General features: G+C 36.1%; 3 protein-coding genes across 12 annotated transcripts; 1 reads left to right on the forward strand and 2 right to left on the reverse strand.

Moving 5' to 3' along the window:
* Positions 1 to 8,108: 8,108 nt before the first annotated feature.
* LOC109056079 (voltage-dependent L-type calcium channel subunit beta-4-like) lies at positions 8,109 to 26,331 on the reverse strand. Of its 3 annotated transcripts, XM_042757973.1 has the most exons (14): positions 26,118 to 26,331; positions 24,809 to 24,892; positions 17,920 to 18,051; positions 17,318 to 17,440; positions 17,044 to 17,171; positions 14,844 to 14,893; positions 14,561 to 14,580; positions 14,294 to 14,374; positions 13,004 to 13,062; positions 12,733 to 12,842; positions 11,773 to 11,924; positions 11,573 to 11,668; positions 11,285 to 11,473; positions 8,109 to 10,208 (listed from the first exon to the last, which is right to left on the reverse strand). In XM_042757973.1, the coding sequence occupies exons 1-14, from the start codon at positions 26,178 to 26,180 to the stop codon at positions 9,924 to 9,926; spliced, it is 1,572 nt and encodes a 523-aa protein (XP_042613907.1). In that variant the 5' UTR covers positions 26,181 to 26,331; the 3' UTR covers positions 8,109 to 9,923. The 3 variants fall into 3 exon arrangements, with proteins under 3 accessions (XP_042613907.1, XP_042613908.1, XP_042613909.1); XM_042757974.1 differs by lacking the exon at positions 14,844 to 14,893 and having other exon boundaries at positions 14,561 to 14,579; XM_042757975.1 differs by lacking the exons at positions 24,809 to 24,892; positions 26,118 to 26,331 and adding an exon at positions 22,952 to 23,514.
* Positions 26,332 to 28,459: 2,128 nt separating this feature from the next.
* LOC109057119 (inositol polyphosphate-4-phosphatase type I A-like) lies at positions 28,460 to 74,729 on the reverse strand. Of its 7 annotated transcripts, none has more exons than XM_042757979.1 (24): positions 74,592 to 74,729; positions 57,686 to 57,873; positions 57,546 to 57,590; positions 56,987 to 57,105; positions 56,133 to 56,249; positions 55,952 to 56,031; positions 55,693 to 55,804; positions 55,501 to 55,591; positions 51,595 to 51,742; positions 51,357 to 51,487; positions 50,498 to 50,602; positions 49,429 to 49,537; positions 48,852 to 48,869; positions 47,070 to 47,256; positions 46,731 to 46,946; positions 42,788 to 43,094; positions 41,787 to 41,822; positions 40,454 to 40,626; positions 39,538 to 39,661; positions 39,085 to 39,352; positions 38,823 to 38,920; positions 38,591 to 38,703; positions 36,419 to 36,573; positions 28,460 to 29,837 (listed from the first exon to the last, which is right to left on the reverse strand). In XM_042757979.1, exons 2-24 carry the CDS (start codon positions 57,768 to 57,770, stop codon positions 29,705 to 29,707), a joined length of 2,970 nt encoding a protein of 989 aa, XP_042613913.1. In that variant the 5' UTR covers positions 57,771 to 57,873; positions 74,592 to 74,729; the 3' UTR covers positions 28,460 to 29,704. The 7 variants fall into 7 exon arrangements, with proteins under 7 accessions (XP_042613913.1, XP_042613917.1, XP_042613914.1 ...); XM_042757980.1 differs by lacking the exon at positions 28,460 to 29,837 and adding an exon at positions 33,593 to 34,039 and having other exon boundaries at positions 42,953 to 43,094; XM_042757976.1 differs by lacking the exon at positions 28,460 to 29,837 and adding an exon at positions 33,593 to 34,039.
* Positions 74,683 to 85,549, forward strand: LOC109104482 (transmembrane protein 182-like). Of its 2 annotated transcripts, XM_042757984.1 has the most exons (6): positions 74,683 to 74,787; positions 79,131 to 79,267; positions 80,382 to 80,520; positions 82,727 to 82,825; positions 84,312 to 84,449; positions 84,543 to 85,549. In XM_042757984.1, the coding sequence occupies exons 2-6, from the start codon at positions 79,211 to 79,213 to the stop codon at positions 84,809 to 84,811; spliced, it is 702 nt and encodes a 233-aa protein (XP_042613918.1). In that variant the 5' UTR covers positions 74,683 to 74,787; positions 79,131 to 79,210; the 3' UTR covers positions 84,812 to 85,549. The 2 variants fall into 2 exon arrangements, with proteins under 2 accessions (XP_042613918.1, XP_018973327.1); XM_019117782.2 differs by lacking the exon at positions 74,683 to 74,787 and having other exon boundaries at positions 77,743 to 79,267.
* The last annotated feature ends 58,630 nt before the right edge of the window (positions 85,550 to 144,179 follow it).

Below are 144,179 nucleotides of genomic sequence, written 5' to 3' on the forward strand. Positions count from 1 at the left end.
ACAGAGTGATTAAAAATGTAGTGACTTTGTAAAAAGATTATCTCTATTCCAATTAGTCCAGTCATCCATTCTCCTTTTGCCTTTTCCTTTCATTTGGGACTTAACATTTCTGTTGCGTTCATTAAAACAGCAACAGCGTTAAGAGGAGCTGTTAAAACAACCGGAATCAAGCAAATTTATTTTCCCTTCTCTGTGTTCTTCTGCATATTTTAATGCATCTTCTCAGGCTCATTTACCACGGCTACAGCTAACACCTACCCACACACCCACTTCTGCAACCTGAACCTCTGAGGATCCTGTAGCCATGGAGATACCTTGGTCATGAGAGAGAGAAAGAGCACCAGAGAAAGAGAACAGAGCTGACTCATGGAACTACTAGATTTTCAAGAAGCAGAGTGACCCACAAAGCAAAAAATTGCTTTGTGAAGACAAAAGAAATGCAATCGTTCATAGCAATCGTTCAAGAAAGACACCTTTGAAATATAATATAAAAGACTCTTTGTAGTTTTTTGTTGTTTTAATAGCTGATGTGTGTCACTTTATTTCACGAATACAACTGAAATAACACAACTGGAGACATGTCCTAGTTGTGTCACCACCTAAAATAACTGTGACTGTAAAGTGTAAATCTGTTGACTGGCATTTCCAGGAGGTGGTTATTGTTAAAAACAAAAAATAGCCAAATAAACAGGTTTTTCAATGGCCAGAACAACCTCTCAAATGTCTATCACTCAATTTCTGTCTGTCTCACTTGGATGGGTGTTTCAGAGGCGGTCTTTTCACACCATCTCCATTGTCATTCCTCTATTTGAATCCATTTACACCCTCACCAACAGTCTTGTGTTGAGAGCTGCAGGTTTTCACGCATGCTGATGAAGCCGGGGAGGGCACCGTGTTGGCTGGGCGGGAGACTGTTGGCTGCCTGGGGGAGGAGTATGAGGTAGGTGTAGGAAATGTAAGTAAACACATTAAGCCCACAGGGCTCCAGCAGTGTTTAGAGGGAGATCAGGAGCTCCGGAGGGTCAACAGCTACCCTAAAAGAGTTAGAGCCTCTGACGGAAACATCAACCCCTTCCCCCAAAACCTTTGTCCCAAATGCAGCTCAGAGCTGATTGAGTGTTTGGGGACTCAGCTTTGGCTAATAGACTAAACCAAAGTAGGCCAGCTGCCGTGCCGATGTGTCTGAATGGCTGCTATGCCTGCTTGCTTTAAGCAAGCTTCAGGGTAACTGGATTGTAATAGAGATGGGAGTTCAGTGCATGCAGTCAGATTAAAACACATGGAAACACCAATTTTGTTAAAAAAAAAACAGTGTAAAGGGTATTTGTTTATTTATTTATTTATTTTTTAAGTAGCAATTTTTGCAACTCTGCTAATACTGGAACATCAATAGTTAAAACCTTAATTTGTGTAATTTGTCACTATTCTCTAAAAAATAAAAAAAATCAGCAAACATTAGTACATCCTAAGTAAAAGGTTGTAATAAATTCTAAAATTCCCCTATTGGGTAACAACAATCATTCAGTATAGGGTCTAGATGGGACCACAAGTTTGTGACATCTGTCAGGAGTTACTGAGCAGTAATGAGACGAGACAGTAATAACGAACCTCTCTTCTTATTTAAAACCGGTTTCCTCCTTTAGCTTTTTTAATCCCGCTTTTAGCATGACCTCAACAGTACAACATCCGGTTCAAAACAGCAGTCCGTAACACAATATTACTCATGAACACAACAAAATTTGTTTGAAATTTTCGATAAACCTTGAATTTTAATTTTGAATTTGAACCTAATTGAATTTTATTTTTAATTATATTTGATAAATTGAGTCATACATTGAATATGCCAACCATTTTTAAACTGATTCATCTGAAACTGAAAATAGAAACTGATGTAACAAGAACAAGTTAAAACCTTACAGGCTTTATTTTTAATAATATTTGATAAATTGAGTCATGCATTGACTATACCAACCATTTTTAAACTGATTCATCTGAAATTGAAAATAGAAACTGTTGTAACAAGAACAATTTAAAATGTTACAGGCTTAGACAAATATACAGTAAAAAACATTTTTTTTGTTTTTCATGTATATCACAGTTTGATAATGTTGTAATAGGGTTAAGCACAGCTTAATATTTTAGTGATTAAAATAATGTATAATTTCTTAATGAACAGAATATCAACAAACTATTTAAAATATTTTATAATTTTAAATTGTAGAATAAAACAGGGAAGGACAAGGGAAGTTGGGATAGGTAAAAAAAAAGACAATTTTTAATAGTTAAAGACATTTTCTGAACTTGTTTTTTCTTTTTCTAAGATATCTGCCCTTTTAACCTTGTTGAGAGCTACCGGTGGGACAATTATTAAGCCAAAGAGTATAATGTGTGATGTTGGAGTATATATCAGCACTTATTGTATGTAAGAAAGTCTGAGACAGATAATAGACAATAGTGTTACCTAATAGATAGTGTTTACTGTGGCCACTAAAACTGCACGGCAATCAGATGTGTTTCTTTTTTTAATTAGCATACAGTGCACACTGAATGCCTTGCCCAGTCTAGTACAATCTCCTTTCCTCAGTGAAACCTGTGTTGCACAACCTTGTGTTTCTGAAGGTCTGGCAACCATGCCTAACTTACATTTTTATAATAACAAGACACGACTGTATGCCTGAGAATACTTTCACAGACTATTACAAACTACAGAATGTCCAATTCGTTAGGCCCATCTCATCAAGGTGCTTAGTAAGAAATAAATAAAATGATCGCAACTGTCCATTTTGATGAAAGCCATATAACGCCTCTGTTAGGACTCTTCGCTTGGCACAGGGCACTTTTTACAAGTTCCTTGCCACACTCCACCAGTGTGCCCCTGATGACAGATGGCATTTCACAATAACCTGCCAGTGCTCCAGTGACGCAGAGTTGTTTTGATGTTGCTATTTGATCTTTTTTACAATGTGGTGGAAGAAACAGAGCAAGCCGCTGAAAATGTCAGCTCCGCATTATTCTCCGCACTACGAGAGAAATAAAAAAAATAGGCATGTGGATCAGGAAGGAGAAGAGGAGGAGGAACAAAAATGGATGAAGAAAAGAGTTAAAAAAGAATACTCTCTACAGTTCAGTGACCTTTTCAATAGAGGCGAGAAGTTGTGGTGAGGTGATGTTCGGGTCACCTCTGATAAAAGATGGCAGTGATTGGCTTGTAAAGGTCTCAAACATGTTCTATTCACAAAGAACACATTACCTCTTTATTTAGTATGTCATGAGTGTTTCATGTCATAACAAACTATAACTGTAAAGTCAATTATTTTGTTACCTTTAAGAGATGATAGTGCAGTTTAATGCTGAAAGATATAACAACTTAAACATTAAAAATAAGGAAATAAGACAATAAAGGAGTACAATAAAAAAGTAGACATCCTGTCCTAAAAAACAGACTGCCATCAGCATGCTGTCAAATTTTCACTGACCTTTAAACCATGCCATCAGAAAAAAACACACACACACAGACACACACACACACACACACACACACACACACACACACAGACACACGCACACGCACACGCACACACACACACACACACACACAGACACACACACAGACACAGACACACACACAGACACACACACGCACACGCACACACACACACACACACACACAGACACAGACACAGACACAGACACACGCACACGCACACGCACACGCACACACACACACACACACACACACACACACACACACACACACACACACACACACACACACACACACACACACACACACACACACTACGGTTATCCGGAATCATGGAGTCAACCTTTTCAACTTCATCATTGAACATTCAATCACTGAGATGGTTTGCATGGAAGGTCAGTAATCCTACCACCTACTGCCTATTAGAGATAAAGAAAATTATTGGCTGACACTTTACTCAGATACAAGAATGATTACAGCTACTGACCTAAAATAGAGGTGCGTGGTCATTCCCAACTGTGTCTATTTTATGTGCTCTGTTATTTTGACTGTAACATGGCTGAAATCTTCTCACACACTGGGTCTTTAATAGTGGAAGAATGCCAGTTCATTGTCAACCTGCTTCACTGCACATATTGACACAAGCGTGAAACATGTTAACACAGCAAATTTTATAATGCTGGGTGAACTTTAAACATCATAATAATCACTTATTGTGGATTGCACAGTTTCAAAATCAGGTTTCAGCCAGGTTTTTTTTTTTTTTTTTTTTTTTTTTGCTTTGAAGGAATATTGCGGGTTTAATAACTGACAACATGTGTGGCATAATTACACTTTTTCTTGACTCATTACACTTTACAATAAGGTTCCATTTGTTAACTATGCATTAACTAACATTAACTAACAATGAGCAATAAAGTTGTTACTGTATTTATTAATCTTTGTTAACATTATTTAATAAAACTACAACTGTTCATTGTTAGTACAAGTTAGCTCAAGTCCATTAACTAACATTAATAGATACAAATTTTCATTTTAATAATGTATTAGTAAATAATGTTGGATTCAATCATTAACAAAGTATTTTCCATTGTTAGTGTACTGTATGTTAACTAATGTAGTTAACTAATATTAAAAAATGGAAATGTAATTGTTACCATTATTTTCTAAAACACTTAGAAGATAAACAAAATTTCATTATTGAACTCATTTTAGTGCCTTATCACGATTCACTACAGTAATACTATTAATGAGATGTGGAGTTGGATTTTGCGAGAAAATTTCATGTCAATCGCAATTGCATGTTTATGTCATGTTTGTAAACACAGAAGAAGGTCTGGTTGTTTCTACATAAATGGTGTCAAATAACTACACAATTGACATGCAATTTTATGTTTCAACCACAAATGGCAATAGAGAGACAATTCAGGCCAAAATTCCATAACAACAATGCAGCTTAAATTCTTCTGTAAAAACCTATAATTTGAAACCATAAAATCAACATTATGCCATAAGTGCTATCGACTGAGCCTAACTTGTGTTAAGCCCTGTTTGAATGAAAATATTGCATTGAACTTTACAGTAATTGTTTTAGAATAGGATCTTTAATTTAGGATTTTAGATGTCATGTTTCATCAAGTGCTCAAGATCAGTTTTGCAGACAAAGGCTAAATGACAAGCATTCTTCTGAAGTCCACTCTCAGTAAAAAAGGCAGAAAAAGAAAGAGTCAGAGAGAGGCTGGACATGTGGTAACAGGCTTGGTTTTTTCACGCTCATGTCGAGGTGACTGGACTCATCATGAAACCCAAATGTGTGACCATCTGTGCTTATGTTGCTGTACTGCCATCTCTCCATTACTGCCTGTACACTCACAAAACACTCTCCATTCAGAATAGCACATATATTGTGTAATTTCATTAAAATATACCTCTGTTTCACATCAGACTCCCCCATTTTAGACTATATTGCTAAAAAAAAATGAATGCATGAAAAATGATCTCTCACTTTTGACTTAATTTTAGAGAACTCTGTGCTAAAAATAACAGATTTGGATGAATCCACAAAGAGCATGTTGCAGGCCAACATTGTTTTTTTTTTTTTTTGATGATGGATGAGCATTCCCTCGAGCCAATGTCAGTTAGAGGAGGCAACGCAGCTTATGTAATGTTTATGTTGCTTTTGCCAACAAAGAAGAGTTAGAGGGTCTATGAAAGCACTCCTCCATGTTCTGCATGTCATTTTCTGGTTCTAGAATGCTCAAAAACACTGATTATAATACTGACTCAAAAATACAGCATAACAGTTTTATTATACACCTTTAGATAATAACTGCTTTGACCTGATCACAGTAGCATAATTAGTTTTATGTAGTTAGCCTCAGAATCTAGACTACTGTTCAAAAGTCTGAAGTCAGTAAGATTTAGTTTGGCAAGGATGCATTCAATTGATCAAGTGACATTTATAATATTACAAAAGATTTCTATTTCAAATAAATGCTGTTCTTTTTAACTTTCTGTTCAACAGCGAATCCTGAAAAAAATGGATCAGGGTTTCCATAAAACAGTACAACAGTTTTCTACATTGATAATAATAAGAAGAAATGTTTCTTGATCACCAAATCATCATATAAGGATGATTTCTGAAGGATCATGTGATATTGAAGTTTGTAGTAATGGCTGCTGAAAATCTGGCTTTAGCATCACAGGAATAAATCACATTTCAATATATATTAAAATAGATTGACTGACAAGAGAAACGCTGATTGTGCAGGTAATTTTTTTTTTTTTTTTTTTTTTTTGTGATGCAGTTTTATCCATGTGGCCATTTCTATTATGAGCACTAACCATCTCATTCAATGAAGAGGGAACATTAAATGTTGCCTGGCAACCACAAAGAGCACTTTCCTTAAAAAGTAGGTGTTGATGTAATCAGCAAAGCCAAAAGCACTTATTTTAAAGCGTTGTGCATTAAACAGCAGATTCGCTTCACAGTAATCCTACTATTGTTATTTTCTCACATAACAAGCCCTATTAAAGAATATCTGGAGCCAGAGAACAGTAAAGGGGGATATTTCTGTCAGACTGATAAACAAGCTGGATGAACCAAGGCCATAATATTTAATTAATGTTCTACTTTTAAACATGTTAAACACATGATGTCTACGTCCTTAACACAACAAAGGGAACATTCAGTCCAACTGCGTCTTTAAAGCATTCTACACTACAAAGTGCCTTTAATCTAAAGTGCCTTTAGAAGAAGTGGAGGGAGAGAGGTTGCTAATGGTGAGGGTCATCAGCGAGAATCAAGACAATACCGCTCCCTACTGTTCATAACAAGAAATGTTTTTAGTGTGAACTTTCTTTAGGTCGCATGATCTGCTTTGTCAGAAAGCCACTGCGATGTAGGCAACACTTGGACACATCTGACTATTATTTTTATTTTCTAATATTAGAATTCTTATAAAGTCATCAAAGTATTAATTAAAGTTTTGTAAGTATATTTAGTTGTACCTTAAGAGTCGCCTTCTGTTGTGTAGATACAGCTCTGCACACATTGGACATTCTCTCAATAATGTTTTTACTGAAGCTTAAAGGGATCGTTCAGCCAAAAATGAAAATGTTGCCATCACTTGCTCATTCAGAGTCTAAACTTTTTACTAGTGTATTCCCTGCAAATAAGATTTGATATTTCCGTGCCGACAGTCACTTTAAATATTTTTAAAGATTTAATTGCCTAGCTTTTAATTTTTAAGATCATCAGTAAAAACTTATTGTGCTTTATATGCCATCTAGAGGCAACAAAGCCGAAATTCAGGAACTTATTTATTTAGTATAATATTCCACTTGCGCAAGAATACAACATTTATTTAATGAAGTTAATAATAACACAAGTTGCTTTCTTTGGTTGTTGTGGCCTTACAATATCTTGGTCACTTTACTAATGCGTGTCTCTTGTGTCCTTTAACAGTGTAATTTTAGCTTTTTAATAGCTGATGACAGCTTTGTTCTATTACAGTCTGTTCTGCTCTATTTTTTTTCCGTTACATTGTTGCCACACTAAGAAAAACATTCATTAATTTTCTGTATTTTCAAATGTGGCTTCCTGAAAAGAGATGAGCTCTGTGAGGTCAAAGAAATATCTATTCCTGTTAGCCCTGTTACCATTATTTTGTACAGTAAGCATTTGTTGATAGAAATTTGGCTATTTGTAACAAACAGGTGTGAGTTTGAGCCTTGTAAACCTTTACATAGCATAATTCATATTAATGGTAGCTTGAGATGGTACAATGCAGTCTTTTTGACGCTTAAAATCACACAGAAATGTACTTTTAAAACAACTTTTCAAAATGCACCTGTTTAGTCATTCATTTTACTGTCTCCTTAACCTGGTATGGCCTTTGAAATGCTAATAAACTGATGGCTACAAAAATTCTAAAATAAATAAATAAATATGACACAGTTTCAAAATGACCATTTATTTTTTCTTCTTTTCTTTTTTGTAAAAGAACTTAAATACTGCTTGATTTGCCTTTTACACAATTATATTCCATAAAACATTGTCTTTCAAATTTGTTATAAATTAAAATGATATGCATGCACAAAAAAAAAAAAAAAAAAAAAAAAAAAACTTTCACAAAAAAAAAAAAAAAAAAAAAAAAAAATTGGAAGGAAAGGAAAAACACATTTTTATTCTTTTATCTGGACCTCAAATGAAGCTGCTGTGAAACAGGAGAGGGCAGGATGATGGAAAGGTATGAACAACGTTCCGGTTTTACAGAGAAGTTCCATCTGATTGTCTCAGGCAGCAAATTCAGAGATTCATTTTTTTTTTTTTTTTAGACAAATGGGAATCGACTGCCAAATTCCTCAAGTTCATTCATCCTCATAATTAACAGAGAAGCATGCTCATAGACAAATGCAATACAGAATGTACTCGTTGTGGTCCTTAGTTTTTCCGAGATTATTTTTTCTTTAAAATGTATTCTTTTGAAAATGCACAAACTAGCATTAATCAATAAGGCGAGAATATGCAGGCGAGGAAATCCATGGTTTGCCAAGACCTTGGGTCTGTAAGTTTCAGTTCCAGGTCTGAACTGCTTCCACATGTTGAGGATCTACTTGTCCTCTGCCAGTCCCTTTCACACTGAAAATGTATGAGTAGAAGAATGACAGGGTCGGGTTTAGTCTGTAGCATTTGAGATGTGGCGAGCCACCCCGGAGCGGTTAGAGGAGGTCACTGCATATCTGCTGAAGTGGACCGGATGGCGGCAGCTCCAGTTGGCAGGGTGGAGCACAGGGTGCCAGTCACTCCTAAAGAACTAAATTGACCCGTTCATCCTAGAGTTACATGTAGTGCTAAGGAAAATGGTCTTTTTTATAGACACCAAGCACCCTTGAGATCTATTTAAATTACAGTGTACCAAAGTGCCATAATTTCAGCTTTTAAATGATGAAAACTAATCATAAGATGTCAATTCTTGCTAACTTTACTGAGGACTAGCTCACAGCAACACTTTTATTCATCATTCCTATGTTATGGATCCATTTAAGCTGTCTTCCTAACTAGAAAATAATGCCTGGTAAGAAATGACTCCATGGGCTAGAATGTAGTACACCATGCTAACCTGTAGAGATGACTGGCTGGCTGTGGCCGAATCTAAGATTCCTGCTATTTATGGCAGAATTTATGTGGAAATTCCACAGCCTAGGATTTCGAGGCTTTGGAAAACTCCAAGATCATGGTTTTAAAGTTTCCATTTCTGTAAGAAAAGACGGCTGGCAGTAGGTTTGTGTTACATTACTGAAATGTTCCAGTTTGTCAGCCACTTTCCTGGGGGCCTGCTTATGGGCAATGATCAGAGCATCATCCTATGTCCGCTCAAGTTATGCACTAATGAAAGGGGAAGCATGCGGTCAGGTAACATGCTGGCAATAATGACATAACAAAGACTAACTGAGCTCCTTGTTCAGTTTTCAGGGATCCTGTATACACCCTTTACAACTCTCTGATTCTCGGCTATTGCTAGCTTCACAGAATATTTGCTTTTAAGGACCAACCAATCATTCCGTTTTGACGTTAAATGGTTGCTTGGTAGAAGAAGTAAAACCTGCCCTTGTGCAACAGAATCGACAAAACAAAAAAAATCAACAAGCATATTAACATGTGAAAGCATAACAACTGTAACATTTCTGCTCCATTTCATGTTGAAAGGTTCCCTTTTCCCAGGCAGACACGTTGAGCCTTGTATAAGCAGACGTAAATGCAGGCTTTGGTCAGATGGTGAAGGTTCAGAAGGGTTTAAACAGTTTCTGCTTTGTAGCTCAAGAGACCCTAACAAAATGAAAATGTAATGGAAGATGTATACAATTCTGGACAGAAGCCATCTTGGCTCAGTGGCTCTGTGGCTCAGGCTTGGAGGACGAATCGGGGCAGGGTGGCTCAGAGCCGGTGTCGTGAGTCCTGGCTGTAGCTGCCTGGGGAACTGCGGTTGCGGTGGGGCTTGTAGGTGTCCTGGTAGGGGTCCTGGTAGCCCTGCTGCTCTTCCATGTAGTGGTGGTCTCGTCCGCTTCCTCCGTGCTGTGAGCCAGAGGAGCCTCGGTTCCGTCCCTTGTGCGCTCGTTCGTTGTGGTAGTTCTCGTCTGAGGTCATCAGGTTGCGGCGTTCGTTGGGGGTGGAGTGGTCCCCAGTGTGGTTGGCATGCCGTGTTTTTTGCCCCTGTTGATTCTGATGTACAAGTACCAAATAAAGTAAGAGCCTGCACTAGTATTATGTTTTTATCTATTTAATATAATCACTACCGTTTAAACGTTAAAAAAAAATAAAAATTATATATATATATATATATAATGTTTACAAAATACTCTATTTCAAATAAATGCTGTTCTTTTGAACTTTCTATTCATTAAATAACCCTGAAAAAATGTTGCTGAGAAATCAGCTTTGCCATCACAGGAATAAACTTAAAATAAATTAAAATTGAAAACATTCATTTGACAATATTACTGTCTGAACCATATTTTTGATCAAACAAATGAAGCCCAGGTAAGCAGAAGAGACTTCTTTCAAAAACATTAAACACTACTGTTTGAAAGTTTGGGATCAGCAAGATTTTTTATGTTTTTGTGTCTTATGCTCATCAAGGCTGCATGTATTTGATCAAAATACAGTAAAAACTAATATTGTGATATGTTATTACAATTTAAAATAATGGTTTTAAAATATAATTTATTCCTGCGGTGGCAAAGCTGAAATTTCATCAGTCTTCAATGTTATGTTATCCATCAGAAATCATGTTAATATGCTGATTTATTATTAATGTTGAAAACAGGTGTGCTGCTTAATATTCCTTGATGAACAAACAGTAAAAAACAAACAAACAAAAAAACAGCATTAACTGAATTTTTTGTAACAATACACACTACCTTTCATTTTTCTTTCTTATTTTTTTGATAGAAAAAGATAGTAAAACTTGTATTGTTACTAAAGATTTCTATTTTGAATAAATACAATTTATTTTATGCAACATTTTATTTTATACAACATAATTTTTCTATTATTATATCAGATTTTATGACATTATATTAATTGAAAGTCTAAATAGAATATTTGTATAAAACTTTTAAAACCCACCACAGGACTATTTAAAATGGATCAATGATTAACCAATTAAAACATATTGGTGATTTAGCTTTGTAAATTCAAAAAAAAATTTACCAAATATCTTTGTATTGATTATAAAGTCTATAAACACCTTAAAAATGCCTATTATCTCTAGTGTGTGTGTGTGTGTGTTTGCGTACCTGCAAGCCGGATATGGCAGACGTAGTGTAAGGGGCCAGGGCAGCAGGGCCGAGGTTTCTGCCCAGCAGAGGGTTGAGTGGGGTACTGCTGGAGGTGTGGGTTGCCTTCCAGTACGCCTCAAGATACTCAGCCAGGTGCTCACATGCATCTTCCAACTGATTCTCATCCAAGATGATGTCAAACATCTCCTGTTAAAGAGGAACACATACACACAAACATAAGACTATGTTAAAATTGTGTAAAACTGGAGTAATTTCTTTATTTTTCTTCCATAAGAGAAGACACACCGGAGGACACTGTGCTAGTTTATCTGCGGCTACGAGCTGTACATTGAGGTGTTTACTCTGTGACTTTCCTCTAGATTTGACGAGCCGCTGAAGGACCTACAAGACAGAAGAGTTGATTACACAATCAGATTTTGAAGTTTGATTCGTCTTTCTCTAATGCAACACTAAAACCATGACACGAGTGTCTCTGAATGTCACACCTTTGGCGAGGACACTTTGACATGGACGATAATGGGGGCTAGTGAAGTCTTCAGTAGCTGAGCAGGATGGTTGATGGTGTCTGCGTCCAACACAACCAGCTGGAGCGAGCGAGCGAGTTCAAATATGCGCTCAATCTCGCTCTGTACCTCAGCTGTACATGTATATCACACAAAGAGTTATCAGTCTACAGTTCGCACACTAATAGAACAAAAAGAGAAGTGACTCATTTTGATATTGCATTTGATGGCAGTATGTTAAAGGAATATTCTAGGTTAAAGTACACATGAAATCAAAATTGACTATATTTATTTTGTTAGCAGACACTGCTATTTTTGTGTTGAACAATTCAGTCGAAACACCAAAAAAAAAAACAGTTTTCTTTTAAATCTTCCAGTACATTTAGACTTAAGCCCCGTTCACACCAAGAACGATAACTATAAAATAACGACATCAGCGTCCACACCAGCTAACGATATCTTCTGTTTATTTTAAGCGAATGCTAGTCTGCCGCTTTAAATTCTCAAGCTCGTCACAGCAGGATGGATTCTGATTGGCTGTCAATTTTTTTATCGTTCATCAGCTGGAAAAAAAAATTTTTTGAAAGGGATTTCAACAATATTGTTTCTCTTTGTCTTTATCATTATAGTTGTGGTGTGGACTCTGATATTCTTTAATATTGAGAACGATTTTTAGAACTATATCTTTATCGTTATCTTTATAGTTATCGTCCTTGCTGTGAACGGGCCTTTACAGTACACTTAGAACCATAGACTTGAACAGTAAATGCATTAATGTACATATAGCTTTCCTTGTATTCATAAACTAAGGAGAACAAAATTATTTTCTATGGTAACTGATTACATGTCTCAGATACTAGTGACCAAAACTTGAATTTAACCTGGAATATTTCTTTTTAATAACCTTCCTTGAGGTATGTTTCGGGCCTTTCTGTGTCTTACCAAGGCTGGATCTGGTATTTGAGCGCTCAATAATGGCTCTCTTGCTGGGATTGTTAAGCACTGATCTCTTTGCCAGTGAGATATCTGCAGTCACACGCGTGATAGTTATCCTAGGACAATAAATACATTATCTGTAGTTAGCTGCAGTGAAAACCTCTCATTATAACATATGAGCCACCTTAGCTTGTTTCTTACAAATTATTCTGTATTTTAAATTTCTAAGTGATGTGCAGGAACATAATGAAATCTATAAAACAATTTTTTTACTTACCTGCCATCAAACCGGTGTTTCAAGAAGTCAAAAAGAGCTTTCTGCATCATATCAGTGACCTGTACAAAAGATAGAAAGAGTAATTCAGTGTGATTTAGAATGACTAGAATGTAGTTAAAAGTGTATTTATATTACTTTACATGATAAATTCATATTTACATAACTTCATATTTAAATACTATTTGATCTGTTCTAAAACAATATCTATCTATCTATCTATCTATCTATCTATCTATCTATCTATCTATCTATCTATCTATCTATCTATCTATCACGGTTCTTCAGTTGGTTGAGATTTCTGGGTAACGGGTAATGTATTTTTCACGAGGAATTCTTCTGTCAAACACAGTTATTTAAAAAATAAATTGAAATAATGTCTTTAAAGGTTTATGAGCTATCATTTAAAATTAATTTCCCTAATGAAAAAAATGAAAGGGATTTACTTTAAGAACCCGATTATTGCACTCTAATAATTGCTAGTCAATTCTCCTGTGCAAAGTGCTGCATATGTTGAGCATTCCAAATTGGTCACTTATAAGATTCCACTTACTGCAGCTGTAGGGAGCGAGGCAGTTTTTGGAACAGAGCTAAAGATTCAATTTAATTTTAAGGAACAAAACTCCTGCCTCATCAACTCAAAAACTTACTTAGTCTCAAAAAAACAAGCCTCCCTATAATTTATACACCAAGCAGCTGCGTAAATAAATGAAATCCTTAAAAAAAAAAAAATCAAATCTGCATCCAGTTACGCCCGATAAATTGCAAAGGAGCTTGTTTTCTTTATTTACTTTCTCTACTTCACTGTCTCGCCTTGTCTTCGTCTATTGCATGCCTTCATTCTTCTCAACGATTCCCTCCCTCCATCACTGTTCATGTTATTCTCTCCCTTTTCTGTCTCTTTCTAATTTCAAACCGTGCTCTACTTTCTAGCACTGACGTCTCTTGGACCCCGGAAGGTTGTTGCCTTGGTAACTGAACGGCGGAGAGGAGGAGTATGTTTTTGTTTTCTCTGTGTGAAGAGATGGAGAGACTGGAATAGATATTATATTTTGCTGGTATCAATAACCCAAAATGCGCACACACAGACACGCAGCCAGTCATAAACAAAGAACGGCAGCTCTACGGCCTTGAAGGAGGAATTTTCTGTTCCATGTTATTTTATGATGAATTCGCTGATTCACCTGAAAAAAACACTACAGATCGATCTTTGACAAAAGCATTTTTCTATCAAAAACAGAAACCCAAGTTTGATGACGATATACCTCCACCACATCATTTAGTACAACCCACCTCATATCCTTTCAGTGATGGCCCAACGAGCACCACAGGCCTCATGGAAGGCACAACATCATAGGGAGTCACATGTTCAGTCTGCAGATGAGATCATAGGTAAATAACACAGCACAGCATGGTCAAAGTATGTCACAATGAGAGTCGTTTTGAGGAATGAGTGCAGAGAGGAATTTGAGTTTAGGACAGTGGTGGCAGAAATACATCTCTTCAATGACTGGACAGGAAGGTTAGGTGACGATTCTTCCATCGTGTGGACACACTTACCACTTTCTGTTTCTGCTTGCCTAAAAATAGAGAGGAAAAAGAAGGGAAGTCAGAATAAAGTATTAGCAAGTTCTACAAATGTGAGAAAGCCATTCAAGTCATTCATGGTCCACTGTCCCATGCTCACAAGAAGCTGCATGTTTGATCTTTAGCCTTACGCAGGACAGTGTTGAAGTAAAATCATCCACTGATGAATTGCCTACGATTCCGTTTTTTTCGGGGAGATTCCTGTAACCCCACCCCCATCTCATAAAGCCCCACCCCCAACAGCTCATTGGCTCACCTGATGACATCACATCCCCCAAACTAGAGGAGGAGCTTCCACTGGACTTACTAAAGAAATGAGCAGACAAACAGAGACAGAGATAGAACATTTTTAGTCACTGTGTCTGAACACACAAGTGGACTACTCTAAAGCTCTATATATTCCTGTACTTTTGGATCATTTCAAGTTTTAAGTAAATTGTCTCATAATTTGATACTGGGTCTTTCATTTGGTAGTCTCAGCCTCAGACCCATAGACCATCTGATGAATATTACTAAAATGGAAAGAGCTCTCCAAAATTGTAAGCTTAAATCTAATTGGTTTCCTAGTAATTTCCAGGGTGCAAACATTTGTATAAGCCTACCTGAAAAAAAAAAAAGCTTGTTTATATACTGTAGTACCAGGCTGGCACAATGAACAATGTTTGCGAGGTTAATAGCACTGAATCTTTAAAGGTGCCATAGAATGCAAAGATCACTTTTATAAGGTGGCTGCAGTGTGTGAAAACAACCAGCCTATAATGGTAAAAATCCACCCACTCATTGTTTTATAATACCTATAAATCATAAACAGTCTCTCCACTAGCAGCTCCAGATTTCCCACTACTTTGACATCATATTCGGGGAAAGTCCGGCCCATTTGTGACACTTTCTGCCCTATTAGCATATACACAGCCCTGAGTGAGAAGCAGTGGTTTGCCATTACTGTTTTCTTGCTGTAGCTGCTGGAGATACAATGTCAGTGCCAAAGATCCATTAAAGGTGTCGTGTGTTGGGATGCACCAACTAACATAGGAGTCTCCATAGACCGCTGAGGACATGGTGGTTAAATTTAATTTTCGAAGGAAATGTCCCAGAAAAATATATATAGCTGAAACACTATATCCTATGTGCACAAATGTATATTCTGTCCAAGAAAAACAATCTATATTTATTTCTAATTCTTACCATAAAATGTATTCCTTCAGTGCCAGTTCTACAACTGCTTGCAAAAACTGTGGCACCAATATTTAAACTCTCTCGATTGAATCATTTAATATTTTTCCAGTCTTTAAATGTCACACAAAACAAAACAAAACAAAAAACAAAACACAACACACAAAACAAAACAAAATACAACACAACACACAAAACAAAGCAAAGCAAAGCAAAGCAAAACAAAAAACAAACAAAAAAAAGCAAAGCAAAGCAAAATAAATGAAAAACAAATCAAAGCAAAGGAAAACAAAAACAAACAAAACAAAACAAACAAACAAAAAACACATGGATGCTGACAGACAGATTCAGTGGATGTTCCTGGCCAGAATAAACTGCACTGTAGACTGGACTTTATGCAGATACTCAAAAGTCTGGCTCTGGTTCTGCATTTCTATAGCTAAGACATGATGATTATGAGCAACAGTGAAAGTACAGTAATCTGTGATAAATGCACAATCGGGTTCAAATTCAAGTCATGATGTTTTTGGCCAAGATAACAGTCCTGATTACATAAAGTAACAGGCAACTGGAGAAAAAAACAACAAAGGGTGAAAATTCAGATCTGGTGTGAAACTGAAATGCAAACCCACCATTCAAGCAATGTCATGCTCCCAGATTAACTGAGTGACTGAAAGTCAATATTCTTTATAATGCCATATCTGTAAAGTCAATTTTCTTTATAATGCCATATCTGTTCTTGAAACCCACCACCCTTATTTCATTTTGGAATGGAATATTTTAAGAATAATTCCAAATCTTTTTTCATAATGTCTCTTGTATCCTATAATAAGACTTAATATTTTGTTGCTGTATCAACAAGCTATGGTATCTGCTGTACCTATAGAATAGCAATTCCTATAGAGCATAGTACCTATAGAGCATTTTGTTTTCTACACATTGAAATGGCATTAAAAACTTTTTATTAATGGATCAAAGATTGCATAACATACAAATGAGCCTAGAAAAATGTAGTGGTACACATTTTTGGACATTTGTAAATGTAGATATAATATGCAATTTGAATGTGTTTGCTAATGTCTATTTTTACACACTAAATGTACAGCCTGTTCTTGTCCACCTCATTGACTCAGTGGAGTGGATATACAACAAATAGGGTGGACATATTAATTTTCCAAGTTTTTATTGCCAGGTTGATAAACAGATAGAATATTAAGGACTAAGAGGTTGTGGAAAATCAAATGCTCCATTCACCTAGGTAAGTGTGTTCTCTGTCTGCTTACCCTTGTACACGGCTTTTCTTCTGTTCCAGCTGTGCTCTGATATTCTCCAGCTTCAGAGGACTGGGGATAAAACCAATCTCACAGCCTTCTTTCACCAGCCTCCCAATCCACCAGTCATTATTAAACTTCTGCATATGGAGCACAGAAAAGGACAAAAGAAATAAAAGCTGGGAAAAAGACTTTATCCCCTCCTGGCATTTTTCTATATTCAAAGTCATCAGTGAATCTGAATCAGCAGTGACCTGTTCACTAATGGGCCAGCAAGCCACAGTACCTCTTTGATGTGCAGGAAGTCTTTTGCATCAAATGAGATGGCAGTTCCTGGCACAGGCACATCTTCATCCAGCGCACCACAGTAACTGACATTTGTTTTCACGGCAAAGGCCACCGCTTTGGCCTGTAAATTGATGTTTTTAGAATAAAATAAATAAATAAATTTTATATATATATGTATGTATGTATGCCCATTCTGTTACTGTGACTTTTAACTTAGGATTGATGTTGGCTATATTAATGTTTTCCTTTATTTTGTAATGTTAGACATTTGTGCATGTAGATACAATATGCAATTTAAATGTGTTTGCTAAAATATGCACTTTAAATGTGTTTGCTAATGTCTATTTTTACACACTAAATGTACAGCCTGTTCTTGTCCACCTCATTGACTCAGTGGAGTGGATATACAACAAATAGGGTGGACATAAGAATTTTTAATTTAATTGTACTTATATTATAAATTCTACTTATTTTATAAGTGTAATCATAATCAACATTGTCCACACTGTTATAGATGTGTCCACCCTATTATCCTGGAATTCCTATGGTATTCCATATGCTGATTAATACATAGTAAGTGGGATTTGTGTCTGTCCTCACCTTTGCCCTCTCCAGCTGCAGTGCAGCCTGTTGTTCTCGCTCCTGCCGGCCCTGACTAACCCCCTCCGGCCTCTCCTCCTCCAACGACACATCTGAATCAGACGGCCTGCTAGTGTAGGAATCAGCTGAACCCTGCGAACAGACAGCACATACTACATTACTTGCATGTTTGAGGTCTGGTCATGGCTATAAAGAAGGCAATTCATAAAAATTGCTGATTTTGCTGATTAACCAATTACTGAAACTTCTGAATGTTTTCTGAATTTTCAGCACATAAATATATGACCTCTGGCATGTCAGTATTTATTCAGTATTTAGATACTTGGCACGCCCTGACGAATGGCAGACTGTGATATCCCACTATGTAAAACAAATCATAACTGATTAAATTTACATATATGACCCTGGACCACAAAACCAGTCTTAAGTCGCTGGGGTATATTATTAGCAATAGCCAAAAAAACATTGTATCGGTCAAAATGATAGATTTTTCTTTTATGCCAAAAATCATCAGGATATTAAGTAAAGATCATGTTTCATGAAGATATTTAGTAAATTTCCTACTGTAAACATATCAAAACCTAATTTTTGATTAGTAATATGCATTCCTAAGAACTTAATTTAGACAACTTTAACGGTGATTTTCTCAGTATTTAGATTTTTTTGCACCCTCAGATTCCAGATATTCAAATAGTTGTATCTCGGCCAAATATTGTCCTATCCTAACAAACCATATATCAAAGGAAAGCTTATTTATTCAGCTTTCAGATGATGTATACATCTCAATTTCGAGAAATTGACCCTTATGACTGTTTTTGTGGTCTTGGGTCACATATAGAATTCTTAAAGATGGAGTATCAAAAACTGTTTAATCTTACAGGTCAGAATTAGGGAAAAAAAAATCTCATGCTAAATTGAATAATGATTGTTTTGTGGTTAAGAAACCTTGCACAACCTCGAAGTGGTTCAAAATGGTACAAAAGTGGAAAATAAGACCCACATTTCAAATATGAGAATGCCAGAAAAGAGATTTACCTGAAACAATTTTGACATTTGACAACATTTGTGCATAAAAAAAGATCAGACCATCCACACTGTAAAATATGATCAAAATTTCAATAGTAAAAGACTGCAAATATGCTACACTAAAAACCTGTTAATCTGTTAACGATAAGTTTCCTTACTCTGCATGGTGAAAAACTGTAATAGATCTAATGGGACACTTTTGTTCAGTAAAATACTGCTAAATATACAGTTTTTGGAAGCGAAAAGAACAAGTCGTACTTTACAGTGAAAAAAAAATGAAATTTGTGAAATTACAGTGTTTAGTTTTGTCTTATCAGTTATGTACATTCAGGTTTACATCTTATGCTGTTAAATTACGTTTATTGCATTATCTTCTGTATATTACTATTTAGCTCCGCATTTATCTTTTTATAAAGGTAAAATCAGATTTTAGTACTTTAGTGTAGTAACATTAAGTGAATGTACATTGAATACATTTTTTACTGTAAATTTAAGGTCAATCTGTAAAATGTGACCATATTTTTTCACTGTAAAGGTCTCTTCAACCACAGCTGCGATTTGTAAATTTCACTTATTCTTTATGTATTTATAAATTTTTTTACAATGCACTTGGACCATCTTCCTTGGTCATTATTCACATTGGTCTGGTCTGCTGGATTTTCATTACGTCTGTGATTCTCATTTTCCTATTCAGACCGCTGCAAACCCAGGTCAGCAAAAACCCACCTGTACCTCTGTTACTAGAGCTGTCAGCCACAGAGATACATACTCCTTAAGCAAGCAGAAAAATACACCTGTGAGCTGAAGGTGACTTCAGGTAAGCTCCTTTTGTTCACAGTCTACATTACATAGTCTTTAATGACAACAGATACATTTACTAGATAATAAACTAGGTAACAAATGACATTTATTTAATATGTGATTTTTAATTTAACTTTGTTATTGGTATTGTCACACAAATGTGTAGTATGTAACATGGATACGATAATGTAAAATGTTACCCAGCATATTATACATCAGTCATCAAATATTTTCATATACAGAAATAATTGATTTAAAACATTCACAGTGTAACCAACATATCAAAACGATTTGGACTGTGAGGCATCTCACCATGATTTGGATTCTCACCTTGAGGCATCTGTCACTGTCTAAGACAAATATAAAAATAATGAATTCTAAATTGAGTAACAGGCTATGAAACTTACATATCTTAAAAAATCTGCAGCTGGATAGAAACCAATGATCTTCAAAACAAAAACTATAAATATGTGTAATTATGAGCTTCCAGCACCTTTTTCTGCCATACATTCATTTCAACAATGTGTTTCCTTGTCGGATTCTATCATCCATCAGTTGTCAGCAAAGTTCATTAACTACTCCAAACAGTAATAAGTCTACATTTAGATTACAAATACTTCTCAAAAGAAACTCTGAAAAACTCAACAGACTCTAGGATATGCATTCTTATTCAACAACACACTTCCTTTGAGAATACATACCTTCACTGCTTGTTTCTCAGGACCATGAAAAACTTCACAATACACAATCTGAACATTTTCACCTGAAATAAAGTCCTCAGATGGCTCCATAACGTTCAAGAGAGAAGCACCTGATCCCTATCAGCTCAATAAAAACATATACCGTAAGGTATTCACACTTTCCCCTTTTAAGATAATAAAGAAGATCCAACAAGCATGTACATAGTCCTCTAATTAATGAGATAATGCTCAAAGTGAAGTGAAGCTAGGAAGCTGTATTCTGGTAATCCAATTTGGAAACAACATTAGCTCAAGTCAGTGAAAAGAATGATCAGGTCAATATCGCATTAGAGAGAGAGGCAGAGAGAGAGCAAAAAAGCCTCACAGTCGGCTAAAAAATTTCAGCACGCTGCCTATGGCAAAACACTTTTTCCCTGAAGGCAGCCGCTCCGCACAAGCTTACTTCAGCAGGGACCCAATTGAGGCCGGTGAGTCCAATCACAAAATGCCTGATTCGGGAAACAAAAAATGCACAAGTTTGCTTATCTTTCACAGCAGAAGTGATGATTGTGAGCAAAAGAAAAAAAAGAAAAAAAGAAAAAAAAAAATAACCCCAAAATTCAAATGAATGGCTTTCATCCTCGATTTTGACGAGAACACAGTCTTTTTGCTGAAGAGTGACTTTGGAGGGCCTTTAAAGGTTCATATATAATGTCATAAAGAGAGACAGTTGTGCAAAATGAAGTTAAACAGATATTTTCTCATGAACTAAATTTAGCTTTTATTTAGCTTTAAAGCTTCATATCCACAATTTCACTGGATTTGCAACGCAAAGCGCAATGAACTTGGTTCAAATTAATCTGTACTTTATTGGTAAACAAATATAAATACTCCTAGACTTCCATTTGAAGTATGTAGAATATATAAAACCAGTCATACACTGTAAGAAAAAAAAAAAAAAAAAAATTGAAGTAAATTACAAGAAAATACTGCTTCAGTCTTTATACTTCAAAATTTCGCATTCAACTCAATGTATTACTTGCATTTTTTTTTGTAATCAATTCTGAAATTATAAACCATTTATGAGTAAAAAAATTTGTAACCAATTTGTAACCAAATTTTTTTGTCACCAAATTTTTTTGTCACCAAATTTTTGTCTGTGTTTGAACAGACTACGCAGTTACACAACTTATACAGTGTGCATTTTATTATTAACTTTAAACATAAACAGTTTCTTGAACATGATGCTTGCTGATTCATATTTTAAATGATTTTTAAATCATGCCCTAGTTAAAAGCTATATGTTAATACTGAAAATAAAAAAAAAGTGCCAAAAATAAATTGTATCGGTCAAAATTATAGATTTTTCTTTTATGCCAAAAATAATTAGGATATTAAATAAAGATCCATGAAGATATTTTGTAAATTTCCTACCTTAAATATATCAAAACTTAATTTTGGATTAGTAATATGCATTGCTAAGAACTTCATTTGGAAAACTTTAAAGGTGATTTTTTTCAATATTTTTTTGCGCCCTCAAGATTCAAGATTTTCAAATAGTTGTATCTCGGCCAATTATTGTCCTATCCTAACAAACCATACATCAATGGAAAGCTTATTTGTTCAGCTTTCAGATGATGCATAAAATACAATTTCGAAAGATTGACACTTAAGATTGGTTTTGTGGTCCAGGGTCACATATGTTCTTCCTTAAAAAGCACAGGAACCTGATTATGGATTATTATCTGTATCTTAAATAAATGGTCTCTATACATTCAGAACATCGAAATAAACACATTGGATGAGAACTACATTGGGTTCTAAGGGCCTCTAACTTAGACATACACAATCCCTGATAGCTTTTCCAGACTTCTGGCTTGATTTCATTTTAAGGCGTTCAAGTGGGGCACCTAAGCCATGTGACTCATTACATTCTACACATCAGCAAGAAAAGGCTCTGCCCCCTTAACAGCCAGAGAGTAAATGAAGCGTTACAATTTTAACTATATGATAACACCCTAAACAATTTTAATCTTAAACAGATCAGGCAGGTCCTACAATGATTGGAAAGACACATATTGTAATCTAGAAAAAAAGTCAAACTGAAAAATAAATGAGTCGTGCTTTTTGTTATTTTTTTTTAATACAATTTTTTTTTTTTTTTTGCTATTGCATTCTTTAAACGCGCCGTATGGAATAGGAGTGAATGTTTAATGGGAATGTGTGCTATTAACAAGACATACTGAAAGACATACACACACAAGCCTCTGAAGAGCATCTCCCAAAAGTACACCCACGGAGATCGGTGGGCTGCATCTTAGAAAATCATGGTATACTGAGTCTCACAGGCCCTGAATGTGCAGCACAGCTGAGCCAGTGTTCGGCACACACACACACACACACACACACACACACACACACACACACAAGAGCACGCTCACGCGCACACACACACACACATATAGCCAGTGGGAAGAAACTATATATAGCCGTAGCCAATTCTGATCGCGAGAAAAATAACTCACCGCCTCCGAGTCTTCAAATCCATGCAGGTACAAATTGTCATACATGGAGGTTTGCTATTCCAAAGAGGTCCTCTTGAAGAATAGAGAAAAAAAGAGAGAGGAGGAGGAGGAGGTGGAGATGGAGAGAGAGGGGGAGGAGGGAGAGGAAGAGGAAAAGAAGGAGGGAGCCACCACCACGAAAAAGAATTGATGGGGGGATGACGATCCCCTTGCTCCACAGAGGAAGAACAAGGAGGGAAGAAAAGGGTGAGAGTAGCCTCACGAGTAAGAGAGGATGGAAAGAGAGAGAGAGAGAGAGAAAGAGGGAAAGCAGGCCTGTGCAGACGGCTCGGCCTGCAGGATGGAGTGGATCCCTCGTTCAGCCTCCAATTCTCTCACATCCTCAGGCAGGGAGAAGCTTCCCAATGGCTCACTGACGCGGACGTTTCATCATCTCTCAGCAACACACTCACACACACACACGGCACAGCGCTGCTCCCCGCATCAGAGTGAGAGAGAGAGGGTAAGAGAGAAAGAGAGAGAGAGAACCCTTCCTCAATCTCAGGCTGATGACACAGTTGACCAGCTGCGTGCTGATTGGCCGAGCAGCATTCCAGTCAGAGCTGCTGCTGACGTGTGTTCTCCTTGACAGTGAGCGCTGATGAGAGAGAGTGCCTCCCTCTGCCTCTTTCATTCTTTCTTTCCGTCTGTCATTTTATTTGAATGTACAGTTTTTTTTTCTTGAGGTTGTTCCCCTTTATTTGCAGTAATGCAGTTTTCTCTGCTAATTAACTGTTGTTGTTTTTTACGAACATATGTATTTTCAAATCTAACCAAGTTTTAACATAACATGAATAAATTAAAACAAATGATTTGTAAAAATATAAATAATAAGTATGAAGTATAAACATATATACAATAAATCAATTATATATTTATGTAATAAATAATAATTAAAGTTTCATTTAATTTTTATTGATTATGTATAAATATATAATTAATGTATAATATAATAAAAATACATTCTCTCCATTTTTAAATCTTACCGAAGTTTAACATAACACAAATAAATTAAAACAAATATATATATATTTTTTAAATGGTATAAATATATAAACAATAAGTATAAATATGTACAATTAATGAATTATATATATATATATATATATATATATATATATATATATATATATATATATAGTATATATGATATATATATATATATATTTATTTATATATAATGGATTATATATAAATATATAACAAATATATTTTAAGTTTCATTTCCACTTTTATTAACACACTTTCTAACTATTTTTCAATCTAAACCACACATACACACCCACACACACATACAGATATGTGTATGCGTGTGTGTAATAATTAAAGGGTTAACAATAGTTAGTTAAATGTTATGCTAACACTTTACAATAAGGTCCCATTAGTTAATGTATTATCTACCATTAACTAATATGAGCAATAGATTTGTCAAATTATTTATTAATCTGTTAATGTAAGTTAATAAAAATGTGCCTGTTAATTGTTAATTCATGTTTTCACAGTTCCATTAAATAATATGAACAGTTACAACTTGGAGTAGTGATTACAGTGATTAGAGTGGAAGAAAAAGGTTTTAGTTGACAATTCAAGCATCACACCACATCAAGCCTATGTGAACAAACCAATGAATAAGGACAAAGAATGTGTTTGCCTCACTGACCTTTAAATGTGTCTGATTATTAGCCCCAATGTTTAAGTGACTGGTCTAGAGGTAATAATTTAATTAGGCCAAAAAAGGAGTCAATCTATTTTTTAATTGATCCAGATTGGCTCTGAGAAACAGGCTTGGTCATTTTCAGAAATGGGCCATTTCTTTACCTGTCTCAGGATAAAACTGGTGGAGGTGGTGCTGCCATCAGATCTCTTCAGTCGACTACGCCTTGAATATGTTCCTCTGTTGACCTGTAGAGGGAGCAATAACGAAAACATGAATGAATTGCTTCAGATTTGGTTGAGCATTTCTCAACCATTTACTCTGGAGAATATAAGATTAGCATTAGTCTCATATTTTTGATATTTGATATTAATAGATCAGAATCAGAATAAGCAGCATGATCAGGTTTTAATTTATTACCTAAATATCATTTAATGTGCCTGCTGAGATCCAAGGTTATAAAACACTTACAAAACATAAATAATAATATCAGACAGAAATGTAGACTGAATGTTGCATAGAAATCAATTAGAAATAGGTAAAATATGACTAGACTGGACAATGTGTAGAAACATGGAAGTTATCCAAATGTGGGTGATGGGAGGGAGGGTGCCAGCAGATAAAACTGTGCAGTGCATTAGTGACCATTAATGAGGGAAGTTCATTCGGTAATGAGAGTCACTTGCATCAATGTAAATTATTATTAATGGACTGATATAACAGCAGAAGTAGAAAAAGTAGGCCTACAGAGCGGAATAAATAAAAAAATAAATAAAATAAATAAAAATACAGCTGTACATAAACACTGGAAGTTTGAAAGAGCAAGAAAGAGAAGGAGAGTGAGAGAGGATGAGAAAATAGAGAGATGGGGTGGACTGACAAAAAAATGGTGACTAACAGGGACACATTAATTAGCCAGGTCTGATTTGTTTCTATTTCTAGGGGTCTCTAGGGCTCTATAGTAGTGTTGAGGATAGACAGAGAGCTTGTTCTTTTTAAAGTTTGTTTAATAGGGCCACCAAAAAGTGGGTCAGTGTGCTCATTTCACTGAATTAGGGTTGTTATTTATGTAGTCAGATGAGCTTCCTTAACTGTTCGTGTCAAACCAAAATAATTCTCTATATACTCAAATAATAATGCAAGTAACTAGCAAAATTTGTTACTTCTGCTTGAAATATTTCATGTGATTTGATAAAGTTAATCGTAGCTATAGTCTCTGCGTTTTAAATTATACAAACTGCCCTTGACAGCCCCATTCAAACAAAACATTTGCAGAAACCTCTGAAAACAAAGTGCACTTCAGTTTAGCATCCATCAAAACAGTCCAAGCAAACACTAGAGCAAACACCAACTAAAACGATTACATTGATATATTAAATATAATAATAATAGCGTTTGTTTAGTAATATTAAGTTATTCAACAAAATTAAAAAAGTAAAAAATATTTCTTATCTCAAGTCTTAACATTGTCACCTGAAATATAGGCGCTTGGATTCCCTCGCCGATCTTATTCCTGATATAAATGTGTCGAGACATCTCGGCCAGCACATCGGTCCAGATTGGCGGTTGCTGGCCTGCTGGCCCGGCCCAGTGGAAGTTTGGAGGGTTTCGGACGGCTTGATCCAGCTTCGGTGATCTGTGTGTGTGTGTGTCCCCGCGCTCGTGAAGATCCGCTCTGCTCCCGTGCATCAGAAGAGCCTGAAACTCGTGACAGTGTGACAGGTGTCAGGTGCGCGCGCACCACAGCACTGTGCGCTCGTGTGGTGGCAATGAGCTTCATTTAATTTCTTTGGTTGAGATTAAATGAAGATTGATGTAAAAAAATAAACATAATAATAATTATACAAGGAAATCGCGTAAAAAAAAAGCCCAATTCTTCAAATTAATAACACTATCAAATTGAAAAACAAAACCTGAGAGAGCAGAGGTTAAATACCTGTTTTAAGTGAGGTAGGTGTTTTGTAACTTCGGTAATAGAAACATAAAGACAAAAACACGATGAGCTTATGGAACAGTACTATAGCAGCACATAGCACCACCATCCTTTCTCCACACAGTGGCGCTATTGCTTGAGCAAGTTAGGAAATCCTATTATGCATCAGGCACGGCGACCTGTGCTAAGGGGGGGCTAGACCAATATGTGGGGGTGCTAAGATAAATTATATTGATGACGTCAGAGTTACTTCATAAATAAATGGGGCTAAACCGGGGCTATTTAAAATTCTGGCATTCAGATACACATTTTGTCCTATAAGCTTCATTGATGGCTTGTGGAAGGCGTTTAGAGATTTTTAATGGGTGCAATAAGAAAAGCCTTCTTAAAATGAGTGAACTTGAAAATGGTCGAGATTTATATATTTATCGTATGATCTTCAACATGTTTTCTAGAAACACATGGAGAGAAGTGGACAGGAAAAACGCAAAAAAAGAGAGAAAAAAAAAAGTATCAGGTTTAAAGCTTCAATAAATAGTACCAACTAAACAAGCATTATCTGCACTAGTGAAGACACTGAGATGCCATCTTAAATGAGAAGAAAGGATAAAATGCGCAAAAGAACATATATTTGATGGTAAACAGTAGGCCTTTTATGGGCTATGAAGGTCCATGAGAAACACCCTGCAGTACAAGCACCTAGGGAAATGCTGCAGAAAGTATGGCATGAAACTTCAGATGAATCTGTAACATTGCTCTTTTTTTTTCAATGCCAGGATAATGTAACAAAAGATCCCAAAACAATTTGATGAAACAAATCAAAAAACATTTTGTTACTGTAAAGCAATTCATTTTTGGTGAACAACAGTGTATTAGATTTAGATTACAACCAATTACATTTACATGCAATACAAATTTCTAAAATGTTATGCATGTGGAATCGATAGACTTCTGTTCCATACATAATATTCCACACATATTATAATATTCCTTATGTTCCATACATTATAATTGACTTATGTTCCATACATTGCAATGAATAGTGAATAGGGAAATTCTGAAATGCAAGCTTGTCACCTGATGAGGTCATAAGGGCTCTATCCATAGTAAATATTGGCTTATAAAAATAAAGTTTTGAATGATGCTATTTTTTGGAGATATCAAACTGTTATGTCACAGGTACAATGCTGCATGCTTTGTGAAGGCCCTTAACAAAGGTCACTTTAAGGAAGTATTTTGCATTTATGATCAAGTGACCCAAGGTGTCGAGTCCTTACGATTAAAAGTTGTGGCCCTCTAACTGTGAGAACGTGTCAAGTTTTTGTCCTGACATTGAGCCACAATTGAAGTTTTAAAAGTTAAGCAACCATACTGTATCTCTAGAATAATAATAATAAAGAATTTATATTACAGAATATTAAACATTCAAAATTAGTTATAGTAAAATTCCTAAAGAAACAACAAACAAATGTGGTTAAAATATATTTGAATATTTATATTTCGCTTAAAATTTGGCTTAAAAATTTGGCTAATTATTGCTAAGCTGACCGACTTCAGGCAGTGTATGCTGTTTTATATCACGGAAAGGAAATTATTTTACCTTTTCATTATGCAGTAAGTCTCTCTAACATATTATTGCAGGAAAGCTGTGTAAATTGTAACTTTCATTATATACTTTTATTTTTCATCTACATATTGATGATGCCACTTCATCTTCCCTTGAAACACTTATCAGAGGCAGGAGTATTTTGTACAGGTAACAGGAGTGACATTTGATTGAATGTATGTTTATTACTTCTATTTACTTGTATTAGTAGATATTTAACCAACATGCACAGAGACAGATGCTTTATCATGATAAAAAGTACACAAGAGATGTCAATGGTCTTATATTCTCTCTTTAATGGCATCAGATATTGATGACAGCATTTTAATACAGCAGAATTCTGTTCTAGACAGACATAATATATCTAAGAGGGCATCATAAAAGATATAAGGTTATTACCATAAAAAGAAATAAATACAAATCAAGATCAATCCAAAAATCTGTGAGCATATCTCTCCTAAATAACATTGTATAAACATACAATAATTAAAACAACATCACTGTCAAAAATGAGAAATTACAACAGTGATATGCACGGCAAAATAACTTCAAAAAAATTTTTTTTGCACAACTGTAACAGATTCACATTTGCAAAGTCAATTTCACAAGTGCCTAGTACTATTCTGTACTCTCTCAATGTACCTATATTCCATTTATGAATGTACCTCTTGTTAAAGCAAGTACAGCACAAAACAACAGCATCATCTATGAGTCGTTGCTGGAAGCTGAACACAGTGATACACTGATCTCACATCGCCTTTAACATTTTCTACTCACCACAGAAGAAACGTGCCAGAAGTTCATTCTTTTTACTTGAAGAGGGCATTGTATTCATGAAAGACAACCTCAAAGTTAAAGCAACTGAGAGGATGAACACATGCATGATCAATCTGAATGTATGAGGTTTAAAAAAAATTAATAAAACACAATGCTAGCCTAAAAAATGCCTGGTTTATTTCTCAACAGTTCTTCTGCTGGTCTATGGGAGGATAGAAAATTAAACTTGAAAATGGTGGAGCGTCAATGTACAAACACCACATGAGAGGGATAAACAAGGCAAGAAGAGTCATGTGACAATTCAAAGCCATGACACTGAATACTGTTATGCTGCAGTAGGTGTTGCTTAAACTACAGTTTGCTATTGATAGTCAAGAATACAATATGAAATACAGCATAAATGTCTGAACTCTCCACTATGCATTATAAAGGGCCAAGATTTCGAAATATCTAGCCAAAATGACTCACTGTGCATTATATAGAGCATGTATGTATGTTTGTGGTGATATTGAGCTTACAAAAGAACTGATCAGTCTGCAACTACTAATACAAATCAATGCAGTCAACATTTTCACTTCAAACTCACGCTTGAAATGCAAATGTGCAATAACTATCTGTGAAAACTGAAATAACCTATGTGTTAAGCAGATTTACTGTAGCTTAGTTTGAAGAAGAGAAGAATGTGCAGGACTTGTGTAACATCATAATTAATGACCAAACTGTCTTATAGCTAAACAAGAGTCATCAAGTATCCACTTTTCCAAAAGTGCCATCGGGAGGTCTGTAATGTTTAGGAAAAGCCTTCAGCTGCAGACAGTTAAAGGCATACTTGCGACATCCAATGTTCTTCATGGTATTCTCACGGCGGCAGCCCTCACTGGCAGGAGGAAGGGGCGGGTTTGAGTGTGTGAAAACAAGCAGAAAACAAACAGAACATGAAGCCATGTTTAGAAAAATCATGAGCAAAAATTAGCACAGCCACAAAAGATGGCAGCAGACATTTCAGCAGTATTATGAGCATGAGTATTATGGGTGAACACAGAATGAGGGTGGAGAAAGCAATCATCAACATTAAAAAAAGGATGAATAAACAAACAAACCACATCACAATACAGTTAACATAAGTTGAAAATGCTAATGCAACATCCCTCTGGGCATAAGAAAAGTGGGTCACTAAAAGTTCACTAAAGTCACTAAAATGGTAGCACACAGGCAGTTAATGCTCAGATCAAATCTGACAGAAATGAAAATAAATCATTAAGATCAGTTGGGTACATTGATTGTTTATTAGGGTATAGTAAACAGTTATCTATGGTAAATAATTATAGGCCAGCTATTGCATGTCCATCTTGTTGGGAATCCAAAAATTCTGTTTTACATACTTGCTTAAAATGTTTATTTATTTATTTATTTATTTATTTATTACATATAAAGATACACTTTCAAAAATGTGCTTGCCCATAAATATCTTAGTAATATACAAATAACAACAATCAGGTAATTCGATTAAACTTATTTAGAGATTTGACTATTGTTATTGTAAATGTAAAAGATGTCAGTTTGGTACGATTTACAGGTGTAGGCCTTTGTTTACCAAACTGATCAGTTAGAAATGAAACACTGCAATCTGTCCTCCTCATGTCATTCCAAACCCATATGACTGACTTTCTTTCTGTCATGAAACACAAAAGGAGAAAATCTAAAGAAAGTTCATGCTGAAAAGTCTGCATGGAAAAAAAAAAACTGTATGGAAAAGAGTAGCTTGGAGACTCTGCTAAATATCTTTTAAATTCCACTGCAGTAAGAAACACACAAAGGTGCATAAATGATTACAGAATTCTCATTTTTGCATTTATGAATGCTGTAAGCATAAAAACAGAACTCCATATTGTATATTACCTTCCTAAAATAGGATTCTCTGAGCATGAAAGTTCAATAAAAACAAAAGAGCAAACCTAACCAGTCCACAAAACTATGCCCTAATCCAAGATACTTATTTATTTCTCAAAACATTCACCAACATAGTCCATTGATTAAAACCTAGAACTTCTCCCTAAAACTAGGGCTGCATAATTAATCCAAAAACTTTAGTTTATTCACAAATAAATCAAGAAAAGCATCTAGTACAACTTTCCGTTTTAGAACTTTTTTTTTTCTCTCGATTGAACATTGTAACCAATCACAAACATGTACGTTGTGTGAATCAGTCACATTTTTCTTTTCTTTTTGTAATAACCTGTATTTCTGTTTTTAAATAAATTTTATCAAATGAAATTCATAACTGAGATTACAATATCATGGGAAATAATCATAATAATATTTGAATTTTAGTCATAATGCAGCTTTACCTAAAACCAAGGCTCAAAATTTTAAATGATCAAACTTAAACTGAGATCAGTCTTTTAATTCTATTTGTTTAAACCTACCAATGACATTCAGCTAAACTGAAACTACACTCTAAGTTACAAGTCACCAAAACCTTTCTCCAACTTACTCTATAAGATGTAATCTCAGAAAACAGCTAGAAACATTATCCAACATGATTTAAAACATACAGGACAAAGTCTTGGCGACATCTCTGACATTTTAAAGCAAACTTAGCAAAAACAGACTCTCAGAGTTGCAACAACATTATAAATGAATGAATGGAGAGATTTTGTTTCTTTAGTGGGTCAGTTGAAATGCAAACTTTTCTGTAGCCTGGTGAGGGTTATTTTTTTTATACATAATTTTCTTGTGTTGGGCAGCATTTTAGAGCATGTAAGATCAAGCAGTGCTAACTTGTAAACAGCAGATATACTGGCCGTGGCATGTGGTCAGACAAAATTTTACAAAGCACAGAGAGGCCATTTCTAATTTGGCACAAAGGGAAGCACAATTAAACAGAGTCCTGTAAAATGATCTCATTTCCAATCATTATGGTAAACATTTACATATAAAATATATTTCTACATATAAAGAAGGGAAGAAGCCTGATGATTTGCAGCCTGTATGCAATGGTTAGGAAACAAAGTGATTTGTTTTGGTAAAAGAACATACATTCTGTTCATCATTAATGCATAAGTGCCTTTACTTAAAGCAACATGTGGATACTCTTGGTATCTAACCAGATACATCTTAAAAGACTGTTCCAGATTTGACACAACCAAAAATTCAAACGATGCAATCTAGCACATCGTTAAAGAGACAAATCTGCAGTAATGCACTTACAATGAAAGCTGTACATGGTTGTATTTTCAAAATTGTACAATTTACTCCATAGACTTTCACTGTTAGTGCATTAATGTAAATAAGGTTGTTTGTTTTTAAAAATTGAGAGACAAATTGAAATGATCTTGTTGTATGCCTCAGATGTGGTCAACGGATCTTGTGCTGAACCCGGAACATTTCTTTACACAAAATAACCATTAAACCTATTGCCAAGTACCTCCTGTCAGCTGACAGTGAAAACATCTTTATAGACATGAAACAAAATCTTAATGAAAAGTAATTCTCAAGTGCATATTTCGATTTCCCTGACTGAAAAACAATCTTTTTTGGCCAAATTTAATTGTGTCACTAGAAAGGCTGCAAACAGGTTAGTGCAGACCAATCTTGGTAAAAGAGCAACATGTGTTCTTCCAGCTAAACATGGGAAGACATGAACACACTTAACATCCTAAAGTGCAATACATTTTTAAAGCAAGTGCGATGATATTTGAGATTAGCTTTGGCCAGGCCTCAGCTTTGCATTTAGATAGAAACACATGGAAGACGCAACAAAATATCCCAGAAAAATCACTAGAAAATTACATGATACTGTTACAGAATAACAATATCTTATTATAGAGTGCAACAGTCAGGTTCTGGAAGTAAAAACCTTTCATTTTCTCCATAGGGAAATTTAATTTTTAACCATGACTTCTAAACCTTTAAAGACAGAAGTACTGTGAGTTTCAAGATCGAATGGTATATAATTTTTGCAGAAGCCATCTGTTCACATGACAAAAAACCAAACAAACAAAAAACAAGCAGCTGAATTCATCGTAAAAACTATAATGCCCATGATTCTGTACAGAAAATTCCACCAATCAGAAATTGGCGGCAAGCAATTTAGTTTTTAATTTAATAGTCATTTGCAGTGTTTAATGGGATTGTAGTTCTTTTCCTCACTAAAGCTGTTAAGTACACAGTTTTGTACCTTTGTCTCTTGTCCAATTTCAGAATACATATTTTTCAGATGTTATGTTTATGATGTTGTGATTCACCTTTAGGCGGTTTGGCTTGGTACATGGCTTATAACATTTTAACAAACACTTAAAAAAAAAAAAAAAATTCCCTATGGAAAAAATACTTCCGGAACAAACAGCTGAAAAAGTGTGCAGGCAATAATGCACTATTATATACATACTGAATCGACCGCTAGCACACTATGTGCATGTGCCTAAAAATAGTTTGTTATAATAACACAAATAAAACAGTTCAATATTATAAGAATAATTAGTATTGAATAAATAAATCAATGTCTTAAATATATATGAATATCTATTTTCAACATACCCTCTAAAATAATCAGAATATTTGTAATATGTCACAAATTATTGTACAAACTTTTCTCATGCATGATTACTTAAGGAGAGAGAGAGAGAGAGAGAGAGAGAGAGAGAGAGAGAGAGAGAGAGAGAGAGAGAGAGAGAGAGAGAGAGAGAGAGAGAGAGGGGTAAGGCAGAAATTAACACCAAGACCTTTAGATTGGCTGTTAGAGAGAAGAGCTGAATCAACCAGAAAGAATTCAGCATTGTTTGCACACAGCTCCTCACCCAGAGGAGGAAGAAAAGGAAAAACAGAGAAAGGAAGTGCTGAGACAGCCAAAGCGAGGGAGAGAGAGAAAGCAAAATGGAAAAAGGGGGTCTCAGGGCTCAGCTGCAGCGGAGTTTGGCCAGCAGGTAGGCTATGCTGAGGAACACCCAAACGATGAGCAGGTTTGGGCTCAGGGCCAGAAGGGGCAGAGAGTAGAGCAGACTGGGGTCCAGCCTGAAGTCACGTATGGGCAATAAGCCGCTCAGGTTCTTCTGAGTTACCCCCTCCCTGGTCCCAATGCTGCAGAGAGGGGCAGGGATGGAGGGACAGTGACGAGGGAGTGGTGGCAGGGTCCAGAGAGGACAGACAGAATGGGGCGACATGCACAGGATGTGGTGAAGTGACCATTGTGGTTCCAACATTACAGTAAAAATGAAATGTAAAATTAATTGCAGACATGATGAAAAAGTGTTGAGTCGAATCCATCCGTCAGACATGGATGTAAATCCAAGACAGAAAACAGACAATGTGGATTAGGAAAAGAAATACAGACACAGAGAAGGGAAGGAGAGAGAATAAAGAAAGAGAAAATTAAGAGTGATGTTCTGCATCTTTGCCATTTAAAGTAAAGTTAGAGAGATGGCTTCTCCATGTTGGACAGAAGGGGGCGTACGTAGGACTGCTGCTGCTGTCAGCACTGGGCCATGCAAGTCAAGCGTGCTGCGTCCTCTCAGCATGCAACAGGCCAACAGAGCCATCATAACAAACCAACTGCAAACATAAAAACAATCTTGCGTACAGTATCTCTTTGTCTAGTAGGAGATCCATCTGTTTTGTATCCAGGCTTGGAGGAAGGTGATAATCTTTCATTGAGATTATTTATTTGCAGTCACTCAATCTCACACACAAACACACAGGGGACAGCAGCACAGCGCAGTGGCAGATCATGCACAGTGCATTGTGGGCAATACTTTACCTTAACATCTAATTTATTAACCTTGGTTAATGAATTTGATATTATGAACTAACAATGAAGAACAGTTTTTACAGCATTTATTCGGTAACACTTTATTTTAAGGACCAATTCTCGCAATTAATTAGTTTCTTATTAGCAAGCATATTACTAGCATATTGGCTGTTTATTCGTACTTATAAAGCACATATTAATGCCTTATTCTGAATTAACGTATTTTAGATCCATTAATCCACTCCGTACCTAAACTTAACAACTACCTTACTAACTATTTTATATATATATATATATATATATATATATATATATATATATATATATATATATATATATATATATATATATATATATATATATATATATATATATATATAGATACACATATATATATATATATATATACACATATACCATATATATATATATATATATATATATATATATATATATATAGTATTCAGTTTCAAAAAAAACATGTCAGTTTCAAAATATATATATATATATATATATATATATATATATATATATATATATATATATGTATATATATATATATATATATACACATATGTATATATATATATGACACTGGACCACAAAACCAGTCATGAGTAGCACAGGTAAATTTGTAACAACAGCCAAAAATACATTATATGGGTCAAAATTATAGATTTTTATTTTATGCCAAAAATCAGTAAAGTAAAGATTGTGTTCCATTAAGATATTTTGTAAATTTCTAATCATAAATGTATCAAAAATATATTATCATTAGTAATATGCATTGCTAAGGACTTAATTTGGACAATTTTAAAGGCGATTTTCTCAATATTTCGATTTTTTTACACCCTCAGATTTCAGATATTCAAATAGTTGAATCTCGGCCAAATATTGTCCTATCCTAACAAACCATACATCAATTGAAAGATTATTTATTCAGCTTTCATATATATATACACACACAGTACTGTGCAAAAGTCTTAGGCACATTAGTATTTTCACCCCAAAAAAGGGTTTTAAGCCAGTTATTTATATCTTTTGCTGTAGTGTGTCAATAGAAAATATCAGTTTACATTTCCAAATATTCATTTTGCCATTAATTTTAAAAATAATCTAGTGAGATTTTTGAATGCGCGAGCAGTCTGACAACAGCCGGTGCTCCACATGGAGATCTGATCTCACTATCATCGAATCTTTCTGTGATTACATGAAGAAACAGATGAAACTGAGACAAACTAAAAACTGCTTAGACAAGAGGATAGAATTATGGGGCAAAACCGCAATTTCATACTCTTATTTATAAGCACAGAACATCTGGCAAGCAGACAGCCAAAGAAATGAGCAGATTCACAGTTTCAGCACTTTCTCACACTCTACAGGAGCGATTTATTGTGCTTATGCCTCTTGTAGAGCATGGAGAGAAGGGACAAAAGATGGAAGGGTGAAGTGGAAAGGAACAAACACTCCAAACAAGTGAGTAAATATAAAAGTAATGAATATATTAGGCCACATAAGCCACAGAGGAACAAAGACAGAAAAGTGTAACTGCAAACACCAAGAAGCTGCAAGCAATGAGGGATGATGCACTGGAGGGGATCCTTCAGAGAGAAAGAGAAAGGAAGAAAAGAGAAAAAGAAAAAGAGGGAGGCACATCCCCAAGCGTGCGATGCTTATGAATTGAAGTGCAGGGAGTTGTTCAGGTGTCTTACCTGCGCATGCAGTCGAGGGCCTGGGTGAAGACCTGTGGGGCCATGCCATGCTCGTGCTGCAGGATCAGGCACTGCTCCAAAGTCACTGACATAGCAGTGCGGTCTTTGGCACTTTTACAGCTGGTAAAACGCACTCCATTCAGGCGCCGACAAATCTGAGTGTAAAGGGACACAAATATTGTGTTACAGCCAACTACATATTCACACTTATTCCAGTTTGGCATTCAAGTGTCTTTTTAAATGGAACTAGAACTGCTTAAAACATCTTAAATGCAAACTCTGTTGGTACTCTGCTGAAAATATTTTTTTTTGACTTCATATTTGTTATTAAGGATGCACATGTTAACCCAGTGGTTCTCAGTCCTTTTGACCCCTCATGATCCAACACAATTTTTGAAGGTCCCTAATATGGTTAAGTCAGGTATTTGTGCTGTAATTATGATAATAAAGCTTGTTTTCAAACTTTATTCTTAGCAGAAACTGGGAGTGTTGATATATTAAATTAAAGATAAATCATTTTTGTCTTTTATTTTAATTAATTTAGATTTTTTTAAGTAAAAAACTTAAGTCTCCCTTTGTGGGCCCCTTGGAAGTTTTACAAGGCCCCCTCTGGTTGAAAACCACTGAATTAAGCAATGTTTTTACAATTACTGCCTCATTCATGAAGCACGAGCAGAACTAATTTTTGTGTAAATTATTTGGAAAGTCGTTCTGACGTAAATTTTCGGATTCATGAAAATGTTCGTATTTTAAAAAAAGTTAGTACGTATGAAATAAATTTACACCTGCTCCCTACCATGTGTAAATGGTGCATAACTTTGGTAAAACTTTAACTTTGGGTAAAACGCAGAGCTCGTCACTGTCCCTTTTTACACAGCCGTCCAATCACAGTGGAGGAGGGGCGGGACAAACACTACATTGACCAACCATCATACTTGTACAACACAACAATGGAGATGCTTGTTACTGCATTTTTATATGCAATCATATTCTTCAAAATAAGATACTCATAACATATTACTGCAGTGAACATTTCATAGCAAACAACGCTCACTCCAGAAAAAGCACCAGGCATTATGTAAGCTGGCTAAAAACGCTCTGGTGGAAACACGCTAATTTATTAATTTATTGTTAGGCATATAGCTCATTAGTCTCTTATGCATTTATGCAATATAACTTGCCAAACCTGAGAATTGAGTCCAGAGGATTCCACACCATTCCTAGATAGCCTACGTCATTTGCGTAGCTGTAATTCATAGGCGGGGAATATGCTAATTGTGAATGAGCGTGCATGCACGATGTATTTACGAATCATTGGAATTCATTAACACACACATATTTAACTATCAAATCTGACCTTTACGAAGTATTTGCGAATCCAGAGAAGAGTTTTCAGGAAGGTCCGTTTTACGCGTAAATTACTTGTATATTTACGAATGTTTCATGAATGAGGTCCATTATATGCATTTTAAAAGTTAGATTTCAGCTCAACTTAAACAATAATTTGTCTTTTTAAAATGTCTTATAAACCGACTGAAATCATAATTATTCGACTACAATTGACCTCAATGTTGTGCACTTGTGTCAAAAGACATGCAATGCGTATTCTTAAGACACTGTAGCTGGACTTCACAAAATCCACTGTAGCTTAATTATAACTACACATAGAAAATTACTGAATGTGATCAGCCAATATACCTGTACAAGGATTATACCTATGTGCACAAAGCTGTAGCAAAATGCATCAATGCAAATTAGATTTCATAAAATGTCGACTTCTATTGGATTATCCATATCTAAGATTTATTTGACTATTTTTTTCAGGGTTTTATTTAGCTTTTTCTCTTTGTCTAACTGTACAATAATTAAGTGATAAAGAAAATTGCTGTGATTTCACCTCCCAATAAAAACACATTTAATATTTCTATTTTCAGAGGTGCCAGTACAAATGAGATGAGCCAAATGAGATGTTTTTGCACTCAAACATGGATTCTACTGTAGTTCGGACATGAAAACTATGGGTGATGGTTTCTTTTCTACTTTTTTTTTTTTTTTTCAAGAGAATAGTTCTAAATGAAATCAATGCTAAATGGGTTTGAGAAATTCTTTGAATATAATTTAATTTAGTTGTTTCACCCTTTATTGTGTCACATTAATTAGGAGAACTGTTACCTCTGCAGCCTGCCACAAGATGTCTACATTTTTATTTTTTCTAGCATGAACATTTTGACCAAGGAACCGCAACAGCTCTGGGAGACATGTCTGACTACGAGAGCGGGGAAGACCTATGAGAGACAGAAAATTAAAACCAGAGTGACTTGCATAATTCAAATTATCAATAATCAATAATTTATTTTTTATTATGTAGAGAGGGGAAAAAAAACGAGAAAGTGTGATGACTTACAGTCGTCAGGTAAAACCTCTTTGAACTGCTGGTAGTAAGAGCTAAGACGTGCCAGGCTCTCCACGTTGATGAGCTCCTGAAGCGACGTGTCTCCAAACCTACAACACAAACATTTTGAATTCCCTTTAGATTTCTTCAATATGAACACAAATGTATGCCAAACTGAGAAAGAGATCAGATAAAACAAACAATTATGATGTCATGTTATTTGTTGATGTTATGCAAGCACCCTTGAGGGGTGTTTTACATAATCAGGACTCACTTCTCGGCGAGCGTTTGCTGCTCGTTGATGCCCACGTTGAACAGCACCGGCTGTACCCGCAGCAGCATGCCGTTCTGGATCTCCCTTGGCAATGCATCAAACATGCTTCCTGGGAGCGGGATGCGAACATTGAACCCGTCTCGATTTCCGGTGATCACAGGCAGCATGTCGGGGGAAGAGGTAGAGATGGCCTGCGTCACCTTGAATGTCACATTCCGAAGGTCCATTATTCCTATGTTCATGTCCTCTAGCATGGCTAACTCCTCTCCTGAGAAACACACAACAAAGCAAAATCAGTGGACCCAGTGCAGCGTGCTTCAAAACAGAGTGCTTCACTCACATAGAAATAATGAAGAAGAACGGTGCACTAAATGAGTTTATATAACAAGTGCTTTGATTCAGTGGTCACTGTGCATCCAGGTGCATACTATATGTGTGTAAGTGTGTGTTTACCGTAAGTACTTAATAGGCACTCGAACTGAGCAAGCAGACCGATGGTGTAAAGCTGTCTCAGGAAACCGTCGTCACGGAGACAGTTTCTCAATTTGATGATGAAGCCACAAATTAGTGCTGTAAGTTAAGAGAGGCAAAAAGACATGTCAGAGAATTACAGAAAACCGGTGTAGAGGAACAGTTCACCCAAAAAAGTCATTCCAAACCCAGTTACTCCTCATGGTCTTCCAAACCTGTACAACTTTTGTGAATCTTTGAAACACAAATGAAGATAATTTTTAATGAAACTGAGAGACTTCTGTCCCTCCACACACAAGTCCATTCGTCCAAAACTTTGACACTATGAAAAGTTCATAAAGACATTGTAAAAGAAATCCATTTCAATCAAGCAATTTCATCAGTTTTCTCAATTGTACATTTGTAAACTACATAAACTGACACCAGTAAAAATCTGTACATTCATTAAAACAATTACATGTGCTCTTGAAAAACTTAAATATGTGTATAAGAAAGAAACCCTTTGAATTTTTTTGTTAACTGGGAGGACTTTGTTAAGAATTAAGATATTGAAGATGCTTTAGATGTGTGAAGTTAAGGGTTTATTTTGATCATTCTGATCATCATATAAAGCAACCGTTTCTCTTCAGAAGACTTGAGTTTAACTGCTCGATTCATTTCAATTTCTTTTACGGTCTCTTTATGAACTTTTTAAATCAAAGTTTTGAGTGAATTGACTTTCAATTCAGTGACAGACATCTCTCAGGTTTTATTAAAAACATCTTCATTTGTGTTTTAAAGATGAAACAAAGTCTTCTAGGCTTGGAAAGACACGAGGTCGAGTAAATTATTTTTAAGTGTGAACGTATTCCTTTAAGGTCATAGAAGTGTTCACTAATGTTTGCGTTAAAGAACTAACTGTCTGGCAGAAGACCACGTCTCGGCGGAACTGCAGGTTGAGGTCCATTGCGATGGTGGGTGCGCTGTCTTGCATGAGCAAGAAAACCATTGACTTCTTGGCTTTGTCACTCATCATGGCCACACACTCCGTTAGGGTCGTCAAGAGGGGATACAGGGCCTCGCTCCACTCACCTGACACACAGAGAATCTGAGGCTATTATATTTATTAAACATGACACATTCAGGTTTCTTTAAAATCTCATGTTTCACTTTAAAGACCCCATGAAATCAAAATGTAAAGTTTTGTTTCTTTTAGTCTGTGTATTAATCCCATAATAATAATTCTGTAATCATTTACTCACCCTCCTATTGTTCCAAAACCATTAGACTTTCATTTATCTTTGAAAAACAAGGAAACGGCAAGGAAACCTGAAAGATTTTTGTCCCTCCATTGAAATTCCATTCCATCAAAGTTTCAAATTCATTAAAGACATAGTAAAAGTAATCCATATGAATCGAACAGATTAAGCTCAACAAATAAATGGTAAACTGAAGCTTGCGCAATGTGTGAAAACCAGTTTGTGAAGTCAAGTCTAAATAAAAAATGAGATTTTACCTCCCTATAACAATTTGATTAAAACAATCAATACAATCAAAAACCATTTTTTAACAAAAGAATACATTAAAGTGATTGTGTCTCTTTAGAAGACTTGATTAAAAAGCTTTATTCATACGAATTACATTTTGTGATTTTTTTTAATGAACTTGTTAAGGTTTTGGGGGACAAAAATCTCAGGTTTCATTTAAAATATGTTCATTTATGTTTTATAGATGAACTGAATTTTGATTTTTGGGTGAACTAACCCTTTAACATTTTATCATTTCTATACTAGTTTAATTGTAAACATTTACAAAAATTGCTTTTAGAAGATATATGCCTATAAAAATGGCAATCCCTCTCTTTCAAGAATACAGACTCAAAAATCTGATAAAAACTTTTTTTCTAATCAAATTTCTAGAACTGGAATGTCTGTTCCCCCCAAAATTAAAAATACCACTAGACTCAATATGCTTCCCATTAGAGTGATTTACATTTAGTATAAACTAAACGCTATTGGCCATTTAAAAAAAAAAACCTTTGATACGTTTGCCCCGACTTCCTTGTTGGGGGTAACAAGGCAATTCACGGGGACTTTAAATGTAACCAAGGACACAAGAGTTCAGAAAACAGTAGCAATGACAAGTTTACAAGTAACATCATTAACAAGGATGAACAACAACAGATGTGACCTAAAAGTGAACACTTATTCAGCGTAAGCGCATAAGCCTAAGGGAGGGGGAGGGGCTCTTACCTGGGTAACTCTCCTCTCCACTACTGCTGCTGCCATCTAGAGGGATGGAGGTGCAACATGCAACAGTTAACTTAGCGAGTGCAACTAGCATAGCACACGCAGCTCACAGACATTGAACGCAACATAAGAAAGCAGCAACTTTAAACAGCAGATTTAACAACTACTTTTCCACTCAAATTCAAAGTGGAATGTTGCAAAGGATTGTCAAGAAATATGCAAGTAAGTAATATTCACAGTTGCCTGGCAAGCTAATGATTTCATAGTCATTATACAATGTAAAAGACAACTGTAAATCACAGCATGCTGGCACTGCCAAGTGTCTAACTGGCACAGACAGCCTGCACCAGACAGCCTGTTGAACAGCCAGCCAATCAAACGAGAGCACCCAGTCACATGTTCACAGTAGGCAAATATGCTGGGTCAAACAACAGAATGTTCCATCAATACAGAGTGACACAGAGTCAACATACACTTATTAAAATAAACGGTGGAATGCACTTGGATGTCAGTTTTTCCATACATTCATATTGCTTTGTTTTGGCAAAAAGTAAACAAATATACACACATTACTAGAATCTTTAAAATCAGACACATACACAATGATGTACCATAGATACCTACATAAAAAAAAATAAAGATGATGAGGTGGATTAGAAACAATGAGAGAAGAATTTCAAGCCACAACCAGTCAAGTTAATGTAATATAAATGCTTGTTGCTATGGCAGCATGCAAACCTGTCTGAAGATGAACAGGTGACAGGGTTCGTGAAAAACCGAGACTGAAAGTGTAATGATTAGAAATAGAAAGAAGAAATGAGTATGTACATGTTAGTGTGTGTACCACTATGCAAATACAAGGGACAAGAAGCAGAGAATGTGTAGCAGAGTGCAGAAAGGCAAAAAATAAAATAAAATAGAAGACTCTGCCTACTAGACTCCATGCTGTTCTCAAAATTATAAGAGAGAGAGAAAGTGTGACCAAGACAGTGAAAGGCACCTACAGGCATGCATTTCTGCATTAACAGGGCATGCAGGGTTCAGATCTGGTGGTGAAGATGAAGATGATGATGGTGATGGTGAAGGCGACTGCTGTTGTGGTTCAGGGACCGAGGAAGGCTCCTCCATGCAGACAGGGTTGATCCAGAAGGCTTTTGTTTTCCCATTACCTTTCTTACTGGTGCCACTTTGCTGGTCAGTCTGGAACATGTCCTCACTGCTGCTGCTGTGCAGACGGTCCCTCTGCAGCAGTTTATCCACTCGCTGGATGATACACTCTAGACTTTTGTCAACATTCCCCCACACCTTTTCCTGTAACAAAGAAACTGTTTATACAAAGTACAACTTTTGGGCATAAAAACATGCATTTAAACATTTTTAAATAGAATAATGCACTCAGATTTCTGTTCCCCAAACACTTAAAAAAATTCATGACAACACAGTAAAAGTAATCCATCTGAATAAAGCAGTTTCTTCTAGAGAGACACAATCACTTTATATGATGAACAGATTTAGGCTTTTATTTACATTGATAAATGTAAAAAAGTTGTGTATTTGCTGTGTTTTATGTTTAAGACCGTGAAAGCATGCATTTTATAATAATAATAATAATAATGCTTATTGTTTTAGTAAAACTGTCAATTTAGGAATTTTTTGGAGTATTTTCTTTATCTGGGTTTTAATTTTCTTCATCTGGGTTTCAGTAAAATCAGTAATGAGCAAACCTGATCAAGTGAAACCTTAACCCAAACCAAAACCTGATCAAATTGATAAACTGATCAAATGTGACAGTAAAACTTTTACACACACACAATAAATAAATAAATAAATAAATAAATAAATAAATAAATAAAATAAACTAAAATAACACACACACACACACACACACACACACACAAAATTCAGTTTTAGATACTGTTCTTTTGAACATTTTATTTAGGGCTGGGCGATATGGCAAAAAAAAAAAAAAATCCTCACAATAACATTTTTCATATCAGTCAATATCGATAATTATCACCATGTATAAGTTTAAAGGCAGATTTTTGCTCCTAAGTGAAAGTTGTAGAAACCAGACCATTAATTATGGTTTTAAATGACTCTTTATGGTCAGAACATGACAAACACTTCACATTGTTGAATTCACATTTGGAACACTTTCCAGTCATTTTTCCTTAAAAAATAAATATATTAATAGAAAAATGTATTTCTTAGATTCTGCATGTTCTAATGCAGCGTTTCCCAATCCCAGTCCTTCTTGTATGAAAATCAGTAGTCTAAAAACATTTAGTATAAATGCACAAACAGTAACTTAATAACAACAACAAAAAAAAATACTGTAATTATATTCTGTTACTCCTTTAATAAATGTCTACATTAATAATATAATAAAATTCAATATGAATATCTGACATTTCTGTCACAATACCATGGTGCTGTTTAGTGCTCGCGTGACTGAGATTTATCAGCAAGTAAACACGTCTGCTCTAGTGAGCTCGTGCTGCGCTGCAGTTTGAGCGGAAATGAGTAGCGCTATTTCGTTCCGCTTTTGGCGCATAACTATCATATCGAACAGTTATCCAACTCTTGTTACCATATTATCGAGTAAAATGATATCGTGATAATTAGGGCTGTAGTACTCGAAACTGGACTCGAGACATTTTTCTATCGTCTCGGACTCGTTGGTGTTTGCACTCGGACTTGGTCATTGGACTTGCCAAATGTTCTTGTTGGTCTCGACCGAGGCCAGCAATAGGCTTTTTTTCTCCTTCAAAACAAAACCACATTTGCATGTCGCACCTGAAAACGTGTGGAAAACGCTAGGTGCGCCGTGTTCTCTTTTTTTCCAAAGCACTCTGTAGCCTGCGCTCTATGCTTGCGCTCCAGTGGCGTCTGTCGTTGCTAAGCAACCATGACCTGCTCTCCATGAAGACGCAGAAGTTTCAGCAAAGGATAAATGGATTTCCAGCACTAAAAATCCCTTGCAGTAGCTCTGCTAGTAAATTCATTTTAGCAAATAGCTATCCTTGTACAGCTATGATCAGCTGGTTTTCCATCTTGACTTAGTTTTCAATTTTGTTATGGGAAAGAATGAAGCTGATTCGTTGATTCTTGTCACATGACCAGTGGTGCATTTGCTGTGTCTAAAAAGTTTAGATGTTTCTAATTTAATTTTCTACCTGTTAGATTGTGTTTTATTAACGTCTACTATATACCCTTTACAATAATGAAATACTAATTAATGTTGTACAGTGTGACAAATTAGGCTGTATTTATGTGTGCATGCCCAGTAGTGCCAAACGTATACCTTCTAGCTTTAACCGCGTGCATGCATCATATCCTGTGCTTTGCGTGTGTGCGTGCTGCGCCAAGGCATCAGTCATTTTCATTTTTGACCACAGATATGATGTCAGCAAACAGCAGCATTATAAAGTAAATTAAATATAAATAAAGTACATAAAAAAATAATTTTATCCTACAGCTCCAAACTCGGTCCTATAGGGCCAGTGTCCTGCAGAGTTTAGCTCCAACCCTAATAAAACACACTTGAACCAGCTAATCAAGCTCTTACTAGACACACTAGAAACTTCCAGATAGGTGTGTTAAGACCAGTTGTAGCTAAACTCTGCAGGGCACTGGCCCTCCAGAATCTAGTTTGGAGACCCCTGTCCTACAGAGTTGTTACTTTGCACATGCTTTTTGATCATTACAAATAATAATGTAAAATTATTTTCTTAGAATAGGAGATATGCTGTCTCTCGCAATTACATACATTATCAATAGTTAAGTATGTGGTCTTGAAGAGGATCCTTTTTTTTTCTCTCATATGGACTCAGTCTTGACTCAAACTTTTGGACTTGGACTTGACTTGGACTCGAACCTCTTTGGACTCGGTCTCGACTAGTCAACTCAACTCAACTCAACTCAACTTTATTTATAAAGCACTTTCAACACCACAAGTGGAACCAAAGTGCTGTACAGAAAGTATAAAAGATAAAAAAAAAAAAAAAAAAAAAAAACAGACATATAACATACACACTTACAAAGCATTATCAAAAGCTAAAGAAAACAAATACATTTTAAGCGCACTCTGAAAAACACCCAATGAAGGACAAGTTTTTACAGACAGAGGAAGGTCATTCCATAGCCTAGGAGCTGCAACAGAAAACGTGGAACCACAAGAAGCAACTGATCATTTGAGCGCAGAGATCTGCTGGATTGACAGTGGCTGATTAAATCAGTAACATACTCAGGGGCTAGACCATGCAGAGACTTAAAAATGTACAACAGTGCTTTGTATTGAATTCTGTACCGTATGGGTAGTCCTGGTCTTGGACTTGTCTTGGACTCAACTATAGCTCTAGCGATAATTATATTTATTGTTTTATTGCCCAGCCCTTTTATATTCATTAAAGAATACTAAAAAAAAGTAACATGATATGCACCAAATATTAAGCAGAACAACAGTTTTCAACAATGATAAATCAGCATATTGGAATGTTTTCTAAAGGATCATGTGTAGCTGAAGACTGGAGTAATGATGCTGAAAGTTCAGTTTTGCCATCACAGGAATAAATTACATTTGAAAAATATACTAAAATAGAAAATAGTTATTTAAAAATAGTAATTATTATATTTCACAATATGACAACTTTTACTGTATTTTTGAGCAAATAAATGCTTGGTAAGCACAGGAGACTTCTTTCAAAAACTAACTGACTCCAAACTTTTGAATGGTAGTATAGATGTGTAAAGATTAACAATAGATCTGAACACATTTACATCAGATTACAAAAGATTTTGATTCATATATCCAAACTGCCATCAGGGAATAGTGAAAATCTTGTGTAAATATTGTTTTATAGCTTAAAAGGGCTACTACTACTACTATTATTTAAATGTATATGTTACAATGCATTTGCTGTTAACAGGTCTCTAACGCTTTCTTACCCACTCTTCCTCATGCCAATCAACTTGGAGGGATGAACGACTGTTCCTGCCACTCCATTTGGCCAGCAGTGTGTCCTGATCATTCCTCAGCACCACCTGCTCTGAGTCAGCAGACGGTGAGTTTTTAGAGGCAATGTACTCGGGTCTAGCTGCATTCAAGGCCTGCACTGCAGACGCCAGCAGTTTACAGTCACACACCATCACCAGCTGTCGTGTCTGAAAGTGAGAGAGAGAAAAAGTGGTTATAGTGTCTGCCTCAGACCACACTGGGTCCAAATTAGAAAAATTAAATGTGCTACTTTGTATCTTCAAATGGATATAAAGTACTATGACATCCACCTTATCCGCTAGGATGGTGAGGGTTCTCTCCATGCCGTTAGCGGAGCGTTCTTTAGCGGAGCGAGACAGCCGCTCAGCATAGTAGCTGACTTGAGTCTTGAGCGTGTTGATATGGGAGATGATCTCTTTGGCACGGACAATATCTTGAGGGATGTAGACGATGGACTGGGAGCTGGACAGAACACTGCTGCTAGACCAGAGTGAGCTTGGTTAATTAAACACACACCATACAAGCAATAAAACACACACACACCACTACATTAGTGTACAACAACAGACATCTAATGATTGTGCATTTCATTCAGACAGTGATGCTCCAGAGACTATGACAAGCAGCAAACACTTCAGGTCCTCAATCTTGATTTTTCAGAGCAAAGAGAACAAGGTGCTCAGGGATGACAGATCTGTTTCACTAAGTGCTTCTGTACAATACAAAGGTACAGCAACAGTGGAGTGTGTTTATACATCTTGAATGAATAGACAGTCTAATTTCAGGAAAGAGTGAACCTGTAAAGAACCAGGTCATATTTCACCTCTGTTTGAAATGTAATATGCAGGACACTGCATTTTGCATGAAGAAAAGTGTGTCTATTTAACGGTTTCCCCGGTAATGGCAGTACACAAATCAGCGCAGCACCAGACGCGCTATGCTCATGTTTATTTAGAAGTTTAATTGTCACATTAAACCATATCACAATTCTGGTCTTTCCGTCCCCAAATTAAAGACATCATGAAATCATAATTAAGACTTACTTGTACAATTTAAGACTTTTTATGGCCTTTAATGTGATACAACTAAATGTAAGAATTTAAGACTTTTTAAGGACCCGCGGGAACACGGTTTAGGGACCATTAATTTATGTCCTATTTTTTTCCATTATACTGTCATTGCAAAAATACTTAACAAAAAATAATTATAATGACATTTTTTTTTTTTTTATAATTGATTATTATTATTATTATCTGTTAGAGATAACTTAAAATCGTAAAATAGTTTATATATATTTTTAAATAGTAAAATAAAGCGTTACTCGTTAAATAAAGCACTACTGAATTAAATTTATGCTGAGAATGAGATTTTTCCAAATTAAATTAATGAGAACCTTGGGTGAAATTGTTTAATTTTCATGAAAATTGTCATAATGCAAAAAAAGAAGAAGAAGAAGAAGAAGAAGAAGAAGAAAAAAGAAAATTTCAATGACCCTAAAAATAATATATAATAATATATATTCTTTTGTTTTGGGGACTAAATACAACACAGTCATTCATACGTGAGATCCAGTTATTGCAGAACATCAGCCTAGAAAAGTAACATTCAACCTGAGATTCTAAATGACAAGAAAAAATTAGACAGGAGGCACAGATATATATATGTGCGTGCTCAGCAAAAGACAAGTATAGACTTTTTATTCAAACACACACACACACACACACACACACACACACACACACACACACACACTCACTCCTATTACTCTTTTTTTAGTGACCACAGAGAAGGGATGATGGAATCACAGAATAATGAATATCGTTCTGTTCCAAAACATAGTGAGACAGCGTAGATATCATATGTGCTCATCCGACGCAAAGGCTGTTTCAAAACATAGGCAATCTAATTACGTTGCCTCCAAATTTTAAGGCAACATCGAAGCCAATCCCACAATGCATAAGATGAGCTCTGGATATAATGCTGCAGCTCACCAAGTTTTGATCCAGGGATGTCATGCAATAAATGCCACAAAAAACAAACAAACAAAAAAACGTAAGTTCAAACTAACTCACCATTCCTCCTCATAAATGCTGATTAGAAAGCAAAAATGCAATTAAAACGTATGAAAAATAAACTAAGAGTGTCTCTTAAAGGAAAACTGCTACTAATATAACACTAGCAAACCAACACACAACCAAAAGAAGCCACAGAGAAGCTGATAAACACTAATGAGAGCAATGATTTTGAAAGCAGAATATACATTCTACATTATTAACGGGGGGAAAAAATACAGTACAGCTATAAATACAATACTTTGTTCAATATGAAATGATAAAGCTAGCAAAACGCTAGTGCGATTTTAAATGTTACTAAAGGTTTTTTTAAATAGTTTTATCCTTGAATGAACTCACACAATTTTTTTTAAAACATATTACAGCAAAAAGGAAACAAATATACTTCAGTGAAACTACAAGACAGGCGATAAAAAAATAGATCTAAAATGCCACTTATGTCATTACCTCAAACTTAAATCACATGATAGCTCTTCCTTCACATGCAGTACATGCACGTACATGCGAACACACACGTACAGTACACTCAGTTCATATCTTGCATATTTTCAAAACTAGAGAGACAAACATAACTTACACTTTTTTTGCCTCCTCAAATTTCTGTAATAGTTTCCGCAAACCACCATTTTTGAAGCCCTGGCAGTGAGCTGCAGGGGCCCCAATCGTAACCACATCATAGGTGTGATCTAGATGTACAAACACACACACACCCATGTCATAAGATGAACAACTTGGTTCTTAAAAAAGTTGCATTCTGAGATAAGTTGCAATTACATTGGGAAAACAAAGTCAAGAGAAGGCACATTGTGAGTAATGAAGTCACACTGCAAGATAAAAAGACATAATTGGGAGGTATAAAGTCACAGTATGAGATATACATTTGCAAATGTGTGAAATAGTTGCATTGTGAACTATACAGTAAAGTTACATTATGAGAAAAAAAGTCGCAAATACATAAAAAAAAAAAAAGTCACGAGACAATGCATTTTAAGATATTAAGTAACAAGTGTAAGGTACAATTGCACTGCAAGATAAAAAGTCACAACTTATGTGAAAAAATCATGAGAAACCACACTGTGATATATAAAGTCACAATTCGGCGACACAAAGTTGTGAGAAGTCAGACTGCGAGTCACAAGTGTCATAAGTGTGAGAAAGAAAAAATAAAGTCATAGGCTTCCATATGCTACTTCACATTCCAGTGATGGATTTTTTCATTACCCCAAACTCACCTACCTCTATTAATGACTAATGCCGATTATTTTTTTATTTTTTCAGCTTAACTTTAACAGTTCTCTTTCTAAAAAAAAATGTCACTTTCATGTAGCACTATAGCTTGGGACGTGCAAATGCAAGCCTGGGGGGCGGGGGTCAAAACTAAAAGAACATCAGTGATCGTCTGAGTGTGTCTTAGTGTTGAGTGTATGAAGACTTCTGAATGAGAGACTATTGACATGTGCTAAGTGCTTGGAATAACACCTCCTACTGCCTGCTGGGACTGACTCAGTAAAGAGCACGTATACCAAAGTGCCCAACAAGAATATAGAGCAGTGAAAAAAAAAAACTTTCAACTGGAGGGTAATAAAAAAAGGGGAACAGGATGACTAATACAATAAGTACACAGAATGAATGAAAGAGAATCTTACCACAGCCAGACTCATCCTGAACCCTCATTCTCTGCACATGGAGGTTGGTAGGCATAAATTCCAATTTTCTCTCTGCTTTCAGATTACTGGCTTTAAATGATGGACCTGTAAGGCACAGAGAGATAGAGAGAGAAAGAAATCTCTTGATACCCCTTTATCATTGAAACAATGTAGACATGTTTACTATTCCTTCAAGTCACTGGAGAATCTTTCATAGAATTCTGGGTTATCCGGAAGGTTTTTTTTGTCAGTTTAACCCTATATAAATAAATAATATTTGAACTAGAAATGTAAAAAAAAAGAACTCTAAATTATCAGCATGTTTAAAACTCTGCTGAAAAACCTGTTGTACACAATAAACTGCATGGCTCCTACTGTATGATTGATAATTGATACATTTTTAGGAAGTAATAGGGCTATTAGTATCATTCTAAAAAAAAATGTCTACTCTTCAGGTTGTGGTACACGTGTCTTTTTTATCATGTAAACATAAGAATAACTTTTATATTGTTAGTAATATTTCACTTACTAGACTGAAGCAACTTGATTATCCATTTTAGATTAATATATACATTTTAGAAAAATCATGTTAAAATCTGAGTATCAAATATGATACATCAGGTTGTATCAATGTATTGTATTGCATTATGTTTTGGTTAGTGACCTAGAAATAGCCAAGAATCAAAAAAAAAATCTTCCTTTTCTGTAATTTTTCAAAATGTTCAAATGTTTATTTTTAAATTATAATTTGAATCCAACAATATCAGTCTCACATATTTGGACTTAACATCTGAAAGATCTGAAATGAACAGTGCAACACAACAGGAACACCTCTTGCAACCTCCAAATGCAGACTGACCTTTGTAGTCCTGCAGGTCTGTGAGTGTATCCTGATAGGTCTGAAGGATGCTCTGGTACTGCGTCACGATTTGCCGTCTGAGGTTCTCCCAACACGGTGATAACTCCCCCAACTCTTCCAGCTCAGATACCCTACATCAAAAACACGATTATGTAAAGAGTGCTCTTAGTATATTTTCATATCAAAATGGTCATAGTGTGGATGCAACTGTGTGTATGTCTAAGATCACAATGCACACCTGGAGGAATCCTCTTCTAGTAAGAGTTTGAGGAACTGTCGTGGGATGTTAAGTGACAGGACACTCTCAGCCATCTGTTCCAGGATCCGTAAATGATTCCCATCAGTGGTTGGAAAACGGTACATACGCGACATGGTGCCACCAAACACTGAGACAGAAATAAACCATGAAGAGAAATCATCTGTGCCAGGCTGTAACATTAAAACTGTACTTGTGTGCATTTACGATATTATGACCAGGTCCTAGATTTCACTTCTGTCAATACAATTGGAACTAAGTGCCATTGAGCTTGGGAAAAAGCACTGTTTCTGTTAATATATTCCATAGAGACATTAAGCAACATGTATCAAGCAGTGGCCGGTGCTTTTCAAGACTGAGAAAGCACAGATGTTACTCGTCACTTGTTAAGGCAAGATATGAAAATGTTCTGCAAAGTTGCTACAAAAAGCAGCTTCACAAACTACTACAAAAAAAGCTGTAAATTAAATGTAAATGTATTTTTTTTTAAATAATAACCTACCCGTCTTTATCATGAGAAGATAAACAATAATTTCATTGTACCTTGTACATATGACAATAAAGTTCTTATAATCTTCAAAAATGGCAATGCAAAAAAAAAATAAGGTTATGAACATCAATGGTCTATGAGTCAAAACAGACTTCTTTAGCAATATGTTTATCTTTAACTAGTTGCATTTGAGACCTCATTCAATCATCATATAGAGAAGTAGTTTTCAGGCAGGACAAAAAAAAATATAAAGATTGAAAGCCCAATGTCCAATGAACATGGGGTCCTAAATGAAGACAAAATGACGTGATTAGAGCATTTTTTTCAATGAACATTTATCTTTGTTCTATTGAAACCAATGAAACAGTTATATGCCCCACACTTTTCGCCATACACTGCATTTCCATCACAATGAACAAGTCTTAAAGGATTAGTTCACTTCTGAATTAAAATTTCCTCATAATTTTCCCACCCCCATGTCATCCAAGATGTTCATGTTTTTCTTTCTTCAGACGAAAAGAACTTAAGGTTTTTGCGAAGTCCACTATATAGAGAAAAACCCTGGGATGTTTTCCTCAAAAACGTAATTTCTTTTCGACTGAAGAAAGAAAGACATGAGTATCTTGGATGACATGGGGGTGAGTAAATTATGAGGAAATTTTAATTCAGAAGTGAACTAATACTAAAACTAAAAAAACTAAAAAAAAAAGTAAACTAAAAAATATTCAGATCAGGTTTGATTAATACAGTTTTTCGCATCTGTAGAAAGCATTTTAAGAGGTGTTTTGACATTTCAGAGCCACCGTACTACAAGCGAACGCCAACACCAACGCCCATTGCCAAACATTGTCAAGTTCATCCACTTCGTCTTGTAGCACAAAACACCGTAAAGATCCTTGCACACTCAGTTCACAGAAACTGGTGGTCTTCTTTTTAAAGGGGTCATATGATGCTTTTTTAAAGATCATTATTTTGTGTATTTGGAGTAACAGAATATGTTGACATGCTTTAATGTTCAAAAAACACATTATTTTCAAATACTGTACATTATTGTAGGTGCTCTATGCCCTGCCTTTCTCAAATGCATTGTTTTCTACAATGTCCCTCCTTCTGACAAGCGCAGTCTGCTCTGATTGGCCAACTGACCCAGTGCATTGTGATTAGCCAAACACCGCAAGCACTCGTCGGAAATGTAATGCCCGAGCTTCATCTTTCAAAATAAATGTAAAGACAGTTAATAATGTTCTTAGTTTTACCATCAGTTAAAGCCCGAAAGGGGAACAGAGTCGCGTGACAGACACAGTGATGATGCTCGTATGTGTTTGCAGTACACAAGACACGGACGGTTAAGACAGCTGACTCCACTGTGTGACCCTCTCTCTCTTTCACACACAAACACACACACACACAAACACACACACAAACACAAACACAAACACAAACACAAACACACACAAAAAACTCTGCATTTGAACAGTCAATAGCTAATACTAAAACTAATAACAAAACATACTTACAATAGCGGATTCAGAAGCACCAGATCATAGCAAAGTCAGAATTACCTCCTCTCCTAGGTTCACGAAACGGTCGTCCATAAAATGCATTGCTGTTCTGTTGTAAGTAATCTTAAAGCTTTCGGAAGGCCAAATAAAGTGCTTTTGCTTTCGCCTAGATACACAGCATCTCCCTGACATCATCGTTTCAACACTAACTACAGTTACTGAAACCACGCCTTCTTTCTTTGTGTTAACATTTGGGCGGCATTACGCAATTACCACAGTGACGTAGATATGTGGGGGCGTGTTTGAATGAGCCGTTTTAGGGGGGTGTAGGGAGTCTTAACTTTGATAAAGAATATCTCTTTGGATTTGAGACTTTAGTCTTTGCAACTTTACAGATCTTCTTCATGCACCAAGAGCTTGTAATGCCGCATTTCCACCGATATTACCCAGAACAATTGTACCAGGAACTTTTTTCTCCAGGGACTATTTTCCCCCCAGACCTGTTGAATGCTTTTTGCATTTCCACCACAGTCTAAAGTACTGTGAAGATTAGGCAAATAGTCTGGTGGTGTAGGTCTGCGCGCGTTTCTCAACACAAAGTACGCAAATTTCAGACTTGCATCCTCGGTAGTTCAGACTTTGCGAGTTCGACTCGGGAGTGTGATCTCCCGTGAACGGGACGATGCAAGTCCAGTAATTCTGCAAAAAGCAGCGTATTCGATAACATCAGTCAAGCTCGCCTTGGCTACTATTTTCCTCACTGTATATTAGAAATAGAATATCAAATACCACAGCCTCCTTTCATTTTCATTTAAACAGAAATGTACTTAGTTCAGGGAAATGTGTATATATACAGCCTACATTACAATGAAATGAAATATTATATCAATTGCCTCTTTTTATTTTCATTTTAACATATAGATAAATTGAATAAAGATCAAAGATTACCTGTTAGATTTACCCAAAAACAAATTATATTTTATGTTTAACCACTAAAGAGACTTCAGAGCCAGTGGCAAATGTCAGAAGGACTAGCAGAGTTGAGACTGCTCTAGGTGGATACATGAGCACTGAGCTCCTGCTGATCGCGTGGAGCTTATCATCTCCGAAATCGGCGAAACACATTTTTAAATAGGCGCTGTCTTTATAAATAAACCGCAGATTTGAGTTTTAAACAACTACATTCTCATCTGAAATACTTTTAAAACTACATTTCATGACACAATAAGAGTTATATTTTGAAAATTATCCAAATAAATGGTGGTTGAAATCACAATGCTGCTTGAACTCAACCAATCAGCATGCTCAGCACCCAAGTCCCGCCCCCGGAAGTTGGACCTTTGAAAAAGTACTACCTCGCAAATAGGGATTTTCTGAGGGGCATTTTTTTTTTACTCGGAACTTTATTTAGATCCTGGTTCCTGCAGTGGAAACACACCGAGTACCAGCCCAAAGTCCCTAGTTCCTGGGTAAAGTTCCAGCGGTGGAAACGCGGCTTAACACTCCAAAGAGAAAGGAAAAACTGAAATCGCATCATATGACCCTTTTAATATGTGGCTCTAGTATCGCTAGCAAAGCATCAAACTGAGCCACTGACATGCTGAAGTAAACTTTGTATCACCTGCGACAATCCCGCTGCTCCTTAATAAGGAGGGGAAACTCTCCATCCTCTCTATATCTCAGGATTGGATTGTCCCAATATTTTGTCTCTGTTTCTCTTTTTAAGAAGCGAGAAGACAACAAAATCATCCTCACTGCTTGAAGACTCCATTTAGTGCGTGACGAATTTTTAGGATAACAAATACGAAAAAAACGCATACGAATATTTCGGACTTGTGTGCAGAGACCTTTAGGGTGTTAAAAATAAGCCTTCCTTCTAGTGGCTGACATTCTTACCAGATCGTAGAAAGGAGTCTTTCCACAGTGAGGCGTATTTTACTCTGACTCCCACAGATTCTGTCAGACTCTCATCCACGGAGAGGACAGTCTGCAGCAACGGAACACAAAAGAACGAAAACATGTCAGAATGTGTAAAACTAGTGAAAAAACATGCTTTTAGTTGGGTCACTGGGGCATAGTCAGGCTCACCCTGCCATTGATGGTGTCTTGTAGTTGTTTGTTTGGTGTATGCTGATCTCTCTTCTCCTCTAGCTGCCAGGCGATGACTGTGATACTACCCACATGCTTGTTTTCTGCTGACCTGAGGAAAAGGGATGACATATGTTCAAAACTGCATGCATATATGCATATATGACTGTGTCCTTTTCAGCAATGAACCACTTCTAGATGCCCTTCTAGATCATACTGCTCAAACTGTCTTGACTTCAAACAAAGATGGTTGGATCACCTGAGAGGTAAGTTTAGTCTGTGGTTCTTTTCCAGCAGAATATCCTTCACTGGGAACATCGCTGAGCCAAGAAGGTACATCTAGATAGTGAGAAAAATATCATTAAAGGACCAAAAGATAAAGACAAAGTAGCAGAATCAGAGCAGTTCTTCTCATTTGTTGTGCGTGGTATTTATCTCACCGTTCCTTGTGAGCGATCTTTTACATCATACACAGAAAGCTTGACCTGTGTGTGCTGGTTGATGTGGGAGTCTTGGAAGAAAGCCACACTGCTGAGGAACATGGGATTATTTGTACCCTGCAAACAGAGGTTAAACCATTTGTTTCGACTAGTCATCCAAATCAGTCCACATTGTTCCATTTTGAATGATCTGAATTGGCTGAGAAGTTTTTCTGTTTAGCTGATGAGTCAGAAGCGGGACTTTTATTTTGATAGTGCTGAGAATGCCAGCATCTGAGTGCATAGAGCTCCCTTGCTCCATTGGTTATGGTAACACTTGGAATATGGACCAATTCTCACTATTAACAAGTTGCTCATTTGCATGCCTAATATTAACATATTGGCTGTTTATAAGTACTTATAAAGCACATATTCTACATGACCATATTCTGCCTTAATCCTACCAAATACCTAAACTTAACAACTACTTTTACTACTACTTTACTTTACTTTACTAACTAACTATTAATAAGCAGCAAATCAGGAGTTTATTGAGGCAAAAGTCGTAGTTAATGGTTTGCTAATAGCAAGAATTTGACCTTAAAATAAACTGTGATCTTAATTATTACACAGTACTTTTAAACAAAGAAAGTAAATGCATACGCAAAAGGATTAATCGGCATCGGTTGACTACTGGACAATTATTAGCAAACAGTTATTACGAATTTGTTTTTAAACAAATAATATATTCATATAACTGAAGTTTTCATGAACTTATTAAATGGTTCCCTGAGTAATGTATAGCATTAGCAAACAGTGATATAACAGAAATATGCCCCAGTGAATCAATAACGATTAGTATCGTTCACGCTCACCTCAATGATTTCGGTCTGTGCACATTTGGTCCAGAAAGCCTGAGGAGGTGTGGTACAGCTCACAGCGACAAAACTGTTGGGTTTTCGGTCCAGAGACGGTGTGGTTAGCTCGCTGCAGACTACACAATCACACACAAGCACATTCAAATTCAGGGTCATGACACTGTGAAGATTTTCCAGAAGAAGCATTGTATATATGAATGAGCTACAGTGTACTTCAAGTGTTATTTGCAAAGACCTGCTGGTTCACAGAGATATAATCAGAACTCCATAGTTAAACCACTTTATTTACAACTTATGAGAGATAGAGGCAGTCACTTAATCCAAACGCAGCTGCTTTAATGGTTAACTTCACATAAGCATACAGTAGGACACAGAGCTCTCACAGAAATATTTATACTTCTGTTCAGTGTCATTTACAATCTAAAGATCTGATCTGATAGCCAGCTAAACCATGTTATGCCCAGCAGTCTTGGCAGCTAATGGAGAACATTTCTGGTGCCATTTCTGCTGCTTTAGAAAATTTTGAGTATGTCATGGTTGGAAAAACAAAACTGACCAAGACTGAACTCCAGTACTGGCTCATCTGGATCTTGACTGTTCCCTACAAAGAGGACAAAGAGAAAGAACTGATATAATAAAGTAAAATGTAAAACAAGAGGAATATCAAAACTCAAGTTCAATGGTACTACTGTATACCTTCCAATGCTAGTCCAAGCATCTCTGAGGAAAGCTCTAAAGTGTTCGACCTGTACACTGACCACGGCCGTTCCCTCCGTGACATTGTGGCAGGATGTGTGTGTTATGTTGAAGTTTAAGTAACAGGAGTGGTGGAAACCCACACACAGCCAGACACACTCCTGTGTGGCCGTTTCCTCCTCTGTTATCTGAGAAAGAGAAATCAGAACTGGTAGAAACACAGGAACACTAAATTAGTGTTTGACAAGCAGCTGAACTTCACAAGACCACTTGTTCCTACAGGCACCACTGGAGGGTTCTAGAGCATAATCGCAGCTTCCAGAATTGAAATAGAAAGATTTCATTGTGGGGGTTTGCTTCCTTTCAGATATTTAACTTAACAATTTGAAAGATTCTATATTAGCAATATCCTTTGCTCTGCTTCTGGGGTCGTTAAATACAAGAAATAAATTCAACTGTGTGATTCATTGGGAAGGCAGAGTATTGCGGAGACATTCAGAATGGATGAAACCAGTGGACCAGATGGTATTGCTCTGAAGAAGCCTGTCCAATAAACATCCTCCACACTGCTCCTCTCCTATGATTATTTTATATTCCTTTCATCTTTTTTTCTGAATATGCAAAATTTGAATATCTTTAAATCTACTACATTAGAAAGAAATGACTGGAAACGTATAGAAATATTTAATCAAATACTAGATCTCTGAGAACAGCTAGAGGTGTCCATTAGCTATGAGTCTGTAGGACAGTATGCCCATACTATATGTGATAGAGAGAGTCCCTCTACTGTACATCTGTTTATCCGTCTAGATTTTTCAAGCATTTGAAAGACACTTGTGAATCATTTGTGCCTTTAGTAGGCATATAGATAACTTCATAATGTTAATAGACATGGCTGATAAACAGAACTTTGCCTGCCCACATCACTCTATGAGTCAAACATGAACAACAGGAGCTGATGTTAAATCCAACACACACAGATGCATCAAAATTCAACAAACGACCTATTTAGAAAATTCACATAATATGGTCCAAAGGTCTGAGACTACATTTTATATCTGGGATTTATTTTATGTAGACATGGAAATAAACAAAGTTTTAGTATAAAGCAAAGAGGGAACATACCCAATATAAAACTTCAGAAATTAAGAAATTCTGAAATGCATTCACATTTCTCAACATTTCCTTCAAATTGTTATGCTGGAAACACAATTTTGAACACAATGCTTCGGATGTGCGCACTCAAAAAACACTACATCAGAAGTTTAAACTGAAATGGCTTTAAAGCACATGATTTCAGAGCGATATACATGATTATCAAAACCAAACAGATGCTTTTTTTGGCAGAGTATTTGAGGTATAAGCTGTAAAGTCACAGCCCTATTCTGGAAAAGGGGGCGGGGAGCAGCAGCTCATTTGCATTTAAAGATACAGGCATGAAAACGGCGTGCTTCCACTCAAAAAAGGCATTTTCAAAATGATTCAATAAATGATCAGTGGAGTATTTTGAGCTGAAACTTCACAGACACATTCTGGGGACCCCTGAGACTTATATTAAATCTTGTAAAAAGGGACATAATAGGTGCCCTTTAAGAAAACTTTTAGACCCCACAGTATGTACATAGGCTGTAAAAAGAGCAGTGATAACTGTAACTAATCATGTAATAATTAACCGTGAGATGGTTGAAAATGGATTCAAATATGTGATGATTCAAATTGGTTGAGATGCCAAACAAAGGAGTATATATGAATGTATCTCTGAGGGGAACTGACTATCTTTATAAAAATGTACGTTGTATTTTCTTTTCATCTTGCCTCTGAACAATGCATATTAAAGTAGTGATCATAAGCAGCTCTGCTTTGTTTACAGTGGTAACCCAGGAAACACTGAATCATTGCTGTTCATAAGCGCCACCTGCTGTCAGAGAGTGAATCTGCGTCTCATTCAGCTCTTCTGCCATTTTTTTTCAGATATGTTTTATGTAGTATAGTTTCACAAAACTAAAGTCAGACCATTCTGCTTTTTTTGCTTCAAATTTCAAAATTATACAGTCTAATTTAGATTAAAAACTGCTCATGCTGCATGTATGCTGCATCTTTGTTTGGATTATGATTAAAATCCAGTGGTTGCCTCTAATTTTAAATGGAAAGAGCACAGACAAAGCCTTGGTTTGTTCATTTTAAGAGATGTATTTTATTTGTGTAACTTACTTGTTTGATTTGGGGTTTGTTTTAAAATTTCAGTTTAGTTTTGTTATATTTCAATTTCACAAAGAAACGTGTAGCAATAGCCTAATAAAAACAACACCTTTTCATTTACTGTATAATGTCTTCAATCTCATTTTGTTAAAAGAATTGTGAGAAAATCGAATCGTGAAATCAAAATCGTGAATCGAATCGAAATCAAATCATGGGTTGAGTGAATCATTACATCCCTAGTGATAACAGAACAGTATATGAATGTTGAGTTTGTGTCTGAGTTTGGATGCAGTGTGTTGCAGCAGCTTGTTTACTGCATGTTGAGCTGCAAGCACATGTCTGTGCCTTTTACACATAAGAACAGCGAGGAGAGAGATTCCCCTCTGTAGTTAATATTCTCACTATGTGCTCCTGTGGCTCAGTGATAGAGAATTACATTGCATTAGCAGCACAAGCACAAGTTTAGCCTGAATGCACTGTAAGTCGCTTTGCATAAAAGCATCTGATAAATGTAAATGTCCTGTGTCCTTTGAAATGTCACTATACTTTCTGTGAGAAAAAAAAATAAAAGCAGGTAATAAGTTTCAATCTTTGAGAATCATTTTTAATGGTCTTCTGTTACATAAAGAATATTATTTACAAACCCGATTCCAAAAAAGTTGGGACACTGTACAAATTGTGAGTAAAAAGGAATGGAATAATCTCATAAACTTATATTTTATTCACAATAGACTATAGATAACATATCAAATGTTGAAAGTGATACATTTTGAAATGTCATGCCAGATATTGGCTCATTTTGGATTTTATGAGAGCTACACATTCCAAAAAAGTTGGGACAGGTAGCAATAAGAGGCTGGAAAAGTTAAATGTACATATAAGGAACAACTGGAGGACCAATTTGCAACTTATTAGGTCAATTGGCAACATGATTGGGTATAAAAAGAGCCCCTTAGAGTGGCAGGGTCTCTCATAAGTCAAGATGGGCAGAGGATCACCAATTCCGAAAAATAGTGGAGCAATATCAAAAAGGAGTTTCTCAGAGAAAAAGTTATCATCATCTACAGTGCATAATATCATCCAAAGATTCAGAGAATCTGGAACAATCTCTGTGTGTAAGGGTCAAGGCCAGAAAACCATACTGGATGCCCGTGATCTTCAGGTCCTTAGATGGCACTGCATCACATACAGGAATGCTACTGTAATGGAAATCACAACATGGGCTCAGGAATACTTCCAGAAAACATTGTCGGTGAACACAATCCACCGTGCCATTCACCGTTGCTGGCTAAAACTCCATTGGTCAAAAAAGAAGCCATAACTAAACATGATCCAGAAGCGCAGGCGTTTTCTCTGGGCCAAGGCTCATTTAAAATGGATTGTGGCAAAGTGGAAAACTGTTTTGTGGTCAGAAGAATCAGTTCTTTTTGGAAAACTGGGACGCCATGTCATCCGGACTAAAGAGGAAAAGGACAACCCAAGTTGTTATCAGCACTCAGTTCAGAAGCCTGCATCTCTGATGGTATGGGGTTGCATGAGTGCGTGTGGCATGGCCAGCTTACACATCTGGAAAGGCACCATCAATGCTGAAAGGTATATCCAAGTTCTAGAACAACATATGCTCCGATCCAGACGTTGTCTCTTTCAGGGAAGACTTTGCATTTTCCAACATGACAATGCCAGACCACATACTGCATCAATTACAACATCATGGCTGCGTAGAAGGATCCGGGTACTGAAATGGTCAGCCTGCAGTCCAGATCTTTCACTCATAAAGAGGAAAATGCGACAAAGAAGACCTAAGACAGTTGAGCAACTAGAGGCCTGTATTAGCCAAGAATGGGACAACATTCCTATTCCTAAACTTGAGCAACTTGTCTCCTCAGTCCCCAGACGTTTGCAGACTGCCACACAATGGTAAACATGGCCCAACTTTTTTGAGATGTGTTGATGCCATGAAATTTGAAATCAACTTATCTTTCCCTTAAAATGATACATTTTCTCAGTTTAAACATTTGATATGTCATCTATGTTGTATTCTGAATAAAATATTGAAATTTGAAACTTCCACATCATTGCATTCTGTTTTTATTCACAATTTGTACAGTGTCCCAACTTTTTTGGAATCAGGTTTGTAGACAACTAAAAGAATTATGACAGAAAATGTCCTGAATCCTACTCATCTGGTTGTCTCCATGGAGATGATGTTTTATGGTACTGTCACTCACTGTGGGATTGTTCTTTCATTGCTACTAAAAAAAAACAAAAAAAACAAGACCTGCAGTGGGAGATTATTAAAGCAAGTGGGCTGCAAACTTTCACTTGCTATTGACACAACCTCAATGACCCATCTCTGCTGCTTCTGCAAAAGCCATGAGAATAAACAAGTTATGAAAGTAGTGCATGTCAAAACTAAAAATCCTAAATTTAACTTGATTGGAACAAATTCTCATTATTATTATTATTATTGATAACAATAATAAAATGTTACCGTTCTTTTTTTTTTGTTCCATGGCAACACTACAACATCTTTACTTCTTCAGACCCTGCATACTCTAATGGACACTATGGGGACTGCTGCTAACAGGATCAGTTGTCTGAAGCACGTGTAAAACAACTCCAATCCCATTGGCCCATGCCTGTGATGTCACAGGCGAGGGCGCCTGTTGAGCACACCACTAACTTGGTTGTCTAAAGGAGATGTGAAAACAAGCAAGCCCTAGGCATGGCGAGGGGACGCAACATCTCGTTCCCTCTCAGGCAACCATGGTTACATGCGTAACCTGAGATGTTACCCTTCTAGGGAACTTGTACTGCGTACACTATGGGGAACGGAATGCACACTCAGCCATGCTGCGGCACATGCCTGTTCACCTGGTGAGAGAGCACCAGTTGCAGTTTGTTTAGTGGTGCGAAGAACCAAGTCTGTGGTGCAGCACAGTTCCTCGACTGCCTCAGGGGACAAACCTTTGCCCTCATTTATATCTTTAAGCAAGTCAGCTTCGTAAGCTTATAACACAGCCATTGTGTGCTAGGCATGGGCCGGTGTGAGATTTTTTGGTAGTATGATGACCTTAAGCAAGAATATCATGGTTTCACAGTATTGTTGTTACAGCTCTAAAATGTGTTATTTTTAAATGTCTGGGTAAAAAAATTTTTTCCACCGAACAAAATATATTTTTCTTTGATTTTTTTCTGAAATGTTTGCTGAATTGTGGGCTGTCCTGCAGCTTTGGATGTGGACGGTTGATTTGCTGCTAGAGCTACTGCTGCCCTAAAAAGAAGAAAAATAAAAGACTGAAATCTTTATTTAACCTAAATCTGTAATTACAGTTATTTAATTTAAGTTATATAATTCATATAGATATAATTCATATAATTTCATATCATTTAGTTCATTTAGATTCACTCTCTGACAGCAGGAGGCGCTTATGGAACAGCAGTGATACAGCGTTTCCTTGGTTACCGCTGTAAACAAAGCACCACTGCACTGAAACACTGCTATAATGTGAAATATACAGAGGCGAGATGAAAAAAAAAAATACCATCTAAACTTTTCTGAAGACTTTTCTGTCATTTCCCCTCAGAAACACATTCATATAACCCCCCAAATCAATATTTAGGATTTTCTTCCAAAAATTCTTTAATCATGAACATTGAGTGATCTGTCTGCTATAGTATTTTTCACTTTTGCATCTGTCTCTTTTGCAATCATTTTCTAAAATGAAACAAACAAACTATAATCACACAACATTTCTTCCATGTTTTAATTTTAATAGTAGACCCCCCTTTGCTAGCCAAAAAAGAATGTTTGCTTAATTTTCAATAATTAAAGGATAAATTAAATGAATGTTTTATGCCTTCATTTGATAACCACAAACATGTAAATACACAACACAGAATCTCTGAGGGGAAAAAAAAATCATAAGGAATTTCTTATTTGCTATAAGTTTGATTGCATCATATAATAATTGCTGTTAATAGTGTTCATTGTCTGTTTGATTACATCTTTAATTGATTTTTCCGTACATTTCTGCCATATGCACATAAACTGACAGTCACCACTGATAAGCTACTACTAAATATTGTAGAAACTTAATTTTCTGTAAAGTTGCTTTGCAACGATTTATATGTAGACATGGTTCACTGAAAAAAACCCACGTCCATTTGGGAAGGTGCGAGCGCAGTCAAGCGGAGGCTCGCGAAGCGGAGCCAGCCGAAAGTATAAATCCCACTTTAAGCCGGGGCATTAACTCCTCGTCTGCACGGACTCTCTTTGAAATAGGAATCATTGCCACATTTCTTGTTAACATCTTTCATTTATCGCGGTCTCATTTGTATCTGGCCAGTTTGGAGAAAGCCTCACCAAACCTGACCAGCCAGATGTTTGCGATCACAGGAACTTGAAGACACTTATACAAACGCAGATGGGTGACATGAATGGAGATGTCTCCAGATCGGCGATGTACTATTTGGTTTCCCAAGAAGGTCCATTGCTCAACACAAAATCAATTTGCTGAATGCATAAACTGTATTTTCCTGCACTCAAACCTGCCAATCTAAAGGAAACGCTGTGTATGGCGTTTGAAGTAATTTGTAAAGTTTAATTTAATAAACTTTTAATAAATTGATGTGAAAATGCATATGTTTCATGATAAAATTAATTAGACATGCTTTTTTATTGATAAAATTTAACTGTTAAAAAGGAGTGGAGAAAAATTTTAACAGAAAAAAACGGAATCCAGAAAAATTAAAATGGAAAAAACAGAATTTGGAAAAAAATAAAAGGATTTCATATGGCCCTAGAAACTTCTTGTTCCCAATCTCGGTGGATCAGAAAGAGACATTAACACCAATACTGAGTGCCATATATAGGTCCTGGAGACCCCACCAGATTTATGAGTCACATGAACTGGAACAGGAAGACAGGGAGAGCTTTTTCAGATAATCCCTACGGACTACCTGACACACTTTTTCTTTATGTGTCCTGTTGAAAACGACACACAAATTCTAACAGACTCTTCCACGTTAGTATGAATATACTGTAGGAGTCCAATGTCATTTCAAAGCAAGAAATGCTTCAACAAGCACTAGTAGTTGTCTCCTTTTAGTGTGTTGGTTTACTGCAGAGGGCAAAAGAATGTAAGTGAAAACAGTTTTCACTTCTCTCTTGCTGGTTACAGCATTTTTCATGTGTAACAGAGAGGAACTTAATAGAAGACACAGCTGGTTGCCCTAAATCGCCTTAAATGGCTAGAGATATTTCCTTATTTCTTTGGTCCACCTGGGGTGACAGCAGTAGGCTTTAATTAAAGGAACAGTTCACTCAAAAATGAAAATTCTGGCATCATTTACACACTCTCATGCTGCTCTAAATTCATATTCATACCACTTCTCTTTATCTTTGACACACAAATGAAGAAATGTAAAAACAAAAAATCTGTTAGATTAAAAGTCCATTCCACCTAACTACAATGGCTTAAAAGGTTTACCAAGAGATTGTAAAACAGACATGGTCACTTCATATTTTGAACCGCGATTTGACTTAATTTACACTTTAATTCACATATAAACATTGATCAACGCGCATACAAGAAGCATATCAAATACAGTAAAAGGATGCTCAAAAGGTCCAAAGGTCAAAGGTCTGTTCATCATTAAACCAATCATGTTTAACATTGTTTTATGAACTTTTTGAAACCTGAAAATTTTTGTTGCATGGACTTTCAAATGTATTATTCTGAAGATAACAGCGACAATTTTCTTTGTTGGGTGGATATATCCCTTTTCTAAAACTGCCATCCATAATTTCTCCATGTCTCTGAGGTTCTGTAAAAATGTATATGTATAAAAATGTATACTGAATAAGAATGTCACAATTATAATAATATCTTAATACAATAGAATATATGTGTATGTATTTTATATTATATTTTAAATTATTTGCTAGTTATTTTTCTTCACAGATAAGCATGGTCAAAACAAGCTCCACTCTTTTCAAATATCCATGAGAGAGACAGAGAAAGAAACAGAGAAAGAGTGAAGAAAATTTAGTGTGTTTGTTTTAGATGACTCTTTTTTCCACAGCCACTGAGTCAGGAGGACAGCAGAGACTGAAGACCGTAAAAGGGCAAACCTAGTTTCCCAGTTTTCACTTTCTGTCTGACTGCCAAACATCAAACCCATAGTCCTTCTCCTCTTACACTCACAAGATCTCTCTCTCATACACACATACATGCAGTATAATGACATTAAAGAGTTAAGCAGGTGAGTGGCCTGAAACCCCCTCAGATGTTCTTCTGTATCTCTAGTTAAACTTCCCACACAGAGAGAGAGTTAACAAACTGAGCTCCACATGATCCAGAACTGATCATCTCTATAACACATCAGTGTCTTCTTTCCTCTTCCCACACACCTCTCATTTACAGCTGCATCACTTCATCCCACACACACACACACTCAGGTAAAACTTTTTCAGTTTTAAACTGTCATTTTTACCTCCTCTCAAGCGCTGTCAACTCCAAATCATCCTTCAATTTAAAATGTTCAACAAAGGACCAGTTCAGCAAATATATACCACTATAATATGTCAAACCCCAAAACAACCCACTCTTATTCCTACTAATTGAGCACAGTTATAGTCTTCTATATAGGGTTACATACACATTGGTGATTGACTTTTGGATAATTATTTTTGGATAATTTTTATAATTACTATTAGTTATTGGATAATTAATTATTTTAGGATTTAGATTACAATTGCCATAATTTAGCATTAACTTAAAAGGATGTATTATGTCATAAATATAACCTTTTAAGAGTATAATCTCTTTAAAGAGACCTCTTTCCCTTTAAGAACACATGTTGGAATGGAACAACAGCTGTGTGCATTTGTGCATAAAATGAGTTAAGTTCATTTTCTAAGCAAAGGGCCCTCCTCTTGTTAAAAGTTTTACAATAACAAGTTATTTCAAACAGTATACCCTCTTATAATGTCATTTGAAATATGCATTAGCTTTCTGTACACGTTATAATACTGTCTAATGTAACTTTATAAATTTACTGTGATTTTAATTTTTTTTTACAAAGTAACATATTTATAATTTTGTCATTTATTATTATTGGCCGTAATATGAAAATAATTATAGGCTTAATTATTGGTGGCCCATAGCTGAAAGTTAAAAATGACATTTCCCTCAATTTTTAGAGCACAGTTTCAAAATAAACCTGTGTGTTTAAGTATCTGGGGTAGTGGAGGGTGTCTGAGAGTCAGGGAATAAAAAAAACAAAACATTGTGAACACTAAGTTTATGGGGTAATAATAGTCCTCCTAATGCTTTGTGTCAGAGTGACGTCCTGAGAAACATCTAGTATGTAAAATCTCCAGATGGCCTCACTAGCATTAGGAAGACACTGATCTATGAGTTGAGTAGCACACTGCACTGAGAATTTTAAGTGATGGAGAGATAAAACAGAAAGAAAAAGAGAGGGATAGAGAGACCCCTTGTGCGAACATGCATGCGTTTTTGTGCTCAGGAACAAAAACAACTACCCCTCCTTTTAGGTGGTCTGTTCATCCAATTGAAGCTTGAATAATTTCTTTAGAAACCAACCACAGATGTTACCCTTTGAGATGAAAATGAGCAACAGCCATCTTTCCCCCAGCACAAGCTCATGAACACACAAACACAAAGTATTATTCTTGTTTTCACTTTATTTACCTATTTTTAACTATTTATTATTATTGTTATGTATGTATTTAGTATGTAAGCATGCATAATATTTTTTTTAACAGTTTTATGGGTTTTAGTTTCCTTACAGTACCAGCCTTAAGAAAACAAATAAATAACTAGGGTGTATTCCAGAAAGCAAGGTTAACTTACCGTCACATATACCCTGAACTCTCGATTGAATAACCCAAACCCTGCTTACTTGATGTATGCTGTTTCCGAAAGCACATCCAGGAGTAAGTTCAGTCAAATCGGAGTATGTTCACGGTTAACATTCTCAGACATTATCAACAGAGTGACGAATCGACGAGTCACTATGGAAACCGACGCTAAGAAAAAGTGCACCATGCTGCTTTTTTCTTATTCTATTGTTTAATGGTCATTTACATACGTACTGCATATCACAACCTAATTGATGGTTGTGCAAACATTTTTCTTTTCATTTAATCACTGAGAATTAGAATTATATTGTTTGTTTGATGCTAATTATATAATAAGAAATAGCACACATATTTTTATTATAGAAAAAAAATGTATATGTATGTGTGTATATATATATTTATTTATTTATTGGATATTTGATAACTATATTGTAATCATATATAATATTATAAGGTCATGCATGTGCTAATATCTAACCTTGAAACATAACCTACTCAGGAGCAGGTTATGTTCAGGAAGTAAGTTGCTATGGCTACTTACATACCCTGAGAATTACCTCCGTTCCTGGAACCAAAAGCTGAGTTTATTCGCTTACTTAGCCTTTAAACATTCCCAGGTATGTCACATAACCTGCTTTCTGGAATACCCCCCGATGAACTGACACTTGGCTTGTCAGCAGATTCAATAATTTCATGTAAATCATGGCAGAAAGTGCATAGTTTTTGTTTCCTTAGCAGTGTTATTATTGTTAACTAAAATTAAAACTATGAATATTTTTTGTTAATTTAAATATAGCTGAAATAAAGTCAAATATAAATATTAGATGAAAAACTTGGAACGAATTTTGATTTTAATTTATCTCTATTTTGATGAACTGATACAGACTTGTCTGAAACAAATCGTTCTTAATCATTCAGTCAATGCTGATTGATTTCAGATAACATAATTATCACAATAAGCTTTGTGCTTTGTTATTATGGTATGAAACAATGTCAACTTTCAAATTCTGTCAATTCTATCACATAATTTAAACAATAAATCACAGTTTGATGCTCTTTAATGTGATGTGAAAAAGCACTGTATTTTTCTTATATACAGTATAAGTGGCAGAACAGAGATCACATGAGCTCATCATCCCTTCATCATTACTACTTAGAGCACAAAATAAAGATGACTGAACATCAGAAGGAATGATGAATGATGCATCATTTTGCATATAATCACGCAATCAGTGTTTCAAACACAGAAAAGCAGTCAATAAAATGCCATGTAACATTACATTTACCTCAGGAAAGCAGTTCAATGTCCATAGCATGATATTTATCTGGAAAAAATAAATATTCACCATATTACATATTCATTATATTTAAGTATATACTTACTTAACATTTTTATGTCTTATTGTATTTTGAAAAAATCTGTCATGAAAACAATTTTTAGGACAGGAACCGAAGAATATAATTATGTCATTAAATATAAAAACTGCCTTACAAAAATAATACAAAAATAAATAGCAACTGAATTTAACCATTTGGATGTTGATTTTTAACCTTTACAGAAATGTAACAAATAATGTACCTGAAATACTGTATATATTTTTCCTTTTTCTATTTACTGTACCTGATATATGTCCAAACTATTTAAGATCGAATCGAGATCAAAATCAAATCAATTCATGTACTCTGTGTCAATATCCAGCACTAGTTGCCTGGACAATTAACTGAAATAAAATAAATTTAGGTAGTACTAAAACTACTTAAATTATTCAAACTGAAATGAAGAATAAATCTAAGAAAAACACACATATATATATATATATATATATATATATATATATATATATATATATATATATATATATATATATATATATATATATATATATATATATATATAAAATAAAACGAATAAAATTACATAAGCATACAACAAAATTACTAAAACTTACACTAAAATTGTAATGAAACCTGAAAATATACAAATAAAAGCTAATTCAAAATATTAATGAATACTATAATAGTATATAAATAATAATAAATAATACTGTGCCATAGTTATTGTGTTAATGCATTCAGGTTTCTTTTAAAGAAAAGAAAAGAAAGCAATCCACAAGTTTTGGGCTCAGAATCATTTGGATGACAACCTTAGCAGAATGTAGAGGGAATGCAAAGAAGATTTCCCTACTCTTTACCTGCTTGAACATTTTGCTGCTGTGTCTGATGATCTCATTAATACAAGTATAAAAACAAACAACAAATTCTAACTAATAGCAAATTGTCAGATGAAGAAGCTGCTGTCAGAATCTCTCTGTGAAACCCTTTCAGCATCAAAGAGCTTTAGATTTTGTTTAAATCCAGTGGTAAAGTTCAATTATGTCATCTGAAAGAAAACATTAAAGAAATAGCTTGTACAAAAGATTGCAACTAGAATCCTTTAGAACAGATGTTTACCAAGAAATGGGTTAAAAAGAAGTGGGCAGTGAAAATGCATGTGCAAGTAAGTGCAGCTGAACCAGGATGTTTTGCAGTTTGTAAGAGGTCTTAAGGGAAGTGGTTTGTCACTTGCAACAGAAACACCACTATGAGGAAGTAGATAAAAACGAATCAAGGTACTCAACTTGGATGATTCACATTCTCTATTCTGGGCTATGATGCAATGACTATACAGAATGCGAAAATGAGCCTATGACATAATGCTAAAATATATATATATGCATGACTCAAATGGTGTTACCAATTTCTGAATTTAAAACATTTGTTCAGCATGCTTTACTATGACCAGCAAGGAGGATGACCCTGAAGGTCAGCAGGAAATGACTTATATAGCTCTCTGCTGATGCACACGTGTTTGTCAGGTATTGATTTCACAGAAGCGCATCTAAAAGCGCACCTAAATGGGGGAGAGGAATGCAGAGATTGCTGGCTGCCATATCTCTATTCTGGTATCAGATCACTGCGAGGAAAAATTACTGTATTTAGCCCATTCCTATTTTGTGGGGTATTCAGAGTAAATGAACATAATCTGTGCCATTTGTAATGTATTAAAACACCAACACCACCAACAACAAAACGTCTAGAGAATAAAAAGAAAGGGTAACTTGTCCTAAAACTGTCTAAACCTATAGTAAAACACTAGGGAATCACTTAAGGCCATAATTTTCATATTCCAAAAAGGAATATGTAATCAGGAACCACTTGCATTTTTGCAAATTCTCACAGATATAAGCAATGAATGCACATACATTCAGTCCTTACTAATTACAAATACACAAAAAATACATTTAAAAATCCATGTCTAAATTGATTTCCAGTAGCCATGGGTCTTATTTATTATTCATTCAGACATATTTGGAATTTAAGTCATAGTTCTTTTAACATATTTAAAATGAAAGTTTTGATTTTATACATATCGCATATTACATACAGAATTTTTTTTATATTATAAATTTTTCTTTTGTCTTTTTGTTTTGATCATATTTGTGCCAGTGATTTAATTAGCATTCAATTTTTACAACTACTTGTCAATTTAAAAGTTGTTCCACTTTTACTGCATTCTTTTCCATTTCATTGTGCTCCCTTCTTATTTTAAACACACAAACAGATATTGAGTAAATGCACCATAAGAGAGCTGTCTGACCACCCTGTTTATAAAGGGTTTCTTTCAGACAAAATAATCAACTAGTAATTAAGGCAACACACCAACTAGTTGATCTTGAAAATATGTTGTTTTATACATCCCTAATTTCAGGTAGTAAGGCATGCCAGAATGACATTTTTACAAAGCTATAAAAAATACATGAGCTGCTGAAGAACGTGGCCTTCTTTAGATACATATACAGAATACAGACCAACATTTAACACAAATACAAATCATTTTATGTCTCCTAAAACAGAACACTAATGGTCATTACAAAAACAGAGCAGCTGTTTCTGGTAAGAGTTGCACATTTATTATTCATGCCAGATTGCTTCCAAGACTCCATCATTCACATGACTGAAGAAGGAACATATTGCGGAAATGGTCTGCATCAGGACCAAAATGATATAACATCCTTGCCTCACCATAGCATACGGTTGAGGACCTTTTCACACGTCACGTTTACAATCATGTGAGCGCCTTTCCAGGGTAGAAATAGAAGCAGACAGACCTTTTAGTTCCACAATATCTTATATCCAAAGAAATATCAACAATTCAGGCCTGTGTTGCATAACTAGCAGGCAAGTCTTGGGAAGCACCACGGCATGAGTTCAACAACAAATGCTCCACAGATCGGTTCTGATCTGCTCCCAGCCTGCAGGCAGTGTTGAAGAAGCTGAGTCATTTATAGATAAAACACTGAGACAGATCCAATTCCATGTGAACCACAGCATGTATCCCATCATGCATCTCAGCTCGGCATGAGCCCTTTCGTGTTGTCAACATGCAACAAAAGCATAGAATAAAATGTTACACTTTAAAGATAAACAAAAAGAAAACTCTCTTCAAAATAAAAATGATCAATTGAGCTCAAAAAAATTTCAGAATGTAACTGACTTTTATGAATTTTTTCCTGAGTTTACAATTACATAACCTTAATGGCAAAGTGCTTCCCAGTCTGAACCTAATGGTCTCTAGGAGCCATAGGGAAAAAATGGATACTCTGGCAACCTGGCACAGGGTTGCAGCATCTCTTGAGAACACTGCAAATCTTTAAGATAATAACATGTCTCTGTGATTGAAATTCTCAGGCTGTAAATCTTTTGAAGGTGCCTTTTCAGGTAGTCAAGGGGAATAAAAAAATAACAGCTCACACTGCCAGGGGAAAGTGTTATATCTGACTCACAGACGTGACTGATCGTAACAGTCTGTGATGAGCCTGAAACACGTGACCTGGGTTGAGGCGATGCTGATAAAGAGGATAAGAAGATCATTTTTATCAGCCATCTAAGTGTGTGTTTACAAAAGTAGTTTCGTTCTCTTGGTCCGTGTTTGCTTAGCATTCACACTGTCACCGAATCTACAGATACAAAACAAAAAGCAGGTCAAAAAGGATACGGTCACAACCTGATTGTATGCGTGTATAAATAGTGGTATTTTTACCCACAGATAACTCATAAAGCGCTTATAAGGAATAGCTTCGTTGCACACATGGAAATCTGCTGTAAGGAGACGGCTGTTCTGATGCCTGTACTGAACTGTAATGGCCAACATAGCTCCCAAGACGAAAAGAACCATGTAAGCTTGAGCATTCTGGCCTTTTTATGGTCGCATCCTGTGACATCACATCCTGTTTTTGGTTCATTTAGATGTCTTAGGTCCATGTTATGTTCATATTTCAGTTGAACCGCAAACCTGCCAAGTGTAATAATCATGCCCTTAAAACCTAACTAAACCCTAGACAAAAACATCTTTCTTTGTCTGATTTATTGAAGGGGAATTTTTGCTGAAAACCTGAGAAACAATGCATGCATTATATAACCATAAAACCAAGAAATGCATCTTCTGCTTGTTTTTTACAGTGCCTGGACTGTACAGTCATGAAGTGTTAATGCAGAACACCACTTGACGCTGCTTAGTGGTGCCAGCACATGGCCTATGTTTTCCTCTCAGCTGAGTGAAACTGCAACAAATCCCCAAACAAAATGTGATCAAGCACATTGCATTTGAACCGTGCTTATGCAACAGCCTGCCAGCTTCATTAAATATCAAACTCCAACCAGGAGCAAACCAGTCCAACCCTATTAGGACTTTGTTAATGGAAGGAATGTTTGGTTATCAGACAAAACTGACCCGCTATTCTAAAGAGCCTTTTATTAGGTGAACTTTAAATATAAGTATATTCTCGCAAATATGCAGAACATGCTACCAAATAGATAAAAACAATTTGCCTGTAATAATAACAACAACAGATATCACCCATTGCACTACATTGCATAAATATTTTTCTTTGGAATTATCTTCATAAAAATATTTGCTGTGGGTAATTGCACCACTGTGAAAAAAACTGAGTTGGTCACAAAAAGGTTGAAGGTTCGAAACCCTGCAAAGAGCAATTCAAGAGTCAATACCATAGCAAGGACATGTTTGGTCAAGTAATCACTCACTGCTTACAGAAATATTTAATTGTTTGCCATCAAGTTTTAAGATTATTAATGTATAATTATCTGGATGATTTACCAGTGAAATAACTATTAAAAATATAATTAGAACTTACTAAAACCCCATGGAAAATAACTATAAAAAATATAACTTATTTAGCCACACACACCACTTTTAAGATTGCATATAAATAAAGTCATATTTCATATCTTCACAGAACACCATTTGGATATTAAAAGGTTAAGACATTAAACATCCAATTAAGTAAAGACAAATCCCGAGAATGTTCTCAAGTTTACAATGCAATTTTAGAGGTAGTTTAGTCAAATCATGGATATATTAGAGTGGCCCTGTTTCACTGTCACGGTACAATTTAAACGTAAGATAAGCGAACACTGGCCTTTCAGGTCACACCGCTTGCATGCATGCATACATACATACTTTCACTCTCCTCTGCCTATGAAAGACGTTTCAGTGTTTCCCCCAAAGAAATATTAGTAGCTTTCGACTTAGCAGGCAGTGTTATTTCACAAAATTCAGAACGCGGTTATAAAATGGCATCATAGCCAAGTCATACAAACAGCTTACAAATGTAACTTATCTCTGGTTCGCCTCCCTGCATACTACAGAGCATACAAACAGCACAGGTTACTTTATGGTCATTTCTCTGTTTGTGTAAACAACAAAGAGCCTCGAGACTGACTGTTCCGAATGTTTCACAAATCAGATGTACTCACATCTCAGTGGGCGCTGTGTCAATCCATATTGCAATCGGAAGAGTTGTGATGCATCTGAATATCTGTTGCCAAATTCCAGCGCGCTGCCTCTTGCTCTTCTTTGAGCTGCTGCATAGTGTGGCCCCGCCCTGATGCGTGACGCCACCCTTCTCGACCCCGCCTTTCCCACGCGCTCTCACCGCAACTACACGTGCAGGTACAAACATAAAATGTATAAACAATGCGACACAATGAAAAAAGATCGAAACAATGTAATAGTTTAACATACTGATTTGCTTGCAATTAATTTAATTGTGAATGTGACAGGGTTATTATATATATTGTATATATTGTATATGTTCTGTTTATCTGCATATGAAGCTAAGCGATAACATCCTTTAATCAAAATTTGCTGGACAATTAAGCGAGGCATTTATTTGAGTTGGACGGTAATTTGGTTCATGGGTGTATTTGAGAAAGGAAGAAAGGCCGTTCTCATATATCTCCGGTTATGATTATAAATACATGTACCTTATACTGGTAATGGCTTGATCTTCCGTGTCTTACAAAATATGTGAGATCATGGGTTCCAAGATCTATATTGCCATCTTGTGGATTGTTGTAAAACACAGTTTTCATTTCATATTATTTCACTTTCTTTTTGGTATGATAGCATTTCAAGCTGTACAACAATGTTTGTTTTGCGTTGTATGTCATTGTGTGATCCTGTTCTTCATTGTAAAATCAAATTTCTTTAACAAAAAGGGGTGAGACTAAATCAAAAGCAGTCTCTTTTTTATGACAATAATAAAACAATATGTATGATCATAATAAGGAAGACAAGGACTAGTTGTCACACTTTTTAATCAAGTTTATTTGTTTATTTGTTTGTTTATTTATATGGATCCCATTAGCTGAAAGTCTGTGCAATTAGCTAGTCTTCCTGGGGTCCATTCTAAAATATTACATTACTAAAACAACAACAACAACAACATTTCAATAATCACAGTTGATAAATATACACGTATACACATTACATATATATACATATATACACAAACACACACTCATACATACATACATACATACATACAATCTGGTTTCGATTCATAACAGGACGAGACATAAATACAATATGATTTATAATTACATTAATCAAGACATATAAGAAACTACATCAACACATAACACCTTAGACTACTTTTAAATGACAGCTTATTACAAAGCTGATGAACTTCAATGGGAATGTTATTCCAGATGACAATAGCTCTATACAGGAAGGTTTTCTTCATAAAATTAGTTTTTGGATAGAGGGTCATTATATGACCATTATTTGCCTTTCTGGTGTTATGATTGTGCACAGAGTTACAGTACACTATTTGATTAAACAGAGAAATAGGCATTTTCATTGTCAATGTGTTATATATCATGGTGCTTAAAGTAACTATTATTCTTTGGTTTAAAGTGAGCCATGAAAGAGTGGAATACATCTGATCTCTACTTGTTTTAATTGAGCAGTCTTGCTGCTTTATTTTGCACAACTTGTATTTTTGTCAAGTCCTTTTTAGATGCAGAAGACCACACCTCAGTGCAGTATGACAAGTGACATAATATTAATGATTCTGCAACTATTCTTAAAGTGTCCTGATTCACATAATGACAACATTTTTCTGTTAACAATAGTATTTATGTGTTCTGTCCAAGAAAGACTACTATCAATAACCAAACCCAACAGTTTAGCCTTTTCTACTTGTTGTATTCTTTGCCTGGCTATGTGTAACTTTAATTCCGATCCAAGCATCAATTTTTGTTTTGATCCAATAATCATACTTTTGGTTTTGGATATATTTAAGACTAATTTGTTTCCGCTCACCCACTCGTACACCGAATCCAATTCTCTAGACAAAACATGATTAAGTTTGTCACATGAGTCTGCAGCATAGTAAACAGTTGAGTCATCTGCAAACATTGTCACTGATGCTTTTTTGACAGTTAAGGTCAAATCTTTAATAAAAATCAGAAAACAAAAGAGGACCCAAACAACTTCCTTGAGGTAGACCACATACTAAACCTTTATAATTAGATAAAGAACCATTGTAAAAAACCCGCTGAGTTCTGTGGGAAAGATAACTTTTCATCAGTGCAACAGCAGAAGGAGTGAAGCCGTAGCTTTTCAATTTCTCAATTAAAATATAGTGGTCTATTACATCAAAAGCGGCACCATAATTACAAATTTGTGTATGAATAATCTTTTCCATAACTTTACTGAGTGCAGGCAGAATACTTATAGGTCTGCAGTTATGCCCATTATAAGATAATCGATTGTCTTTTATCAATGGAATAATTTTCCCTTCCTTCCACAGAGTGGGATAAATCCTGATTAAATATATGACACAACGGAACAGCAATATATTCAGCTGTTTTTTCAATACTAGGCTGTCCAAGTTGTCTGTGCCTGGACTACCATGTGTTGGAAGAGACTTTAACAGGGCCATCACTTCTGCAGTTTGCACACAATTAAAGTTAAAGTTACAGATTTTATCAGCCATGGTTTCATTTTTTATAAGTTCACAGGAATTAAAGTCTTGTGTTCCAAAACCTTTTCTTAAATTACTAACTTTATTTGTAAAATAATTATTAAAATAGTCAGCAATATCTTTAGATTCTGTTATAAAATCATCACGTTTAACACCGCCATTTCTTTTTTTTAGTACTCTTTCTTTTTCCTTTTATTCAGTTTAGTAACTTGGTTCCTTAATTTACAATATTTTAATCTGTCCTCTAATAATCTTGTTTTCACAGCCACTTGTTTAGCTTCATCTCTTTGCTTCATCATATTTCTGTAAATATTTCTGTAAATATTTCTGAAATGAAGTTTATTTATTTATTATGAAGTTATATTTGTCAAAATATACGAGGTAAATAGCCACAAAGAAACCTGCTTTTAAAATGTATTACAGGACATTAAGCAAAAATGTAAACAGTGAAACTATGGAAACAACCAAAATGTAAAGGTAACAGAAATAGAAATCCATTGTTTTGGCCAACAAATGATTTATACTAAATAAGGCTATATACATGACATATGAATTGTTAAATCTATAGAGAAATCTAATACATCTGATGCATAATGGACATCAGACAACCAAAAAAGTTGATTAATGAACTCGCCTTAGATAACAGGTGCATCTATAATAAAGGTGCGTTCATGCCATATCGTAATAACCGTGATTACGAGATACCAACTTGTAAAAAGTGTTCACATCCTCATCGACCTCGTAATTATAACTTGTAAACTGGGAATTTTGTGAGAGCTACAACTTGTACCACCTGACCACCTCAGATTTATTAGGTGCTGTGTTTAGACATTGATAGTGTGATAGTTCTGAGTCCAAGGGTGTCAACATCTCCAAGTTAAAACGTCACATGTTGTCATCTCAAAATTACAGTAATTATGACATGGCATGAATGCAGCATAAGCTCAATAACAGACTGTTATTATAGAGAAATAGGTGAACCTCAAAGGTCTTTCTTAGCCTCAAGATCAAATTAATACTGCAGCCCTATTATATCTATAAAAACCCAAACTGGGTCATGAATCTTTTCTTAGGTGCATAGATAATAGCTTTCATACCACATATTTACATAGATTCATGCAGATGTGTATTTAATATTCAGTGGGTATAGAAAATAATCACCCCCTTTAAATAATCACATTTTGTTGCTTTGCAGCCTGAAATGAAGAAGGACACATTGAATTAAACATGAAAGTATGAAGACTGAGATAGTATTGAGTGCACTCAAATAATCTGTTTTATTTATTTACAGTGAACATCTTTGCTCTGAGATGACAGAAGAAGAATCGGTCATGCTAGAAGTGCACTTTTGAGTTTTTTTCCCCACATAATTTAAAACATTACAACAACATTAGTTAATGTTTCAGTATAGCTATTATTTCACAAGAACATGAATGCATTTAATTAAAACATTGGTGTCTTGAGACGTGTAGATCTATTTCACAGTAAAATAGACTTTTCACAGTCGCACAGCTATTTTTATTAAAGAAGGTAACTAAATACTGACTCTAGCAACACATGATGACACATGCTATTTTCTATACCATTACCTAACCAGTATAGATTCGTTCATGAAAAGCCAATGTGCTCTGATTGCAAAGTGTAACTTGATATCAGTAGTGCTACAATCATTGATTGAAAATGTATGTCAGTTACATCCAGTCGGTCTCTTCAGTCACATAGAACGATTATTTTATTAGATGTTATTTATTTTGTTGAACTGGATCAGACTTCTATTTTTAAACAAGTCCCTACAGCTAGACTCTAAGAATAGTGGCGTCTGGTCCTTTTTCTGTCATTGGTCACTGCACAGTGGTCACACCATTGAGAGACAGAACCAAACATTTTGTTTGAAGGACAAGAAATAATGTAGACAGTTTAAGAAACCAGCTGTACAGTGTTTGTTTACTCAAACCAACTAGTAATGTGAGCATTTAAAATTGATTGAGAGAAAATTGTTGTTCAGCAGCTATGCGTCTGGTAGTTTTACAGTTCCTGGCTGGATTTTTTGGAGCTCTAAGCTCAATATTCCTCCTGGGATCTCTTGGGTCTGATTACTGGCTTATGGCATCTGAAACTTGTGGAGATGCTGCTCTTTTCAAATTATGGAGAGTCACCAAGGTAAGGATTGGACATTTTTGCCATGTTTTAAAAACATTTGTCTATGTGTTTGATTAGACTTTGATTAGACATGCATTTAAATACTTTATGAGAGAATTTACCAATAGATATATCTGACATTTCTGACAAATATTAATTAATCCATCTGAGACCAGAATCATAAGCCAGCATTGTATAGTAGTTGATATGTTTCACTGAAACAACAAGAAAGAAATGTTTGCCTTCTCTGAATAAAATAACAGTCTACACACTCTTAAAAATAAAGGTTTTAAGAGAAGGTTTTAGCAGTGAAGAAACATTTTGGGCTCCCCAAATAACTTTTTCGTGAAAAGCCCTTAAAATATAGAGTAAAGAACATTTTTGTCATTCTCTTGTGAAGGGAGGCACACAAAGACATAGGTAATCCAAATAACATTTAATAGTAATCCAAGATGATGAAGATTCATACAAAACACAGGCAGCATACACAACTAATAACTGGCAGCTAACTGAACTGAAAGGGGAACTCAAAGGGATACTCCTACCCAAAATGAATATTTTGTCAATAATCAATTACCATCATGTTGTTCCAAACCTGTAAAAGCTTTGTTTTTCTTCGGAAAACAATTTAAGATACTTTGGATGAAAACCAGAAGGCTTGTGACTGTCCCATAGACTGCTAAGTAAATTACACTGTCAAGGTCCAGAAAAGTATGAAAAGCATTGTCAGAATAGTCCATCTGGCATCAGTGGTTTTAACCGTAACATTATGAAGTGACGAAAATACATTTTGTATGCGAATAAAACAAAAATAACTACTTTACTGAACAGTTTGTCTACTCTGTGTCTCTCCAAATCACCATAGCACCATTTTGGAGAATATGAGCTGAACGTAGACAGCTTACAGTGTAATTTACTTGGCAGTCTATGGGACAGTCACAAACCTCCTGGTTTTCATCCAAAATATCTTAAATTGTGTTCCGAAGACGAACAAATCTTTTACGGGTTTGGAACGACATGAGGTAAATGATTAATGACAACATTTTCATTTTGGGGTAGAGTATACCTTTAATATATTTGGAATAATATCAATATAGAAGGAACATTTATTTATCATCTTATTTTGTTTAATTAGGATATTTCTCAAGCACAACCAGACAGTAGTAATCAGGCTGAAAACACCCTTCTGTTCTACCATGAGGGCCTTTTTTGGAGATGTTCCTACCATAAGGGTTCAGATGGAGAGCAGTACAGCATACTGGCTTTTTTGATCAGTAGGTCAACTAATTCTTTTGTACTTGGCATGCAGCTTGCAACTTAATAGCTCTATTGTTGATATTGATTTAATTTGGAAAACAGACTTTGATATATTCTTTGATATTTCTTTAAATTATTTTCTGAATCCCAGTATATATTCTCAGTTTTTTGTTTTCTCGGTATATATTCTCCCTTATACAGTATATACTGTGCAATACTGTGCATTCAGAAAGTATTCATTTTTATGTTACAGCCTTTTCCCCCCATACTCCATACCCCTTCATGACAAATCAACATCCAGACTATTGTGATACTTGGGAGATTGATTACAAAGTACCAAAATAATACCAGTATACATTTTTTACCATTATTGCGTTGTCTGTTCCAGACCGTTTGATAATGATTTATACGTATTTATATGTTTTTAACCTAAACGACCCATGTTGTTTTCAGAGTAGTCACAGCAGCATCCAGCTGTTATTTTAATAAGTGAAACTGTCAGCCAATCATAGCAGTGGGCGTTTACTTGCAAGTCTTAAATGCACCCCGCATATAAAAACAGTACCAATGGATGGTGGTAATGCACTATTTTACAACTTCACAAAACAAAACGCAGCTATTCTCCAGCCAAACCCCTATTCACAAAAAAAAATATATATATTGTCGAAAAACAACTTAGTTTGCATAAAAGTAGTTAGCTACTGGAAAAGCTACATTGTTTTAAAAGTAGCTGGGCTACTGTCAAGCTACTGAAAAATGTAGTTACGTTAGTAGTGTTGGTACTTGTAGCTACTACTCCCCAACACTGGGTCCCTTAGCTGCTTGTATGTTGTCTTAGCTATGGCTAATTCACACCACACCGACAGACACTGATCAATGCCGACAGTCACCAGATTACAGTACTTCATTTCTTAGACATTCAGATACATGACAAACACAGATTCAACATGTTCAGTCAGCAAAAACAAATAACGACCAACAGTAAAAGACGCAAACAGGCTAACATTCTGATTCACCAAAATCTGACAAACACCTTTTGCCGTTGGTTGTGTCTGTCAGTGTAGTGTGACCTGGCCTATATATAAAGGCCAGGGGTTTCACTAATAAACATTGCGTATGCACAAAATGGGCATAGAAAATGCGTACGGAATTTCCATACACATATCGGGATTTATAAAAAATAAACTTGGCGTAAATATGTGTGCACCATACTGACATTCTAGACCTTGCATACACACTCTTTTTCTTGGAGTGAGAAAAATAAAGTAAACAATGATTTTAAACTCTGTTTTCATTCGATATACACATTTACATGAACTATTCCACTCTCATTAATGAAGATAAGCACTGAAATTACATTAAGTCATTATGCATAGTGGAAGCGTATGATCACTTTTCCTGTGGCATGCTATATTTTAATGACAGCTTGGAGTGATATAGGTGCACAGTAATTCATTTTTAAACTAAACTGCAGATATCATGTTATGAGAAAATATTTTTAGCGAGTACAATGATCAATGATGCGCACTTGCTTTGATATTATGGCAGACATTGTTGAATAGGTTTAAATTATTGAATAGGTCCGATGATAATAGCCTACTGTACAACCACAGCTGCACGGAGGGGGTGATGCGCGTACACACTATCTTCCCCTGACTGGGATATATAAAGGGATTTTTGCGCAGGTTCTAGTGTACACATGGTTTTATAAATCTGAAAACTTTTGTGTGTAAGCAAAATCTAGCTTTTGTGCATACTTAAACTTTTAGGATGAAATCTATGGAGAGTTTTATAAATGAGACCCCAGATCAGTAGAGTGTTGCAGTAAAGGCTGTCTCCCATCTCCACACATGATCTTTGGAGCTTAACCAGAGTGACCATCAGGTTCTTGGTCAACTTGCTTACCAAGGCCTGTATGCTCAGTTTGGTCAGGTGGCCAGCTCTATGAAGAGTCCTTGTTGTTCCAAACTTCTTCCACTTCTTTCATATTTGAATTTTTTTTTTTTTTAAGTATTTTAACACAAGGTCGCAACATAGGAAAATGTGAAAAAGAAGGGTTCTGAATACTTTCTGAATGCACTGTATACTTTAAAAAAGACTTGGCACATCTGCTCTTCTCTCCCTATTTTCTAAAGATACTTAAATTTATTTAAATTAACTTTTTTTCTGCACCTGAGTGTTTGCTCTTTCTTGTAAACATAGTACTTAATTTTTCACCACCAGTCAATCAACCTTCCCAGAAGGTTTGCGAGCCAGCCTACTTGTCCCATGCTCCGGTTTCTGGACTTCCCAATAGTGTTCTAACCTTAGACTCTGCCACAGGTGAGATCTCAAGGAGCAGTTTGCTCAGCATTATGTTCCCAATATAATGGAATTTTTTTCTCATTAGTGGTGCTTGTGAAGCATCACTATTACTATGCTGTGGCTTATTATTCTTCTTCCTTCCAACCAAACTTCAGCACGTAACTTGTCCATTTGTCAAAGATCCATGAAAGAGGTGTCAAATTGTGTTTCTTACTGGGAATAGGTATGCTATGACTTTTATAAGTGGTCGAAGTGATCACAATGTTTGCATAACGGGCAAAAAATTGTGTGAAAATCCCATAGATGTAACATTGCGACCACATTTAACGGGTCATAGCTCCGAGTGAGGATTTCGTACAAACATGTGGGTCACTTTGAAGAAGCTGGCAAGCTGTGCAAGAACATTTGATTATAGTTCCTGTGGCTCAGTGGTAGATCATTGCATTAGCAGCGCAAAAGGTTGTAGATTCGATTCTCAGGGGAACACGTTAGGTAAAAAAAAATAATAATAATAAATAATTGTATAGCCTGAATGCACTGTAAGTCGCTTTGGATAAAAGCGTCTGCTAAATGCATAAATGTAAATGTAAAACATACCTTGCAACGGGGTATAAGTTGTACCCCTGGAGTGCGAGACCTGGCTGAATTTGCCCCAAAGACATACTATGGTGAAGGAACTGAGCGTCCATATTTTTCCTACTATGGCAACTTGCCTAGGAATTTTGTACTGAACATAACTCTGGGTTGCAATGTCATAGAGACATTGGGGTAGGTTCATTTACTCAGGCAATCAATCAGTCTCTTAGGATCATCATGAACCTATCAAGCCACGCCCTGGCAACCATTTAGAGCTCCCTAGCTACTGAACACATAGACTGCATTATAAAAAGCATTATAAATATCTTTGCATCACAGTGTCATAGAGACATAAGGGTGGGCTCACTGATTCGGTGAAGCAAACAGCCAGTCACAAATCACTGTTGTCACTTCCTTACCACACACTAGCCACCACTGTCGACCACCCTAGCAACCCAAACCCAAAGAGGCATATATTTAAATCTGAATGTCATAGAGGCATTGGGGGTTGTTTTTTTTTTATCATTCATACTGGCAAGCAGCCTTTGGAGTACCACCATTGACAGCTGACAAGCCACTCCCTAACAACCAAATACACTACCCTAGCAACCATATAGCAATATCTATATCTTGGGATGAAAATATTGTATAGACATGGGACTTGGTTCTTTTGACTTATTCTAGCAAACAGGACTCCCAACATGCCACGCATGCTAGCAGTGAATAGCTACATGCTAACAGCTATTTGCTAAGTGTTAAAACATGTTAAAAATCATAACTGTTGATAAAAAAGACCCTACTAACTGCTCAGTGCTGAGTTTTGCCACAGCAAGCACCACTCACATTTTCTTCAGAAAATGTACATATCTAGTTTACTATGTTGTCAAAATAACTTGATTTTCAAAATAACTTGATTTTCCATTGTTAGTGCAAAGGGCCTTTTGGTGTGCTATATTTGTGCTGGGTGTCATCTTGGTGTTGATTGGTGGGTTTGTCACAATCTGTGCAACCCCAGGGACAAGACATCGCCTTTATGAGACTGGAGGTGCTCTCTTTATAACTGGGGGTGAGAGAAAAAGTTGCCAAAACATTCAGTTTCCAGTGATTCTATAGTGACTTTGTTTTAACATTCACTCTTTTTCTCTTCTTTTCCATACAGGTATCTTACTCATGTCTGTAGTGCTGTTGTTTGCTGTGTGGGTGCAGGTCTCAGACTCTTTAGAGCGATACGGCCTCCAGCGCAGACGCTTAGTGTGCCCCAATCTGCAGCTCAGTGTGCACTATGGTCTGTCTTTTATGCTGGCTGCTACTGGTGCCTTCCTCTGCCTGCTCACTGGCCTACTTCTCATGCTCATTCCATCAGTCAGCAGAGCATCAGCCAGGGACACAGAAAATCAGCCATTCTCACTGCGAGAGGAATGTGTGTAGTATTATGTATATTCATGACAATGATTCTTTCCTAATATTCAAAGTAATGTTTTCTGTTATTATTTGCTCCCCCTTTTTCTGCATGTATATAGTTTTCTGCCCTCCATATACCACAAAAAGAGATTTATGAGGATATTTTACATATTTTACATATAAGAGAGTATAATCAAAAGTTCAATGAAATTGTCTTTAAACAAATAATTAAATGTACACAGGGGTGCTAGAGGGTTCATAGATTTTTAATCTAAACATAAATGATAATTTTAACATGTTCAGCATAATATGTTGAATTTGTCTTTATTATTATTTCAAATAGCTTTTAAAGGTGGACATTTTTCAGGGTTTTTTTTTTTTTTTTTTTTTTGTAACTGACAGCCACAGCTTTGAAAAGCTCCTTGTTACCATTCACTTTCATTGTATGGAAATAAGCAACAGACAGGTGAACATTTTGATTAAGCACTACAATTGTAGAAACTACAGAAACAGAAAAAGTGGAGAAACAGTCTATCCACCATTGTGTGTGTGTGTGTGTGTGTGTGTGTGTATGTGTGTGTTTTGTGTGTGTTTTTTGTTTTATACCGATTTATTTTATTTCATTATTTTTTTCTTGGCTCTAGATTTTATGTTATGCTTTTTAACGGGGTCATATGATGCGATTTCAACTTTTCCTTTCTCTTTGGAGTGTTACAAGATGTTTGTGAATAGATAAGATCCCTAAAGTTGCAAAGACTAAAGTCTTAAACCCAAAGAAATATTCTTTATAAAAGTTAAGACTCGTCCACACCCCCACATGTCTACATCATGATGTGGGAAAATTTGCATAACGCCGCCCAAATGTTCACGCAAAGAAAAAGGCATAACTTTATTGTGGCTGCCACCACCACCACCATGTTGTGAATACACTGTGTGTTTCATTGCAAAAGCGAAAAATACTTTGTTTGGCCTTCCAAAAGAGGACACGGCTAGAAATACTGTATGTGGTTGAGTTGTATTAACACTATTCCAGAACAGTTCAACCCAAATATTCAGATGTGTGCAGTGCATTTTACGGAGGACTGTTTCCTGATCCTTGAAGAGTAGACTACAATGCCGGTGCTTCTGACTCACAGTCTGTAAGTACGTTTACATATTTAAAGGATTTGCCACTGATGATTAAAACGTGAGTTTTGAGCAGTGTAGAGTGGCGCTTGTTTGTCGTTTCTCTGATCACAAAGGCAGACATGGTTTTATGTTTACGCAGCGCAATGCAACGCAACGCCTAAAAAGACAGTATAAGTCATTATAATCTGTAATTATGTCCCCACTGGATGCAACAAATGCCACGTTTATAATGGGTTTTAATGTTCTTGTCTCATTGCACCAGGCATGACAGTATGGTAAGGGGTGTAACATTTCCGTCACATGCTTGAGGCATTCGGCCAATCACAACGCACTGGATAGCTGGCCAATCAGAGCACACCTTGCTTTTCAGACAGCTTGCGTTTCAGAAAGGCAGGGCATAGAGGAGAAACAATAAAACCCACAACCTTAGGGTTAGGAGTCAAACTCTCTAACCATTAGGCCACGACTTCCCCATATGACATAGTAACATTGTGTCTCACCCATATATATATCTCCTACCTATTATGATATTGTTCAGAGAATAAGAATATTGTAATTAAATATGAATTTGTGCAAAAGGTAAACATACATTTACAAGAGGGTTATGCATTTAATTTGGTTAATGCATAAATATAGAAAGCAACCGGCAGAGGGCAGTGTTGCTTCAGTTCTTGAAAGCTGTCACATTGTGAAATAAGCGCTCACCACAGGGAACTGTGGGACTTATCCGAAAGCTTATCCCAGATAGCTGAAACAACAGTGCTGAGATTGAAAATAAATCACTGTTTTATGAATAAGACACGGGAGCTCAGATAATAACTGTACATTTGAAATAAACATGAATTAAATTGGCACATTTTGATCAAACCTCAGTGTTCTCCGTTTTCCTCTACAGTCATTCTTGCATGAAAGAATTACAATATATTCGTTCGGTCTATTGTCACACCTTTATAATTGGAAAAGGCAAACAGACCCCTGAGATGCTCAGAGATGGTGAAGTTTGACTTAGATGAAGTGAAGCGCCTCATCAGCGCGGATCTGTCTTTAATGTTTGACGCAACGCGCCGCACTGTTAATCTGAGTCGCCAGTTTGGCGCGTATAATTACACCTGAACCTGTCACATCCGCTTCCGCCGTCGCAACCAACTTAAACATCTCTGTCAGTCCCGACCCTCGTCAAACCACCGCAATGAATTGATGTTTTAAGGTAGGTTTTAATGAATAAGGGGGAGTCGGATTCGGTCATATCACCTCAGATTAATTTTTATTCTTTCTTCCACGGCGTCTGTTGGCAGATTCATTATCAGTGCTTGCCCATAACCCCCCTGCACAATATTTTCCAGCGGCTCGCGCAGTTGTTCGTCCCCCTCATCACCGAGGGTCTTTGTCCCAGAGTGATAGAACTGTCCAAAACAATTACCTCAGGAGCTTTAACGACAAGCGGTGAAGCAGTTTAATCTCTTCGCACTTTATCTTGGAGAATGGAGATACGGTTAAAAGAGGCGACGAGGCGCAAATACATGACACTGTAAACTCGCGCACATATAGATAAATAAATAAATAAATACATAAAATAGATAAAACTATAGGCCTATGCCAAAGTTTACAAAGCAAGCTAAAAAAGAAAAAGAAAAAAAAGCCTCTTCAAGTTGGCATCAGTCTTATTTTTGTGAATACAGAGCCGTCTATGAGAAATGTTTAATGTTCAGTTAAAATGTAAAATTAAAATCAGTTACATTTGTTTTACAAAAATATTATTGTATGAATTAAAAATAGAATATTGGGGATTAGGAATTAAAAATGAAAATATATATAACAATTTGCAACAAATATTTTGATCTTTTATTGTGACAATTAACTTGAAACTGCATAACATACGATTTTATTCAATGCAACCAAAAAAAAAAAAAAAAAAAAAGGAAGAAGAAGTAGTAGTAAATTGTATTGTAGAGAGGGCCCCTGAAGTCTGTTTGTCGAGGTCAATAAATCTCTTAAAATATCACCCTATTTTTTAAAGGCAAGGTTTCTTTTAGGTTGTAAAACGTAATAGTTACATAATAATTAAAAATATTTGTAAAAGTACTTTTCAACTTGAAAAAAATACATTCACATGTATTCAAGGTGTAAGAAAATGTGTCATTATGTTATTCTTGATGGTTACACTCCATGAGATTTATTGTGACAATTAAAGGGTTAGTTCACCCCAAAATTAAAATGAGTTATAAAATTTGTTTTAATCGCCCTCTAGGCATCCTACTGTTGCCTTGAGAGTTGTATTAAAAATTGTCCTTGCACCTGCAAGTCAGCAGGTGCTGTTGAACAGCCCACAAGACGTCAAATAAAGCGAGCGCATCCATAATAAAATGTGCCTCACACAGCTCCGGGGGGTGAATAAAGCCCTCCTGTAGCCAATTCATGCATTTTCAAAAGAAAAATATCCATATTTCAAATGTAATAAACACTTTTCTTTCACTTCTGGTATCAGTCAAATACGAAAGGCATTGCAGCGGATGACATATGATGTCGGCATATAGCGTGAATATTGACGAATGTGGAGAGAGAACAAAACAAAATGCCGGTCACGAATTAGAAGTGCATACCTGGGATTTGTAAAGAAAAATGTCGGAGGATTTTGATATAAGCCAATAGCAAAACTATCACACCTTCCCAAACTAACTAAACCATGCTTCCTTTGCTCCTATAAACAAATTTGTGAGACAAGCGTATCTCAAAAGGCACTGCACTGCACTGTACATACGTCCCACCTACGTCATCCGCCGGAATTTCTTCCGCGTATGACAGTCAGCAGAAGTGAGAGTAAAGTGTTTATTAGGTTTGAAATATGGATATATATATGGATATATATATGGATATATATATCTTTTTTTTTTTTTTTTTTTACAAAAATGCATGTATTCGCTACAGGAGGCCTTTATTCACCCCCCGGAGCCGTGTGAGACACGTTTTATTATGGATGCGTGCACTTTATTTGACAACTTGTGGACAGTTGAACAGAAAAACCTGAGGACTGCAATGATAGAGCTTAGAAGTGCAAGGACAATTTTTAATATAACTCTGACTGGATTCGTCTGAAAGAAGAAAGTCATATACACCTAGGATGCTAAAGTAGGATGCTGAGTAAAACACAGGCTAATTTTCATTTTTGGTTAAACTAACCTTTTAACTTTAAACTGCACTCCATATGATTTTATTCAATGCAAGTCAAAGTCCAAAGACTACTTGTATACATGGCTCTCATTTTTTGGATCATGCTATTCATAGAGGACACACCTAGGGGGGCACAATTACCTCCTACTCATGCTAGCCAAGAAGAGAAAATGACTGTTTCTGGATTCAAGACCTCTCAACCAGGGGACCTGGTGTTGGACCACTGTCCCCTCCACAGTTATGCTCCTTTCTTCCTTTGAGCACTGTCAGTTTATGAGTGGGCCCTCCGGAGGTCATATTCTGAGATGATGCTTTGTCTGGGCTTTTGCTCAAAGGGCCCGGGGCCTGGCATGTTGTCCCTGGAGAGGGCATTGGATGACTGCTTTTATATTATTAGGGAGGAAAACAGACAGTTGATTTGAATCAAATTTAGGAACCACAATCGGCAGTGCTGTGAACATCTTCTGCATTGTGTGATTCCCACTTATATCTCAATTACAGAGAACTCTTCAGCAAAAGACTGTTCTTTAATTTTCCAAAGATGCCAGCCAGCACTCTCATTCCTTTGGCTATTCTCTGTTTCTCTCTCTCTTTTGCGCACTCGCTCTGACCAACTCTTTTAGGGTCCATAATGAGTTCTGTGATTGCTGTGCGCCCCTGTGCCCCATGCTTCCCCTCTCTGCTCTGCGGCAGGTTAATGAGGATCAGAGAGATCAGCATGACGCTGTTAGACATGTCACACACGCTGAGGTGTTGAACAAACCTTGTCCATCTTTGGCACTGAGCCTGGCAGACTCTCTCTCTCTTTCACCCTGCTAGGGCTGCCCACTACTCTTTTAAGGAGAGATAATATTTGCATACTGTATAGTGCAACATATTGTGCTTTCTTTTTTCACCTTCTTTTTTCTTTTTTCAAATCTCTCCTCTTATTTCTATAATCTCAATTGGTTATTAACTTAAGGCCCCAAATGTTAATAACATTTATTTCCAAACATTCCTAAATTTAGGAGCTTAGAAATAAATATGGATGCAGCAGTGCTGATGGTTCTTTGTCACTCTGTTTGAGTTAATTGCATGACGATCCTTTTTTGCCTAATTCTATTTGAAAATAAATAAATGATGCAATTCATATAAACAATGACTTGAATACACCTTTTATGTTTTTGAATTAAAAATTCATTTTGATATTTTTGAGGGGCATAAAATGAAAAAACTTGATATTACTGATATAATGAAGAGAAAGCCTAATTTGAAGAATGAAACTCTTGTAAAGAAACCATTTACTTTGATTATTTCTAAGAATTTGTTTTTTAACGAAAAACTGATTCTTTGCTTATTAATGTTTGAAAAACTATGTCTGCCTATATTAAATATAAACTTTTAAAAGTTTTTCAAAATCAAATAAAACCAACATGAATTCAAAAACATTTTAAAGAGGTCATGAACTGCCTTTTTTATTATTTTGTACTGTTCTCTGTGGTCCACTTATATTGTTATCAAGGTTTTTACATCAAAAAACATAATGAAGTAATAGGCTATTTCCTGTCCTGTTTTGACCCCCTCGTCATAACACACTTTTTGAATAGGCATGGTGGATTGTAGACTTGGAAGTAAAAACATCAAGGGAATTTTGATTTCTCAGTTCATGACCCCTTTAAAGAAGTTTTTCCTTTCATTATCATAGACACTCTTATTTGTCACCATACACATTAGGGCTAGAAAACTTTTTTCTTCTCACTAATGATCAGAATGATTTTGCACCCATTCTCTCTTTTCTTCTGTCCTCCCTCTTTCGCATCCCAGCCTCTCCACACTCTTCCTGAGAAAAATGATCGACACAATGTACTGGAAGTGTGAGAGAGAAAGAAAGATTAAATCCAAGTTTCTTTCATCCATGAGTGCTTTCATGTCTTTTTTCAAGCAGAGAATTATCAGTGCTGGTACTCGTGCAGCAGGGACTGATGGGAGGAGGAGGTGTGAAGAATGAGGAAGAAAGGTGCCTGATGAAGAGAGATTTTACTTAGCATCTGCCTCTTTTGTTTGGAATTGTTTTGGTCATGAGATTAATAAAGAAAGTGATGCGACAGTCTAATCAAATATGTCATTGATCACTGAATCTAAGACTGACATGAAGAATCCCAAACTCGCAGTAGAAAAGACCAGTTCAGCTTCAAGATTTAAGGATCTTAGAAGGAGGGATTTACGTCTGACCTCAATACACACAAGGTTTTAATGAAACAACCAAATACAGAGGCAGCATGGAAATGTTATTAAACCACCTCTGAAGGAAACAAATAGAAAACAACCCTTTCTATAGAAAGCCATTTTTCTGATATTCCTGGCCCATCTTCTAATCTCCTGTGTTTGGAGAATTTTTTTTCATTAAATTTGTGTCAGGACTAATTTTGAGGCAAATGAATACAGATGTCAGGGTGCCATCGGATCCCATGGCAGGGCTCTTAATGAGATAACAGGCTTTAGTCAAAGAATTAACACTGTTGAAAAAATAAGATTAGTTGAATGGATGCAGATCCGGCTGGAACAGGAGACTTGGCTTGTGCCGTATCAGACTGAGAGACCTTCGCTGCCAAATCACAAATCTATTTCCAACGTAGGTATTAATTATCAAACTAAAGCTGCTGTTGCGTGTTGATTCATCAGGGTACGCTCCTGTATTATCTCCCATTAAGCGGAAAAAAGGAGAGATTATGTGGGCCTTCAGGGGCGTTTTATAAATTCTATGAGACTGTTAAACCATGTCATGGACTTTGGAGGATAACACCACCACGGTCTTATGTGCACGCTTCCTTTGCGTGTGCTAAAATTCACCTTTAAGCCTTAAATTTGATTATTTATTTTAGTTTTCAATTAACTTAGAGCATCTTGGCCCAGTGTGGAGGAGGTGACTTGCAAGGGTCTTTATATGAGAGGTGCTTTTGTGTGCATATAGACAGCATATACAAGAGTGCTCGATGGTGTCTGGCCTCTGCATTCTAGGACTGAATAGCCATGCAAAAGCTTTCTATTCTTACTTGCTTGCCGACATAGTGATTAACATAAATGCACATCTTCTATTGTGGAAGCGATGAGTGCTGGCAATGCAGTTTGCATGTAAGACGGTATGCCAACTTACCCAGATCTAGATGCAACACCCTTGTGATTGGGGGAAGGAGTTGAGTTGATTCATTGTTGCATTGATTGGCAGCCTTGTCTGTGGCAGTGCCTTGTTGATTATCCCAAGCACACAGGGAGCCTCACAATCACACAGGTAATAATCTCCCAGTTGCACGCTGCTATTTCACACATGGATGCGGCCTGTGATGAGAAAAGTATGTCACAGTATTGATAAATAATTATGAGCGATGAGACTCTCTTCCTGTATTGGAAGTTGGCTAAAATGACTTCATAAAGCCGGGGGATTGTGGGAGAGGTGATGTCGTGACAGTGTATTTTTTGCCGGCTCACAATCACACCATTATGCAGTGTGAGCACATCTCTCTGTCCAGCGTGCATGTGAGCATCTCAGCTTTCGACTGATGCTCTGGTGTTTTATGCATTTCCCATCTGATGAGTCTTGATATGCTGATCAGAGTGGTATTCTTTGCCCTATTGACAATGACAACTCCTTTGCTGATGTATTCTGACGGACTCACTGTTTAAAAATGGATACAAAGAAGGTGACACCTGAAGGAAAGCAATGAGTATGTGGGAGAAGGAGATTGAAAGAATGACAAGAAAATGCAACAATCAAAAAAATGAAAAGGTGACAGGATTAAATCAGAAAAAAGTACAGAAGGAAAGAGAAGGTATGAATGGAAACCGGTGAAGAAATGGGAGAGTAAGCGCAAAAAAGGGAGATTTAAAAAGAGAGCAGGGAAATGAAAGAGAAAGAGTGTTGCAAAAAAAGGGGGGTGAGGGTGCAGCGGTAGATGGGAGGGGGACAAAATGAGACCAAATTTTCTTTGGCAATCTCGTCTCTCCTGCTGCAGGTGTGGGGCTATTTCACTAAAGCAGGCCAGACGCGAATGTCATTAGTTCCTAAGCCCCAGGTGAATTTGCCACTGTTCCACATGATTAACCCAGATAATTGTGTGTTGATAGCGAGCATGGTCGATGGAATAAAATTTTCAGGCCAAGATTCCTAAACAAACAGCTCAGCAGAGGGCTGGGAGGTGAAGGTGCGTTGTGGGTGTATGTGAGCCTGTGTGTGTGCATGGTTTAGGTGCTGTGGTGCTGGTGGATGGCTGGCTTTGGTGTAACCTGCAACAACGTGCAAAACAAAAGTTATGTGTTGTAAAAAGTTGGGAAGCTTTAGTCTTAAAGGTGAATATACTAGAAAAACATGGCAGACAAATATAAATTATAGCATCTTGCACTATACAGTATGTATGAAGAATGTAATGATGCTTTGGATTGCGCTTAACCAGGATGGTCCAGAATTTTAATTGAATTGCTGCAAATATAGACCAGCGGTGTAATGGAAACTAGAAATTCCAAAATATGAAAAAACGATGTTGTCAAGTCAATTATTATTTGTTACTACTTTGTAGTCATATTATTTACATATTCATGCAGATCAGTATAATGTAACTGAAGAGTTCAAAGCACATAGTGAATTTGTTGCAAGGTCGTCACTAATAGTATCACTTTTAATAGTTCTCTAATGAGGCTTTTCTCTTTTTTGACTTTGATTGCCACAATTCATATTCACAGTCTCTGTTGATTGCTGATGTTTCACAATGTTCCTAAACCCTAGGTTAACATTCAGTGTCACTGACTGGATAAATGCAGTATGTGACCTGTTTACATAAAGGCTTTAGTGTTGCACATCCTAATATTACATATTGAAAACTATCAAGTTTTTCTTGAATGAATTTCCGACTTCTTGACATGTTTTCTGTCACTATTTGACACCCCCCCACCCCTCAAAAACTTACAACAAACAGTGTTTCTGTGTCTGTCCAAGCATGTGAAAATGAGGCATGTGATTGGGTGTCTGTTGCTAAGCATCTAGTCGAAACATTCTAACACTGCATCATTTCACACTGTACACTTTTAGAACGGCAGTGCTGGGTTAAGCAGGGTTTCTAGATCAGGCTCATAACCCCAGGTAAAAGGTGACGCTAACACTGCTTCTAAATTAGAAATGTAAAACTTTCCTCTACCAGGGTTAGGCGCGGTGTAAAAAAAGCCCTTATAATTCCTGTTCAGACCAACATGAATGTTTGGCATGAAAATTTGGTCTGATTTTAGCATGTGATTTGTCTGTTCAGACCAATGTGGAAAAAAAAAATGCTGAAGGAAAAAGTACATTTACTCTCTTACAGTAGACAGCACATATGGAAAAGCAGAAATAACCTGGAACAGAAGCGTAGTGGTGACTTTACTGTTCTGTCTAAAGACTACTCATACTTGGGCTTGCTTTACTTTTTTATTGTTCTCCTCAACTTCCTTCACATCACTGAACTGCGTGAAACATGTCAACATCACTCCCCATTCCAAACCCTTAAAGTATCTGCATCTTATTAACGTAAGGAACACATTACTTTAACTAACCATCAGATTATTAGTCTAATAAAGCATGCAACATTTAAATTTCTGGAAACAGCAGCAGCTTCAGGCATGTGACCAAAAAAATCTCATTGTTTGGCCAACTTTTTCATCTCTCCATGAAGTCTTTGCACTGATGAAATGTGAATGTTTGTGTTTTTTTTTTTTAAACAGTATATGATTTTTTTTTCACACATACAATTCCTTATCTCTCAGCATGAGAAAATGTGTGTTTTTTCATCTTTTAGTTTAAAACAGACTGAATTGCGGTACAGTGTGAGTTTAGAAACATCATTACAGTGTAAAGGGCACCTCAGATGTGGTAATTAAGGTGGAAGAGAGCACTGTACATTCACTCCCCCCACCTACAATCCCTGCCGGTACCAAGACTTAAACCGGCGACCTTTGGATTACAAGTCCAACTCTCTCACCATTAGGCCACGACTGTTGACCAATCAGAATCAAAGACTGGAACTATCCATTTTATAAAGGATTATTCATTAAGACAACAAAGGAATTTTTGGACTCAAAGGTCAGCTGCGTACTGTGATAGTCTGGCTTCACACTTCTAATGATCCTGGTGTGGAGTAATCACTTGGATACAAGTGCATGCAGTTATGATAGAAAGTAAACAAGGAAGGAAAACAAACAGGAAGTGCTCTAAACATGTGACCAGAATATCATAGCTGCAGTGATCTGCAAATGAAAGCCCACTCTTTGTTCTGATTTTTTTTAGGCAAGCAAATGGTGGTGTTACTCTCTCACTTTTGGTGTAGAAGTTATTCCAAAAGAAGATGAAGAAAAAGAAGAAGAAAAAAAAGAGGTTTCTAGTTCAAAAAACTAATTCTTTCAGAAGCACTGCAGTGTCTGTGGAAATAGCCACGAATTTTCTCAAAGATTAATGCTGTATTTTTTCATCCATATCCGTTAACCGTCATTACCCTTGATAGACAACATGGTCTCAAACTTAACAGACAAACTTTTTTCACACATTATTAGTGAAATGCCATTTATATGAGCGTGAATATGTAAACAAGGAGTCATTAATAATGTTTTCAGAAAATACATATTCATGCTACAAATCAAAGAAAAATGGTTCCTGCATCATTTCACTCAATCTTCACACAAATGACAAAACCCAACCCTCAGCATCTAATATTTGCATATCATTTAAATATGACCATTTGTTGCACCTTAAGACTTTAAGATGTTATGTGTGAAGACCTCCATCTCCATTTTAGCAGAATGCCACATCGGCTGTGCCTTGTATCAGATCAAATTCAGTTTATCACTGTTCTAAAGAACTAGTGCGTTTTTGTTCTGTGGAGTGTCATGACCTGCCAGTAGCACAGGTTTTATAAAGTGTGGAGTCACAATCACATCAAACATCCCATTTTACAGCACAGGACTGGCGATAAAAAGTGAAAAAGATGCTGGATTTGGCAACATTTCTGCCAACATACACAAATACATACAGTGGGAGCAGTTGACTCATTTGGCCTGGGGAGAGGGTACAAAATTGTCCCGGGCCCAGTGAATTTTATCTCTGTCCCAGCATAAAGTAGGGTCCAAAAGGCTGAGACCATATTGTTAAAAAAAAAAAAAAAAAAAAAAAAAAAAACATCTGGCCTTTGCTATCTTATTTAAAATTAGAAATAGAGGACTAAGAATGGATTTAGAAAAAAACAACAACAACAACAAAAAAACAGTATGTTAATATTATAAAAATAAAATGCTTATATGCTTATAAATGCATATATATATATGATGTAATGTAATGTTATATTAAATTATTATAATTATTAGTAGTAGTAGTAGTACACACACACACACACACAAGGAATTTGTCTTGGCGACAAAAGCTTCCAGTGCAGAAGAAAGTACAGACATAGTGCAAACATACATGATAGTGCAGACATACATATGAATTACACAGCAGAAATGAAATATAAAACAGAAAATGAATTAATGCAATATAATACAGAAGTAGATGTGTGCACTACACACTTAAAAATAAAGGTTCTTTATTGGCATTGATTGTTCCATAAAGCATCTCTATAGTTGAAAAGGGCTTTTTAGATTATTAAAATGTTCTTCACACTAAGAAAAAAATGGTTCTTTTAAGAACCGCTCACTACTGATCTCAGGCTTGTAGGTTTCCACTGTATAGGTTCCCACTGTATATGTACTGACTAGAATATTGTTAGTGGGTAAACTTTTAAGGTAAAACATAGCATACACCAAAAGATAAAGACCAGAGAGGTGTTTCTGAATGAATTCAGCCACTGTCTGTTATTCCATCCCACCATCCATCAGCCAGAAACACTGTGTGACGAGAGGGGTGGGGCCGAGTGCCATGGGAACAGAGCGAGGCCGGTGGAGTAAATGCTAATGTGCGACACCTGCGCCACTCACCGGTCTCGAGTCCAACGGAGGAGCTCCGGAAGGATAAAAGGAGGAGTGACGAATGTGTAAGAGGAGAGAGGACCAGGCCTGAATTTTATTTTGTGTTTTGTTTCTGTTTTGTGCACGACAGTTGTCTGCGAGGGGCTGTCGCACTCTTTTGTGTTTATTTTATTATTAAAGTTTTTGTTTGAATGTTCGCCGGTTCCCACCTCCTTCTTCCCGAACTACGAACTGTGTTACATTACATCAACTCCACCGGCCTCGCTCCGTTCCCATGGCTCTCGGCCCCACCCCTCTTGTCACACACAGCATACAATCATAAAGATTTTTTGGGCTTGTACCAATAGAGACATTTCTCTGTGCTGAACAGGCAGGGTCTGTAGACCAACCAGTACTAATGACTGGCTCATTGATTTGTCGAGGACATGCAGAGATAAGAGGACAAACTATGGTGGCCGAGAGAGCTCAACGCGCTGCAACTTCACAAAACACATGCAAAAAGAACAGGCACCAGCAAATTAAGAAAACACCTTTATCAGTTTGACAGCACATGTGTTGGAAATAATCGCAACCAAATTAAAAAACAAGCTGCAAATGCTCACAACACTAGCAAATAAAGAAACGTGCTGCAAATACTCACAACACAAACAAATACAGAAATGCACAAGCAGCACAGGTCACAACAAAATTACCCCAACAAAATGAAAATTAACCTTTTTTTTGGCATATTGATTACCATTTATATAACCACAGTTGTACAAATAGGCTTACCATGGTTAAACTATTGTAAGAGTAGTAAACCCATGGTTAATTTGTGCATGATTACAGTAACCATTTTTGTTTTAATTTTTTTTATATAATAAATGCATTAATTAATTAATTTCAATAGTAAAACCATAGGCTATGGTTAGTTTTTGTAAGCTAAGCTGTAAAAGTAAGTTAGCCAGCTTACCTTTCACAGTTACAGTAATTGTGTATTTGGTCAGCTTATTTAGGCTAATAATATACACAAAAAAGCAAAAAACAAAAACAAAAAAAAGCCTAAGGATTCGTATGAATAGGATGTTAGAATAAACAAAAATCTTTTCAGAGCAAACATTGAAAAATATGTCCCAGACATGTTCGTCACTTTGCGGCTCCCTTAAAGGGATAGTTCACCCAAAAATGAAAATTTGTTTATCTGCTTACCCCCAGGGCATCCAAGATGTAGGTGACTTTGTTTCTTCAGTAGAACACAAATTATGATTTTTAGCTCCAGTCATTGCAGTCTCTCAGTCGTACAATGCATGGCAATGGTAACAAAATCTATGAGAGTAAAAAAAACATGCACAGACAAATCCATATTAAACCCTGCGGCTCTTGACGATACACTGATGTGTAAAGACACAAAATGAACCTTAACAGCAATAAAATAAACATTATTTTTTTTAGCTTATCACTTTACCTCTGATTCACGCAATATCCAAACTGTTAGAACTCTTGTGAATGCGCTTCACAAGCCACGAAACTTGCTTACTAGCACATATTAGGAAAGGTCGATTTGCAAAGATTCATAAAAAACCCTTATACTCACTTCTTCTGTATATGGAGCTCGATTACGAATGATTTGCATGAACATAGACACATTTAGGCAGATCGGGGATCATCGCATTCCTTTCAAAACAAAAGTAACGTTAATCCTCTGCGTCTTCAGCGGCTCAGATGTCGGGAGTAAATGACGACTGCTATGTTCATTATTACCAGTGTTGGGGGTAACGCATTACAAGTAACACGAGTTACGTAATCAAATTACTTTTTTCAAGTAACTAGTAAAATAACCCATTACTTTTTTAATTTACAAGAAAATATCTGAGTTACTTTTTTTAAATAAGTACTTTTTTCCCATTTATTGATTGAAAGATCTCCTGTCCCCTTGTTGAGAGAAATCAAGAGTAAGATGTTACTTTAGTTTTAGAATAAATGGGAACATGCATTAATTCATCTCACGCACTCACACACACAAAAAAAAAAAAAAACAGATGTAGTTTTCTTCAAAATTAATAAAAAACAGTTAAAAGCAACTCAGAATGTGACTTAAAGCTGGAATAATTAAATATGTTAAATAATACAAATATCCTTTATGTATTTTAATCCTATTTTATTAACCAATTTGCTGCAGACCTTCAATGATCCAATTCAACCATACTAATAAGCAAAAATTACACAAGATAAACTAACATTTCTTCTTTTTTATTGCTAAAGAGTGTTGAACTTTCTTCCTCTGTGTTCTACTATACAGACATGAATTTACATTTCCTTCAGCCTGAGGCTTTTGGTGTGAAAGGGCTTTTACATCTGCCAAAAATAGAACTTTTTATATTACAAGCAAACAAGCAAGCCCAGCCCAGATTTAAAAAGTAACGCAAAAGTAACGTAATGCATTACTTTAAATAAAAAGTAACTAAGTATCATATTTAGTTACTTTTTTAGGAAGTAACGTAATATTGTAATGCATTACTTTTAAAAGTAACTTTCCCCAACACTGATGTTACATCCAACAACAAAACACCTCAATCGCTTATTCAGAGATGTTCTTGTCTTCCCCTTCACCGGAGTCGACACAATGGCGGACAGCACACAGCTCACACAGGGCGGGTCTAAGGTATGACGGCCTTGTCAATCAACAAGGAGCTGCCTGTGCGGAACTACTTCATTCTGACAGGAATCTCAGAACAGCCTGATTTGAGAAAGGGGATTTTAAAATAGGGATTAAAAAAAAAACACTGGGTGGATTTTTATCATTATAGGATGGATGTTTACACACACTTCCAACACACATTTATGTTCAAACAACAACAAAAGTGAATTTTGCATCCGATGACCCCTTTAAATATTTCTGATGTAGTCTGTTCCTGTATTTACAGCATGTTTCTTTATTTGTTTGTATTGTGAGTATTTGCAGCGTGCATCTGTTTTTTTTTTCAGCGCGTTTCTTTATTTGTTTGTGTTGTGAGCATTTGCACCACATTTCTTTGTTTGTATTGTGAGTATTTGCAGCGCGTTTCTATTTTGTTTTCTCAGTGTGTTTCTTTATTTGTGTTGTGAGCATTTGCAGAGTGTGTTGTCAAATTGATGAAGATGTTTTCTTAATTTGTAGGTGTTTTTTCTATTTGCATGTGTTATTTTTCCTTTGCAGTGCATTGAGCTCTCTCGGCCACCGTAACATACAGACAGTGAAAAGAGAGAAGGTGCTGGAATACAGATCTCAACACTCCTTGAGGGTGCAACTCACTCATTTTACACTCCAATATGAGCACATCGTTACCATACATGTAAAGCAAGACTTCTTTCAAAATAAACCTAAGAATCCAGGATTTAGAAAGACAGTAATTCAAAAGATTATAGCAATATATTATATCATTATAACAATCTCTGATTTCACGAATAACTGATTGTACTGTGACTCTGAGGTGCTCTTTTCTGCTTTTTTCCTATAAGGACTGCAGCGAAAGATGAAAGCTCATTACGCAGCGTGGTGAGGAGAGGCATGCAGAGGAAGTGGTTGGGGGAAGTAGGGCACAGGGGTGGCTAATTGGGGTGTGTGATTACACCGGCTGCTGTTAGCAGGAATTAGACAACAACAGACCCGGCAGTACAGCTCATCATCGCAGAGAGAAGAGAGAAAGGCGATATCGCTGATATTTCCCTAATTATACCAAACACCTTCCCTCTTGCAATATCACATAGCACAACACCAACATGCGCTCACTGTCTACAGGCACATGCAAAAAGTAAAACTCAGGCATTAGGAAACACAACTTTTGAACTACAATGTGGTCATATTTACTGTTGCCTAGGAAAATTTTGTTGGTAAAATCCAGTCATTTCAATGGGAATTGAAGGATTTTGACTTCTGAAGAATTTACCTATTTCCCTTTGAGTTTTGACACAAATTCTCAATGCTGACTAATATCAAGTCTTTTGGTTCAGCAGGGACTCTCTGTGGGTCGAGATTCTTAAAAAGCAAAACTGAAGATCCACTACACTTCAGTATTATAAAATGATCCATAAATATAAGGCTGTTTGAAAAGCAGTTAGGGTTTGTTTCCCAGTCATCCAAATAGCTTTAGATTTTTTAGTCGTCATTATTTTATTTGTGCCACATCCAGTCCCACTTTCTTTTGCCTGTTAAATTATTAATGAATGATTATTCAGACTACTTTTATGTGTCAATTTTCTTACCAAACTAACTTTTAAGAACATGTTTTTGAATACCGCAGAAAGCCCTTTGACTGGTCAGGGTCGAAATAGCTGATGAGAAATAATAACAACTAGCCCCTCTCACTAAATTTCTTGCTCTTTATGAATAAAAGTATCAGTCTCTATAGTAAATAGCAGCTGAGAGTATCAATATGTGATGTCGCCCAGCAATGAATGAATAAATAACTAACTAAAATATGAGGTCACAAAAAAAAAAATGTTTTGTTTTCCCAGACATGCAGGAGAACGTTGAAATCTATTTCAAATGTCATATTGTGTGTATATGGTTCTCTAGTGTTTTATTATATTTATATATATATAAAAGAATCATTATATTATAGTTTACCTGCGGGAATAGTTCACTGATGGCGATCAATATAGTGATCAATATGTAATATATTGATATTAAATTGGCTTTAAAATCATATAGATATAATCTTCAACATTCTGGTGTGAGGGAAAACAACAATCAGACTAAATTAAGTTAAATTTGTAATTAAATCTGCAAAATAAGGTCTGCTGCAGATGTGCACATTTAGATGTGTGATTCCCAAGGCATCTCGTCATTGAATTGCTTGTTACTTTTAGCTTGTTGGTGGAAAAACTACTGCTTTGGCTTTAAAATCTTAACCTATTGTAAATGCATCTTCATTTTCCTAAATAAATGGGTCAGTTTGGTAACCAGAATTTGGTGCCAGAGTAGGTAAAGCCATGCTCTTACTAGCCGCATGGTTCTGTGGCCTTGGTTTACGACTTTAGCTGAAGTAGCTATTACAGTTATTTCATCAATGACAGAATTTTCACTTTTGGGTTTCTATCAATTTTCTGTCCATTTATTTAGGGTCTCCATTCTTTTCTCATGAGTTGTAATTGACCATTCAACAAAAACTAAAAGTGCAGGAAAGCCAACGTTAGGTCACATATAAGTTTCCCAGAGGTACACAGCTAAAGGTTGTGCACCTCTGACAGGAGTTTCCATCTTCTTCTGAATGTCCTGACAAATCATTGATTTGCACTTCATTCCAGTTCATTCTCTATCTCCCTCTGCAAAGCGTCTCTGTTGATTTCCCAGCACAAAAGACAAAGAAACAGAAAAGACAGGGTGAATTAGAGAGAACTGTCATTAAAAAACAATGCCAGAACTCTGCTTTGATTTTGCGTCACTGATGATATACGCTAATACACAGAACCAAAGAATGCATATCCTGTGTTCATCTCTGTCTGACTGTATCTTCTCTTTAAGATCGTAGCTGTGCATTACTTTAAAGAAGCCTAAAAGGAGACATCAGCAAATCTTTTGTCTTTCATTGTGAGATCTTCTTTAAATTACACCTTGTTCAATGCCTGAACCATGGCCTAAAGTGTTTAAAGATAACCGTTAACTGTACGTTTTAAGTGTTTACATTAAGTGTACCATAAAGTTTAGATGAAAATGTCATGTTTCAACTGCTCTGCTAACAGTCTCTGATTCTGAACTGATTCTGGACTGTCTACCACTAGTTTTTAAAACAGCAACTCTAACAAGTCGAAGGTTCTTAACACAAATGTATACTAATTAACTTTATTTCCTTTTTAGGTAATCAAAATTTACATTTCACTCAGTCATGTAATCATTACATTATCACTTCAGACTGTAACTCAGTATTTTATGTAGATTCAAATATATTAAACTTAAAAACAACAACATATATTTTAAAGAAATGCAAGTATGTCCTGATGGAAGGATGAGGTTAAAAAAATTAGTATACTTATACATTTTATTATTACATAACTTATAATAATTTAAGATTTATCAGCTATAATACCTTTTTTTAAAATACATATATTCACTTTCACTTTTTTATATAATGTTTTGCATGCTATGAGTTCTACAAGGTCATGCAGATTCTGGTGAGCTTGATATTATTATTATGTCTATTTTTCATTTTAAGTAATTAAGCTTATATTATATGTGCCAGTGCCACAAAATATGTCAACTCCATCACATAAATGACAAAGAAAATGTTTAAGAACCACCCCCCCCCCCATATTAAGTAGTTCCTTATAATCAGCAAGACCAAAAAAGAAAAAAAGCTGCTGTATTTCATTCATTCACTTGAATGCTAGATATGCCAATACCTAAATATGTGACAGATTATTTTTGTATCATACATATCATAACATTGCTGACACTGACCACATTGAGGAAAGTGAAGAATAAAATAATAATAATCCAAGACATTCAGTTGATAGGCTATATAAACTTTTTTTCTCCCCCTTCAGTTTTGTATCCTGTTTCTTCTCAGTACTGAAAAATCAGTGGGCCGTTAATTCATTGTCAAATGCATTTTAACAGATGTAAACAAAACCGCGCATTGCATTAGTGTCCTCTTCTGCGGGTGACTAACACGAGAAGGTCTCCATGCGTGGATGAAGAATGTAGAATTTGAGCTTGCGCTTAAATGACTATAATAAAACCAAAACAAAACACCCTTATAAGCCGGTGTGGTCTCTTCAGTGCGGTCCAGAGCTTCACTATCAAAGCTACAGGTGCTGCACAAGTGGAATACATCAAAGGCGCTGCTCTTCTTAATGAAACGATGTCTGAATACTTGTCTTTGAACCTCATCTAGTAGCTAGTCCTAGGCTACCTTGCAACAAAGGCTCAATGAATAAACACCAAACCATGCGGAACTACCCCCCATCTCCTTCGCCAACCGGCGCTTTGTTTCACAAAATCGTTTGCAGTTAATGTTTTTGCCTACTAAAAAATAAATAGATGAAATGGCCGCGATGTACCAGATGATCAACAAATGTCAGGTGTCCCTCGATCGAGATTAAGATGTTCTTCACGCACCGAAGTAAATGATTTTTCCGCATTAAACGGGAATAAACTGTATAAATGCACTTTAATGATGCAAAACATCGGTTACATTCGATTAATATTTAGTTTTCGTTTGGGTGTGTGAATAGTAATGCAAAGAGCTGCAGTATCACCCTTGTCCACTAGATGTCGCTAAAGTATTTAATAACACAGAACTGAGCGGGTTGGTGTCTACCCTCTGGAAATCTGCAGGCAAACACTGAATTATCTGATCTCTGTAAGACTTCTGTTCGGGCAGAAATAAACACAGAAAATACATATTAAGCTATAAGAACATTTAAACAACTTAACTGACCAGTAATAAAAGTTAGGAGTAGCCTAATTGTGCAATTAATCGCCTTCAGTCCAGGGAACAGCTAAGTCGTTAAGAAATTGGGGATCAGGAAAATATTTGGCACGGCAAGGTCTGTAAAATCAAGACGGCGCCCCCTGGTGAACTAAAAACACAGAAATCCTCTCTCAGCATTCTCCGTGAGGATTCACCTGCAACAGACCGACATCTAACAAACCAGAAAATAGGCCTATCGACAATTATTAGTACTACACCATCGTATGTTAATAAATCTTCTATTTCTTTTGTTGTTGTATATTTATTCTCATAGCCTATGCCGCTAAAGCTTGTATGAGTAACAAATAAGCCAATTTCTAACATGAAACAATGTTTGTAGTACAGCATGTTATTTTCTCGTTGTTATTAAATGAGAACCAAAAGACCACTTTCATTTGCCCAATCTCTCAATTAAAGAGTTGACCTTTAACTGATTTAATTTAATCTTTGACTAAAGGATATTGATTGCAGTCAAAAAAAAAAGTGTTTAACATATTTACACAATATGAATAATATTTTATATAATTTTATATAAAATTATATAATTATATAATTTTATAGGGACAGATTCATCAAGTTTTTTTTTTATTTTTTTATTTATTTTTTATTTTTTTGGTGAACATGAACTACAATGCTACAAATACATTAAATATGCCAGTCTAATTTTAGGCTGCAGTTAATAACGCACACAGTGTGTGATTATGAATTGTAAAATTCCAAAATCATCATCACTGAAAAGAACAGCAATAGGTTTAATAATACAGAAATAACTATCAACATCTGAGCATAAATAATTGCAGAAATTAACAATAAGTGTCACAGAAGCAAAATACATTGATATCATTTGCCTTAGAGACAATGAATTTATTTGAATAATATTATGTGCAAATGATATTGCCTGTTCTCTTCCACTGACATTTTGTTTTTCAAAAATCTTAGTAAAAAATGCAAAATGATAATGAATAACCAAAAGATAAGATATGCCTAAATATCATAATTTACATTTTGAGTTATCACAGCATATGGCAGGTTTGTGTGATATTACCCTAAAGGAGGGTGATTTTTGATAAACTCAATTCAGTTACATTAGAAGTGATTTTAATAGAATTATTTCAATCCCGTATTTGGATATTATATTTTCATAATCCACATTACAAAAGAAGACATATGGAAATGCAGAAATACAGAATATAATGAATTAGATAATTTCTTTCTTTCTTTCTTTCTTTCTTTCTTCTAGCATGGGGTGGAATGTAATTGTGGAGTAACTTGCACCTTGTATATGTTCCCTTCAAAATCTGGCTGTTCAAATTCAGGTTGTTTATATAGTACGTAAAGGCTTTCTGCTGTTCATCTCTATAGCAAAAGTTGTTTCAAGGTTGCAGGTAGGAAGGAGATTTTTTTTTTTTTTTTTTACATAAATGAACAGAAAAGGCTGGCTGAAACCATTGTTACTTTTTAAAATCAAACAACTTTTAGCTGTTTTAAAAGCCAATGGGTGACAGTTAGCAATAATCACAATTTTAACACCACAAACATAATAGTTTTATTATTATAAATTCTGAATTATAAAACCCCAAGCAAAAGTCGAAGACTCAGGTAACACATGCTGAATTTATCTCTGAATGTTGATAACAGGCAGGATATACAGAACACAAGAACATTAAGGCAGATAATTGAACTCTGTATTAAACTACACACCATTGTTTTAAAAGGCCTGTCTGAATGTTCTGCCAAATGACTTACATTTGCATGTCATTGGCCGCCCCTACTTTCATCTAAAATAACACTCATTGCGTAATAACAAGATGAATGTGTCAGAAATACCTACTGATGCTCCAGTGTGGAGGTACATCTGCCTGCCTCTCTTCTCCCGCCGCACACTGTTTAGAGCTGCACAAAGGGTGATGGGCAGTTGTTAGGTGGACACTCGGGCTTTTGATTTTTAATTGTAATTGTAATCCTCTCCACTTGAGGGCTGGAAATGTGGCGTTTGAAATCTGGACGGAAGATGGAGGGGGAGAGGCGGTGTTCAGAGAGGTCCTCTTCACGCTGGCGATACATTAAAAGGTTTAATCCAGCTGAAATGTAAATCACAGTTCTTGAAAACAAATTAAGGGGAAAGATAACAGAACCGCACACCATCAATACGCCATCAGCTCGGTCTCCGGTGTGGCCTACTCTGTGCCTAAAATTACGGCAGGCTTGTTACCATGGGTAATGGTACACTGTCAGGTGGGCTGATTGCAAGGTTATGGTAAACAGAGCAGTCAGACGGCGCTGGATGAATTGAGGAGAAGAACAGACAGGCCATCACAATCACCCGGCGGTTCAGACAGACGCACTCAGTGCTGTGAGGCTGTCGTGGTTACGGTGATCCCTCATAATTGTGTATTCAACTTTGGTGATTTTGCAGGGCCCCCGCACATTGTGTTTCTCTATCTGACATTACGAGCAGAGTAATTCTAGAGTAACACAACAGTGCTGTCTATCTTGACCCTTCGTTGGACCAAATGTTACGTGCAGAGGCACAACCCACTGAACATTGCGTTTTTATGATGATTATTGTTGCTCAAGAAATACCTTCATCTCTGTACTTTTGTCTCAAATCTTTCCAAACAATCCAGGACCAAGGGTTTAAGGTTAGGAGTTAAAGCCGAAAGCAGATTTGAGCCTTCCTTTTGTACCATGCATCCGTGGCATAAAGGACGTTGGGGTGTTGTCAGTAAGAGAGGGACAGGTCAGTCTGTTGGCCAGTATCTTTTTCCTGCACTTCTCTTTTATCCCCTGTGGCACCATTATCCACCTCAATCATTCCCTTGTTTGGGCCTCTTTGACTCAATTATGGAGAGTTGAAGTTACAAATTTGTTACAAATTAAGCTTGTTGAGATCCTGAAAAGTTGAGCGGGGCCACAGAAAGGGTTGAAGTAGTTTGGATGAGTGTAGCTGAGCTTGCCCCTCATCCCTGGCCTGGGGCCCCGATGCTAGCGATACCCTGAGGTCTGGAGAAGAGCCTATCCTTCTGTAGCTCCCTCTCCATTAGGGAACAATCACCGGCATTGTTAACCGTGGAAGTGATGAGATTGCAAATGTAATCCTGCTGGAGGAAACAAAGATGGTGGGATCGTTTGAATGCAACCGGAGCTCTAGGCAGGTGCCCCTCTCTGAGTCTTTTATTGATCTCATTTGTTACTTATACCTCCTGATCAGACCGTTATCACCATGGCCTCGTCACGGATGGTCCCGCCGTGTCACTGTGATGACAAGGTGATGGGTTGCTTTGGGGATGCGAGTAACCCAGACGAGCTTACCAGCTTCATTTCAGGAGCGCTTACCATTGCTCTGAAACAGGACACTCCCAAATATCCCAATTACAACGGCACTTCATGTCCTTTTGTAACAGGATTTCTCTTACTTTCCCTTCTGTACCACAAAGGGGCTGATTGTACTTCAAGCAGCAGCCCAAACAGGCAGGTCTGTTTTACAGGAAGTCGGCAGATCGCATCTGTGGATAATTGTCCAAAGCTTTCAATGGCCCCCAGTAGAGTCCTGTAATAGGCCTGGAGTTATGTAAACTGTAATTTTTACAGCTGCCTCCTTACACCCCTTTCTTGGCTTCCACTTAAACTCATATGAACTAAACAGTTACAGTGGTAGCATATGCAGAAAGCTCATTATCTCTTCGCATTATGAGATTCAAACAGGCTGCCAACGTAGCGTGTTCACCTGACTCTATTTTATTTGTTGTTTTACTTGGAAGGTAATGTGTTTAAGAGTCTATTAAAGTAAATTAAAGTATTAACATAAAATTAGTATCTTGTTGATGATGATAAACTTTTCTTCACTTAAAAATCACTAGTGTTTCTGTGAAGTCAGTGTGAGTGTGGCGCCTGAGCAACATAGACTATGTCAGTCTTAGTTCAATGAAGAAATGAACACATGAGCTTAATGGTCCCCTAGGTGCAGCGGATGGTCGGTCAGTTCTTTTGTCTGATTTTGTTCCGTCTCTGTCTTTTTTTACCATGTCATCAAAGTTGGCGTGAGGCTGAAGACCTCGCCTAGAGCCCAGTGTGGAGTTGAGTTGGCTGTCAGAGGAAGTGATGGTGGCTTTACAAACCCAATTAGCAAAATTCTATCTGAATTCAAAAATGAATCACATTTAACTTCACCCCCATCATCTGCCAATTTCCCTGGAAGTTAAAGTGCCACCAATTACTGCCCAGCGGCACTAGCTCTGGCACAAGCGCAGCATGTTTCAGGCGTCGGGTGGCATCTTGTGTGGCTTGGTCTTTGTCAGCGGGAATGAGAATGAAATTAGACTAATAGGAGGCTTGTTTCCAGCCACTGATTAAAAGGCCTAGGAGTTCCTCGGGCATTGCCTAGATCCAGGTCTACACGTCCTTGGAGTGAGTGAGAGCGAGAGCGAGCAAAGGCGAGATGTGGCTCCTGTAATGTCATTTTGGACATCAGCACGTCTGTCTCCTCAGGGTCATTCTTCCTCGGACTTACTTTTTTTTCCACAGAACACGGGTGAAGAAACATACTCTTCCTTTGGGGTGCTAATTAAGGGGAGCATCCAAAATTAATCAGCAAATTCACTAGGACGAAGGACGATCTGTTTGAAGGCCTGGAAACAAAGTGTGCTCGAACCAGGCACAAAGAAGCCCTCGGCTATGGACAAGTGCACAGACGGCGACCTGACACAAAAATTCATATAAGTATAAAATTTTACACTCATTTTTCTTGTCAGCTTGTCACATTGAATTAAAAAGGTTGATTTGCTTATCTGGCTAAGCCAGATCAGGTCATCTGAATATCATTGCATGGTCAACGTCTTCCGAGAGAGCTAAGAGCGCATCAGAAGACACTTCAGAGACGCTTGAGCATTGCAGAAGGCGCTGTTGAACAGACGCTGTGAAATTAACCCCCCACCCACCCCAAAAAAACAACCGAAAAAATCTGTAAAATCTGGGGATGTTTCACAGCCTGACTTGGCCTTGTGTTAACGTCACACGCTCGCCCAAACCCTGCCATTCTGTTCAGCGCCTTACCACCCCCTCAGAAGAACATGACACGTTCTCCCTCCAAAGAAAGCCATGCTTCTTCATCAGCTGCATATGAAATGTCTTATATAACTGCTTATTTTCTCTTTTTTGTCTTTCTCTTTCTCTATCTCTTTTTTAAAAAAAGCAGTCTCTAATTAACAGAGAGCCTGGAGGCTATTTGTGACCTTTTGCTATGTAAATATGAGCAGGCCCTGGCATGGAGACTGTCAGGAAGAGCTTGGAGACAGAGGCAAACACTGCGTTGCAGCACTCTGGGCATCTTTGGCACTTTGCTAGTGATACGACAGGGTGAGGTGTTTGTTTGATAATGGCAGTTGAGTGATTTTTGACAGGCGCTTTTGACACTACAGTCTGCTGCAGCGTGCAGTGACTGTCTGCTGTCACTCATCTACACATCTATTAGAGTCTCCTCTATGAAGGTGCCCTGGGTGACTCAAACGTGCTGGAGATATTGTTTGGAGAGGTCAAAGTGTCAATGTTTGCATGTATGGTGTTTTGGGCTTTTAGATATACATCATCTCAGTCTGTGTTAACGTGTTCATTTAAAGTATATTCTATAAAATACTTTACATGTTTAAAAGCTTAGTGTAAGGGACAAATTGTGTGGTTTTACAGTATGTAATATAAACTCACCTATTAATACACTATTGTTTCACACAAAATGCACATTTGAAAGTGCATCTGGTTAGATTATTGTGTTTATGAATCAAAGTCAAAGTCTGTGTATTTTAAAAAATGCATAGTCTTGTTGTGTTTGCATAGTCTAAGTGTTTTTAAAGATATTTTATCATACACACATTGTAAACAACTGGTGGTCCTTAGTGCAAGTTATGTTGCATGTTGGTTAGACAAAACTAAATTATTTTATAATTGTTATTTTAAAATGTATTACCTCATTAACTGACAGACATAGAATATACTTGTACATCACAAGACTGTTTAAATGGGCAAAATATTATTTAAAAAAGCAAAAAAAAAAAAAAAAAAAAAACATTAAAGAAATGGTGACTGTCAGATCACCTAAAATACACATTTTAAACTATACATTTATACAATTTTTAAAAAAGCTCATAGATATGTTTTCTGTCAAATACCCATGTGTTTTCACAAAAAAGCACAAAGAGGTTCTCAGAAGACACAAAGTCTTCTTACATATGCATTCATTCAAGTGAACACGACCCAACAGAGTATTTCTATTTCTTTGAAGTTTAGCTTGGAACGCTTATTGAGACAGCTCTTAAAGAAGATAATAATAATAATAATAATAATAATAATAATAATAATATATAACAATTAGTCAGCAACATTAGTAATATATCCCTGATTTTAGATAAAACAGTGTAGTCAACAACACAATTCTATTTAATAATAACTATTTTTCTCAGTATTCACTTTTAACAAGCAAATCACATTTTTAAATTGTACTATGGCTGGAATGGTTTTAATGTTATGGCTTAAATTGACTTTGCACCATCTAAAAGAACAGGAGAACTTTTTTTTTTAAGTGGATAACTGTTTCTTATCAAATAAATCCTTGTTTGTGTTGATCCTCTTGAGTTTATGCAGGCGAGATGTTCTAGAGAGGTCTTTTGATTGCATGCTGTTTTGAAGTGAATTATTCTGAAGGTTGGTTTATCATGATTTTCCTGACTTTTTTTGGACCTGTTCTCTGTCCACAGAGCCATTTACAGAGTTTTTGTCCACATTAATATACATTTTTTAAAAAGCAGTTAATTAGCACATCACTAAAAGAGATGAATAGCAATTTGCATATTTTGAACTGTGGAGTGGTCTCATAATTAGCTAAAATCTAATGTGCTTTAATTTGGCAGAATAATCAACACAGTGTGTCAAAATAAGTAGCAGAAATTGGTTGACCCTGACTCAGGTGAAGACAGGAGAAACTTGCACATTTTCACATACAAAAAGTATACCCCTGGAGTGAAAGACACATTTTTTAAATCAGGTACCAATGACCTACAGAGTCAGTCAGATGGCAAGCTTTAATGCTGCTATGTGGCATGTAATTGTTTGACTTGTATTTAATGTATGACTAATGTGCATTAATGGCTTGACTCTGTTCCAGTTCATACAGAGGGATGTGTGTTCCTACACTGTTACAGCTCTCAAGAGAATTAGTTCCTCTCTTCCGTGTGTGAGATCTCGTAAGTGCATAATTACTGATCGGGGTGCTTAGGATGTTATGTTTGCCATGCGAGAGACCTCTGTCAGAAAGAAAGAATAAAAGTCACACTCATTCTGTACTTCGAGTGAGGATGTACTTCTCTGTTTGGTTTGTTTTCATGCCCAGTTGTTTTAACGTTGTTTTTGTTGGCTGCAGCAGTTTACTCTCCTTCGCATGGCATCACATCCTTTTCTGACCTCTAGAATGGGCAGCCCACAGGCCATTTGTGTCCACTAGGCACAGGGGTAAAGGTGACACACTGCCCTTATTAGATGGACCACCTTCACCTTCTATCTGACTGTCTGTGTCTGGGGTAAACATTCCTCTTGATTGCTGATGCATAGTGACCGCTGCGTCCAGAGCCTCTGGCTCAGAACTATAAATTACTTTGGTTACAGAAATATGTAATAGCCTCCATTCAGATTATTCTTTTAATAGATGCTTTTACACAATGACATTATAGGTATCAGACCTGACTTATGACACTTGCCTGATGCTCATTTTTAAACCTCTCATATTTCACACGCATGTGACACCACTGAGCAGCTATCTCTTCTGTTAATTAAGTACAACCAATTTTGATCTTAAAACTTCCTTGCTTTTTTTTTTTTTTTTTGGAATTTGGAATTTGGATATTAATAATGTGTCTTAAATAATAATAAATGTGCCTTGCATACAGAAGCACGGTGGTTTTTACATTTGTTAAAAGTAGATTTGAATAGTTAACAGCTTTGCATAATAATTTGCAAAAGTACTGTTCATCATTGTTCATGAAATTTAGATGTAGTTCTCCCAAAAAAGATCAGAGAAGTCACAAAATTATGACTGCTATGACTGTTGTGTCCTTAAATTGAACTGAATAAAAAGCTATTCAGTTGTAATGCATCAGTGGCATTAATGAATGTGATAATCTGATAAAAGCATTATCATAGACATAATTTGATGACACAATGACAAAAACAAAATTATAATATATTCTCAATTCCATAACATGCAAAATCAAAATGTAACTCATGTTAAAAATAATAAAAAATGAATACAAATAAAAATAAATCATTAAAAGCTATTATTAACAGCTTTGCTTAATAATGTGCAAAAGGCAACTGTTCTTCATTTTTCATGAATATTCGAGTTTTCGCAAAAAAAAGATCATGTAGTTATGAAATTATGACTGCTGTGTCTGTCATAAGCTTAAAATGCAATGAACAACAAATCGATTCAGTTATGATGCATCAGTGACATGAATGTATGTGATAATAATGTGATAATATGATAATCATAGACATTAATTTTATGACACAATGACAAAAACAAAATTAGAAAGTATTCACAATTCCGTAATGGGAAAAAATTATATAAATAACACAAATAAAATAAATACTGAAAATACATTAATTAATTTATATCTATTTTTCATTAAAAAAAATAAAAATAAATGTGTGACTGGAGACTTGGGACAAATGGCCACCGAACGGATATTGAATGCATTGTTGTAAAATTAGATACGACTTCACTGAGCCCAAACTCTGTCACCCTGGAAAAATATTTCACTCCTTCGCAAACATGAACAAAGACTTGTGTTTGCTAAAAAGTGATAATTAATGAAAGACGAGCTTTCCCTAATTAAGTGCAGATTTTCCCCCGTCTTCTCCTCGTTAGTCAGCGGTGAAACCGAGTTCATTGTGTGGCAGTTTGCTGTTGCTTGGGGTTTCAAATGAAAGAAAAAAAGAGGAGATGGGAGATTGAAATAATTTGTTTAATTTGGAGCTGCTTAGTGTCTCAGCAGGTGAGACCGAGCTCTGGGGCCCGGCTGGACCGCGGGGCCAGGGTCAGGCTGCCATGGCTGACTGTGTCACACTTCACTTCCCCCCCAGCTGCAGAGGCCCTAACACCCCCCTCACAACCCTGCTACACAAAACCAGCCACTAATTATCTCTGAATAGAAATTTTATTGAACCCTAATTTGTGGTAATGAATTGTGAAAGGGTGTAAGGGGATAGGTAGAGAGAAATAAAGAGAAAGAGAGAGAGTGTGTGTGTGTATGTGTGTGTGTGTGTGTGTGTGTGTGTGTGTGCGTGAGAGAGAGAAGGGGTTGTCTTTTATTTAAGCTAAAGAAAAAGCTTTTAAGTTTAAGATGTTTGTAGCATGATATTTGACCTAAAAGAAGTTTACAGATGATATGTGTCTATAGCCAAAGGACAGTTGAAGAACAAAAGATTGTTCCGTTTAAAACTTCAAAGTTTTAAATTGATTTAAAGCTAGAGATTATTCTGAAAATCCAAGTGAAATGTGTGCAGTTCTAAAATGGGAAAAATGTCACAGGTCTTTTACTGAAAAACTGAATCTTCTCTTCTGGAATGGTGTTTTGGGGGAGGAAGCACTTTTAATGGACATGGGGCAACAGCAGATGCTGTAGGTCACCTGGGTCAACACACACACAAACACTCGCTTCTTTCCTGTATCACCAGGATTATGGACAAGACTGCTCGGAAGCCTTCTTTATAATAAGTCTTATCCTGCAGGACATATAAGTATAAAAATAAACACATTAAAATTAAAATATCATATGTTTTTTTTTCTTTTCTTTTTTAATACAGAAAACAAACACCACAGATGCAGGTCATCAGGATCTCCACTCTGCGGTCGGTCTGGCATTTGGTGTTTACTGTGGATTTTGGCTTCGTGGACTCACATCACAATACGCAGATTTAGAGATTTTAAAGGAAGTTGTGGGGCTTGCAGCAGAAGAATAGAGACATTTCCCTCACCCTCTCTCCACACATGCATATACAAACACACACACCGTCACACACTCTGCCTCTGTCTGCCCGTCTACCCAAACCAGATGGCTGATGCCTAGGTTGAGCTTGACTAAGCTAAAATACCTGATTACAATTCACCGATACAATTCAAATATCGTACCTTGGCTTAAGGCTAATGCCACGGTAACAGTATCATTTATTTTCTGCCTGTAATCTTTATCCATGTCTTACTGGGCTCTGAGCTCCTAAACCCTTTCACCAAACAGAAACAGATCAAATAACACCATTGCATTGTTTCTTAGTTTTACAGCTGAGACAACAGATATGTATTATTATTAAAATTATATATATATATATATATATATATATATATATATATATATATATATATATATATATATATATATATATATATATATATATATATATATATTAACACTAGCACCTTGTTTATAAAAAAAATGGCTAAAATAATTTAATTAGTTAAATATACATTTTATATTGAATGTTTTTTTTTTTACTGTATAACATTTAAATATTTCTGTTTAAGCTGATAAATGTACATAAATAAAAAATACAAGAATATATCAATAGTTTTTCTGATCATTTTCCTCATAACATGAGGCACTGATAAAGTATGAAAAATTGTATGTATTTATGTAGAAATTATAAATAAATGTTACCAAAAAACCCTAATACATTTTGAAATATAGAAAAAAGATTTTAGGTTTTGAATATCCATTGAACACAGCTAATGAATGATATTCCATATTAATGGTGGTATTTTAATGAAAGCTTAAAGACAAATAGAGATATCCCTGCTCTATAATAATACTAATACTATTACTAATAACAACAACAACAACAATTTTACAAATATGTTGTTTTAATAATAATTATAATAATAATAATTGTTGTTGTTATATCATAGTAATTCCTTAGTGAGTTTATTTATTTATTTACTTGCTATGTAATTTTAGGTGGCAATTAAATGCAAAATGCATTAGGTGACATTAACAGTGCAGAAACTGTTAAACATTATGTATCACTCAATTTAATGAGTATTGCTGACAGTAATGGACATGTTTTTGACTTACAAAACATAAAGGTTTACAGTTGTATAAATTTTTGTAGTATAGTGAAGAGAGAGAGAGAGAGAGAGAGAGAGAGACAGAGAGAGAGAGAGAGAGAGAGAGAGAGAGAGAGAAAAAATAATCCTATATTAAAGATAATGTGAAATAAATATAGAGTTTGGTTAATAAGTGAATCACATTTCACTCTGAATTTTAGATCTGAAATTATATTATAGTTACTAAAACAATAATAAAATTTTCCAGTTGCTAAAAAAAAGAAACACTTTCATTCTATAGTAACAGACCTAAGCCAACAACAACCTTTAAAATTGCTTAAAATGCATTATAAAAGCAATGACGCAATAATGATTGGTTAATTAATAATTATATGGCTTCTTTGAATAACACTGTTAAAATACATAATACAAAATAAACAATTTATGTACATTATATATTATTAAAAATGCATGTAAATGGCACCACGGGCCTGGTTATTGCTGTTGTTACACTTACAGGACGATCAAGTCCTTTAATATTGACCAAACATTTCGGCTAATTCAAATATCCACTTAATCTTTAATTTTTGGCCACCTTTTGCGACAGAAATATAATTTCTATAATTTCTTCAACAAAAACTTGCTTCACAAGACATACCCTTACAAAAATTAACCATGGTTTTATCATAGTAAAACTGTTTAGTTTTCTTTTGCGTGATTTTTTAATGCTTGAGACTATAAAATCAACTGTCAACTCAGACAACTGTTTTAATAAATAATAGCCATAACCAGAGGTGAAAAGTAACTAATTACAAATACTTACTTGAGTAGCCTACATTTTTAAACATTTTCTACTTTCTTGAGTATAATTAAATTGTGGTACTTTTACGTTTACTTGAGTAGAATAAAATTTCCAGTTCAGCTGCGGGGCGGGCCGTTCAAACTGCGCTTTGCTTTGACTAAACAGGCGTCATGCGGTGCATGTTTCATTCATACTCGAAGCCGGAGGGCGCTCTTGCGAAGAAAGTCCGAAACAGCCTCATAGAAGAAATAAGTTGTGACGTGCAGGAAATCCCTAATATGGACAAAGGCGTCCCACTATTGCTGAAGCTAAAAAAGGTCATTTCTGGTCATTTTGAGGTAATAAATATAGTATATGATGAATAATGCAGTGCTAATTAACATAACATTTAATACAGCATATAAATTATTCTGCCTTATTATGTGTTTGTATAAACTAATCCTAAAATTGTCATTAGGAAAATGCAGAGAAAATATATATAATACAAATGATTGGTTATCATCCATCAGTGTTTGATTTCTTATCCAATTAAAATACATAAGAAAAAATAAACCCTGTCAATTAGACAAAAGTCCATTTATTTTATTTTTTTTTACATTTCTGTCTATCTCATTTCTGAAATGATGGCTATACACCCATGTTTTCAGTACAGAAAGCAGTGCACGAGTCTTCTTGTGCTTGAGTTATTTAAAGTTATATTAAAATGCGCACAAAGGAATCGATAAGAGGGATCAAAATTTACTAACTAAACGATTCCTGACCTTAAGCATCTTATTTCAGAACTGGAATAGATTTTGGATTCCTAAGCCTAGGTATGGGTTAAAATGTTAAATATTTTTTTTTTTTTGTCCTATCGAAAATGTGCCTGGAGTCCACCTTTGTTATTATAATAAACTACATTTTCAATGTGATTTTACACTGTTCAAGTCAAGAAGACTTTGGCTGTTTTCTCTGCTGCACACACATCCTTTGTTCTTTAGTGTTGATTTTCATTCATAGTATTAAGCTAACAACGAAATATTTATTTATTTATTTATTTATTTATTTATTATTTTATTTTTTTTTACCTTATTGGAATCGAAATTAGGAATTTACAAGAATCGGAATCATAAAATTTCAAATGATGCTCAACCTTACCCTACATTATTTTTTACTGGCACATTTCTATTTAAGTAGTTTTTTTTTTTTTTTTTTTAACCCTTTCTTTTCTTTTAAACCCCCTCTTACCCTTCTCTGCTTTGCCCTTCTTATAAACAACACTGGACTTTTTCCGTCCAGCAGAGATAATTCCTATTTTTCTCCCTGTGTATTTCCTCTCCCCTTTTCTTTCACTCTCTTCTCTCCTCATGAGTCTTACGTGAATGTACTTTTCAAAATTAGTTATAAAACAGTCGCTCCTGGCAACATGTATACTAGGTAGTATGTTTGCTTATAGCGTCAAACATGACAATTTATGAGCCTAATATCATGTTTTGCGCCAAAATCACTACATTAAAGTACATGTGTGTTAGGGTTAGGGTTAACCCTGCTCCATAATGCTTACATCGTCTCATTTTGGGTAAAAATAGAAAAATAATACTAAAGTACTTTGTAAGCAGTAATTTGAGTTTTTCAGCAAACTACCTTTTTACTCTTCCTTGAGTCATATTATTTTTCAGTACTTTTACTTGTACTCAAGTAAATTATTCCTTAAGTAGCAATACTTTTACTTAAGTCCAATTTCTGTCTAGAGCTACAACTGTAATTTTTAAACATTACAATTTAATTTCAATTTATTTATTCACTTTTATATTTGTTTAAAGTTCTATTTTGACCTATAGTAAGCATATATATATATATATATATATATATATATATATATATATATATATATATATATATATATATATATTTACTTCCATAATATTTGGGGGAGGGGGCACAACAATATAATTCTGCTTAGGGCACCCAATTTGGCCAGCAGCGGCCCATCTTACCCATATCCAAATACCATTCATTAGCAATTCAGCTACTTATTTTGTTTGGTTTCCCCCCGGCTGCTAATTAATGCTTAATCAAAACTGCTGAACTGAACATCACAAAAAATTTAATGAATATTGAAATAAGCCTGAACAAATTTAGGGAATTATTATATATTATATATCTGTAAATGACATAGCACATGGAGTCCTTTTCATGTGTTCATTTATTTATTGATTGATAATATAATACTATCATTATGTTTAACCAGAGATTCCTCTTCAATAATCATAGATTTAAGACATAGTCAAATTTCAATTTAGCAAGTATCTGAAAATGACAGCAGGTTCACATCTTCTTGAGTTAAAGGTGAGACAGTGAGATCTGAGAGGACTGCATTTTCAAATAGTTTTGACTTTTTAGTCCAAAGTCACGTTTTAATGATTTAGGAGTGAGAATGTCTGTCTGTGCATGTCAGGTTCATTTTAACTTGTGATAATCTGGAATATAACACTTTTTTTTTTTTTTTGAGGATACAAAGAAGTGAGGAGAAAAATCTCTTTCATTTTGAAAATACATTGTGTTCTGCCTTGCTTAGTGACTTTTAATGAAACATGATTATTAATGTTCCCTTGCAGGAGGAGCTGTCATGTTTCTCTATGCTGAACACTTAAGGAGGTGGAAAATGATTTTAAAATATACAGGAAATTGAACTCTTTGCCATATTTTATTACAAATAGTTGAAGTGAAATCCATTTATTCAAATTCCAAACATTCCTTTTTATTATTATTCATATGTCCACACTACAACAACCAACAGCAACAGTTTTATTTTTGAAAAATAAACATATGTCTATTTTTACTTCTTGATAAAATTGAGACTGGCATGAAGGACACCCACTTTCAAATCTTGGTGACAATTCCTGTAAAGTTACTCAAATGCAATCTGACTTGTGACAAGGGGATGTAATTCCTAAAACAGAATATGCCCATCAGTGGAGCCCCAATTTGCATAATGAGGAGACTTCCACTTCTGCTAGCAATATTTTTGACATCTCCAACTTGGAGTTGTGCTCGAGCAAAAGTGAAAAATGTCGATAGGGATGAAAAGAGAAAGGAGTGAAAGCAGCGGGCACTGTCACACACACAAAAACACACACAGAACTGAACACACACACACACACACACACACACACACACACACACACACACACACACACACACACACACACACACACACACACACACACACACACACACACACACACACTTTGTCTCAGAAACACAGAGGCTTGTTCGACTTTGGCAGTGAACTGAACTAGTGTAGCTCTGAGCAGTACAAAAAGCAAACACTGAGCACCACCACAGGAAAAGTTTTTTGGACTTTAAGTGACAGCCTGACAAGAATGACTGTGCTGACATTAATTTCATGTAGCTCTTTTGCTCTAATTGTTGATTCAATTTGCTAATTACTAATTTGATTCAAGTGGCAGCCAAGACTCTATGTGTTGGGGACATAAGCAGTAGAAAGGAGAATGTACTGAGGCTTTTGTGATGCCTTTGGGATACAGGGCTAACAGAGTAGTTATGAATATTCTATGATTTCAGTCTTAATTGTTTCTGATCTGTTTATTTTTGAAAACAGTGCTCCACAAAACACATCTATCCATTTATCTATCTACACACAAACACACGTATTGATGTACATCATTTAACATGCATTTTAACATGATTTTGAATGTAATAATTTTACTGAATCTTTAAAAAAACTTACCTCATTATGGTTGCTTTGATCTTAAAGCAGTTGTAGGGAAACGGTAAAGAATCTTTAAGCCTTTGTTCCCAGAGCTGAGAGGATCATTGTTCAGGGATACTCACGAACACTAGGCTTACTTTCTCCATCCAGAAAAGCAGATACATCAAGTCATCAAGTTTCTTGTTGTGCCTCGTGAAGTTATCTTTGACCCTGTACAGGTCCAGTGAGATGTGTTTTTCTCTGGTCTTCAGATGTTTGGAATGGTATTCAGCTCTGCATTTCCAGAGAACCTTTCATGGATGAAAGTTTTAAAAGACCAGAAAAGCACTGCTTTTGCTGTTATATTCAATGCAGATTTGTTGGACTTGCAAATGATGCATTGATCTTGAATGGCACTGGCGTTTTTAGATGGAAATACATTAAGATATTGCATGTTACGATGTACAATTTTTTCTAATTAGAATAACGGAATAATCTCTTGGATAATTTAGGGTTGCAGTGGTGACAGTGAATAAATATGACCATGTATTAATTTATAGTTCATACATTTGAATAGTAAATTTTGCTTGTTGATTTAAATTTTTTTTTATAATTTTGTTTCTGTTGGAAGTACAGTAAGGTTTGACTGCAGTAAAACTTGTATATATTTTAAATATAACCCCACAAATTCTCCTAAATATCAGAACTGCTTTTGTTGTGTATTTTCTTGCCCCATAGGAGTCACACCCTAAAAACTTTTTTTTTTTTTTTCAATACAACAATAGGTGTGGAGTTTCAGTTTGAGGCGTTTTATATTTGTATTGATAAATAAACATTATTTAAAACATCTGTCAAGCTATGTTAAATATCATTGGTATGGTTCAGTGGCTTTCAGAACCCTGGGCATGGAATATTTAATTATCGTACTAACTGAATAATCAAAAAGTCAATTTCCAAACCGCTGCCTGCCTGTGTTCTGGAGACAATTGCATTTGTAATATTTGTATGTGTAATCTTTGTCTCACTCCTGTGTCCCCGCCCACAGTCTTACAGGGAAAATTGAGTGTATTTACACTATAGAGACACATATCAGACCGGCTTCAGCTCTTATTAATGACTTAGCTGTAGAGCTTGTCTTTTACTGTCATCCAGACAGACTCTATCGATACTGATGTGCCTAGAGAATTGAGTATGTTTATATTGATGATTGTGGTGTATTTAAACTCTCATTTAGATGAAACACTTTACAACCCAATTTACAAACCATTACAATGACAGATATAGGTGACATACAGTATATTATTGGTTCTACTAATACTATTACAACTTGTACTAAATAATAATAATAATAATAATAATAATAATAATAATAATAATAATAATAATAATACAATATAATTAGTATACAACAAATATATTAAAACCATATTATTGATATAACACAATAACAACAATAATTCAAAATAAAAACAACTAACAATTAACAATGACAACAACAACAACAACAATAATAATAATAATAATAATAATAATAATAATAATAATAATGATTTACTTAACAACATACAACAAATATATTAAAACCATACTAATATGAATATAACACAACAACAAAAAAAATAATTAAAAATAAAAAAAATAATAATTTAGAACAGCAATAATAATAAAGCATACGTTCACAATATTATACAACACACATATATATAATACACTTATAATAAAACCATATTATTATTATAACACAACAGCAACAAAACAATAATTCAAAATAAAAATAATTTAGAACAGCAAAAATTATAATAACAATAATAATATTATTATAATATTATTATGATTTAATTTTGTTTAATATCATTTTCATGCTACAATTATTGCTTATTAATTTCTTAAAGTGCACCACTATTTTAAGGTAATATTTTAAATCCTGAAAGTCATTTGCATGGAAAGAGCACTTAATTTTTGTAATATACAAATAACACCCTTATATTATGAAAAGCTTTACATTTCGGACCGCTTTTAATTTTAATGTTGAATTTAATTGGGGAAAAACCCATAAATGTTACATGTTCTATAGACAAATTATTTAATTCTCCTAGTGTCACTGGCCCTTACTGTTTATTTTTGAAGACATCTTTCCTGTACAATGAGATCATTGTATTATTTAGCAGGCTGGCTCCCCTGTGCTGGTGTGTGTTCGTGTGTCCATGTCTGTTTGGCAGGCATTACCAGGCTGGGTCAAACCAGCTTAGTTCCGAGCCGCTGGGTGACCTGGCTCAGTGGCTTGCTTGCCTGCTCCCAATGACCCGTGTGATTTCATTACTGAGAGGTGAGGGATACACACACATACATGAACGAACTACTGTGCTGTAAGCCTCATCTGCCATGTGGAAAGGGTCACACAGACATGCATGACCCATAAACACAAGCAGACAGTTACAAACGCAGATAGGCCTCACTTCACACATGGACACGTACAAATTCACATAAACACACTCACCACATGTTCATATACCTATATATGAAGTGCCTCTTAACTTAAACCAACAGGCACTTCATGGTTTTATTACATAAACCTGTAGAACCTCAAACTTCCTGAATATGTTTACATAAATCTCTCTGTTTTTTTTTTTTTTTAAATTTAAGTAATTTGCACTCATAATACCAGTATTTGAGTTTTTGGTGGGCGTAAAGGTCAGAAAAAAACTAGCGCCAATGAATCCACTAGATGGCGGTGTAGGTTTGTGCTGGCCATCGTTTCTGTTGGGGTGGAGATGGGACTTGTTCTCTTTGGCACTATTCGCTGCGACACAAGACAAGGCCTCAGAGACAAAACAAGGACATGTGCTTTGATTTGCCGTTATTTGCATATACTATTAAGCAACTCAAACTATTCAAATCAATTTATAGATCTCTCCTTTGAGAGTTTTGAGCACTCCCTGTCAATATCCGCATTAGCTTAAATTCCTCGTTTAATTGTGAAGTCTTTTGTCTAGGCATCGAGTTTCTCTTCAACACATGCTGTGTCCAGTCCGGTGTTTCAGAGATGTGTGTCTGACAGCCCTCGCTGGAAGAAGTGAGTCTTGATTACAGTAATCATCCCAATGTCAGAATGAATGAGTGCAGAAGAGGAGTGTACAGTGCAGCTGCCCACTTCAGCAGCACCTGACACAAAGCCCCTGCTCTCTTTCACCCTCTCTTTTTATCTGTCTCTTTTTCTGTCTTTTACCTCTCCAAGAACTGTCCAGACTAAAGAGGCAGAGGAGCTCTGAGGGTGACAACTTACACTAGCCTGCTCGCATGAGCTGACACACGAATGCAAGGAGTTTTAAAGGATAGCACGCCCAAATGAAAATTCACTCAACCAAGTGTTGTTCCAAACCTGTATAACCTTTTTTCCTCAGTGAAACAACAATTGTGAAGAATTTGCTGGTGTTTTTGGAGGGAAAATTAAGGCTTTTAAGTTTTAGAAAAGGATGCGGATCCATATGAGTACATGCAGGGTTTTCTAAACCTTCTGAATTCACATCTTTGTCTGAGAAACAGACCAAAATTGAAGTTGTTGTTCTCTGAAAATGTTGACATCTACTCTAGCTCAGCTTGCCATGTTTGAGAGACTAGTGAAGTCTTCAGTCTCAGAATTCTCAAAACTGGTAAGAAGGATTGATTCATGAATAGAAGTGATCCGGTTCTAAACTTCAACTCAATAACCTGATTAATGACTGACAGCTCGCTGGAGAGAGAAACTAAACAATGACAGTTTTGGATCATTATGCATACACTGTATGAATTCAAAAGCATTCTAAAATATTGCAGAAATCACATGGACTACTTGTATATTTTTATGCTGCTTTTGAAGCTTGAAAGCTTCATTCTCCATGCATTAATAGATAACCAGTACATTCTTCAGAATTTCTCCTCTAGTGTTCCTCAAGTCATGCAGGTTTGGAATGACACAAGGGTGAGTAAATGATGACAGAGCTGTCATTTTGGCTGCATTATTCCTTTAAGCCTTACTAATAAACAAATAGAAACAAATTTCTATTTTGAAGTGCTCCCCAGTTCACTTATGTATTCAACTCATCCTCTCTAAGCCTTTCTTCCTCTTTCCTCTCCGTTTTTCTTGTTTTCCTTGCTCCCCTCATCCCTTTCTAATGTTCTGATGCTCCATTCTCTGTTTGCAAGATCGAAGCATAAAATGCATGAAGAGGAGAGACTGGGGGGAAATTGACTCTAACAAATAGCTTGAAAGGAATGCATGGCATATCAAACTAAAGCCTGCAAAGACAGACAAAACACCATCATTTCCTCCCAACTTCTGATGTCGATGCACAACAAACTAGCGTGCCAATGCCAGCAGAATGAAAATGGAGAAAGAATCAGTCTGTGTTTTGTTGCGCTGTCACTTTGACGTGACTGGGAAGTTGCCTCTACGTGTTTGGCTAGGAGAGGAGAAGAGAAGAGCTTGTTTGATTAGCATCATCTCAGCGGTGTCAGTTACCGGCTTCCTCTTCACAGTTTAAAGGGCCAACTGAATATGCCTCAGAGCATTCAGGAAGACTAAATTCTTTTTTTGTTCTTCTATTTGATCATAAACACTAAAAAAGCCATGTCTACATGTCTGTGAAAACTTTAACTTTCAGGAAAAATGGGCACTTTTCATATTTGGCAATGTCTGGCAGTATCCGTTCTTTTTTGCTTTGATAATGTAAGGGTCATGTATTTCTCAAAAGCGTAAAGGCCCGTCAAAGCTTTTTTTGCCATTTTCTTTTTTAAACAAGGCTTGCGGTGAACATCAGCACTCCATCCATTTCTGTGTATATGTGTGTATGTGCCCATCACTGATATTCAGCCTGTAAAGTAGTAACCTTTCAACACACAGATCAGGAGAATACTAATGTCCTGTCGCTCTGTTGTTTTAAAACAACTAAATTACCTCAACCATCAGAGGCTACTGTGAAAATCACATAACGCGCTCACAACTGCTCTCTTCAAAGTCTGAACACAGGGGACAGAAGCACGCAGCGAGAGAGGTGGAAATGACAGACCATTATACACACACATTTCAGGAGTGAAAGAAGAAAAACACAACTGAGGTATAACAATGAGCTTTCAGCATGCATCTGTGACACAAGGAAATGACTCTACTCCTTTTATTAAAGTGCTGGTTATTTTCCTGTTGAGATACACATGTTAAGAATATTTACTTTTTCTGTCAGCGCTCTCACCGACGTGCCTGATGGATGAAAATTCTCATTGTTTTTGCATTAATGCATGTGCATTTAAAGAGACCGCATCTCTGTTCTGCCCATAAAATGTTTTGATCTTTGAGTTTTCATAACATACACAGAAAATTCAAGGTGTATAAGCTAAATCTAAATGGATATAATCTGCAATCACTTTTTTTTATCCTGTTATTTTTTGAAAGCATTAATAATTTCTCTTTTTCACAACAGGCCTGTAAAGCGTGCACTTCTGCACTTTTCTGCTATTTCATTTCCCATGGTGCTGAATCAGTCTATCATTATCTCTGCTTTAGGTGAGCCTCGCTCCATGAAACAGGCTTTTTACAGGTAGTTATGTATAAAAATGCTCCCCCTGTGACTGTAGCCAAATCTGATTTAGCCCTGCTAATGTGCTGGGTTTCGTGCATAAAGGCTACCGTTAGTGTACAGCGTGAAAGCCACACAGGCTGCTAATGCTACCTCATCAATTGGTGTCTGCCAGAACTATTTTGGCCCATTATTGCATTCCGGAATGGTTTTGGCAAAATATCTCCATGACCCACTGAATTAGCCAGAAGGGCATGTGATCGCTGGCCTAACTATAGTTGTGCAGAATATGGTTCTGTTGAGCAACCTGTGGCTATAAAACAAGCGAGCTGTATGACGAGGAATGATCTGCGGTTTTAATAGTCATTATCAGGTTTAAATCCACATAATAGATGGCTCGTGTCCAGTTTACAAATCCCATTCACTTCTCTGCCCTCTTCCATACCTGCTTGGGTCTTCAGAAGAATGGGATTGGTTCCTTGTGATTGTTTTCTGATGGTGATCAGGTATGAGAAATTGAATGCTGCACCTCATGCTGTATATCCTGAAAGCCATATAAGTTGCTTTGGACAAAAGCATCTACCAGATGCAAGAATGTAAAAGTACCTTTCAATTCCATCTTCTTCAAGTAGCTAAAACCCCAACCTTTCTAACACAAGCCTTTCAGCCTTCTCCAAGCATTTGCTGTTGATCTTTTCTGTTGTATATGCAGCAGGAGGTAAAATGATGAGCAACTGATCCTCAGACATCTTGGCCCTTTCTCCCCAAAACAGAGTGCATTCTGGGTAATTAATTGCCCCGCTCCTGCTTATTAACCTTTCCTAATGAAATCGCTAGGACACCATTGTTCCTCTAATGAACCTTCAGTGTCAGGACACAGCCCCATCTTTGTCCTTCGACACCACTGCTAAATTAGAATTCCTTTCTTTCCTCTTTCCCTCCCTCTCGCTGTTTCTGGAGGGCAGTGGGGAGATGAGTGTGTCCTAGCAGCTTTACCGTTGCCCAAGCTACGCAGAGGAAAGGATGGCGAATGGATTCCCTGGTCTATGGGTTGGCCGTGGCTGCGAGCACCCTTACATTAGCTCTGATTAGCACCTCCAGTATGGATCTGCAGTGCTAATTACTTGTGCTGTCGTGGTTCACTGAGATTTAAGTACCAGCGCCATCTCATTATCCCCAATCCCTGAAGTCTAGCCCTACCAAACTGCACTACAGAGCATGCATACCTCACTGCAGGGTTATTGATACAGGCTCAACTCACTGTAACTTAACCCTTTTTGTGCAAGCGCGACGCATACTCTATCTGGCCTAGTTCTGGACTGGCCCAGTTTTGGCTTGAGCAAGCTAAGAAACAAAAGCATGGAGGTCCGTAGGGGAAGGGTGTTTTTCACACAGGGTCTGGGGAGGGAAATCACCACAGGGTGGGGTCTGCCGGACTGCACTGCGTATTTGGAGACGGACCCAACCCTCTTGGAGTTTGCATCTAGTGTGAAAGGCTTGCTCTTTGCTCACCCCACAGATATTAATTACAATTCACATGTCACACTCGCAGGATAATGGGAGTCAGGAAGCAGAATTGGAATATTTCAGAAGCCTGCTGGGGTGTTAGCGCAAGAGAGGAAAGTGTGTCTGTTTCTCTGAGACTTGGGGGTGGGGGCAACTTACACAGGGTGGTGAAAAATGTCACTATATTTGGGCATCTTGGTGTGTGCTTCTGCCCCTTGTATCTGGCCCTGCTACCCCTTCTTCACACGCCGGGTGTGTGCTGGCATAGTGACGGCTGTCTGTTAGACTAGATTGAATGGCATCTGCTGGGTAAAGGGAAAGGGCCGGCCTGGCTGTTGACAAGAGGTTGGCACAAGGTTGGCACACATGGCGCACAGGGTACAGACGGGGCGGTAGCGCCAGCAGCAGATTCAGGCTGGCCTGACAGCATGACATCTTCTGGAATGAAACCGCTCCTTTTGCCTTTCTCTCTCTCTCTCAGCTTCATTCGTTTTCTCTCAGCACCTTCTTTCGCGGGTCTCACTCAGTTGCTCGTCCTGCTCCCTCATTTTTCCCAATCTCTTACTTTTTTCTCATATCTCACTTGTTCTCCTCTCTTTCCAGTCGCAATCCACCAGCTCTACATCTCCTTATCCCCCTTTTATCCTCTACCAAGACCATGTATTTAAAATATTTGTTGCTTCTGTTTTGTTCTTAAGTCCATGTGGTCATTTTCCTCCACCCTTGGGCCAGTGCTGATTGATTCTCTGCTGAATTCCATCTATATTTTCTATTTGCATGCATGTTTGTATGTGCGTGTATGTTTGTGTGTGTGGAAGTTTTCTGATAAAACAAACACTGTTAATGAACCACTGTGCTGACATCTGCAGGAACCCAACGACTAAATGAATGCGTGCACCACATATCAAACAGGAGCCTTCCTACTGTCAGCCACTGCATCTCAAAGAGAATACATAACAAGGAGAGACAGTTTAGAGAGAGAGAGAGAGAGAGAGAGAGAGAGAGAGAGAGAGAGAGAGAGAGAGAGCTCTAACTCTAGTAATGCCTAAGCCACAGAGAAATACTTCTCAGTGGAATCCTCACAAAACTGATGCCTTAACAGATTAGTCCACTAAATTAAAAGCCATTATTTACTTCATGTTGTTCCAAACCTTATGAGTTCTTTCTCTCATGAATCACTAAAGGAGACTCATGCTCTTTTTCATGCAATTACAATAAATGGAGACTGAAGCCTTCAACCTTCAAAAAGATACAAAAACACAAGTATCAAAAAAGTAGTTTGTAAAACTAATTTTCAAGTCTTCTGGAGTTTATTTTAATTTTATTTTTTTTGTGATGTCTTCAGTTAACCATTGTGAATTGACCATTAAGTTAGTCAGTTGAACCTAAGAACAGGATCAGTCAAATTCATGGACAGATCATTCAGAACGGTTTTGTGACCTAGCATTGCTACTGCTATTAACTATTAACTCTTGTGAATGTACCAAAGAGAGCTAAGGTGAATTTCAAGATTCTCAATGAATAGCATTTCCCATTTTGGTCGGTTCCTCACACCAAACTATGGTAATTCACCTTTTGTGCTCTACATAAGAAGAAAGACACACAGGTTTGGACAGATATGAGAATAAAATAAACATGCCAGTTTAAAATTTTGGGTGAGCTCTAAGAAAGCACTTTCTGATGTCAAAATATTCAGTTCTGTTTCTAGCCTTGCAAAGTCTTTTGGTCTTTTAGTGTTGTGACTTTTTCTCTGCATAAACCCAGCATAAAAATACATTTAATTGCACTTCTAAAGAGACTCTTTTTCCTTTGTCTACTAAATAATTTTTCACTAATCAGTGTGAGTGTTTTCTGGGAAGAATGAACCTGTTCTGTTGTAAATGAATCCAGGGAAATATGGTGATGGATGATGGGACACAGGCATCTTTCTGTTTCACCCTGCTGCCATCATGCAGTGATTTCTTCTCTGCCAACCTACTGTTGACTGACAGTTCCACAGACAAGTCACGGCTGCTATGATGCCATCACTCACCTGAGCTGATCCAGCCCATGTGTCAGTTACATCCTAATGGGATGGAGCAGGATAAAATAAATAAAAATATAAAATAAGATAAATTAAGAAAATGACGTATGTGGGAGCATATATAAGTGAGGGAACTGAATAGCTCTAAATTAGTTTTACTCTGATGTGATTTTTTAATAGTTCACCAAAAATTACAATTTTGTTATAATTTACCCTCGTGTCGTTCCAAACCTTTATGACTTATTTCTTCTGTGGAACACAAAACATCATGTTTTGAAAAACATTTTTTTTTATTTTTTTTTTTTATTATTATTATTGTTGTTTTTCATACAGTGAAAGTCAATGGGGTTCAGTGTTTTTGGCAAATTATGAATTTTCAGTTTTGGGTCAGGTGTAAGTGCACCCCTCTCTACGCATTGGGAGGTGGTCAGTAATGGATTCAATGGACTTTACCACACACACAGTATGATGAAGGTTGTAATGCATTTACATTATCCACATAATGTAAATGATCTTCAATGCTTTATTTTCATCCTTAGGTACAATATTGTAACGCTGATTTATAAAACTGATATAACAAGAACTGTGGCAGCCACTTTAGCCATACCAAGCACTGTGTTGTGTACAGGCTTTTTGTTGGCTTTTTAAAGTCTGCAATAAAATGTTGTTTTCTCCCATTTTCTTCACTTAAAATCCCTATTAGCATCCTTTACTGTGGGAATGTTTCATTATTTTTTGTCTGGTAGAATAACATAAATCATAAATGATCTTTTTTTTTGTGTAAATTCAGTAAATGATACTGGATTTTTGTTATTGGATCTTGATCACACTGGAGATGCACTGGTGTATAAAAAGTGTAAATGCAATTCAACTTAAAGGGGGCATAACACACACAGTTTCACCCAATTTCATGTTAATCTTGAATACCTATCGAGTAGTACTGCGTCCTTCATATCTCCAAAAAGTCTTTAGTTTTATCATATTTATAAAAGAAAGATACAGCTTTACGATTCTTGGGCGGAGCCAAACAACCAATACCACACTTCTTTGGACACATTCTTCCCGACCGAGTCCCATGCAGCGCTGCCGCCGGATCATGAAGCTCGTTGATGAGCGCGATCTCGCTCTCACTCTGGTCAATGTGCGCGTGGGCGCGTTTTTTTTCCAGGAGAAATGCCCATATAAGGAGTTCCACCCTCGTCTACGTCATGAAGAGCCACGATCGAAAAAAACTCTCCAAACTTGTACGAACCTGGAAGTAAGATTTTTGGCACAGAAATGCTCCATCATATGTCCATTTTTAAAAAAAAAAACTTTGTCAATGCTTAGCATGAGAATCCAACTCTTTAACAGTGAAAACAACTCTGAATGCATGAAACAGCATTGTACCCCCCCCTTTAAGAAAAACTGGATATGACACACATGTTAATGCCAGATGTAAAAAGGATCAAACTTTTTTATTGATTATAATAAATGCTATTAAGAAAACGTGGTGAGAATACAAAAAGGAATCTGAGGAAGATTTTGGCACCTGATTTGTTCTCCCGGTTTCGTGAATTGACCTCTATGATCACTGTCACAGTCTTGTGTAATCTACTAATGTGTACAGTAAATTTGTCACTAACCAGTTTTAAGTGTTAATTCTTTTTTTCCACCAGCAGCATTTAGTTCTGAGTGATAGAGACACGGTTGTTTGTCTTTGTGATTAAAAGGCGAGGAGACTGTCCTTTTAATCAGAGAGCACGTATTATTACAACCTTGATTAAAGCTGCCAAATCTTTACTTTGTCATCTCTCATCAGGGCAAACAGGTAGGATGCGGTTTTGATTAATTCCACCCTGTGAGTAGAGTGTGTGTGAGTGTATGATTGCCCAAAAGACAAATCATGGCAACCATCAAAGGAATGCAAAAATCACAATCGCAAGTTGAGTCTACAGATCACCATATTCTGTCGCCACAATATTTGAGCAGCTCAAGCATTTCCCTGTAAAAATGCTACCATATTTCAGAGATGAAGTCACCTCTATTCCTCGCTTTTCTCTCTCCTTCTGTACCTGAGCCAGTGATTAATGAGTAGATGTGGATGATTCAAATGCTCAGTGGCTCCTCATGATGTGATGGTGTCACCAGCAATGACAGCTAGATGCTGGCAGCGGGCAGTGTGGCAGAATCGAATCTTCTCTCTTGTACAGGAACTACTGTCAGTCGTCAAGTTTTTGGTGAATACATCTAATAAAAATGAATTCAAAGCTCAATCTACATTTTTTAACCCATTTTGACCCATCACATGCTGCACAAACTATCATTTGATGATACTGATGATGTTTCTATCAGGCACAGAAGAAATCTACATATTTCTTTTGCTTTTTCTATGCAGATTTTTAATTCAGAATTCTGAGGGATGAATTAAAACATAGTAAAATGTATTTAACAGAGCTTGTGGGGATAGTTGCAACACTTTTTAGATTTAAGATGCTTGAGACATTGAAGTTAGGTAAAGGCCTTTCAGTGCAACCGATCGTGTGCACACTTCAGCTTTTTTGTGGAAGGAGCCTTTCTTTTTTAATTTTTTTGTCTTACAGCGTATGACCTCTCGGTTCTGGCTACCACAGTGCTCACATTAAAACAGCTGCAATATCTCCTCATTTCTCTGGTCCCTGAATGTAGGGTTTGTGTTTGGTGATGCAGAAGTTGAAAGCCTTTATTTAAGGGCTCGTGTTTAAGGGTTCACTGGCCCTGGCCTCTCCTTTAATGTCCCACACTACTGACTCTGGTTGCACACAATTCATGCCATCAACCAAACACACACACACATTTTTCTTTCTATATCTTGTGCCCTGTTTCGGCTCCTGAGCTTTTGCCCCATACTGTGGATCGCTGACCCCTGTCACTCTGCAGGGGGTCGTCCCATCACACCTGGCATCAGTTCAGACCCCCATCAGCCCAGTCCAGCCTAGGGAAGTGGGTCAGCTCAGCTTCACTACACCTGTAGTCACACACACACTTGCACACTTTATTCAGTCTTGAGGCTTCAACAGGAGGATTTGCTGACTGATTTACTTTAGAGGACGATAAGGGCATCCTTCACTTTGCTTTACACTCTTCCCTGTGGCTTTAAGACACAGACTCAAAGCTGAAACAAAGACAGACCGAAGAATGAACTGATCTTTGACATTAAGACAAGGTTAAATACCTGTTCACAACATATGCGAATTTTGGCATGGAAAATATGTGCGACAAGATTTTGAAATGTGGCTTTGCATATTACATTTATGCATTTAGCAGATGCTTTTATCCAAAGTGACTTACAGTGCATTCAGGGTATACATTTTTTACCAGTATGTGTGTTGCCTGGGAATTGAACCTATGACCTTTTGTATTGCTAACGCAAAGCTCTACCACTGAGCCACAGGTTTACTCTAACTCTTTGAAGTCAAGTAAATCTAATAAAATGACAATTTTGATTTTTCCAAAGTAATTTTTAAGATCCATGGGATGCTGGCTGAGATCTGAATTGGCCAACTTTTCAACTATCCCACTGCTAAATCATAAAAAAAAAAAATTGTTTCTGGAAACAAAAAGAGTGTTGCTACCATGCATGTCATTATTGAATAATTAATAAACTTTCACTTTTTGTTTTACATGACCACTTCAGGTAATTTTTTATTCAAATGATCTTTGTCTGCTCAACCATGGTATTATTATTATTATTATTATTATTATTATTATTATTATTATTATTAATAATAATAATAATAATAATAATAATAATAATAATAATAATAATAATGTTTTTTAGGTTAATTTAAGAATATGTACAATTTGATTTTATCTTTTAGGGAGTGGTTGGATCATGGGAATGCCACATGCCAGAATAAAACCGATCTTGAATGGTCACATACATTGTTTGGTTATTGTTTTACATTATGTGACATCAGTAAAGACAGAAAGTTGTTTCAGAAATCAAGAGCAAGTTATTACATTTTAATAAAAGACATGCACTAACATGCACTAATAAAAAGTTCACAATAAAACAAAGAACATCTGCAAAACAGGATAAATTCTGATGTCTTGTTAAAGGGATAAAAAATAGAAAATTGTGTCATAATTTACTCATCCTCATGATGTTACAAACCTGTATGATGCTGAAATATTTCTCAAAATATATCTTCTATTATACTCTACAGAAGAAAGAAAATCTTACAAGTTAGGAATGACATGAGGGTGAGAAAATGATAACAGAATTATTTTTTTTACCTTTAATTTTAACACTGGTGCTTCAGGTATTAAAAGAACCCTATTCAAGTCATTCTGAGTGATAAGACGAAAATAACTATTATGGTTAAAGCTTAAAAAGACTATGTCAATTTAAATTTGCATTGTTTTATCAATAATTTATTCTTCATTTTATTTTTAAATAGAATGTGCATACAGCATGTTGTGACTATAACTTCAGCAATTTTCAAAATAACTTGCGCAGACACTGTGCCATTTAGCGTTAACGCCTTTCACAAGCCTCTGTGGTCCCTTTCACCTCCAGACATGACTTCATACGCGATAATCATGACTCAGCACTTCGGCCTCGCTGCCACGGAGGCTGATTACATGCTCATTATGTGTATAACGTCGTGTTATGAGGTGTCTAATGCAATTACTTTACATACGTACTGCATTTCAATAGCACTCCCACACAGACACACGCAAGAGCCAACCAGTGACACAAAATCAGTGGGCATATGTGTGAGCCTTCTTTCTTCTATCATGTGTGTCCTCATCCTCATGCTCATGTGCTCAGAATGACCTCTGTTTCAGAAGCTTTCAAATGAGCCTGGTGTGGGTAATTAATTATTTCATGGTATAGTGTCTAAATTACAGCTATTTGACAGCTAGGTTTGACACAGGTGGTGTCAGTGTGTGTTTGTGTGTGTAGTCGTGCCTTGTATTTATATGTGTACTGTAGCATAAGAATGCTTCAGTGGAATATCGAGCATGTCACACCAGATGTGGCTAAATTACCTCAGAGCGTCAGGTGACATGACACTGGAAACAATCACAGTAACATCCATCACAGAGTGGGAAGAACATAATATAAACCCAGAGAGTGACAGACTGGCAGATGGAAAGATGGGTGGAGGATGAGGAAAAAAAAATATCAATTAAAAAAAAGACAGAGGAAAGACTGACATGTCTGAGATGTAAAATATAAATGTGTGTGATAAAGACAAAGAATGTGTGTGTGTGTGTGTGTGTGTGTGTTTGCTGAGCATATCAAGGAACTGGTATACCTGGTATACAGCGTCCAAAATAATACTTTTTTTGATACACCAGCCAATGGCAGGAAAATTTGGACAGCATAAATACTTCTCATCATGAAATTGTATATGGCTTATTGCAGTATTTTTGTTCCCTGTCACAAAAAAATGTGAAGAGGTATCAAGATTTTGTTTCTTAAATTTTTGTTTTGGTGGCTTAATGTGACAAATTGTCCACATTCGATTAAACGTACGCAGTTCTAGAAAGAACAGAAAACTTCATCCTAGATAAACTTTTGAGTAGGAGGTTTTCCACTCTGACCTGTTTGACTTTATGCATCTTTCAGAAGCCACCTGAAATAGTTTATAAGGTACCAGGTTGCTACAATGAGTAATTCTCATAGAAATCCAGTTACTGAATTTGCCAGTGGAAGTTTGTACCGTAAGTGGAATCAAATCGTTGATAGAGTTTCAGAATGTAGTTTGAGGCACTCAGCACTAAGTAGTAGCAAGTATTTGAATATACTATAGTTTATTTGATATGTACATGGATGTGATTAGTGTTCTGGCATCTTGCGGCAAAATTTGTTTCCCTAAATGGGACAATAAAACTGAGTCTCTGTCTGTCTGTCTGATTTAACTGTCCCTAAATGTCATGTACAAGCAGATCAAAGCAGATCGAGCCTTCATGTCTAAGTGGGTGGTTCTTAGGGTCACAAACCATCGTATTAGTTGGGATATCCTGTTTTTTTTTGTTTTTTGTTTTTTGTCCAAAACAATTTAGTCACGTATCTAAAAGTTTGTGACTTAAATCCTGTCTGAAATGACAGTCAGTGCATGTCTTGCTTAGAGGGTCAGAAAATGTCAGATAAGACAATGCAGTACATTGTTTCCTGGGATTATGATTTTATACTGCTGCTGCACCACCACAAAAAAGTCTGTAAATCTACTTTAACAAGTAAATAAAATGTAAATGCACTAATAAGAAGTCAATGCACTAATAAAAAGTTTCATGATGCACCACTGGAAATTAGAGCCTCAGCCTACAGACGGTCAGAAATACTGAACCTAAGCAATTAATTGGTTATTTTTCATAAGTATATGACTTATGTTACTTTTATTTATGTTACTTATGACTTAAGTTAATTTTATTATGAGTAATGCAATACTATTCAATAATTGGATGTATATAAAAAATGGCACACAAATTGCATGGTAAAACATATCTACATACCATAAAATGTGATATGAAATGATTACTTTATGTGAAATGTCTTCACAGAATCAAAGAACCATGTTATTACTATTTCAAAGGCTTACAAATTGACCAGATCATGTTGTACTTAAAATCTCATAATGTTTCATAATACAGTTTTAATACAGAGGGTTATGTTTAGAATAGGGTAATGTAAACACCATTAACTTATTATGAGAACTGCCTTTTAGGTCTTCATTAATACAGCTTCAAAGGTGTATTTATGATTCATGTGACAAAATAATAATGTATTTTTGGATTTATAATAAATTAAAACAACATTTTGGAGGTTAGGTGTAGCCATTATTTAAGGACTAAATCAGAAATGCGAAGCCTATAATTTGGGGGGAAAAATGCACTGTGATTTTTTTTTTTAAGCTGTATTTTTATGGTTGTTTTATGGGGTTTTAAGTTGCATGTAACATTTCTCAGTGGAATTTTGTAGGTGAAATCCAGTCAATACAATAGTTGTACTATTGAAACAGTATTGTAGCGTCTACTACTTAGTCCCATTTACTTACATTTATTTATTTATTTATTTATTTTTTTTTGGAAAAGGACATACTTGGACTACCACAGTATTTCACCTAGTAGAAATTGCTGTGCAACCCTAATTCTTGACCAGATTAAGCTGCAAAGTGAACCAGACTTCAAAGAAGCCTGAAGAAGACAAGTCTAACCTTCAAATCTGATTGGCTAATAGAAATGTTGTTCCAGGACCAACAAGGATGATGATCCAGGAACATGTCCTACTTTGGTAAATCATGTTAGGCCTGGGACAGATTTGTGTAAGCTTGCTTTCATGCTCCAGAGTACATCCACATGCACATTCATCTCAGAGCAACCTATAAATGCTTTAAAGCTATAAATCTTTATTTAACAGCATATGGATTTCAAGACAGAGTGTCAGGAAAGTTAATGTGGCTCTGGAAGCCTGTGGCCAGAGCTGTGTCAGCTCAGACCTGGAGCTGATGCAGATGAGCTGGGTAAAAGACCCTCAGAGGATGGGAGTGGGAGGTGATTGATATATTAGCATAGGGAGGCGGCTGGAAACATGACGCAAACCACATCTGACCTCGTTCACACTCACATTATACTGTTGAATATCTGTACCATAATATTAGAGACACAAGGTGACTGTTTGCAATGTAAACATAAGCCTTGGATTAAAAGTGTTTCTGTACATTAGTCACATGTTCTTTGTCATTTAGCAGTTGCAAGACATCAAGTCTTCCCACACAGGTGACACAGAGCTTGTATTAACATCTGTTTAAGTTCCAAATGTTCTCCTAATTTTTACTCTAAATCGCGGCAATCTAAAATTGTGACATGCTTCCTACCAAATCTTGTTTACTGGTTTGTGCATATTGAGATAATCCACACAGCTATCAGTATTCATGTCTGGTGACCACAGAATATTGTTCCACATGGTTTTGTCTCACTTTTAAGTGTGAATATTCACATAAGATTTACCTTAATTTGGCATGCATGAATAGTTAATATAATGACAAATGGGATTTAGGAAAATTGCATGGTAAACATGAGTTATGTGCTGAAGATCAGCCACTAACAGCCTTATTCGCATAATGACTTCTTAAAAAAATAAAATAAATAAAAATATTGTATAAAAGAGTATAAAGGTCAACATTATTTACATCATAAAATCGGTCAGGCCAAAATCATTGACATATTCCAATAGGTTTGCCATGCTATTCGAAACTAATATACTTGTTCAGAGGCTTTAATTTATATGTGGCCTCTCACTCAAAAAAAAAAAAAAAATAAATAAAAAAAAAATTTATTGATTTGGCTGAATGTAATTCAGTTGCAGACATGTTCATAATGGGTTTTCTTAAAGTTATAGTTCACCCAAAAATGAAAATTCTGTAATCATTTACTCATCCTCAGGTTATTCTTTTATGTTCAACAAAAGAAAGAAACTCATTCAGCTTTGGAACAACTTGAAGGTGAGAGAAAACGTGAGAGAATTTTCATTTTTGGGTGAACTTTGCCTTGTAAACTCAACTCAAATATTGTTTGTAGTGTAAATGTAACTACATAATAAAAGTTTCAGTTATTAAAAGCAAACATAATTCGTTTAGTTCCCATACAAATGTACTAAGTACACTTCAGTTTTTACAGATTTAAGTGGATTTTACACAGTTGACAATAATTGAGTTAGCATTAGCATGAATGTTAGCTAATTTTAATTAAAGATTTACCTTAAAGTAAAAAATATACTTTACTAACCCTCATGTTGTCCTTGTTTTGTCTGAATAAGTGTGTTGTGCTAAATTTTAAGTAACTTTTGAGCATTTGTGCTACAACTAGATTAATATGTAACTTTTTTTCCCCCCACCATCTGCCAGCAGTCTCGAGAACAGTTTGCAGGAGGCCTAAGATGTGTAGAGAAGTGTAGAAACGTGATGAACAGAGGCAGGAAAGTGAAGGAAGGGTTGTTAAAGGTAATGAATCTATAGACATGTGCCTGACTGCCATTGTTGCCTGTAATTACAGTCATGTTCATCTGGCCTTGTCTCTCTCTTACACTCTCTCTTTCTCTCACTGACAGACGGTGTGATTTCTCTGTACTTTGTCCCTATAAATGCAAGCTCAGAGCCTGCTCTCATAGACACTAATATTAAAGAGAGAATATAATGCTAATTAAAATGGCAGTGGCACTCCATTCAGTTTAAATCGGGGAGAAATAATCCTGGAGACCAGCAAGGGCTTTTCTGCTTAGTGCACACAGCATATGGGGTCTTTGGATGATCTCTCACTCTGGAATGAAACTGTCTTCATTTGTCTTTTTCAGGTGGGAAAACCCTGAGGACTATTTAACAGTGCTACTCATTCAGTCTAAAATAATATCAGGCTATGTGTGTCTTTACTAAACAGTGTAACATTTGTACAGTGTGTTTAAGAAAGTGTGTATGGGTTTACTTCACTATTTGAGGACAAATTTGTCCACAAATGTAAGATACAGTAAATATGGTCCAAAGATGTCCTTGATTGAAAAAAACAAAAAACAAACAACAACAACAAAACACACACACACACACACACACACACACACACACACACACACACACACACACACACACACACACACACACACACACACACACATATAGGTATATACAATATTTTTTAATTCTAATAATGCGGTTATATAAGGTTTTGTTTGCTTGTGTATTTATTTATTTATGGGTCAGGGTATTTAAAATGAGTTTTTATGAAAACATTAGTTTATGGCAGTTTTTTTTAAATATGACAGTTATCTAGCTAGCATTTATGGACCCCCTTCTTAAAATATAAAGGTAACTATATATTTTCTCTCTCTATATGTATAAAGATGTATTGATAAATATTACAAATCTTTTGTATAAATTATAAATTTTTATAGTCTGTGTGAGAGTCAGTCCAGTCGGAAAAAGTGTTTGGAATCTGTCAGTAATAGCAACAGTATGTATTTCCACATGCTGATCACAAAAAGAGCGAGAGGCATAATTCTCTCTTACATATGGTGGCAACGCACCTGCTAGCAATTACTACAGCAGAGAAAAAACGTGTGGTGTAGAGCCGAGTAGCGGTGGCCTCTCTCTCTCTCTCTTTCTCTCTCTCTCACTCTGCACAGCCCCAGGCTCTCTAATTAATGCCCAGAAACCTGAAGAGCTGTCAGGATCAATCTGAACCCTATACACTGCATACTAGAACCAGCTATTTGTTTGTGCTGCAAACACTTGCTCAGTACCTTACACAGGCATCTGATGATGTTTATTAATGCATGTGTGCCGATCAAACTAGGTTCTTTAATTAAACAAGTACTCTTGACCTCTGTTTTTGAAATTTAAGGTGTAAATTTAGATGTTTATATGAAGAGATTTAGATTGAAAAGATGAAATAAAGATGATTTAGGACTTTTAAAATTAAGACGGTAAATTTATTTCAAACAATGCATTAAGACTTTAATTTGCAAGCAAAACAGTAATCACTAAATGTTCTTAAAATAATCTGGTAAATCTCCTTATTCAAGAGTTTTACTCAACTGTTTGGCTGGATGAAAAATGCAAAACTGCTTTTTTGCCAAGGTTGCAGCTCAACGAGTGTCGTTTTTTTGAGGTTGAGTGAGCAGACAAGAGGACTACAGATTAAAAATTACAAATGAATGGTTTTTAAATAATGCTTTTGGAAAAGTGGATTGTTTCTGACTGGCAATACATGATTGCAAATTGGTAACAAATGAGTTTTAGTGGGATTTAAGGTGTTTGGAGGGAAGAACCCTTGCATTCATGAAAGAAAGATCTGGTTGTAGCTTTTGGCCAGTCTGATGTAGAAGTGTAATGGCAGATCTTGGATCTTGAAAAATATGCATGGAGGATAACATTTGATCCATGATTATTTAATAAAAATGCCGTTCCAGGACTAACAAAGGATGTTGGTCTAGGAACGTGTCTTTCTTGGCTAAATCACATTGTGCCCTGTCCCAGAGGCTGTGTAACAGGAACTTGTGCGACTGATCTACAGGAAGCTTGAATGGAAATTTCTCTTTGCTAACTGTAAATGTGGAGCAGCGGTTTCTTCATCTTCAGCTGATGTATGGTAGTCATGTGGGTGATTCAATTTTATTCAAGTAGCCAACTTGTATTTGGTTAAACAGGATTGTTTTACATATAGTGGGTCTCATTTATGAAACTTTTATAAATATATGAGGAAATTTGGAGTAGTTTGCACATAATAAAGGAACTTCATGAAAAAATTCCCCGTTCACAAATGCAAAAGAGACTATTTGAGATGACCTTTGAAAAATTCAATTAAGGTGTTAAGCTTGCGGACAAATACTACTGTTGCTCAGAATAATAATAATCTATAATAAAAATCTGAAAATCATGAATCCAAAAATGTAGAATGAGCTTTACAATTTACATTAAAGAGATATTCCACCCCAAAATTAAAATTTTGTCATTAATCACTTACCCACATGTCGTTCCAAACCTGTAAAAGCTCCGTTCGTCTTCGGAACACAATTTAAGATATTTTTGAATGAAAACCTGGAGTCAAAAATAACGACTTTATTCAATAATTCCTTTGTCAACGGTCTCCTCTGTGTCTCCATATCACCGTATGCTGTGTATGCTCTTCTGTGTTATCCGTGCCACAAGGATGCGCTGTTTCTATGTGTATTTAGCTTTTAATTTGAAATAAAACAGTGCATCCTTGTGGCGTTGATAAAGTCTTATTTTTGTTTTCTTTGCTTACAAAAAGTGTTCCCGTCGCTTCATATAACCCAGATTGCATGTCTGATGGCAGATGGAGTATTCTGATGACGACTTTCATAACTTTTATGGACCTTGACACTGTTATTTACATGGCAGTCTATGGGACAGTCTCAAGCCTCCAGGTTTTCATCCAAAATATCTTAAATTGTGTTCCGAAGATGAACAGAGCTTTTACAGGTTTGGAACGACATGGTGGTAAGTGATTAATGACAAAATTTCCATTTTATTCAATTTTTAGTATACAGTACCTTTAAGAATTAATTCTTCTCGTGTATCAGTAATGAAGCCTAACATTTTCAAAGCATCAATAGAAATTTTAATATATAAAAAAAAATATATATATATTAAATATAAATTTTTTAAACAAAAAACTTTAAATAAATTATAAAATTATATCTAAAAAAATTTCAAAATATACAATCTAATTCATATAAAATATATCTCTTTGCCTGTAAGGAAATTAATTGAATATAACAGAATTTGAATAATTTCTTTAGTCTGTTTCTGTCAGGAAACAAGTGTGTAAAAATATTTGAAAATAAACATTATTGATGTATGTTCATTCAATTGTTAGTTTGTTCTAAAATGCAAAAGGTTTTCTTTTAGGGAAAGGGTTATAGGAATATAATGTAACCATGTGGATTACTGCAGGTTTTTGACATGAAATGGACAGGTGAACATACACAGATGACAAATGTTAGTCTTTTCTCCTCGTCTTGCTCATTGCTGCATCCACTCCTTCACCTTAGTTTTCTGATCTTCTTCTTCCTCCTCCTACTCCATTTGACCTGCAGTGGCTGAATGCTAATTCTTCAAATGTTTGTTTTCTTCTCATTATCTCTTCCCCATCATATTTTTTCTTCTATTGTTGACACAGCAGCATTTTATCAGCACTACTGCCTGTGCAGCTGACCGCCAACAGCAGGAGTGCTACCACCGTGGGCCATTAATAATGCCAGGGCCCGTCTGTTTTGTACCAACGACTGGAGGAAGGAGGGAGGGGAGAAGAGATGGCGATCAAGCCTTTACTTGAAAGGGTTTGCGCTGACAGTATCATGAGTGTGTATGTGTGTGTGATAGTACTGGGTGGTAATGAGGGGCACATATGGGACAGGGAGCTGGCCCTCGTTAACCAGTCTGAAAGAGGAAACATCCTGTCATGGGCACCAGGCACCGGGAGCACCAGACGGGGCATAAACACACACATTTGTGCATGCATACACACACTCACTTGACATTGTCAACAATATTTCTTAAAGAACATTTACGAACACAGATGAAAAAGATTATTGTTGGTTTAAAAGTCTTTGGTTTCAGTTACATCTACACATGCAACTTTTGGTACTCTACTTGTGGAGGGACACTGTTTATGTGAATTGCGCGAATCTAATTGTTTGAAGTGCGCCACAGTGCCAATGGTTACAGATAATCGGTTATCAGTGCGAATGTGACTAGCATCGTCAAAACTCTCCCAGTAATGAAAAAATGGTTATCTGAAAATTTTTTGTCTTAACAGGTGAGTTTAAAGTTTTGCAACACTAATGTTAGACATAACTGCTGCTATTCATATCAAATGGTGTAATGGGGGAAACTATAACTTGGCAAGGCTATTTATAGGCAAACAGACCAAAGTAGTAACTAGTTTAAAGACTGGCATTGTTACCAGCATAAACATTGTTTTGTGAACCCAGTCAATGCACAGCAAATGAGATGCTATGCAAACTATGTTGATTCATGTTTTATTATGGACACTTTTTACAGATATGACATAAACACGCACAGCTAAATGTCGAAAGTATGCAATTTCCTTGGAAATCCAGTCCGAAAACTCTAAAATATAAATATTAATCATATGCTTACCATAGTGATTTAGGGTAAGGCAAAACACAGATTGAATGATTGTTTTATGATATATTCACTCAAATTTAGTTAATTTTGAGCAATAAATAAATAAACAGAAGATCATATACAGTACACTCCGTTGAGATGCTACCTGTTTGGGCTGGTGAAGCCCAGCTGGCATAGTGCCCCTCGTTGTGGCACCCAGTGCAGAGGACAAGAGTGGAGGCCACTCTCTTTCACAGAGAGCCCTCACCAGCTGTCACCACAGGCCTGACAACAGTGCCTGTCACTCAAACCCTCTGGGATTTCTGCAGTCAGAGAAAGAGAGTTCCAGAATCTGTCCTGAGCTCCCTTTCTCTTTTGTTTGGGGACAGTAAAATGGATTATGTTGCCAGGTTGAAGCTCCTTTGGGGACCTCTGTGTGGATGGAGTAAGGAGCTTGGCTGTGTTGCAAAGACGATATTGCTGTCACTCCTTCTCTCTCTCTCTTTCTGTCTCTCTCTCTCTATACCCTTTTTCACCCTCCACGAGAATGTGCTAAAACACTGCTTGGAGAATAAAGAAGGAAGGAGAGTTAGGGAAACTGACAGTGAGTCTGTCTGAATCTCTCCCATGGCTGTCAGTGGCCTTTTGAAAGCAGCTGATGACACTTCTTTTTAGCACAACTGGGTCTGGGCTGCTGTTGTGTCTCTCAGGCTGGTAGTCGCACCGCTAGTGGACCGAGTTGACACTACAGGACTTAGCCAGACTGATTACCCGTATTGGCAGATTTTTTGTTTAAAGGCATACTGTAGTTCAACCTAAAAAAAAATAAAAAATATATATATATGTATATATATATATATATATATATATATATATATATATATATATATATATATATATATATTATATATATATATATATATATATAAATAAATGTATTTACTCATCCTCATGCTGTTTTAAATTTTTTTCCTCACTGGATATAATGTGCCTGTGGTGACATTTCTGCAAAATTTTATTACATTGCTTCTAGCAGGTTTCACAACACTTGAAAAGTGAAATGTCCATTGAGTGTTGCTTAAAGCATGTTCAGTTTTATCCGAAAGATGTGAACGTGAATCTGGCAACGTTTTATTAAGTTGTAAGTATTGTGTCAGTTCGTAATTGAAATTTCCATTGGGTGGCATTAAAGGCAACAATATACTTGAAACGAAATCGAGTAACAAACTAGTGTGAAGTCGTTTAGAAAAAAAATCATCCTGAAACGTTTTCGATACAGCTTGCCAAAGTGAGCTTTCTGGTTCATAGTTTTGTTTTATAGTAGAAATAGAAGTTGTAATTCAAATTAACATGATTTTTTTCATGTATAGATACTGTAAAGCTGCTTGCTTTAAAGCTATATATTGTACAAATTGCTATGCAGTAAATAAACTTGACAGGACT

Source organism: Cyprinus carpio, chromosome A6 (genome assembly GCF_018340385.1).
Source record: "Cyprinus carpio isolate SPL01 chromosome A6, ASM1834038v1, whole genome shotgun sequence".
NCBI lineage: Eukaryota > Metazoa > Chordata > Actinopteri > Cypriniformes > Cyprinidae > Cyprinus > Cyprinus carpio.

Bases quoted from the DNA above. Each gene is read 5' to 3' on its own strand.
- LOC109056079 (XM_042757973.1), bottom strand. From the start codon at position 26,180: ATGTCTCGACACATTTATATCAGGAATAAGATCGGCGAGGGAATCCAA. The intron at 24,893-26,117 runs GTGACAATGTTA...CTCCCTCTACAG, and splicing joins TCCAAGCGCCTATATTTCAG to GTCAACAGAGGAACATATTC. The intron at 17,172-17,317 runs GTACTGTGGCTT...CTCCATATGCAG, and splicing joins ACTTCCTGCACATCAAAGAG to AAGTTTAATAATGACTGGTG.
- LOC109057119 (XM_042757976.1), bottom strand. From the start codon at position 57,770: ATGTCACGGAGGGAACGGCCGTGGTCAGTGTACAGGTCGAACACTTTA. The intron at 57,106-57,545 runs GTCAGTTTTGTT...GTGATTGTGTAG, and splicing joins AGTACTGGAGTTCAGTCTTG to TCTGCAGCGAGCTAACCACA. The intron at 55,592-55,692 runs GTGAGCCTGACT...CCGTTGCTGCAG, and splicing joins AAGACACCATCAATGGCAGG to ACTGTCCTCTCCGTGGATGA.
- LOC109104482 (XM_019117782.2), top strand. From the start codon at position 79,118: ATGCGTCTGGTAGTTTTACAGTTCCTGGCTGGATTTTTTGGAGCTCTA. The intron at 79,268-80,381 runs GTAAGGATTGGA...TTGTTTAATTAG, and splicing joins AATTATGGAGAGTCACCAAG to GATATTTCTCAAGCACAACC. The intron at 82,826-84,311 runs GTGAGATCTCAA...TTCCATTGTTAG, and splicing joins AACCTTAGACTCTGCCACAG to TGCAAAGGGCCTTTTGGTGT.